The following is a 123,462-nucleotide window of genomic DNA, read 5'->3' as shown; positions in this document are numbered from 1 at the left end:
CTCTATAATAACCTAGACTGGTGAAATGGAGAGGGAGATGGGAAGGAGGTTCAAGAAGGAGGGGACATATGTATACCTATGGCTGATTCATGTTGATATTTGGCAGAAAACAACAAAATTCTGTAAAGCAATTATCCTTCAATTAAAAAATAAATATTTTGTTTTTAAAAAGGAATGATGAGTATTTCAAAATTTTCATTGCTTTTATCAAATGTACTGAATTCCAGGGATTTCTTTCAGGACTCTTCTGATTTATAAGACATATTATCCATTTGTATAAATTACCATAGAAGTAAAAGGATTTTAAATTAAAGAAATACAAAAGCCGTTTCTCTGATATTAATTCTACTTGATTCTCTATAAATTTACTTGGAGAGAATAAATAAACACCTACTAAAACATCTTATATAGTAAACTGGGGTATTTTCATACCACGTAAATTCTTTCATTTTCACTTTAAAAAAGAGTGTTAAGATTTTTCTAGATTCAGCTCAAGCTAAAATTTTTCAGAACATTCCATGAGTCCTGTCAGTTATTTGAAGATCAAATTGAAGTTACTTAATATAGTCCTTACAGTCTCAAGAAGATGTAAACCTCTGATATTGAGATTTAAGACAGTGAAGATCTATTTCAATTATAAACATTGACTAATAGCAATCAGTTCCAAAGTTTGTCACAAAATGTTCTCTGTAAAATTATTTCCGTTATAAAAACTTGAAATATATTGCCACAGGAGGGAAAGAAAACTCTCAATTTAAAACTTTTGGCAAAGACAGAGGTAAGATATGCCCCAAATCAAAAAATACATTTTTGCTTTAATATACTAGCTGGAAATTTTCCTTTTTAATGCTGTGTATAATTTCCAACAAATTTTTTTTTCACTTTTACCATCACAGTTTCCTCATTCAACAAACACTCACATTCACGGATCAAGTATTGCTATGGATAAGATGAATATGATGACATCCTTGTCCTCTGGTAAATTGAGCAAAAATACTTCATTTCTCCAAGAGAATAACTCTCCACTTCCATACAGTCCAGATTAAAAATGTATCAACCTAAACACTTTAGACAATAGGTAATAAATTAAATCTCTACTTGATTAATACAGCATTTTTAAAACCCATACATCAAATTTGCATATAAAAGTGCACGATATTTCAATTATATTCTTAGAATCTGCATCTGGGAAAAGTTGTTCCTTTTATAAGGTTTTTAACATTCAGTATGGATATTTACTGTATAAAACTGAAGTCCAGAGGGTAGGTTTGTAGAGCCATTATATATTCTGACATTTTCACATTATTATCCACACATTCAATAAATGTATAAACACTTATGTGCAATAATAAATGAATGTATTTAATTTTAAACATACTAGTTCAAATTCTTTTCCCATCTAGGTTACTACAATGAGTAGAGTTCCCTTTGCTAGACAGTAGGTCCTTGCTGGTATCTATTTTAAATATAGTCATATGTATATGTCAATACATGTATGTATGTATATAACTGATCACTTTTGCTATACACCTGAAACTGAAACATTGCAAATTAACTATGCAGTGTATGCATGCTCAGTCATGTCTGACTCTTTGCCACCCCATGGGCTGTAGCCCACCAAGCTCCTCTGTCCATGGGATTTTCCAGACAAGAATACTGGAGTGGGCTGCCATTCCCTTCTCCAGGGGACATTAACTATACTCCAATACTAAAAAAAGAAAAGAAAAAAAAAAACAAAAACTAGTGTTAGACAGACTTAATAGGGTACCAGTGCCACCTAGTGGCCTCATAAAAAAAAGAATGCTTGGCTTTTTCATCCTATTAAGTTTTACATAAACATAATGCTTATCTTTTCACTGATACAGGTATTAATAATATTTAGAGCACTAGAGTAAATGTTTGACATCACAAACATCTATAAAGTCTATTATAAGAGAAAATAAAGGAAAACAGAGAATTTTAGCAAGTGACCATTTTCAACTTACATTAATGTCAAGTATATAAGCATTAGCTATTTTCTAAATATTAGCTTATATACTATAAAACAGTAATAAGATCTTTTAATTTAATATACTATATTTATATATTAGGTATTAAATAATTTTATTTTGCATAAAGGCATGCAAGTAAAAAAAAAATTTTAAGGCCTTAATTAGTAAATAGATTAAACCAAAAATCAAAGATTACATGTTGTCTGTCTGAGAAGGAAAGAAAAAGCTTTGAGATGTTAAATATTTAATAAAACAAGAGTGCAACATCTCACTGATATGCACATTTCTACAACCAAGGCAAGCAATCATTCTTGAGGTGATGGAGGCCAATTTAAGATCACTGAACGCCCAGCAACTCCAGTTTGTCATCCTAACCAAAAAACGTCTCAGCAGGTTTCTTGCTAAACCTCCCAATATATGTGTGTGTTATAGATATTTCAAGTCATTTACTCCGGTGCCCCGCCTCCAAAATTAACTCACCGTCACCTCAAAATTCATTCATCCTATTTACATTTTCAGTGATCCTCACTCGGCTCATGTGTCATCATCCCTCTTCACCTAGCTTAAATTTCATGGCAAATTAAGGTGATCTAGTTTTTTTCCTTTGCCTTCTTTCACTTTGTTTACTTTTTTGGCAAACCTCAACCTGAGTTAATTCCAACTCTCTGTCAGCTTTACACCTACACCTTTGCAGCTAAGCTTGCTGTGGAAAAATACACAATCGTGCTAGTTTTTTATTTGTGCATGCTAAGCCAATTCAGTCGTATCTGACTTTTCTGCGACCCTATGGACTGTAGCCCATCAGGCTCCTCTGTCAATGGGATACTCCAGGCAAGAATCAGAGAAGGCAATGTCACCCCACTCCAGTACTCTTGCCTGGAAAATCCTGTGGACGGAGAAGCCTGGTGGGCTGCAGTCCATGGGGTCGCAAAGAGTCGGACAGACTGAGCGACTTCACTTTCACTTTTCACTTTCATGCATTGGAGAAGGAAATGGCAACCCACTCCAGTGTTCTTGCCTGGAGAATCCCAGGGACGGTGGAGCCTGGTGGGCTGCCGTCTATGCAGTCGCACAGAGTCGGACACGACTGTCGCAACTTAGCAGCAGCAGCAGCAGCAGCAGCAGCAGCAGGCAAGAATACTGCAGTGGGTTGCCATGCCCTCCTCCAGGGGGTCTTCCTGACCCAGGGATCAAACCCAGGTCTCTTACGTCTCCTGCATTGGCAGGGGCTTTCTTTACCACTAGTGCAACCTGGGAAGCCCCCAGTTGTTGTTGTTGTTGTTTTAATGCATTTAAATTCATTACAAGAACTGAAGTGAGCCCCTTGTGTGACCCAAGAACCCTGCTACATTTCTTAGTCTATTCACACTATCTCCTAACTATAACTTCTCCTCTCTCCTCAAATATCCAACACTCCCTCCCTCATCCTCACACTCCGTTGATGACCTTGCTTTGTATTACTCTGAAAAAAGGGGGAAAATGAATAGAAGAGATCATTCAAAAGTTCACACAGCACATCACTCACCAGTATCTGTACCCTCTTACTCCTGCTTCGATGGATGAACTGCTTGAACTACCATTTAAGCTACTCCTGCTTCCTGCACAAGATCCCATCTCATCAACCAGGTAATTCACCAGCTCTCTCTTGTATAACCAGTTTTCTTCATTTCTACTGGATCGTTCCCATCAGAATACAAAGACACTTTCCATTCTCCCATGCTTATTCTCTGAAATACTGTCCTATTTCTTATCCCCTTTATAGTATAATTCCTCAGATGAGTCATCCAAATTCATGGTCACTGACTGTACTCCTTCCATTCTGAAACTATTCTTTTTTTTTTAATTTTATTAACATATTGCTGATTTACAATGTTGTGTTAGTTTCTGATGTGCAGCAAAGTGACTCAGTTACCTATATTTTGTTTCTTTTTTTCACATTCTTTCCTATTATAGTTTATCACAGGATATTGAAGACAGCTCCCTGTGCTATACAGTAGGGCCTTATTGTTTATCCATTCTATTTATAACAGTTTGTATCTTCTAATCTCAAACTCCCAATCCATCTCTCCAATACCCACTCCCTGCCCCATGGCCACCACAAGACTCTTCTCTATGTCTGTCTGTTTCTATATGAAACTATTCTTAACAAGGTCCTATTCTTAACTGACCTCCACACAGTAAATCCGACGGTCATTGCTCAACTCCCATTTTACTCGTACCATGAGTACCATCACTCCCTTTTATTTGAAAACCTTTCTCGACTTTCAGGATACCACATGCCTCCTTACTTCACTTCTCAATCTCCTCACCTGGCTCCTGATAGTTTTCCTGGTAGATAAATGTGGACATGCCCAAGGGCTCACTCTTTGATACTATTTTCTGTCTATATGTTGTCCCCTGATATTAGCATCTTGTGGCTCTAAGTGGCACTGTGACAGTTTCCATATTTGTTTCTCCAGCCCAGATCTCTCCCCAGAACTCCGTACTCATATAGTGAACTCCTCACTCAACAATTAACAATTCTATGTGAATGTTTAAATCGCATCTCAAACTTAACACATACCAAACTATGTTCCTGAGTACACCTCCCCTCAAACTTGTTACTCCTTAGTCATCATCTCAGCAAATAATCGAAAATCTTGGAGCAATTTTTCTCATACCATCCCCTTTCTCTTATATCCTGTATCCAATCTGGCATCAAATACTGTCCACTCTACCATAAAAATACATCCAGAGTTGAATCATGTATTTCCTCCGCTAGTACCACTTGGCCAGCATCACTCTCCTCTGAATCAGTGCACTAGCTTAACTAGTTTTTCCTGCTCCAACCCTATTTCCACCACTGCTCTTTCTCTGCTCAGTCATTGACATGACTTTTCAACAAGTAAATCCAAAGTCATATCATGTCACTTCTCTATTCAAAACTCTCCAATGGCTACCAAATTTCCTCAAACAGAAAACCTAAAAACTGAACAATGACTTATAAGGCACTAGGTAGCTTATTAGCTTTCTAACTTCACTTCCTACTTCCTTACTCCACTCCAGCCAAACTGATCTTGTTTCTGTTCCTTGACTTTACCAAGTATGTGAGTTATTGATGGTTGAATAGCAAATTACCCCCAAACTTACTCACTTAAAAAAACCTCATCTCACACGCTTTCTGTAGGTCAGGAAATCTAGGTATGACCTAGCTGGATTCTCTGCTTCAGCATCTGTCACAGACTGCAATAAACAGCTACAGCTATAGTCATCTCAAGGCTCAGCTTGTTTAAAGATTCATTTCCAAGCTTGCTTACCTGGCTGTTGACAGGATTCTGTGAGCTATTGGTCTGACAGCCTCAGTTCCTAACTGGATGTGGGCCATAGGTCATTCTCTGTTCTTTGCCACATACACCTCTCCAATACAGGATTAAGAGAAAGAATGGGGCAAGACACAGGTCAGAGTCTTTTATTACCTAACCACAGAAGTAACATCTCAACTCTTCACCACTCCAGGGAAGGGAACTGCAGAAGGGAGGGAGACGTGAATGGGGCTCACTGGGAGCCTGGGACAAGGGTGTCCATCACACAGGTTTGGTGCCACTCAGGGAGCACTGGTCGCTGAGACCATTCTTCCAGATAGCAGCATGTTTCACTCCCACACCTCCTTCAAGTCTTTGACCTAATGTTACCTGCTCAGTGAGACCTTCCATGAACACTCTTTTTAAAATTACAATTCCTACCCCTCAAAGACTTTTCATCCTCTTCCTTATTTTTCTCCACAGCACTTATAGACTTTAACATCCCATATAATCTACTTATTGTGGTTGGTTTCTATGCTGTCAACTTGGTTAAGCTGGTAGAACATTTTCACTTCCTTCCCTGCAGAGTTCTGGGATAGCAAGAGCCACAGAGGCGTTCTGCCTGAGATCTGACAGGTGGAAGCGGTCATATTCTTTTACACCAGGAGGGCCGGTGCAGGGTACAGGGCATTGCTGCACATCGCGCACGCTGTCGCCTCTCCTGTCAGCTCATCTTGTAGGTGTGGGGCAGCAGCCAGGTCCCGACCTTCAGCTCCAGGGCTTCCCTTCCAATTCAGCAACTCCTGAGTCTGTGACACAGGACTGGCTCCTCGGGCAGATCACCTCTGTCTTCAAAGGTGAACTGTGGGAATCAGGGAGAAAGCAATGCAAATTCCAACCCATTCCCACAGGTCCCAGCTCATCCTTGAAGTCCCCTCCACCTAACTATTTGTGATTTGACTTTGGGCAGTAGTCCTCCTCCTCTGACAACTCCAACATTACTTGGTATCTTTTTTCTGCCATTAAAATCTATAAGCTCTGCGAGTAAAAACTTGGATCTGCTTTGTTTACTGCTCTTACCCCAGCACCTAGAACAGGGCCTATGTATGGTATGTAGTAGGAATTCATTACACATTTACTAATGAACAATTCTTAAAAATATAAGGCACTAAAAATAAACATCAAGGGTGGCAAGAAAAGAGAGAGACTGGTAGATGTTCTAGAAGAAAAGCTCCTGTAAAAAATAAAAACTGAAATGTGTCCTAAAGGATGGATATGAAGGAAATATCATCTACAGTATGAAATAGCATGAAAAAAATAGAGAGGAGCATGCTAAATGTAACAGACATTGTATGCTGCCCAGGGATGAGGAAGTTGACCTGGGTAAGGCATTACAGTCTCTGTAGCAGGTGACTAACATGGAGAAAACACAATTTCATTAAATTTAACCTCTCAGGAACATACTCACTTGACTGGAAAGGGGGAATTAGAAAAGTGGGGAGACAACACAGATATGTTGTCTTAGATTAGCAGTATGACAATAGAGAAAAGGTAGATGTAAAACTGTAAGAAAAGAAAAAAGGTTATAACATTATAACTATATAAATCCTTTAGTGCTGTTTGTTGATATATCTGATTCTCCTCCTAAACACATAGCATGGTTCCACTTGCCCACCCTTTTGAAGTTATGCATGGCCATGCAACTTGCTTTGGTCCCAGAAATATGAAGCAATGTGACAAGGCCCACTTCAAAATGGAAGCCTTTAATAACAAGTGTGATTGATTCTCTGCCTTCCCTTCTCCTTTCATGTTGCCTAGAAACATTACAAACGTGAAAGTCTCACTGGTCTGAGTCCGTAAATGGCCAAGAGCATGGCGAGAAACAAACCTTTCTGATTTTAAGCCACTGAGACTTTGGACTGTTTGTAACTGCAACACAGCCTCACCCATTCTGATTGTGGCAGCTTTAACTTAGGTTGACAAACACTTGCATTTCCCTCTTTAAGAGATGAAGCTTAATTTCCCTCCCTTTTTGTATGAGCTGAAGTTAATAACTCACTTCTAACAAGTGCATGCTTGTGCGTGCCAAGTAGCTTCAGTCATGTCTGACTTTTTGCAACGCTATGGACTATAGCCCACCGGGCTCTTGGGATTCTCCAGGCAAGAATGCTGGAATGGGTTACCATGCCCTCCTCCAGGGGATCTTCCCAACCCAGGGATCGAACCTGAGTTTCTTAAGTCTCCTGCATTGGCAGGTGGGTTCTTTATCACTAGCACCACCTGGCAAGCCCTTTTTAACAAGTGATAGGCAATGGCACCCCACTCCAGTACTCTTGCCTGGAAAATCCCATGGATGGAGGAGCCTGGTAGGCTGCAGTCCATGGGGTCGCTGAGTCGGACACAACTGAGCGACTTCACTTTTACTTTTCACTTTCATGTATTGGAGAAGGCAATGGCAACCCACTCCAGTGTTCTTGCCTGGAGAATCCCAGGGACGGGGGAGCCTGGTGGGCTGCCGTCTCTGGGGTCGCACAGAGTCGGACACGACTGAAGCGACTTAGCTTAGCTTAGCTTAGTGCTTAACTTCTCAGACTAGCTCATAAAAAAACATTGGGACTTTTTGTCTCTCGGATCACTCATTTTGGGGAGAACTGAACTGCTGTAACTCGAGGACACTCCAGCAGCCCTATGGAGATCCACATGCTGAGGGTTTGAGTCCTCCTGCCAACTGAATTCACTTGCCAAGCTGGAAGTGAGCTTGGAAGAGGATCCAAGAGGATCCCACAGCCCCAGCAACATACTGACTGCAACTTCTACAGAAGTTGCATGAGATGATAAGAACTCATTGTCTTAATCCACCATGCTTTAGGCTAATCTGAGACTCAGCAATAGATAACAAATATGTTGAATGATATAGAAACACACTAGAAATTGAAAATGGAGGATAAAAACAGGGGCTCTGTGTCAATCTACAAGGGTGGGATGGGGAGGAAGATGAGAAGATGGTTTGGGAGGGAGGGGACATGTGTGTACCTATGGCTAATTCTTATTGATGTTTGACAGAAAACAGCAAAATTCTGTAAAGCAATTATCCTTCAATTAAAAAAAAAAAAAGTGCAAAAAAAAAAGTCAAAGATAACTCCTAGGCTTTGAGCTTGGAATAACTTGAGAAAATTGTGATTATCACTGACTGCAAGTTACTCAATTTTATTGTAGTTTTGAAGCAAGGGACATGTTTAATCAACAAACATTTGCTGGAATCTTATAAACATTTAGGGCTTCCCAGGTGGCGCTACCTGTAAAGAACTCGCCTGTCAATGCAGCAGACATAAGAGACGCAGGTTTGATCCCTGGGTCTGGAAGATCCCCTGGAGGAGGGCACAGCAGCCCACTCCGGTATTCTTGCCTGGAGAATCTCACGTACAGAGGAGCCTGACTGAAAAAAACAAATGCCCAGAACCGAAACCAATATTTCAGTAAAGATAACGGAGAGGGAATTCATTACATATTTACTGATGAAAAATTTTTAAAAATATAAGGCATTAAGAATAAACATAAGGGTGGCAAGAAAAGGGAGAGACTAAGAGATGTTCTAGAAGAAAACCTTTTTCATCTCCTCTTGTCTAGATACTATACTTCTATTACAATTTTGTTACCAGTGGTATCACACTGCTCGGAGAAGGCAATGGCACCCCACTCCAGTACTCTTGCCTGGAAAATCCCATGGACGGAGGAGCCTGGTGGGCTGCAGTCCATGGGGTCACTAAGACTTGGACACGGCTGAGAGACTTCACTTTCACTTTTCACTTTCATGCATTGGAGAAGGAAATGGCAACCCACTCCAGTGTTCTTGCCTGGAGAATCCCAGGGACGGGGGAGCCTGGTGGGCTGCCATCTAGTCGCACAGAGTCTAGTGGGCTGCCATCTAGTCGCACGGGGTCGCACAGAGTCAGACACGACTGAAGTGACTTAGCAGCAGCAGCAGTATCACACTGCTAGTATACACCACTTGCAAGTTTAAGTTTCCTAAGTATTTTAATGTGAAAATAGACTCACAGGCCATTTCCTGACCATATTTTCTCCCACTTATCTCAACATTCATATGAAAGATGTGCACTTATGTAAATTTTGTTTCCCTGATGATTACCAAAGTTTCTACACTAAAACCCTAAAAAGAAAAAGGAAGCAGTATAGTTGAAGAATGAGTATTCTATGACAAATGTATAGAATACAGTTCATGTATCCAATGCAGAATTTAAGTATTTTCCAACCATCATTTTACCAATCTAACGGCTCCACCTCCATTCTACCTTTAAAATCCTTAAACTTTACTTATAATCAATTTTTAATTCCTCTATTACCACATTCTCTCTCCTGAGAATTCATCTAAGCCTCAAAGATTGAATAGCAGCTAAATTCATTAGGTGTGATCTTGAATCCCCTCAAATAAATGTAGAAATATTGCCATCTTAGCCACAAATTTCACACAGAGGAGAGAAAATATCACAAATGTGCCACTTCTTAAAATGAAAATAAAATAAAGACTTTTTATCAAGCTTTATTGTAAAAATAGTTTCAGATTTACAGAAAAGGTTACAAAAATGGTACAGGGAGTATCCAGACACCCCTCATCCAATATCCCCTATTGTTAACATCTTATAATAGCATGTACAACTAAGAAGCCAGTATGCCTGCAGGCTCAGTCACTAAGTCCTGTCCAACTCTCTGCAATCCCACGAACTGTAGCCCACCAGGTTCCTCTGTCCATGGGATTTCCCAGGCAAGACTACTAGAGTGAGTTGATATTCCTGACCCAGGGATTAAACCTGCATCTCCTGTATCTCCTGAATTGGCAGGCGGATTCCTGACCACTGAGCCACCTGAATGGCACATTACTAATAACTAAAGCCCACACTTCAAGTTTCACTAGTCTTCCATTAGTGTCCTTTTTTGGCTTGAGGATCCCACATTGCCTTTAGTCATTACGTCTCATCTCTTCTGGTGTTTTCCAGACTTTGTTTTTCATGACAATGACAGCTTTGAGCACAGTTTAGGGAATCCTAAAGTATGTCCATCAATTTGATGTTTTTTCTCAGCTCAAGTTTAATAAAACTACAAAAGATCAAAAGTGATACCCTACTACTGCACACATCAGCTAGCCTGCTCCAGAACACAGCTCAGGCCTTCTTCAGAGGAAGAAAGGCTGGCCTCCCAACCCCTGCAGGAAAGGCCACATCTGGACCAAGTAAAGTGTGTTTTCATGACAACCGTACAAAAGAGGTTATGTTCTTATGGCCACCTACTGCAGCCTGGCCCTAAAATGGCCCAGCACTCACTTCTGATTAGAGAAATATTCTTTGCTCTGGGCATCAGGCTTCTTGGTATCACCACCAGGCTTCCAGCGCGCTGGCACGTCCCCATATGTGTCAGTGAAGCGGAAAGGCCTGAACTAGTCTCAGTGTCTCATCCACAGAGCGGCCAACAGGAAGGTCGTTTATGGTAATCTGTGGAAAGATACCTTTACCATCAATAGTAAAAAGGTTCCTGAATGAGAAGCCCTCATCAGCCTTTAAGACCCCACAGTACTGAGCAACGGTGCGCTCGGGCTCTGATATCAAGGGAATGTGCATGGCCCCCAGCCTTCCTTGTTTCTTGGATATGTTGATCCACGCCAGGTGACAGAAGTGAGAACCCAAAGAAGCACCAGTTACTTGGTAGTTGAGTTTCTTAAATTCTTCTGCCCTATCACTGAAAGCAAGGAGCTCCATGGGGCACACAAAGGCGAAGTCAAGAGGGTAAAAGAAGAACACAACGTATCTTCCTTTGTGGTCAGACAGACATATCTTTGAACTGACCATCTGGCATAATGGTTGTAGTTTTGAACTGGGGGGCAGGATGCCCAATTTTCACATTTCCTGAAGACATATTGCTATCGGCAGTTCTCAGAGAGAAACCACACAGCCCAGTTAGGATGAAGACACCCATCAATTTGATTTTGGCTGATGCTTTTCTCATGGATAGACTGAGGTTAGGGCTTTGAGGAAGAATAACACAGAAGTAGGTGAAGTGTTGTCATCATATCTTATAAGGGTTCACACTAACAATATGACTTATCAGTGTTGCTGACATTGTTTACCTGGCTTAGATAGTATTTACCAGATTTCTCTACTGTAAAGTTCAAGCTAGTTTTAGAAAAGGCAGAGGAACCAGAGATCAAATAGCTAACATCCGCCGGATCATGGAAAAAGCAAGAGAGTTCCAGAAAAACATCTATTTCTGCTTTATTGACTATGCCAAAGCCTTTGACTGTGTGGATCACAATAAACTGTGGAAAATTCTGAAAGAGATGGCAATACCAGACCATCTGACCTGCCTCTTGAGAAAGCTATATGCAGGTCAGGAAGCAACAGTTAGAACTGGACATGGAACAACAGACTGGTTCCAAATAGGAAAAGGAGTATGTCAAGGCTGTATATTGTCACCCTGCTTATTTAGCTTATATGCAGAGTACATCATGAGAAACACTGGGCTGGATGAAGCACAAGCTGGAATCAAGATTGCTGGGAGAAATATCAATAACCTCAGATATGCAGATGACACCACCCTTATGGCAGAAAGTGAAAAGGAACTAAAAAGCCTCTTGATGAAAGTGAAAGAGGAGAGTGAAAAAGTTGGCTTAAAGCTCAACATTCAGAAAACGAAGATCATGGCATCTGGTCCCATCACTTCATGGGAAATAGATGGGGAAACAGTGGAAACAGTGTCAGATTTTATTTTTTGGGCTCCAAAATCATGGCAGATGGTGATTGCAGCCATGAAATTAAAAGACGCTTACTCCTTGGAAGGAAAGTTATGACCAACCTAGATAGCATATTCAAAAGCAGAGACATTACTTTGCCAACAAAGGTCCGTCTGGTCAAGGCTATGGTTTTTCCAGTAGTCATGTATGGATGTGAGAGTTGGACTGTGAAGAAAGCTGAGCGCCAAAGAATTGATGCTTTTGAACTGTGGTGTGTTGGAGAAGACTCTTGAGAGTCCCTTGGACTGCAAGGAGATCCAACCAGTCCATCCTAAAGGAGATCAGTCCTGGGTGTTCTTTGGAAGGAATGATGCTAAAGCTGAAACTCCAGTACTTTGGCCACCTCATGTGAAGAGTTGACTCATTGGAAAAGAGTCTGATGCTGGGAGGGATTGGGGGCAGGAGGAGAAGGGGACGACAGAGGCTGAGATGGCTGGATGGCATCACTGACTCGATGGACTTGAGTTTGAGTAAACTCTGGGAGTTGGTGATGGACAGGGAGGCCCGGCATGCTGCGACTCATGGTGTGGCAAAGAGTCGGACACTACTGAGCAACTGAACTGTACACTCTAAACTATAATACATTGATGAAAGAAACTGAAAACACAAATAAGTGAAAAGATTGTCCATGCTCATGGAGTGGAAGAATATTGTTATAATGTCCATACTATGCAAAGCAATCTATAGATTTAACAGAACAGAGATCTCAGAAATAACCCCACATATACACAGTCAGTTAATTTATGACAAAGAAGCCAAGATTATACAATAGGGAAAGAATAGTTTTCTGCAATAAATGGTGTTGAGAAAACTGGAAAACCATGTGCAAAAGATCAAAAGTGGGCCACTATCTTACACCATACACAAAAATGAATGCAAAATGAATTAAAGACTTGAATATAAGACCTGAAACCATAAAACTGCTAGGAGAAAAAAACAGGTGGTAAGCTCCCAGACATCAGTTTTGGTGATGATTTTTTGAACCTGACCCCAAAAGTAAAGGCAACAAAAGCAAAAATAGGCAAGTTGGACTACATCAAACTAATAAGTTTCCTCATAGCAAAGGAAACCATCAACAAAATGAAATGATAGTTTATAGAACAGGAAGAAATATTTGAAAATCATATGACCTGATAAGGAGCTAATATCCAAAATATATAAAAACTCATAGAACTCAATAGAAAAAAAAATCCAATTAAAAAATGAGCAGAATATCTCAATAGATATTTTTCCAAAGAAGACACAAACAGCCTGGAGACACCTAAAAAGATGGTCAATATCACTAATATCAGAAAATGCAAATCAAAAATATAATGAGGTATCACATCACACATTAGAATGGCCATTATCAAAAAAGATAAATAACAAGTGTTGGTAAGAATGTGGAGAAAAAAGAGATGTCATGCACTATTGGTGGGAATGCAACTGGTGTAGCCACTATGGAAAACTACATGGGAATTCCTCAAAAAAATTAAAAATAAAGATGGAGTGTGATCCAGCAATTCCACTCCTTGGTATTTACTCAAAGTAAACAAAAACATGAACTCAAAAAGATGTACCGCCATGTTCATTTCAGCATTATTTTCAATAGCCAAGATATGGAAACAATCCAAGTATCCACTGATGTATTAATATGAATGAAGAAAGATGTGGTGTATACACACACATGGGATTATTAAGCTATAAACTAGAAAGAAATCTTTTCATTTGTGACAACATAGATGATCTTAAAGGTATCATGCTAAATGCAATACATAGGAGAAAGACAAACATTGCATCATCTCACTGATGTGTGGAATAAAAAAAAACAGATTCATACTATAAACTGCCAGTTGTGAAGCAAGTCCTGGGGATGTAATGTACAACACAGTGACTATAATTAATAATACTGTACTGCATATTTGAAAGTTATTAAGAGAATAAATCTTTAAAAATTTCTCACTACAAGGAAAAAAAAACAATTTTATAACTGTATGAGGATGATGATTAACTAGACTTACTGTGGTGATGATTTCACAATATACACAAATATCAGATTATTATGTTGTACAACTGAAACTAATATGCCAACTACAGGAAGGAAAAAAAAAAAACAAAACTAGATGGAAAGACATCCAAGATGGAGAAAAGAGCATAAACAAAATATAAGAGCTCTCTCTCATTCATTCAGTGTTTTTGCACTGTAACCCAATGGAAACATTCATTTTAAGATCTTCAGTAAATTTCCATAGCTTAGCATAAATGGGTGGTGCTTAGTCTCCCCAAAATTCATTATGCTGATGTCCTAACCTTTGGTACCCTAGAATATGACTATATTTGGAGATAAGATCTTTAAAAAGGTAATTAAGATTAAAAGAAGTCATCAGGACAGACCCTGATCCAGTATGACTAGAGTCCTTCTAAGAAGCTAAAAGAATACAGGCACAGAACAAAGACAGAACTATAGACCAATGGAACCAAATAGAAAGCCCAGAGATAAATCCATGCACTTATAGACACCTTATCTTTGACAAAGGAGGCAAAAATATACAATGGAGAAAAGACAATCTCTTTAACAATGGTGCTGGGAAAACTGGTCAACCACCTGTAAAAAAATGAAACTAGAACACTTTCTAACACCATACACAGAAATAAAACGGATTAAAGATTTAAACGTAAGAGCAGAAACTATAAAACTCCTAGAGGAAAACATAGGCAGTACACTCTGACATAAATCACAGCAAGATCCTCTATGACCCACCTCCCAGAGTAATGGAAATAAAAGCAAAAATAAGCAAATGGGACTTAATTAAACTTAAAAGCTTTTGCACAACGAAGGAAACTATAAGCAAGGTAAAAAAGACAGCCTTCAGAATGGGAACAAATAATAGCAATCAAAGCAACTGACAAAGAATTAATCTCAAAAATATACAAGCAGCTTATCAATACCAGAAAAATAAATAACCTAATCAAAAAATGGGCCAAAGAACTAAACAGACACTTCTCCAAAGAAGACATACAGATGGCTAACAAACACATGAAAAGATGGTCAACATCACTCATTATCAAAGAAACGCAAACCAAAACCACAAAGAGGTACCATTTCACACCAGACTGCTATCAAAGTCTACAAACAATTATGCTGGAGAGGGTGTGGAGAAAAGAGAACCCTCTTACACTGTTGGTGGGACTGCAAATTAGTACAACCACTATGGAGAACAGTGTGGAGATTCCTTAAAAAACTGGAAATAGCACTGCCATACGACCCAGCAATCCCACTGCTGGGCATACACACTGAGGAAACCAGAATTGAAAAAGACACATGTACCCCAATGTTCATCGCAGCACTGTTTAGAATAGCCAGGACATGGAAGCAACCTAGATGTCCATCAGCAGATGAATGGATAAGAAGGTTGTGGTACATATACACAATGGAATATTACTCAGATGTTAAAAAGAATGCATTTGAGTCAGTTCTAATGAGGTGGATGAAACAGGACCCTCTTATACAGGGTGAAGTAAGTCAGAAAGAAAAACACCAATATAGTACATTAATGCATAAACATAGAATTTAGAAAGATGGTAATGATGACCCTATATGCAAGACAGCAAAAAAGACAGAGATATAAAGAACAAAGTCTTGGACTCTGTGGGAGAAGGCAAGGGTGGGATGATTCGAGAGAATAGCATTGAGCCATGTATATTATCATATGTGAAACAGATGACCAGTCCAAGTTCCATGCATGAAACAGGGCACTCAAGCCGGTGCACTGGGACAAGCCAGAGGGATGGGATGGGGAGGGAGGTGGGAGAGGGGTTCGGGCTGGGGCAGGAGGGTGGACACATGTACACCCATGGCTGATTCATGTCAGTGTGGAGCAAAAACCACTACAATATTGTAAAGTAATTAGCCTCCAATTAAAAATAAATAGTTTAAAAAGAGAGAGGCACAGGGAGAACAGGATGTCAAGAAACAGGGTCATCTAAAGCCAAGGAGAGATCTCTAAAGAAACAAACCTATGGATACCTTGATCTGACTTCTTGTCTCCAGAACTGTGAGAAAGCAAATTTCTGTTGTTTAAGCCACCCAGTCTGTGGCATTTTGTCATATCAGCCTTAGCAAGATAACACAGATGCTCAGTTACAGATTCTAAAAATCACACCCATTTTGGCAAAATTCCCCACTGTGATTTCTAATTTAAGCATTGTCATTTAACAGCTCTTTCTATGCAATAGTGACATGAAGAGTAAAGGTGAAAAAGTGATATAAGGTCAGCCTTAGGAACAGCTTTAGCTCTTTGAAATTAAAATTTATTATGCCCTTACAAACTTGTCCATTCCCATCCCTAACCATAACAAGAAATTTTACTCTAGCAATTTCAAGAAGCTTCAGGGATCTCTTAGCACTTTACTCGCTAGGTATTGTTGTTATTTAGTCACTTAGTCCTAAATAAGGACTCTTTGTGACTCCATGGGCTGTAGACCACCAGGTTCCTGGCCATGGGATTTCCCAGGCAAGAATACCGGCGTAGGTTGCCACTTCCTTCTCCAAAGGATCTTCTCAATCAAGGGATTGAACCTGCATCTCTTACACTGGCAGGATGATTCTTTACCACTGAGCCACCTGCAAAGTTCAGACCTCTTGATAGCAGTATGCCTGCCAACTGCTGCGACATAGTGCTCCAACTTGGCCGCTTCTAAGTAAAAGCTTCACCTAGATCCACCTTTTTGTTTCACACCAGGTGAAAACTAAAAGGGAAAACAGAAAATAAATTTCAGTGGCATTTAACAAGCACAAGTGCTCACTCCGTCCTGCTGACTCTTTGGGATCCCATGGGCTGCAGCCAGCCAGACTCCTGGGTCCATGAAATTTTCCAGGCAAGAACACTAGAGTGGGTTGCCACTTCCTACTCCATGCACATGCCTAGGGCTAAAAGTATTCCTAAATATCTTTAATTTCCTTTTACAAAAAATAGATCTATGCTTTACTTTCACCCTTAAAGAAACGTAAGTCACGGATGTTAAGACCCAAGTGCGCTCTTTCAAGAGTCAACAGCAGCTCTGGAGACGCTGTGGATCACAAACTGGGGGAGCGGGCAACAGAGGAAATGTTCACACACGCACGAAAAAGCGTCTCCCGCACGCTCCTGTTGTCTTCTCCTAATCTGTGTACAAATTCGTGCGGCAAGGCTTTCGACAATGAGTACAAATACTCCTAAGAGATCAGACTCCCGAAAAAAAAAAACAAAATAACTGAGTGTAGGTAGACCATTGACACCCGCGCTTCAGAAACAGCAATTTCAGTGGAATAACGGAAGCTACGGGCTTCCCTTGTAGCTCAGTTGGCAAAGAATCTGCCTGCAGTACAGGAGACCCGGGCTCGATCCCTGGGTTGGGAAGATCCCCTGGAGAAGGAAATGGCTAACCGACTCCAGTATCCTTGCCTGGAAAATCTCATGGACACAGGAGCCTGGCGGGCTGCAGTCCATGGGGTCGCAGAGTCGGGAACGACTGAGCAACTAACTTACGGGAGATACGAAGTTTTTTAAGCAGAGAAAAAAATATAGTTCCACAGAAATCAACCTACCAAAAGGTTATGAAGAAGAGAACTATCGAACCTGGCGTTTTGGTAACAACAGCGACTTCTAAAGTAACTGTCCTAAAGTATACAAGAAACAACACAACCCTTTCACCTTCCTCACACAGTGGACGCGCGAGATCGGAAGGATTTCCTGGTCAGGCGAGAACTTTGTATGCGCATGCGTCAAAGTCAGAAGCCGCGCTTGCAGGGCAGAGCTAGAAGACGCGCGAGGAAGGCGGAGCACTGAGGAACGGGGCCGAGCGTGTATGCGCATGCGTCAAAGTCAGACGCCGCGCTAGCAGGGCAGATCTATAAGACGCGCGAGGAAGGCGGAGCACTGAGGAAGGGGCGGGGCTATCAGGGAGGCGGTGGCCAACGGAGCGGGCGGAGCCGGGGCGGGGCTGGGAAGGCGGGGCGGAGGGAGCAAGCGCGTAGGCTTCGCCCCTCGCGGCTCCTCCCCGGAATGGCGTCATCAACGGTATAAGAGGGCTTCTGCAGACGAATCCAGCCTTTTTCGTCCGGTAAGCGTCCGGTTTAGGCTAGGACGGTCGGTTGTGGTTGTTTTATGAGGTAAAGTAACAAGAAAGACGGCTTTTCGGCCTAGTTTAAGATGCAGGAGATGCAGCGGTCTTGTAGTAGTAGATCGACGTTAGCTTTGAAAACGTCTAGGTTCAGAAGCTTGAGTGAACTTCATGTTCGTTCGTTAGCGGGGCGGCCACGTGCAGCCCCGGGCGCTGAGTTGGAAGCCAGTCGCGCGTGGGTCGTGGGCCCTCCGGCAGAGGTTAAATACCGCTGATGACCCGGGTGAAGAAGGTCATGCGTTGTACTGTCGGTGCCATGTGGCCATCTTGAATCTGTTACTCTGCCACTCTGAAGAGTAACACCGCATCCTGACGAGCCGCCAGTTTGATCCAGGTGGTGAGTAGTGTCTGTATTTGTGTTTGCTGGTCTTTTCTGGGATTATGAATCTCCATGTATCTTTGGGACCTGTCGGCTGTGGCAGTCTCCCTTCCTAGCCATGGAAGAGCATATTCTTGTTTATTGGCAAAGCTGTCACCATTTAATTGGTATCAGATTCTGACTTGCACAAGTAACATTAACTTTAAAAACCTGCAGCGTGCTGGGTTATTGGGCAAACATTAAACTACTGTTCAAATGTTTCTAGGAAGCTGAGCGAATTGTTCCAGTGGATGATGGAAAGCATAACGAGGTACGTTCCTGTTCTGTGTATCTCAAACCCTTAGAGCTAAGGATTTGGAAGGCCAGAATTAGCATTGTTCTGGCGTTTTGTAATTTAAATAGCCAAGTGAATAGACTGTAATTGCTTTAGCTGCTAAAATCTTAACACTATGTACACAAATCAGTCTTGCTGAGCTGATTTTCTTCTCTTACAGATACACCAAGAAATCCAAAGTGATGTGGGTGAAGTCTGAGCATCCTGCAGTACACTGCCAAATGTGATTTTAAATCTCGTGTATGGTATTTAAATAGAAAATAAAAGCGTGCTGCTTTTATTTATGTAATAAAATGCTTGATTTGTACATACAGTCTTCCAGGAGTGAATTGATTTATGAGTACAATGGGGAATGGTTTAATCACTAAGTCATGTCCAACTCTTTTGAGACCCCATGGGCTGCAGCCTGCCAGGCTCCTCTGTCCATGGAATTCTCCATCAGGTCTTGCCATCCAGGGATCAAACCGAGGTCTTATAAGTGCATAGGTAACTACAGGGAACAAGAGGCAGCCTGTTTTGTTAGGAGCTCCAGTGGTGGTAGCATGAGTTAGAAGTGTATATGGTATTTAGGGAACACAGCATGTGCGGTTGAGGCTTGGATCTTCAAAAGTCATTTAACAAGAAAAAAGTCATAATAAAGGTTATATTTTATGAAGGAAGCATTCTACCTCAAGGTTGACAAAGCTGAAGGTAACCTGTTAACCTGACCTTTTAATTTAACCAGTCTCTGGTCTAGTTGTTGCAAGGAGGAAGCCAATTATGGCTCTTATGTTGGAAATTTTATTTGGCTTTTATTATGATCATACTCAATGGCTTGCCTGGAGGTCCTTGCCCACCTGTGAATAGAGATTAACACACTTCTGAAGCCTGTATATTCCTCGGAGATGTTTTGTAAGACTGGGGACCTTACTTCCTCACTGTATCTCCCTCTCTGTTCTGACTTTAGTTCCTAATTGCTTCCTTCTCTCTGATCTATTAAAGAACCTGGCATCGAGACCCCAATAAGATGGTTACTTGGAGGTTCTAGCCTGCCATCTCAATCTTTAAGTCTCTTCCTTGGCTCAACACCTCATTTTGGATGCACGCGGCAGAGCAAGGCTGGACTCAGTAACATAGAATGCCACTATGAATGCACCAGCACTGCAGTTTAATTACAAGGATGGCCCATGAGAAACTGGTGAGAATTTTCCTCACCTGCACAGTATGTTTTTCCCAGGCCCTCATGCATGTGTACACTATAGTTCTGTCATCTCTAAATGCTTGTACAGTTATTCCTTTATCAAATGTGTTTTGAAAAATGTTATAATGGCTTGGCATTGCAATTCTGCAAAGTAGTAAATTATAAAGAACTTTCAGATTAGCACCAGCATTTACATAGCTCCGTGTACAAAAGGACACAAGTATGAAGCAGAAGAGAAGGGATAAAAAGGTCCCTTCATGATCAGCCATTTAAAAGGATTACTTAGCATTCTTAATTCTATAGTTTTGTACTCACCTCTTCACCTGTCTTTATGCATCTATCCCTTGTATACACAGTTCTTTAAACTACATATTGGGACAGGTTTTTGTGCCCTGTAAGGCTGCATAGAAAGAAAGACGGCCCCAAGTCGTGTCTGACTCACAACCCCGTGGACTAGCCTGCCAGGCTTCTCTGTCCATGGGATTCTCCAGGCAAGAATACTGGAGTGGGTTGCCATTTCCTTCTCCAGTAAGGCTGCATAGTAAGCAGCTATCCCTTACTCCTTTGAGAAACGGAAAACTAGGTGGAAAGAGACTCCCTTGTCTTCATTGTGACTCTCGTGGAGTTTGGACTGAAAACCCTACAAGTGTCTCATTGGCCTCTGCTTGTTAACCCATTTGGAAACTGGGGATACTAAAAATCTTACCTGCCTTTTATAAACTGTCAATGAAGTGTGTAGTCACTTGGTACATAACTGGCATATGGATTAAATACTGCAGTTATGTTAGAGCTTTCCTACAGTACAGACAGGAAAGCATTAAGAAAGCATTCTTAATTGTGTATTTTTATTAGGAAGAGAAAGATGGGTAAGCAACACTGCCACAATGGACATGAATTTGAGTGAGTTAGAGGACCAGGAGCATGGCATGCTACAGTCCCTGGAGTTGGAAAGAGAAGGACACAGCAACTCAACAACATCTTTATTAGACTGGGCTATATCAGAATGGCAGGCTTCCCTGGTGGCTTGCAACGCGGGAGACCTGGGTCTCCCCTGGTTCAATCCCCAGGTCGGGAAGATCCCCTGGAGGAGGAAGTGGCAACCCACTCCAGTACTCTTCCCTGGAAAATGCCATGAACAAAGAAGCCTGGTAGGCTACACTCAATGGGATCACGAGTCTGAGCACGACTGAGCAACTTCCAACTTAGCACAGTCAGGAAATCTGCAGGTTTCAGTTAGTTACCAGAAAGTTTCAATAGGTGGCGCCCTTACACCACGGTCTAGAAAAGAGCATGCTGCTAAGGAAAAGGCATTTTTGTTTTACAAAGCAGCAAATATGAAGTCATTAAAAGTAATCAGAGAATGTTGACAAGTATGCGGTGGATGAATCAGGTTATGTATTAAACAATTTGAAGGTATTCTTAATGTCATCAGCCAAATTGTGCTAGCAACATACAAGGTAGCTAGAATGTTTTTCTCTAGTTGCCATAGTGACTTGGTATAAAGGCTTCATTCAAAAATGTATTGTGACATAATATTCCTAGTCCAGTCTGTTTATAATAGGATTGCTTTACGTTTTTGGCTTTTATGCTTTTCTCACTTGTGAAAGGCCAGAAAGATTCATATGTGGAGGCTGCTTATCAACCTTCAGGGGAAAAAGGTCAGCTTAAAAATTACATGAACAGAAAACACTGCCACGTGTATTTTAAGTATAGTAAAGGGTATTTTTTTATGTCAAAGGTAGGCTCTTAATATGAATATATACCATACTGATTAAGTTACAAAGGAGTTCTCAATCCAAATACATGTAAAAACAGCCTTATTGCACAATCAATATACAATAATCTCTGGAGAATGCTGAGAAATTGAGACAAGACAGAATAACGAATGTAGTCTCCTGTAAAACCAATTTGGGTAGGCAACGGTGCTAAATAAGAAGTCATTACTACACTGAGGTATCTGTAACCAGAATGTTCACATCATTCTCAAGCAGCAAAGAGGTACATCACTTTTATCAACACAGAACACAAAAACAAAGATCTCCTCTCCCATTAGTTGGCATCTCTGGCTAAATGCCAATGTTGGAAATTTTCCAACATATTCTTTAAATACTATCTTCTTGACATTTCCATGAAGGATTACAGTTTGGTGACCCTTTTTATCCAAGGTACAAAGGCTGAGACTTCAGTATAAACACCAGGGGAATCCTTGACTCCACAGCCGTATCCCCAGGAGGTCACCCCATACACAACCCAGCGCTCTCCCAGTCGTTCACACACGAGCGGTCCTCCGCTGTCTCCTTGGCAACTGTCCACACGTTTGTGTTCATGGAGGTTTCCGGCACAGAGCATCCTTCGTGTAAACCGACCCTTATAACGATGTTCACAAAACCTCTTGGGAAGTAAGGGGATGGCTCCTTGTTGCAGAGTTCTTGAGTAGGCTGGTCCTATGCGGGCCAAACAACTGAATTAGATTCCAGCTAAAGATCTTAGAGCTATATTTAACAGTTAAATGAACATTTAGGAGTCTTGAAGATAGAAGCCCTATTGTGGCATTAGTGTAATTTAAATGAGTGATAACTATAAATGGTTTTTTTCTTCAGTGTTTGCAGTTGAAGTGAAGTCACTCAGTTGTGTCTGACTCTTTACGAACCCATGGACTGTAGCCCACCATGCTCCTCCATCCATGGAATTTTCCAGGCAAGAGTACTGGAGTGAGCAGTTAACCATACTCTAATCCTTCACTGATCTGTTTCTCAGTACTGAAGTTTTTGAAGAATAGCTGAGTAACATTTATGGATTTGCCTGCTAGAAAAGGGTAACCTACGGAAAGCACATTTGTGTAGGCTTTAGAATTTAAATTCTCTGTATTAAAATGCTGAGGGTGCAGTCGTGCTAGTTCCGTATTGGCATATCCATCGCTCTAAAACTCATCTACGTCAACTGGCAATTACTATCCTCAATATTTCATGAAGATGATTCAGAAACAACTTTATATACAGACAGCCATAAGTTTAACCTCTTGATGTTAAGGTACTGTATTTACTAGTAAGCCACTCATCTTTGTCCAGTGGCTAAAATGCATAATTGGTAGGTTCTCCATGATAGCCTTTACTTGCATCTAAATTCCACCATTATTGTCCAGTATACTCAACTGCAGTGATTCATTCATAATAAAATCATTTGGTGAAATTTACTTCCTGTGTTACCTCTGTTTAGATGTAGTGTCATAAGGAAGATGACTGAACTTTCCCTGAAGAAGTAATTTTAACACCTACACTTTAATCTTCGACTTGCATCACAGCTCGGCATAGTGTTTCCTTGAGAAAGCATTTACTCTGACCTGATTTTATTACATCATCCAGGAAATGTTTCCATTTTTTATGGCTTCTCTCAGGATTGGTCCCAGTATTCTATATCTGCTACAGGTGTTTCTACATTTTGCTGCTATGAAATAGTGTTGAATCTAAAGAAAGTGAAAGTGTTACTTGCTAAGTCTTTTCTGACTCTTCGCGACCCCATGGACTCCCAGTCTAAAGCCAAGATTTAATGGATAAAATGAACACTGAAATATAATAAATTTATACTAGGTAAAACCTTATTGAAATCATCACCTGTAGAAATATGTATTAGATGCTGTTTTCAAGAGTACAGTTAACAGTGTTAATTACTTTTAATGCAGAGTAGTTAGCCCAATCGTTTCTCCTTATTCAACAGTCATTTGTGAATCGAGTACCTGATCCAGGCGAGACTTAGGAGTTCTGTTTCAAAGACTATCCTGAGCAAGCACTGTTGTTGTTTAGGACGTCATGTCCCATTTTTTGTGACTCCATGGACCATAGCCCACCAAGCACCTCTGTCCATGGGATTCTCCAGGCAAGAACACTGAAGTGTGTTGTCATTTCCTTCTCCAGGGGATATTCCTGACACAGGAATCAAACCCACATCTCCTGCATTAGCAGGGGGATTCTTTACCCCTGAGCTCCTGAGAAAGCACTAGCTGATGTTAAGTCTAGCAAGACAATACAGAAAGCTGTTTGCCTGAGAAGAGCATAAGCTGAACACTATCTGTGGGAAGAATAGGAAGGGGAGAGTGGTGAAGGAGAAACCCAAGTAGGGTGGATCCCTCCTCTTGAACCTCAGCAGCTTTGTTTTGTTTTTTGGCTGTTCTTTATTTAAAAATCTCCATAAGATTTAGTTTGATAAAGGGCTCCATTACAAAAAAAAAAAAAAACAAAAAACTAATACCAAAGCCCTTTCTGGGTTGTGTGTGTGTGAGTCTCCCAGTAGTGTCGGACTCTGCGACCCCATGGACTGTGGCCCACTAGGCTCTTTTGTCCATGGAATCCTCCAGGCAAGAATACTGGAGTGGGTTGTCATTTCCTTCTCCATTTGCTGGGGTAGCTGCATCAAAGTCATCTGGGAAAACTTTGAAACAGAGACAGCCAGGCCCAAGTCCTAAGGTAGCATCTACGTCCTAATGGAAACCATAGTACCCTCAGGATAGGAATCCAAGTTGCATGCAAGCATCTCACACTTGGTGAAATTTACAAACAACTAAGCCTAAACCCCCTTTTAAGATGTTGCTACCCACTGTACTGAATGGGGTACTGATGCTGAAACTGAAGCTCCAACACTTTGGCCACTGATGCAGAGCCTACTCACTGGAAATGACCCTGGTGCTGGGAAAGACTGAAGGTGGGAGGAGAAAGGGGCAACAGAGTAGATGACGGTTGGATGGTATCACCAACTCAATGGACATGAGTTTAAGCAAACTCCAGGAGACGGTGAAGAACAGAAGCCTGGCGTGCTGCAGTCCATGGGGTCGGAAAGAATGACATGACTTAGTGACTGAACAACAACCCACTGCACACCCAAATGGGTAATCCACACGCAAGAAGGTGGCCGTATCTTCACTGTTCCTTTGGGTTTTCTGTTACCTGTGTCTCCCCATCCCGTTACGTAGCAGTTGTGTGCTCTCTTCTGTGGCCTCTCTCTCCAGCGCGGCAAGCAGGCAGGCAGAACGTGGCTGCTGAGCCTGGCACACTGCTCCTCTGGTCCTTGTAACCTAACCAGGGCGATGTCATAGTCATTGCTGTGCGGGCGGTAGAGCCGGTGGGTTACGATCTGCTCAACTCTGATCTCTTCTTCGAACTCCTCCGGCACCAGCGTGTGATAATCCCCAACCCGAACCACGTAGTTCCTAGTACTGTTACCGTACCTGAGAGGCAGAGAGAGCTCATGGGAGGCTTGTTTCAAACACTGTAAACTGGTCACTGCCTGCCAGGAAGCTTAATAGAGATACTTGTAATCCTTTCTTCCAAATCATTAACTCCTTTTGTAAGTTTCCCCTTTCTTTCCATTTCTCTGACCCGACTGCTCTCTGTCTCCTACTCATGTTTTTTCTTCATTCATTTCACTGTTTAACCCAGGTTACTATCTGTTTTCTGAGAAGGATCAAATGTGGAGGATGAATGGAAAGTAATCACTAACCAGTCATTTTCCCACCATGCAAAAGGATCAAAACAGGAGCGAATGGAATAGGGCAAAATTACAGTCCTGCCTTTGCTGTCATCATTTTTCTGTCATTTCCAAGATGGTGACTTTCCCATGAAGTTCCATGAGGGCAGAAACCATGTCTGGTCTAACTCTATATCTCCCAGATAACTTAATTAGCACAGTCCACTTTACTCCCCTTTCCTGTGAACTGAATGTAAACCAAAACTGTTATCTTCAGGCAACATATATTCATTGTATGCTCTCACCTCTTAAATCTCTGTTCAGTGAGACTTGCTTTGACGCTCATTGGAAATTACAGCCCACCCTTGTTTGTCATTCCATTCCCCCAGCACTCCCACTATCCTTACCTGCTCTACTTTTTCCTTTTTAAAAAACTCTACTTTCTAACAAACTATCTAGTTTACTTATATATATTATTCTCTGTCTCGCCCTGCTTAAACTAAAGGTACTCAAGGGCAGGGATCTTAGTTATCTGTGTTCGCTGATGACTCTCACACATCTAGTATAGCAACGCCAGTTAAGTAGAAATGCAGCATACATTGGTTGATTTAATGAATGAATGCAGATTTTTAATGAAATGTCTTTTTTCCATAGGAACTACTCACATAAAAAATAAGCATAATATTTACTCGATTGATAGGTCTCAGCCTGTTTTTCAGCCAACATACCTTGATTCTGATACATCTACCTAAAGCAGTTTCTCAAGCTCAGCACTACTGACATTAGGGACCAGATTATTCTTTGGGGGTCCTGTGCATTATGGGATGTTTAGAAGCATCCCTGGCCTCTCTGTTCACTAGATGTCAATTGCACACACACTCACATACACGCACCCAAGTTTGACAACCAAAAATGCCTCCAGACATTGCCAAATATTCCCTATGGTGCAAACTGTCCCCCATTGAGAACCACCAACCTACAATACAAGATCCAGTCCACCTCCTGATCACTTCCTCTTTCTCACTGAAGAGTACAGCACCTTGTTCACTTCCATCTGTGCATGTGTGCTAAGTCACCTCAGTCGTGTCAGACTCTTTGTGACCCTATGGACTGTAGCCCACCAGGCTCTTCTGTCCATGGGATTCTCGGGCAAGAATGCTGGAGTGGGTTGCCATGCCCTCCTCCAGGAGATCTTCCCAACCCAGGGACCAGACCTGTGTCTCTTAAATCTCCTGCATTGGCAGATGGGTTCTTTACCACTAGCCCCACCTAGGAAGCCCCCACTTCTCTGTGGCTACTTAAAACATTCTCAACAGGACTTCCCTGGTGGCTCAGTGGTAAAGAATTCACCTACCAACCCAGGAGACAGGGATTCAACCCCTAGTCCAGGAAGATGGACAACCCCCCGTGCTGGGGGCAGCCAAGCTGGTGTACCTGGACTGCTGAGCCTGTGCTCTGGGGCCCCAGGGCCACGATCATGAAGCCTGCTCTAGAGCCCGTGCTCCGCAACAAGAGAGGCCACCACCGCGAGAAGCCGCACACCACTGCTAGAGAGTGGTCCCTGCCCACTGCCACTAGAGACAAGCCCACGCAGCAACAGAGTTAAAAGTCGCTCAAAGACTCTAATAGCCCTAAGTAGGGCTCTGACAACAACACTTCAATATGTAAAGTGGTTTTCGTAACTATGTCACCTCAAAAACCTGAACAATGCAACAAAGATGATCACCTACTAGTGATGTATGAAACTAACAATTTCCTGAGATTCCTTGAAATTCTCCATTTTGAACCTTAAATTATCACATGTCTTTAAAGTACAGAAGGCTTTTCACATATTGTGCTTAGACTTCTTGTGGGTTCCACTTCAAACTTTAGGATTATTTCACATCCTGAAACTGTAAAAAGCAATAGTCATGAAGAATAATCAGATATTTAAATAACTTATTTCTACTTTCTGTGTATTGATACTGTTGTATTATAAAATTAAATATGTCTCATTAATATACAGGTTTTTAAAGAAAAACCCCAAGTGATTAACTGTCACTGCATCCTTGAAAGTGCTGTTGAAAGGCTGCCTGCATCTCTGGAGTAGAATTTAAGAAATTAATCTCAAGCTTCACTGTCCAGCTCAGGAGGCAGTGGCCACATGTGCTATCAGAGCACTTGAAATGTGGATGGTCCAAAATGAGATGTGAAGTGGATGAAATGGGAGCCTATTATACAGAGTGAAGTAAGTCAGAGAAACACCAGTGCAGTATACTAACGCATATATATGGGATTTAGAAAGCTGGTAACGATGACCCTATATGCAAGGCAGCAAAAGAGACACAGATGTAAAGAACAGACTTTTGGACTCTGTGGGAGAAGGTGGGGGGGATGATTTGAGAGAATAGCATTGAAACATGTATATTACCATATGTGAAATAGACGACCAGTGCAAGTTCAGTGCATGAAGCTGGGCACTCAAAGCCGGTCCTCTATGACAACCCACAGGGATGGAGTGGGGAGGGAGGTGGTAGGGGGTTCAGGATGGGGGGACACGTGCACATGGCTGATTCATGTCAATATATGGCAAAAACCATCACAATATTGTAATTAGCCTCCAATTAAATAATTTTTAAAAAAAGAAATATAGTGGTGAATATTTGCTATAAAAAAAGTAAAAATGTGCACAGGATTTCAAACATTTAATATGAAAAAGAATATAAAATATATTGTTTCTGTAGATAATAGGAATATAAAATATCTCAATTTTTATATAATATTTTGGATATACTAAGTTATATGAACTATATCATTAAAATTAACTTCACCCATTTAGTTTTTTAATCTTTTAAAGTGGCTACCAGGAAATTTAAAGTTACATATATGATTTGTATTTGTGGCTCACAACCTACTTGAAGTAGTGATGCCATTTAGCAGACTGTTGCAGTAATCCAGGCATGAAGTGACACATGAAGGCAAGATTATCCAAGACTTTAAGACTGGGATATTTAAAAAATAAATTTCCATGTCCTGTTTCTTTGTTCACTGGCTAAATTTATAGATAACGTAGGACATATTTATGTAGGTTTTTTAGATGCAAGGATTATTTTAGCTAAGTGTCAAAGCCCTCTTTTGAAGAACAGAAAATACTGTTGCAGTAAAAAAGAAGTCTGGCAACAATATTTTCTGTTCTTCAAAAGAGGGCTTTGACACTTAGCTAAAATAATCCTTGCATCACTACTTCAAGTTTTAACTTTTCAAGCCATCTTTCACATTGCAGCCAGAGTGAAACAGAAATAGCCAGATAGAAATATCTGGTAATATAAACTACTCTTCTGCATACCCTTCAAGGGGTCCTGACTGTCTACACAATAAAGTTCAAGTTCCTTCAGTAATACACAAATCCATCCAAGAATGGCCCTTGTCCAACACTCTGATACCACTTCCGTGCCACAGTCATTTTAGTGGCTTGAAGAGGTGTCTGACAAACCTATCTTTATTCAAACTATTTGCAGTATCATTCCCCCCTCCTTCACCCTAAGATGGCAAAAACTGATTTTAACTTTTAAGTCTCAAGATCTAGGATGTTCTTCCTGCCCTCCCAGAAAGCTGCCCAAGCCTTCCTTTGAACACTCCCGACAGCACTGTCAGAGCATTTACAACAACTTCTAGGACTTGGGCTCCCCAGTGGCTCAGCGGTAAAGAATCCGTCTGCAATGCAGGAGACACAGGTTCTATCCCTGGGTTGGGAAGATCCCCTGGAGGAGGCCATGGACAGAGGGGCCTGGTGGGCTGCAGTCCATGCGGTTACAAAGAATCGGACACACCTGAGGTGACTGAGCGTGCACACACACACTAGGACTTGCTAAGATGTCAGGTCTACTCTATTAAAGGCTCCCTGAGTGTAAGGCCATGTTATGCTCACGTTTGTGAGCAAAGAAGTCAGCACAGAGAAAGCTCTTAATAAATATATGCTAAATGACTTCTTTTGGAAGACACACACATACACTCTCATCCCTAAATTAATGAAGTGAAAGAGACATCTCACCAATTGCTATGTTGTAACAACACCATCACAGAAGTTTTTATTTCTTTGGAAAAATAAACAAAGGTCCCCACAAAGATCTACTGTTCTCATTAATGCTGGTTGTTCATGAGAACCACCTGTACCATTTTTAAGACTACAAATGTCCAGGCCACACACACTCTGAGAACATAAAATCAACAGAGCTGATGTAGGACCACAGGTGATCCAAATTCACAGCAGGAATAGAGAACCACCAAAACAACGACTGAGAGGCACCGGCTTAACTCCCGTCCCTTCATGCCTGGAATTTCACTGAAATGAAGTGAGCCTCCTAAAAGATGGCTAATAGATTGCAATCACATGAACATGTACACATTCCATACACAGACACTGTTCTCAGACCAGGGAGATTTTAGCATGTATTTTCCTGTTTAGTCGCTAAGTCGTGTCTAACTCTTGTGATCCCATGGACTGTAGCCTGCTTCTGTCCATGTAATTCTCTAAACAAGAATACTGGACTGAGTTGCCATTTCCTTCTCCAGGGGATCTTCTCGACCCAGGGGTAGAACTTATGTCTCCTGCATTGGCAGGTGGCTTCTTTTAATGCCTAGCCACCAGGGAAACCCATTTTTGAGTATACCCCCAAATTAATATGCTCACCAATCAGGAGTTGATATTAAACTGAGAATAAAAACAAAATATTTTACCTGACAAGAAGGAAAAAATGCACCACTCTTGTTAAAATGAAGTTCTTTATTAGTATGTATACTTTTAAAATCCTGATTTAAGAAATGGGCCAGCTAAACCCAAGAAGTGATTCCCACACTCCTTTCACTCCAGTTATTCTTAGAATAGATTTATGCTGGGAATTTGAAGATCATCTGACATAAGACTGGATTAGTTTGCTAGCCAAATATTTGTCTCCAGTGTTACCTCTCCTAGTGGGTATGATTATATACTTCACAGATAACACTTTGGCTGAGGTTACCAGTATAGTTTTGTGCTTAGAAAGCATTTTCTATGGTTCTAGACTTCTCAAGAAAACTTCTCAAGGAATTCTCTTTCTGAATGTATTTTAAGGTATTTCTAGTTGAACTTTTGTTATTTTGATAGATTATTTTCAAAATTGCTTCTAAAACAAACATTTCAGATTTTGGCTGACACGCTATTCAGTTGTTTGCTTTGCTGAAATGCCTTCCACTCCCCCTCAAATAAAAACTGGATGAAATTCCTAGACAAGTTTGAGCAAAAGAGGATCTAAGACAGGGCAGATGGTCTATTTCAGTTTTTCTGAGATTCTAGAATTAACAATTTTAAATTCCTAGAATTAAAAAGAGAAGAATTAATTTGGGTGGCAGGGTTATTTTATGTGTATTCTCTCTATAGATTTGTCTATTCAAAAAGACAGTATTTTACATCAGCCTGTACACATCTGCTGCTACTAGAATCTGTCCTTGTCTGCTGTCTGAAAGTCAAAAAGTGGCAGACTAAGTTGCTTGGGTGAATGATTCCAATTGCTCACGGAGAAGTGACCTTCTCTGTAAAATCTTTCACTGCCCTTATACACATGTGGTGTGTGTTCAGGAAATGATTTTAGCATGATTGATGCTATTATGTACATCACCAAAGACCTTGTTCTTAAAGAATTCTACCATGTTCCAGGTCATGCTGGAACACAGGTTTAAGTACAGGACACATTTTGTTTTTAAAAAGTAAGTCCCATTACTTCTGTGCCTCATCTTTATAATCTCTAATAATCAAGATATTTCTGATTTTCAGAGCACTAGTCTCTGACAATTTCCAGCTGCTATAGTGTCTCTAGGCAAACAGTCAAAAAGATAAAATCAGTTAAAGCTATAATTCATGATAAAATCAAATTTGTTGCAGAACTACAGAAATAAAAGAATCCTTTTATTGAAGTACATTCTTTCCTTAAAAATGGTGTTTGTTATCAGAACAAGCAATTAAAAGAAATTAGTTTAACATTCAGGAATTTTTCTCTCAATTATATTCCCATACTACCACAGAGAGAGGGTCATTTTATTGTATTTGAATAATTATTTAAAATAGGAAACAGCAAAAGCAAGCAATTTGTATCGTGTAAAATTCACAGGGTAATTGCAAAACAAAAACCGTATTTATCCAGGTTTCTGCTTCAAACTGCCAATGGGATGTTGCATTCCTATTAACACTAGGAAAAATGTGAAAAATGGGATAGAAGGCCTTTAAACAGTGATTCACTAACTACCTCAGTTACCCCTGTTAGCATAAAAGAATGTTTTGGACACCTCATAATATGTGAAAGCTATGAACACAGAGCTGGATTACTAAAATTTTGTCAGCCTGCCAATAAAGTAACTTTATTATATAGAGACGCTATAGGAAATGAGTATAACAGGATGGTGGATATGAGTAATTGTGTTCTGATCTCATCATCCTCAGGCCATCATTCCTAGATTATTCTGATATGAGGATTACATAAAAGAGTGAATATTCTACAGAGCCAAAAAAATAAACATTTAAGAAACTGTCATCCTATAGCATAAAATAACACGGATGGTGAGAGCAATCTATGCTGTATTGTTCAGAATGGCTGTTCAAGAGCACTGGCCCATATTATCACTGCAAGAATTAGCCACCAAAAAAGGCCCCATGAATAAGAAACTATAGTTAGGGCTTCCCTTGTGGCTCAGCTGGTAAAGAATCCACCTGCAATGCGGGAGACCTGGGTTCAATCCCTGGGTTGAGAAGATCCCCTGGAGAAGGGAAAGACTACCCCCTCCAGTATTATGACCTAGAGAATTCCATGGACTGTATATATAGTCCATGGGGTCACAAGGAGCTGGACACAACTGAGCGATTTTAAAGAAAAGAAAATTTGGCTTTGGGGCTTCCCTCATAGATCAGTCGGTAAAGAATCTGCCTGAGGTGCAAGAGACCAGTGTTTGATCTCAGGGTCCAGAAGATCCCTGGAGAAGGAAATGGCAACCCACTCCAGTATGCTTGTCTGGAAAATCCCATGGACAGAGAAGCCTGGTGGGCTGAGTCCATGGGGTCGCAAAGAGTAGGGCACAACTGAGTGACTAACACTTCACTGATAGTTAAAGCAGTAGAAATACAAATGGAAAGGAAAAGGGTGTGAGAGAGCTAATTTCAAAATACAAAATCTAGGTCCCCTCCCAGTGGGCCTTAAGTTAGACTCCCAAGAATTTAAAAGGAAGTGAAAGTGAAGTGAAAGCCGCTCAGTCGTGTCCGACTCTTTGCGACCCCATGGACTATACAGTCCATGGAATTCTCCAGGCCAGAATACTGGAGTGGGTAGCCTCTCCCTTCTCCACGGGATTTTCCCAACCCAGGGATCGACCCAGGTCTCCCAACATTGCAGGCAGATTCTTTACCAGCTGAGCCACAAGGGAAGCCCTTAAAAGGAAGAGAACCTCTCAGAAGCTAACCACATTGCTTCCTCACTACAGTGTGCTGTGTGCGTGCTCAGTTGCTCAGTCGTGTCTGACTCTTTGTGACCCCATGAGCTGTAGCCTGACAGCTCCTCTGTCCATGGAATTTTCCAGGCAAGAATACAGGAATGGGGGACTTTCCTGCTGGTCCAATGGCTAAGACGCCACACTGCCAATGCAGGAGGCCTGGGTTCAATCCCTGGCCAAGGAACTAGATCCCACGTATCACAACTAAGACCCAGGGCAGCCAAATAAATAAAAATATGTATATTAAAAAAAAAAAAAAAAAAAAGGAATACTGGAGTGGGTTTCCATTTCCCCCTCCAGGGGATCTTCCCAACCCAAGGATTGAACCCATGTCTCTTTCATCTCCTGCATCAGCAGGCGGATTCTTTACCACTGCACCAACTGCGAAGCCCCTTCTGTACTACAGTGTCTACAATTCCAGAGGAAAATTCTCTATTTTTGCACATTTCTGAATTTTTAATGATTAAAAGAAGGTTGTTTCAATCCAAAGTCCCTGAACCCAGAAGACAAAATTTGGAGTTTGTTGTAACCACTGGTCACTGTCCTCTAAACACTGGCTTTCAAAAAACTTACTGTAATAAAGATGTAAGTTGTAGTCTTCTTGGGCACTTCAAAACAACAGACCAAGTCAGATGGATGCAGAACACCTTTGCAAAACAGATTTCTCCCTATTAACATTAAGAGTCTTGCATTCTATCCAAAGCAAGTCAGAATGCTGCATATCATCAACTGCCCCTCTGCTTTTTAATCAACTGTCTTTATTTTATACTGTGCAGATAATGGGAAGAAATTCAGAATGACATATGGAAGGAATTATCCATTGATCTAGGTTTAAAATACCACCATCTTCTAAAGAGTCCAACATTCTTAAATATATCCACTATCTGGCAACTGATCCCCCACTTTCATCATGTAACCATCATTTAGGGGGCCTGTTTGTGCCAAGTAATATATTAGACACTTAGTTAATAAACACAAATGAGATGATTACTGACTTGAGGCAATAATCTAGAAGGAGCAAGCCAAGAGAGGAATAATGACCTTTAAACAAACCCAAACATGTACCTTAAAAAAAAAAAAACCTTTGAGGGAACTCAAAAGTCAGATCAAAGTTTTCAACCTCAAGTGGAATTTTTGGACCATTTCCCTACTTTAATACTCTAAGCCTTGAACCCCAAGGTCTATAACTTTTAGCAGAGAGAGAGATCACCTTGAAAGACAAGGAGTCTTGAGCAAGAGGAGGAAAATCTGAACTGAACATACTGAATTATTTCGCTTAAATTCTTAGCCCAAGAATCCAGTTTCTCTGCAGTTTCCTACGTTTTTCTCCAGCAGTCAGTGGGATGAAACTATCTTGATTCTCTACTTTTGTTAATAATAATAATCTTTGATTCCTGTTTTTGAACCCTCCCATAATAACAACCAACATTTGTTCTTAATTTTACAGATACAAAAAACCTTTACATATTTTGAAGATGATTTGTTCCTTGCTGTGGAACATTATTGCTTTCATTTTACAGATGAGAAAACTGAGGCTGCTGTTTATTAAATTATTTTTTAATTTAATTATATTTATTATTATTTATAATTATAAATTGGAGAAGAAAATGTCACCCCACTCCAGCACTCTTGCCTGGAAAATCCCATGGACGGAGGAGCCTGGTGGGCTGCAGTCCATGGGGTCACAAAGAGTCGGACACGACTGAGCGACTTCACTTTCACTTTTCACTTTCATGCACTGCAGAAGGAAATGGCAACCCACTCCAGTGTTCTTGCCTGGAGAATCCCAGGGATGGTGGAGCCTGGTGGGCTGCCGTCTAGGGGGTCGCACAGAGTCAGACATGACTGAAGCGACTTAGCAGCAGCATAATTATAAATAAATTATTACTTATTATTTAATTATAATAATTAAATTATTTATTAAAATAATCTCCACAAAGTGCAACAATGACCAGTTGGAGGGGCTGGAACTGTAACTTTGGTCTTTTTTTCTTTTTTACTGGTGGTAATTAAGGTTGCCACTTATTTTTTTTTAATGTATTTATCTTTTTATTGAAGGATAATTGCTTTACAGAATTTTGTTGTTTTCTGTCAAACTGCAACATGAATTAGCCATGGGTATACATATATCCCCTCCCTTTTGAACCTCCCTCCAATCTCCTGCCCCATCCCACCAGTTTGATACAGAGCCCCTGTTTGAGTTTCCTGAGCCATACAGCAAATTCCAGTTGGCTGTCTATTTCACATATGGTAATGAAAGTTTCCACGTTACCCTTTCCATGCATCTCACCCTCTCCTCCCCTCCCCCCATGTTCATAAGCCTATTCTCTATGTCTCTTTCTCCACTGCTGCCCTGTAAGTAAATTCTTCAGTACCATTTTTCTAGATTCTGTATATATGCATTAGTATACAATATTTCTCTTTCTCTTTCTGACTTACTTCACTCTGTATAATAGGTTCTAGGTTTATTCACTTCATTAGAACTGACTCAAAGGCATTCCTTTTTATGGCTGAGTAATATTCCGTTGTGTATATGTACCACAACTTCTTTATCCATTCATCTCTTGAACATCTAGCTTGCTTCCATGTTCTAGCCACTATAAATACTGCTGCAGTGAACAATGGGATACATGTGTCTTTTTCAATTTTAGTTTCCTCAAGGTATATGCCTAGGAGTGGGATTACTGGGTCATATGGTGGTTTTATTCCTAGTTTTTTTTTTTTAACTTTACAATATTGTACTGGTTTTGCCATATATCAACATGAATCCACCACAGGTATACACGTGTTCCCCATCCTGAACCCTCCTCCCTCCTCCCTCCCCCTACCATCCCTCTGAGTCATCCCAGTGTACCAGCCCCAAGCTTTAAAGGAATCTCAATACTGTCTTCCATAGTAGCTGTATCAATTTACATTCCCACCAACAATGCAAGAGTGTTCCCTTTTCTCCACACCCTCTCCCGCATTTATTCTTTGTAGACTTTTTGATGATGGTCATTCTGACCAGTGGGAGGTGACTCATTGTAGTTTTGATTTGCATTTTTCTAATAATGAGCGATGTTGAGCATCTTTTCATGTGTTTGTTAGCCATCTGTCTTCTTTGAAGAAATGTACGTTAAGGTCTTTTTCCCACTTTTTGATTGGGTTGGCTGGTATTGAGTTGTATGAGCTGCCTGTATATTCTGGAAATTAATCCTTTTCTGGTTGTTTCATTTGCTATTATTTTCTCCCATTCTGAGGGTTGTCTTTTCACCTTGCTTATAGTTTCCTTTGCTGTACAAAAGCTTTTAAGTGTAATCAGGTCCCACTTGTTTACTTTGTTTTTATTTCCATTACTCTAGGAGGTGGGTCATAGTGGATCTTGCTTTGATTTATGTCATTGAGTGTTCTGCCTATGTTTTCCTCTAGGAGTTTTATAGTTTCTGGTCTTACATTTAGGTCCCAGAGGTCTCTGAGACTATCCTCTGTTCTTTTCCTTCTTTTCACTTTATTCTGCTCTTAAGAAGCTATTTCCACCATTTTATCTTCCAGCTCACTGATTCATTCTTCTGCTTCAGATATTCTGCTACTGATTCCTTCCAGAGTATTTTTAATTTCAGGAATTGTGTTGTTTGTCTCTGTATGTTTATTCTTTAATTCATCTAGGTCTTTGTTAATTGATTCTTGCATTTTCTCCATTCTCTTTTCAAGGTTTTTGATCATCTTTACTATTATTATTCTGAATTCTTTTTCAGGTAGTTTGCCCGTTTCTTCTTCATTTATTTGGACGTCTGTGTTTCTAATTTGTTCCTTCATTTGTGTAGCATTTCTCTGCCTTTTCATTTTTTAAGTATTGTGTTTAAGCTCTCCTTTTCCCAGGCTTCAAGGTTGTATTCTTTCTTCCCTTTGGTTTCTGCCCTCCTAAAGTTGGTCCAGTTGTTTGTGTAAGCTTCGTATAGGGTGAGATTTATGCTGAGTTTTTGTTTGTTTTTCCTCTGATGGGCAAGGCTGAGTGAGGTGGTGATCCTGTCTGCTGATGATAGGATTTATATTTTTGTTTTGTTTGTTGTTTAGCTGACATGTCCTGCACAGGGTGCTACTGGTGGTTGGGTAATGCCAGGTCTTATATTCAAATGGTTTCTTTGTGTGATTCTCACTATTTGATACTCCCTAGGGTTAGTTCTCTGGCATTCTAGGGGCTTGGAGTCAGTGTTCCCACTCCAAGGCTCAGGGCTTGATCTATTCCTCAAGACTGGGAGCCCTGCTGCTCAAAGGACGTCAGACCCACTGCGTACTGCCCTACTCACGCTTTCCAGGGGGCAGCTCTGACCCAATCCTGGATAAAAGTCCCCGGATGCCAGACAAAGTGACAACATCGAACCCTATTCCTATTCCTCCCTGTCTGACTTCTTCTGTATAAAATCCGTCAACAGGCACACCAGAGGACTTTAAAACTTCAGTCGCTTTCTAGATCAGTGTTGTTTTTCCAACCCCTGGGGACCCAGTCACGAACACGTGCCGGGCCATACTAAACTTGGTCTTAATGGCCAGATCTCATTCTCTGGTTACCCAGTACCAAGTTCTATTGATTTCTCTTGGGGTCTCTACCTTCTCTCCCTCCTCTCCTTTGCAACCTTCTACCTTTATTACAGTAGCCTTTCAACCAGTCTCCCTTCAGTTCCTACCACAATGGGTTTAATCACTTGGTAACATGGGCCAATTTGAATCACTCTAGAAAAAAGGATAGAAGCACATCTGCAAATATTTTTCATATAATTTGAAGCTTGTTCACAGATTCCTAGATTAATAACTTTGCTTCTCCCCCTCAGATCTATCCCATATATCTCTAATGACATATGTCCTAAAACTCCTCTTTGATCATATTTCAAGGCTCAAAAACCTTTAGTGATTTTGCACTACCGAGTAAATGAGACAGAGATCCACTACCCTGACATCCCAGACCATTCCTGCTTCTTTACTGTAACTCCACTATACACATTCTGGATCCATGATCCTAGTAACTGCCATCCTTCAAACATGCTTTATGCTTTCTCACCACTGTGTTCTCAACATTAGACATTCTCTGCCTCCAGCCTCCACCAATAAATGAATTCAGCCTCTCTGCTTGAACAGACTCCATAACAGAACCCATTCTTCCTCCCACATACATCCCACTCCAGCTTGGAACTGTCCTAACAACAGACCTCTTTCCTATGCTAAAATGAAAATTACCTCCCATTAGCATCTGTGGTATTTGAAGCAACACATAGTAAATTTAATCTGATTCCTGACGCTCGCCCCTTTCTGCTTGCCTTCCCTGGTGCAACATGTTGCTTTCTCGTAGGATGTCACTCAGAACTGAGCACCGTTCTCTCTGTTTTTGCCCCCGACAACAGCTTGAGCACAGTAGGACAGAAGAGCAAGGCTCTTCACTGCTTTGTGTTGGTGCTGTTCTGGCAGGGCTGCCCAAGGCTGATTAACTTTGTGGGCAACCGCATTACCTCACTGAATCTATTAAGGTTTCATGCGTGCTCAGTCACTCTTAGTCATGTCCGACTCTTTGCGACCCCATGGAAGCTAACCAGGCTTCTCTGTCCATGGGATTATCCCAATACTGCAATGGGTTGCCATTTTCTCCTCCAGGGAATCTTTCCAATGCAAGGATGGAACCTGGATCTGTTATGTCTCCTGCCTTGGCAGGTAGATTCTTTACCACTGAGGCTGCAGGTTACTAAAACCCATAAGGTCTTTTTCACTTGTGCTGCATTTAAGTCATGGTTCCCGAACTAAAGGCAGCATTTTATTCTTTATTCCACGTTACTTGTTAGAACCAGCTTATCAAGATCCTTTGCCATCACGGATCCTATCTTCCAACCTGTACAAAGATCTCCTGGCATCAAAAAATATAATTAACTTGCCATCAGTGTCCTTTTTCAGCTTAGCTATGAATATGTTGAATAGGGCAAGGATAAGTATTCTGTTAACTCCATTATATTCTTTCTCATCATCTTTCTTCAAATGTCCAGACCATATGCTATTCTATCCAGGAGCAAGAGGGTCTTAACTTTTAATGTTCATAAGAATCATCAAAGATGCTTGATAAGAGTACAAACTCCTGGGTCTTAGCTCCAAAGATTCAGAAGATCTAGGATAGTGGCTCAGGAATCTGGGTTTTTAATAAGCGGAATGTATCTAAATAATATTATGGGGAAAAGACCTCATTTTAAAAATGACATTCTTTACTTTTTTCATCCTATATGTCTCCCTCCTCTGGGTTCCTATAGCTGCAATAAAACCTCATGCTAACAAGGCTGCTGTCTGTCTTATTCTCCAAGATATTTCTAGTGCATGGCACATTTCTGGGAATATTACAGGCTCAGTAATTTTTTGTTAAGTTAATAAATGAATCTTTATTGTACCACTTTATTGTTACATGAGTGTACTGTACCACTCATGTAACACATGAATATAATAAACCTACCAGTATATAGGTGAACTCTCAAACTCAACTATTACCCATGAATGACAGAAAATATGTAAAATACAAATTTGTATCTTTTGCAGCACTTTGAACATGGAACATTAGTCCATAAGTATTTATCAAAATAGGTAAGAGGAAATGAATAGAGATTGTAGAAACAAAGATATATGAGACCTTAACAACACAATTGACATATCAGTGGGTAAAGAATGGAATGTTTAATTTTTAAAAGTACTGGAAAAACTAGCTATCCATAAGGAAAAATATAACATTAGGTCCCTTCCTTATACCATATACCATACACACACACACACACACACACACACACACACACACAAAACTGTAAACAGATTAAAAATCTAAACAGGAAAAGCAAAACTGTAAAATTTTTTGTAAAAAACTAGTATAGTATTTTCTTATGGGGCTAAAGAAGGATTTTAAAAATAAAATATACAAAGCTTTTATAAGACTTCAGAAACTGACACACTTAAAAATATTAAAATTGAAATATCTTCATAAGAAAAAGACCTTAAGCTAGTGAAAGGACATGTCCCAGATTGGTAAAAGGTATTTGTAACACATAATAACAAAGACTCTGTACAAAGAATATATCCAAAAAATGTTAAAATCAATTATAAAGACAATTGAATAGAAAAATAAGCAAAGGATATAGACAAATAATTCACGAAAGAAGAAGACACGAAATCAGGAGAATAGAATTAAGAAGAAACCCAAAAACTCTTTAAGGCTGGCAAAACTGAAAATGTTGACGATATGAGATTGAGATAGGGATGTGAGGAACAGGAATTTGCAAACCGCTGCGATATAAACTGATGCGGTTGCTCAGAACATAAACTAGCAGTGTCTAGGAAGTGTGAGGGACACCCACATTCCTGGACCCAGAACACTGCGCCCACAGGCGTGTTCCGATGAGAGCCATACATCTACTGCGGCACTCTCTCTTAGTAACGACAGAATGGAAGCCACCTAACTACCCACCAGTAGGAGAATAAATACACTGTGGTTGGCTGCGTGTCACAGTAGGACTTTACACACTCATACAGCAGTTAAAGCAAAGTCTACATGGATGGATTGTAAATACACCAAGAAGCCACAGTCTCACAAACGAAAGAATACAAAACAAATTTTTGGTTGTAAGAATGTTTTAACGCTATGGAAATCTTCTATTTAAAACATTTTTTTTTAGTATTTTTATTTTTTTTAATTTTATTTTATTTTTAAACTTTACATAATTGTATTAGTTTTGAGTATTTTTAAATACACAAAATTATAGTAGTGAAACCCCCTGTGTTCATCACCTTGCTTCATTCATCATTAACATTTGCCAAGCAATGGTACACATTTTTAAACACTAAAATTCATGCTGAGGAAATGGCCATTATCCAGGGCTACTAAAGAGCACAGGACATGGAGAAAAGACCACCAGGTCCTGCAGGTGCCGCCACCATGAGCAGTGTGACTCTGACACACTGAATTCCTCTGCAGGGCTTCCCCTCTGAACTGGAAAGACTTCAGAATGGGCTGATGAAATGCCTGGTGGTGGTTTAGTCGCTCAGTCGTGTCCAACTCTTCGCGACCCCATGGACTGCAGCCCGCCAGGCTCCTCTGCCCATGGGATTTCCCAGGCAAGAATACTGGAGTGGTTTGCCCTTTCCTTCTTCAGGAGACCTTCCCAACACAGGGATTTAACGCATGTCCCCAGCGTTGCAAGCGGATTCTTTACCAATTGAGCCACCAGGGAAGCCCAAAATGTCTGAGACAACAGGAAATAACCAGGACGCAAACTGACAGGTACACACAGAGAAGTCTTTCTCTAGAAGACACAAAACACCAAGCAGACTCGAAGGTTCTAAAATTCAAATCAAAACACTAAACGTGGACTCCCTATTCCTTAGCATTCAGAAGCAAATAATTTGAGGTCTCTTCCAGCTCTGTGGGCACATGATTTCATCCTCAGACATGTTCTTGGAGAAACAATAACATAGCTGCCTCCCCTCCAAAGACCCATCTTCTCTTCTCCCTAAACCTAGAGTTTGCTTTAATACCAGGGTAGCAAGTGACTTCCTGAGAGCTCTCTTTGCTCCTAATGTTACCCCCTTGCTTCCACGGCACCACTCAAGGAGATGAGGAATGCCTGTAGCCTGTCTCTGACACTCCAAGTGTCCAGTATGCTGTAGAGCAGGAAGGGGTTGGAAGAACTGGCAAGCAAGGGCCAAACTGCATTATCTGGAAAGGTACACACATACCTCTTGAAGCAGTGTGCTGCTGTAAGGACCCAGCAGCTACTCAGGAGCGTGGCCCCACAAAGGAGCCTACCGTCTCCATGGGATGACTTAAGCCGGAGGGATACTTGCCAAGGCCAACTGCCCCTAAGAAGAAAGTAAGCCACTCATCAGAAAAGCAAGGCACATCATCCAGTAAAACAATGACTTAGGCGTGCAGGTAGGAGGAAAGGAGTATAAAGAGACTTGAGAATGTGAACTCCTTTCCCACTTTGAGAATGATATTCCTACAGCTTTGAGCAGAACACCCTAAAGATTTGCCTATAGCATCTGTGTGCATAGACCCTAACTCTGACATCCTTGGAAACAGTTTGTGTCTTCTTTATATTTCGTGATTTGAAGCGTATTTTCTCCCTCACTAAACACGCTAAAGAAGTTGGGCTTTTTCTTTCTTTATCTGTTGGTCTTGCCACATGGCTTGCAGGATCTCAGCTACCCAGTGAGGGATTGAACCCGAGCCATGGCAGGGAAAGCGCAGAGTCCTAACCATTGGCATGCATACTAAGTTGCTTGTCATGTCCGACTCTTCGAGACCCCATGGACTATAGCCCGCCAGGTCCAGGGAATTCCCCTGAAGAAATATTTACTAAGCAAAGCACTGGTTTTCCATTTGTAAATTCAGTAAGCAACAAAATTATATTAAGAATGAGTCAAGTCCAAAACAAATATATTCTAAATTAAATAAATGTGTAGTTATATAATTTTCAGATTTCCTGGTAAATCAATTTGTTTCTGCAACCCATCTATCTCATATATCAGGGGATAGTGATTTGAAGAACATGGTCTATATAAATAAATATAGGTCAAAGGGCAGTGAAATTATCGGTGTAATCTGTATTTAGTTTAGAAAATAAGACAAATCCACTATATAATAGTAGAAAATGCCCCAATTTGTAATCCCCTCTCTGTATAAATAATTCTGTAATATGGAAAATCACTTCTGAAGAAACTTTTACCTTAAAGAATTCTTCCCACCAATGATCCGCTTCTGCCGACGGGGCAATAATCTCAAACCACAAACAGATGAGAGGGACTCTGAAGCAGAATGAGGTTTTTAATTAAACTACCACATTGCTGATACTGGGGTAGAGATACAAGTGACACATTTCCCTGCAGCTGCTTCCTCTATTTTAAAGTGCCTTTTCTCTTCAAATTATTGGCTATTTTTCTTATCTTGGGCTTCCCTGGTGGCTCAGAGGTTAAAGCATCTGCCTGCAATGCGGGAGACCTGGATGCGATCCCTGGGTTGGGAAGATCCCCTGGAGAAGGAAATGGCAACCCACTCCAGTATTATTGCCTAGAAAATCCCATGGGCAGAGGAGCCTGGTGGGCTATACTCTACAGGGTAGCAAATAGTCGGACACAACTGAGCAACTTCACTTCACTTCACTTTCTTATCATAAAAATTGAACATTTTTTTTTAGTTAATGAAGGCAACAGTAATTCACAAGTAGACATGGAACTCGATGAGGTTTCCCACAGTCAGCTCTGAGGAGGTGTCATGGCCTGTTGAATGGTCTGCCCCTATGTAGTGCATTGTCCTTATGGTACCCACACCTACTCCTCTGCTGACTGTGGAGACTGTTCAGGAGTTCGGAAATACTAAACAAGAGGACTACAAAAAACAATGATGATCTGAATTATTTAATTTTCACAGACAACACTCTTCTAAGCCACATATACACATGTAACTCAGAGAAGCAAAGCACATTCCCAGGAAGAAATTCTGACACAAATTTACATGTATTTAAATAGCATATTAATATACAGAAAGGATTTACTAAGCCAGTTTAACTGGCAAATTGGATTTAAGGCTATGCAGTCAAACATCTCAAAATAACAGATTTCTGTCAAGAATATTAAAAAAAAAAAAAAGAGTTAAATTGAAAATATATGAAAAGGTGGTGTATAAAAGAAGAGTAAATAAGGTATGACTAGTTTTAAAAATAATTTTAGAAAGTGTGTGTGTGTGCTAAGTTGCTTCAGTCATGTCCAACTCCTTGTGACCCTGTGGTCTGGAGCCTGGCAGGTTCCTCTGTCCATGGGATTTCCCAGGAAAGAATACTGGGGTAGGTTGCCATTTTTTTCTCCAAGGGATCTTCCCAACCCAGGGATGGTTAAGTATATATGTGTGGAATACAGTATATACTGTTTTTCTATCAGAGTAGGAAGAAAGGGTAGGAATTGTGCCAAGACCATGAAAGTCTAGTCAGCATTAATTTTCTTCCATAATAACCAGGTAAAAGGGAGCCAAACAGGATATCAGCACTAGATATTTATTCAGGGAGAAAGAGGTTCTGCAATGTGTACCAAGGTCACTAATTTGTCAAATGAGCTCAGAGACATGCCGTCAAACCTTAATCCTCATCTCTTATGATATGAGTCCTCTACATGACACTGTAAGGTAGAAGATACCAGAAAAACACAAGTTTCCAATAATGTTCCAAGTCAGGTCAATGCATATAATGCCAACACAAAGAATGATGTAATATTAAGCAAGCAAAACCAAAAGTTTACATCATTCTGGGGAAAAGTACCAGATTGCAAGAAAGTAAAATTTATTGAAAGCCATAAAATTCACTATTATAAAAAAGTTATAAAGTAAAAGGAAACTCATTTATTAAAGGATCCCATTAGATGACCAAAAACTGATGGCTTGAGTTTTAATCACCCTATAGAAGTTAATAGGTCTTGAACCTCAACACAAAATCAAAAAGTTAATAAGTCAGATTCAGTAATCCAGTTGGTCTAAGATAAAAACTTTTTATTTCAAATATGGTAGCATTGGGACCATGGAAAGGTATCAAAATGAGCACTGCTACACCTTTGGAAGGCATTAAAGCAAATATATTAATAATGATGAAATAAATATGGTATTTCATATTTTAAAATAGGTTTATTTTACATTAAAATATACTAAAATATTTCATAGTTACTGAATTTTTATGTTTTTCTACTGCTTAAGAAATTTTCCATAATCCAAAGAATTAGCTATGTTTACTTTGTAACTGTATGTAAATTACTGAAGGGAATTTAATTAAGTTACAGTCTATAGTCAGGAAAAACTGGCTTACCAATCATGTTTATTTCATGTAATATCTATATGTATATATATACATATATATATATAAAACAAAGCATAAAGGGTTGCAAATATTCTTCACACTCAAAAGACTCTCAGATAATGAAGAATCATATTAACAATATCCAATTTATTGGATTGTCTTTAATAGTTATTAAAAGATGCTAGAAAAAGAGGATTCTCAAGTATAGATACACCTGATTTTAAGAAAATCTTAAGTATCAAAACCATGAATTTTTAATCTACATAAATAAATGACTGTTCTTTTCATAAAACATAACCATAGTTTCCCCCAAAAGAGCTAGTTTTTCCCCTTCTTCACTTAAAGCAGTATTTGTTTCATAAAAATTAAACTCAGAGTTTCTATGAACTCTTCTATTTATATAAGTATGAACTACCCATCACTGTATTATACTGAAAGATTACTTCTCATTTTCCTTACATTCTTAAATTTCAGAAAGTAGAATCTACAAAAGATAATTTTCTTTTTGCAATTAATTTCAAAAACTATCCCTGTTAAGATATTAATAAGAGGGGAAGAAGTGCCCTTCTCTGATTCACCTTTAAATTTTCATTTCTTTCCTGCTTTTATGAAGCAAATATCATTTCTAAACCTTCAAGGATACCAGCAAATTTGACAGTTTTATTATATTCAAAGAAGGAATGGTTACAAATGGCTAAGAATATCAAAGGGGGACAAACTCAGAGATTACAAAATCCTCTAAACCCACTCCTGCCCCTGAACTCTGCCCTCTCTGGGAGTCCACACAGGAAAGTTGGTGAAGAACCACTGCCTCTAAATACTAGCAGAAGGAACAAGGGGTTGAATATATTCTTATGGAAGGGAGTTCATCACCCAAGTGCTGCTCAGAATAATGACGTGGGGATGAGTATTCTTTGACCTTCACAGACACGTCCCAGAAGGTGACATACCTTTACTACTGTTTCCTGATGCTTTTTTCCCAAGATAATCACAAATAACTCCTGCGTCTTCACTGTGGCGGCAGTTGTGGTCTCCGATGTTTTGTCTGACACAGTCGGCCAGGGACCGTTCATTTCCTGTACACTTCACATTATCCATATGGATAGGTCCCTCCCCTTCCCCAAAATACGCCATGCTCCTTGCTCTGGCTGGGCCCCTGGAAACAGAGCATTCTTGAGGATGTGGAGAGTCAGTCAATCGTACATTTGAATAAATCACAACATACACTCTCATCCAAGTATATTTCTTAACTTTCATATATTAATATTAGCATCTATATGTGCTAAAAAATTATTTCATGACTATCAAAAAAACAGCTTGAGAGGTAATAAGTATACATTCTTTGTTATCATATTCCACGGCTTCTTGATTATATCTTAATTTCTAATAACAAAGTCGCATGTCAAAAATTTATGATAGTCTTAAACTCTAGTTAAAGCAGGAAAAAAAATCTTCTCAAAAATATCTACTCTCTTCCAGACCATAATACTCTCTTAAAATTGGTTTCCAAGAAAATTATGAGAATTAAATAATTACCTAGGGAGCTAAGAACTTTTAAAGCCCACTTTAGAAGTAAAAATGCACAATTTTCAACTGAGAAAGAGAAAACCAGGAACCAGAGTTAAGAAGGCAGAATTACTTTGGGTATATCACTTTTCTTTGGTTTCTCTCTTTTTTTAATAATATATTACTTTTTATTAAATATCCAAATACAAAATTTTCAGTGAAGTATTTCAAACTAATACCATATTCAAAACTCAGTTCCTGTTAAATTAATGACATGATTATGAATGACCAAGTTTTAATGTTTGAATTATAGGAAAATTATCCTTGTAACTTCAAATTAGGGAAAGATTTGTTAAAAAAATAAAGCATAGATGGTATACTTTAAATTAAAAGATTGATAAGCTCAACAAAAATTTAAAAATGCCACTTCACTAAAAACCACCAAAGGAAAGTGAAAAGATAAATTTTAAAGTTGATGAGTATGTATACTATATATGTGTGTGTGTGTCTGTGTGTTGATGAATGCATTCTCTAACAGAGGGAAATAGCATACCATATACAAATAACTCAAATTTCATTTATAAAATAAAAAACCAATAGAAAAGCAGGAGAGTTTTAAATCAAAAGAAACTGTCTTATTAAAAATGACAATATAGACCAGATTGCTAATATTAAAATACTTTCTACTTAGTTAGGATAAGGTTATTATACTTTCCTTATAGTTATGCAAGGAACTCAGGCAAAGTAGTTTATTGATACAGATTATCTGAGGAATTTGCTTGAATAATCCCCTTTCAGCTGAGACCTGGCCTCACAGGCTTATAGCTGGCAGTACATTCATTTCAAAAATGTACCCTAAAATTTCTTCTGTATTAGTGATGGCTACTCTGACATAAATTGCAAATAAAAATAAGATTTAACCCATTAGAAATACTTATAGTCATGGAAGATCAAACAGGCAATTTTAAAGTTACTCTTTAATTCTTTCTACATATAAAACTTTCAATAGTTGTATAAGTAAAAAATGCTCATTGTATCAAGTTTGCAAAATAAAAGCATTAAAAAACCCCAACCACACACTGCTAGCATTTGGCACACATTTATGGGGAAAATATTAACTACAATTTTTAATTGTTAAAAAAAAATTCATTGTACAGACTATGCTAAGTCACTTCAGTCGTGTCCGACTCTGTGTGACCCCATAGACAGCAGCCCACCAGGCTTCCCCGTCCCTGGGATTCTCTAGGCAAGAACACTGGAGTGGGTTGCCATTTCCTTCTCCAATGCATGAAAGTGAAAAGTGAAAGTGAAGTCGCTCAGTCGTGTACGACTCTCAGTGACCCCATGGACTTCAGCCTACCAGGCTCCTCCGTCCATGGGATTTTCCAGGCAAGAGTACTGGAGTGGGGTGCCATTGCCTTCTCCGTTGTACAGACTAGTGGATCTCAAACTAAGTGGACGATTCTTATGAAGGTGGTTCTGCATCAAATTTCAGTGTAGGGAAAAAAAAGTTTATTTTCTTACTGTTGCACATTTATTTTAAAATTTTTATAGGTTTTACAAGTATATACATTCTTATATATTAATCTTTGTGAGCAGCTTAAATTTCTTCCCAGAAGTGAAACTTTTTATTCAACAGATATAAACATTTCTTAAGATTCTGGATATATACATTGTTTCATGTAAGACAAGTCTTTGGAAAGCAAATTATGCATTTGAAATATGTATAATAAAATATAACTATTTAAAGGAAAGGTAGGAGAAGGCAATGGCACCCCACTCCAGTACTCTTGCCTGGAAAATCCCATGGACGGGGGAGCCTGGTGGGCTGCAGTCCATGGGGTCGCTAGGAGTCTGATACAACTGAGCGACTTCACTTTCAATTGTCACTTTCATGCATTAGAGAAGAAGATGGCAACCCACTCCAGTGTACTTACCTGGAGAATCCCAGGGACGGGGGAGCCTGGTGGGCTGCCGTCTCTGGGGTTGCACAGAGTCGGACACGACTGAAGTGACTTAGCAGCAGCAGCAACAGCAAAGGAAAGGTATTTTTCTGATTTATTTTGTACATCACAGTTCTGATCTGTCTGGAATTTATTTCTGTTAATATTAGTGAAGGATCTAGCTTTATTTCAGTCCCTAAAGTAACTGTCCTAATAACTCTTCCTGCTGACTTAAAGGGCATTTTTATTTCCTTATTTATCATGCTTGTAAGTACACAAGCCACTTCTCGGTCTTTATAGTTCAATAATTCTACATATTAAAATTACCTTTGGGCGCCTTTAAATTATAGCACAATCTGAACCCCACTGGATGTCAATTAAAGTAGAATTAAGACGTTAAGTAAAGAGGGAGTGGGCCCATTACCACAGTGGGTAATATTTTTTATGTCCCAAAGTGATTTCCATGCACAACCAAGGCTGTTAACCATCACTGACCTCTTTGCCTATTCCTGCGCCAATTTCACATAGACTTGATTTCAGATGAATTTGGAAGTTAAGCCCTTCTCCCCATCCACCATACACACCAAGAAAAACAAAGACTTCAATGAGGAGAGCATTTACTGTACAGATTAATTTCTATTTTGTCTTCCCATTCAGAGTTGTGGAGTATCACGAAGCCTTACAGCTTCTGTAAAAATTTACTAATAGCTTTTTTACACATAAACCTCAATTTTTGTGAAGTTTATTCCTTGAACTTTTTTGAGTTTTGTACCTTTTATAAATGACATTTAAAAAATTTTTCTACTTAGCATATAGGAACATTATTGCTTTTTAAAAAATATTTATATTTCATATTGTTACATTAATAAACACTAGTTCTAGTGTTTTTTCAGATGATCCTCCTGGGTTTTCTAGGTGGACACTGCATTATTCATATACCAATTCTGGCTTTTAAAAAATTCCAATACCTCAGTTCTTAATGATTAGTGGAAACTCCAGATAATACTGAGTCATTGCAGTAAAAACAGGCACACTTATTTGTTCCTATTTCATGCTTGTTTGTGATAATAGAGTTAAGGTAGTTTTACTCTATTCTTAGCATCCTAGGAGATATGAGACAAGAATACTGATTTTTATCATGTAGTTTTTCAACATTATTATGATAATCATATATGTTTTCACTTATAGACAACACACCAAAATACATTAAATTGAATGCTTCAGCTGAACTACTTTCATATTCTTACAGAAAATTTGAGTGATATTGTTCTTTTAATATACTGCTGATAAATTCATTAATATTTTGTTTAGAATTTTTAATATAGATTCATGAGTTTTCTTTTGTGTATGAATCCTTGTCTAGACTTAAAATCAAATTATATTAACTTCATAAAGTAAATGGAAAGATTTTCATTTCTTTTTTTCCTTTGCTGTACAACAACTTTTATATTAATAACTCAGGAGCCATCTGTGTCTTAAAGACTGGTCAAAACTCTTCAGCAAAAAGTCAAGAGTCAGTTCTCCTGTCATTAGTAATTTATTTTAATTTATTTGGGTTTTCTATCTTTTGTATCAACTGTAAAAATTTTTTGTTTTGGCTCGAGTTTTTAGGTTTGTTTTTTTTTTCTTTTTTTTTTTTGGCTATGCTGCATGGCTTGTGGTATCTTAGTTCCCCAACCAGGGCTTGAACCAGGGCCCCTACAGTGAAAACACCAAGGCCAAACCACTGGACTGCCAAGGAGTCCTCTTGATAGTTACATTTTTTGTTGAAATATACAGTTTCCTAGATAATTGTTCATTTCATCCAGATGTGCAAATTAATTAGCTAAAAGTAAGTTTATAGTGAGTGAAAGTGAAGTCGCTCAGTCGTGTCTGACCGAATCAGCGACCCCACGGACTGCAGCCCACCAGGCTCCTCCGTCCATGGGATTTTCCAGGCAGAAGTACTGGAGTGGGGTTTTTAACCCTCTGTATCTGTGCTTATATTTCTTTTCTCTAATGTTTACTTATATTCTCTTTTTCTTAATCAGAATTGCCAGAAATTGTTATCTCATTAATCTTTTTTTAAAAACGGAAATAATTGCTGATAAGTGCCTGTGTAATGAAGAGCAATTTGAAATTCAAATAGCCATAATTTGAAGAAAATTGAAAATTAATAACATCCTGAAACTAATATCCAAGATGATTCCCATCAGTTTTGGGTGTGAGGATGACCAAAGGTAGAAAGCAAATAACAATAAGCTAAATGTCTTGATATTTCTCAAGAAGGGGAAATTACAGATAATTTGTGAAATTGGTAAGAAAATATCTGAATATCTTTGCTAAAAATTTAAACAGAATTTCTAGTAAAACAAGAATGCTGAAATTTCAGATAATTAGAGACAGCAAAGAAAGAATATTAGATTGCTTGTGAATCGAAAGCCAGAAGGTCATACAAAGAACCAAAAATAAAGCATGATAGATAGCATAAAAGTAGATGACAGGTGGAAGTAAACACGTTGAAAATAAAATTAGACTCATTAAATAAACCAAAAGGATAATTTCTTAGCAATTTCCCAATCAATGCACAAACTAAAGAGAATGTACCATTTTAGATATATTAACAAGTATATTAGAATTAGAGAACATTTTAACTAATAAAAGTACATAATTAAAGACATTCTCAAAGATATAGTGAAATCTAATACATTTTTCTTTGACTTAAAAAATAATTAAAGACTGTGTCACTTATAGGGACTTCTGGATTACAAGCATGAAATAATTCATAGCTGATAATTTCAGTGAGACAATAGGCTCTAATACACGAGTCTTTAAACTGAGACCTGGGTTTGATCCCTGGGTTAGGAAGATCCCCTGGAAAAGGGAAAGGCTACCCTCTCCAGCCTGGAGAATTCCATGGACAGTCCATGGGGTCGCAAAGAGTCGGACACGACTAAGCAACTTTCATTTCAGTTCACTTCACTTCAACTGAGTATCAAGTACTCCTGGGAGTAGATGATGATTTTCCAAGAGATATGGCAACTGATATGTAGATCATCAAAATCCATGTGTATTCTCTCCTAAAACTGGTCTTGCTAAGTCAAGATCAACTTCTCTTTCAAAATTTCCCTTTTTCCACTACACAAAAAAAAAGGCATGCCTTTCACTCAGCCAATCCAACCACAGTGCATTGCTCCAAGATTTAAAAGCCTCTGAAGTGGCCAAAAGAACAGTTCAAAACAAACGACAGCAATGAAGCCTCCTGTTATCCAAGGACCCAAACCCCAACCCATCGGTCTAGGAAATGAGAGCTTTTGTCAACTTTTCTTTCCTACGTTGAAAAATCATTTATCAAATTTGTTGTTTTTAATTAGTTGTGTACCAGAAATCATAAAATCCTGAGAGCATCTTGTTAGAAGAATTTAATTTTTCTCTATCTCACTCTCTGCATGTGTACACACACACAGTTTTTAAAATATAGTAACATTAGGATTCTGTGGGGAAAGAAAATTTAAACTAAAATTTCAAGGAGAAAAAGGAACTATGTAAAATTTGTGATGGTCAGAGAAGAACTTATTCATGTATTTTTTAAATGAATGTGAGTATCAAAACACTATATTTATGTTTTGTTGGATATAATTAAAAGAATGATGTAACTTCAACTTTTAAATGTCATATACAAATATGCCAGAAATTAAACTCTTTGCAGCTATTTAAACATAAGATTACAAATTAGATATAGTTAGTTTTAGGTCTCTATTAAGGCAATAGGGACGGGCTTCCCAGGTAATGTTAGTGGTAAAGAAGCTGCCTGCCAGTGCTAGGAAACATAAGAGACACGGGTTCAATCCCTGGGTGGAGAAGATCCCCTGGAGGAGGGCACGGCAACCCACTCCAACATTCCTGTCTGGAGAGAGGCGTGGTATTGCTGTCATGGACAGAGGAACATGGTGGGCTACATCCATAGGGTTGCAAAGAGTTGGACATGACTCAAAACGACTGAGCACACAGTCAAAGCAATAAGGACACACCCTTTGAAAATTCTTTTAAGGGATATAACTCCAATAAACACAGAGTGCAAGAGCAATGTCATATCGAAGCATGCACTAATGGAATCACACAAAGTTCGAAAAGAATGGAATCTCCATCAGGGCTATTTAGTCCTAACGAGGTTAGCTGATGGCAACACATTCTCTCTCAACCCTCTAAAAACAATGTGCTCTCATATGCTAGACTTTGTCAGACATTATGTAATACACCATTAAAGAGTGTGTTTTACTTTCTGTCACTCTAAGTGCATCTATATTAGTTACCACTCATGTTCCTGATTTTTATTACTTCATTTCTGTTTCTTACATTATGAAAAAGCTAATGCTATTTTGATTCTCAGTGTTTCCAAGTACTAACCCTCAAGTGCAATATAGATGGTGGGGGACAGTTCTCTGGTATTCTTATTAAGAAACCTCTCTGACATCTCCAAAGCTTTCTGGATTGATTTCTACAAATAAATGCTTTATTAAAGATTTTTAATAATTCAAAGTAGACATGGGGGAAAAAATCCCCTTTTCTAATCACATACTTATTTATAAGTTCTTATATGAAATTTTATCTCCTCTCACTGGGAAATTATAAAAACAAGTATATGTTCAAATATATGTAAACTGATCAAAAGCTAAATGATTCTCTTCTAAATACCATTTGATGGCAAACTGTAGCTTGTACACTAGAAGACGACCATCCACTGTCATAGTAACATTAAATTACTCATTTATGTATTAAGCTTTATTTTAGAAACAACTATAAACTAAGGGGCTTCCCTGGTGGTTTAGTGGTAAAGAGTCTGCCTGACAATGCAGGAGACATGGGTTCGATTCCTGATGCCAGAAGATTCCACATGCCAAGGAGCAAATAAGCCCCTGAGCCACAACTATCGAGCCTGTGCTCCGGAACCCGGGAGCCACGACTGAGGCCACATGCTGCAACTACTGAAATCAATGCACTCTAGAGCCTGTGCTCCGCAACAGGAGAAGCCACCACCACGAGAAGCCCACACACCACTGCTAGAGAGCAGCCCCGCTCGCCGCAGCTAGAGAAAGCCTGCACCACACAGGCCCAGCACAGCCAAAAATAAATAAATGCTTTAAAAAATAAAAACTATCACTTTCACTTTTCACTTTCACGCATTGGAGAAGGAAATGGCAACCCACTCCAGTGTTCTTGCCTGGAGAATCCCAGGGATGGGGGAGCCTGGTGGGCTGCCGTCTATGGGGTCGCACAGAGTCAGACACAACTGAGGCGACTTAGCAGCAGCAGCTAGAAGCAATGGCTCAGTATTTCCTAACTTAATGTTCATCGTGACTGTACAAATAACAAAACTACTGCAAATAACAAGAACCAACCGTAATTTCAGTAACAGCAGAATCCCTTATAAGGCTACTGTGTTGCGACATAAATCACAGAGAAAAGGTTAATACGTTTGGCTGACAGAAGCATTGTTATGAATATTGTTGTTTTTGTTTAGTCGCTAAGTTCTGTCCGACCCTTTTTCGACCCCATGGACTGTAGCTGGCCAGGCTCCTCTGTCCATGAGATTTTCCAGGTAAGAATACTGGAGTGGCTTGCTATTTCCTTCTCCAGTGTTATGAATAATCAAGATTTATTGGACTATTTGTTATTAGATAAAAGCTACATTTCTTGAGTAACATCATGTATATGTCTTGTAAGAGTTTAGAAAAATTTAAACAGACTCCGTATTTCTTTACCATTCTCAATCAAGTCAGCATGCTGCCAGTATTTTCAACTGAATCATAAATACTAATTTTATACAAGAACAAGAGTAAAATAATCATAAATTTTGTAAAGCAACCATCCCAAATAATTAGGTTTTCTTACTTGTAGCCAAGCTGTCGACAGATCACAGTTGCATCCTTATCAGTCCACCCATCATCACAAACTGTTCCCCACTGGCCATTGATAAAAACCTCCACTCGTCCTTCCTTCTTATTTTCTCCATCCATCAGTCTGATTGGAAAACCTATGTCGCGAGTTAAAAGTAATACTCATTATTACTTTTATAAGAGCCAAAACAAGCAAACTGATGTTAAAGCATCAGAGACTTTATAAAATAGTATTTGCTTTTAAAATGAGCTAAATATTAAATGGACAGTGAGAGAGAGGACATACCAATTTAGAAAAAAAAAAAATTGTATCCACTTTTGCAATATCTTTTGAAGCCTTGAGGTCAGAGTGCTTATCTTGCTCAACTTTATATTCCCAGCACTTGAGACAGTGCCTGGCATTATAGAGTACACTGGAGTGGGTTGCCATTTCCTTCTCCAATGCATGAAAGTGAAAAGTGAAAGTGAAGTCGCTCAGTCGTGTCCGACCCTCAGCGACCCCATGGACTTCAGCCTTCCAGGCTCCTCCATCCACGGGATTTTCCAGGCAAGAGTACTGGAGTGGGGTGCCATTGCCTTCTCCGAGAGTACACATAACACCTGTTTATTGAATAAATGAATATATAGCACTGTAAAACTGTGTATGATCTTATTACCTCTAACTTCTAGTTAGTAAAAGACATTAACTTGGAATTGTTTTTGTTCTACATCTACTCACTTATCCATCAACATACCTAGAAATTATACTCCAAAGCTAGTATTTTTATTTTTTTATTTTTTTTTCAATTATGTGAAAAAAAGTTTTAATTTCTCCCTTAGTCTACATTCACATTAAATCAACTAAATATTTTATAACATTTAAATGAATATAATTTTCATTATTGAATTTAAGCATGACTTTTTAAAGGATCCTTTGGACATTTGATTGATTTTTTTTGGGGGGGTGTTGCAAATAATTTGACTCCAATCATTTCATAAGCAGAATTACAAAAGTTCAGATCTGGAAGAAATATTTGAGGCCATCTAAGACATTTGTTCTTCTCTCAAATGAGGTCATTAAAGTCCATGAGAGTTCATTTCACAGGTATTTTTAAGAAGAATTTTTAGATATACTTTAGGATGCATGAGTAACTTGAAAGATGGAAGAGAAGAAAAAAAAAATGGAAGCAACTAATAAGGACAATTTCCATCTCAGGCTTCCTATTTACTATTGATTCCCAAGGAAGAGCTTAAGTCATAAAAATCACTAAAGATGTAAAAGTTGAGAAACTGATCTCTAGTAAATTGGGGATTTATCTGAATTATGCAAAAGAAATGACTTGTAGAGTTTTTCACACATCTGTATCGACACCAATAAATATGGTTTTGTTTAATTAAAAGCCCTCGTTATGGCTTGCATACTGCCTGGGGTTGAATTGTGAAGCCATTAGAATGGGCTCTAATCCAATTTGTACACAGAGATACACAGAAGGAAGATGTTGTGAAGAGAAAGAGGGAGAAAACAGCCACCTACAAGCTGAGGAGAGAGGCCTGGAACAGATCTTCCCCTTCCAGTCCTCAGAAGTACCCAACCATTGCGCATACCTTGATTTTGGTCTTCCAGATTCCAGAAGTGTGAGACAATAAATACCTGTTGTTTAAGCCACCCAGCGTGTGATCTGTTACAGTAGGCCAAGCAAACTAATACACTTTCTTTACATTATCTAGTTACTAGAAGGGTCTCCAGCTTGCACCTCTAAGATTGATAAGGATTCAAAGAATACCATCCAACATGGTGAAATTATTAGAACCTAAGGAGGTGATGTAAGCAGCTAATAAACCAAGTATCATTCAATATGTGTTCAACCCCACGTATGTAATCACTAGACAACATTTTTTAACTGAAAGGAAACACAGTTGGCAAGATAGACACATCCTACTTTGATTCCTCGAATTCTTCTTTGTTGCCCCAGGGTTGCTGGCTCTCTAATCTCTGATCATACTCACTTCATGGAACAGGCATCATAGTGGAATCAATACAGCAAAGTCAAAATAACAACCTTCTCTATGCGTTGTTTACATTAGCTAAAAAATTTTTGTAATAGGCATGTTACAAAACACAATATATTTAAAACTTTACATTTCTTATTATTGTACCTTAAATTTAGGGAGTCTTTGCAAGAGGAAAAAGGGGAAAAGTGATTCTCAAAGAAAAACTTTAAAGAGATGAAATTCTTCTGTTTTTGATTTTTACACTTTTTAGATCTTTGGTGCAAAATTAAGAAATCATACACACATGGAATTAGATCTCCACATTCCATCCTAGTTGTTTTATGGGCAGTTTTTCACATTCCATAAAAATAAAAATGATAAAGTATTTTTAAAGCCTAAGTTGCATACTTTGTAAAAATAATATACACAATATTTCTGAACCTAATTTTAGCCACTCATTTTATTAAATCATTGGATTTTTGATGCTTGAAGGGAAACTGAATGACAGAAACCATTCTATTAATACCACCTCACTAAGTTCTTTTTGTTGTAGCAATAATAACATACATGATTTATTTCTAAAATCTTAAGATGCTTGGGAAAACTAAACAGAGTATACAGTACCTTTCATTATATATCTCAAACTCTGATTACAACAGAGTTTTCTTTATTTCAATTTTCCTATAAAACTGATTTAATACATTATTTTTAAGAAAATAATATTTTTCCTAAAAGAAAGATAAAATCTAGCATAAAAGTAGAAGTTGAACTTTATACTGTAAAATTCAGAGACAATGAAGTGTAAAAGATATCTCTGTTAAGATTTAATACTCTGAACTTTAGAATTAATGCAGTATTGGTGGAGAGTAGTCTTAGGGCAATCAGGGCAAGTAAGTTTGAGATAGGATGTGGAAAATTTGGTAATTAATAAACTTATTTAAATTTTTTAAAAAGAATGCAGTATTAAAATAAGAAATCTACATATTTACCATCCCACAAATTTTCCCCAACTAACATAGGCATTAACTAACTACATTTGTACTAAATCACCTTTACTGACCTAGAATATTGTTTTTGAGCATTCCATCTACCACACACCTAAAATTAGGAAGTGTCTACTGAACTACTACTAATTTTGAGAAAAGTTTCATTCACAATTAAAGTTAAGGTCAATGAGTTGCCTTCAAATAGGTGAATACTCTAATAGTCTAACAGCTCTTATCATAGTGCCAAAGAAGTGAAAAAATTAAATTGTTTTTAAACTGCACCATTCCATGATCTCTTTGCAGTTCTTTTTGATAAGTGGGAAAGTAATGATCTCTTTGGATGAATAAATGGTAACCTGATTCTATTGCAAAAGAATAATTTGGCTCAGATATAAGGTTCTTTGGACAAATGAATAGTTAATATATTACCAAAATTAGGACCAAAGAATTCATAATAATGATCTCATATTTTATTAATAATTATCACCCTGAACTGTTTTAATTTTTTAAAAATATATCTATCAATATAATCTTAGAAAATTTAAGATTTTAAGGAAATTGAAAGGATTAGTTGTCCTAACTGTATGTGTATATTTAACCACACAGGTCTTCAGAGAACTGAGATTGTAGTATTTGGTATGCTTCCCGGGTGGCACTAGTAGTAAAGAACCCACCTGCCAATGCAGGCGAGAAAAGAGACGGGGCCGGGGGTTGGGGGGTGATCCACCCCAGGGTTGGGAAGATCCCCTGGAGGAGGGCATGGCCAACCCACTCCAGTATTCTTGCTTGGAGAGCCCCATGGACAGAGAAGCCTGGCAGGCTATAGTCCAAAGGGTTGCAAAAAGTCAGACACAACTGAAGTGGCTTAGAACACATGCATAGTATTTATAATACTTCATCACATGGAGTACTGATGGACTATGCCTGAATAGATCACTCCATGATCCAAATACCTGCTATCTGGGGCTAAGAGGTTCCATTTCTAGTAAACAGGCTCTATCTCTTCCAACCACTTGTAATTATTCATCACATAATCCTAAAGGGTCATAAATCCTTTATAGGAAGAAAGCAGCAAGGGAGGAGATCAAACAGAAACAGTTTAAAATATGACCTATGAGGGACGGGGTAAAGTGCTGTATTTCTACCTGGTATCATTAGTGCTAGATTAGTGAAGTACGTCACTATGATCCCCCAGGTCAGAGGACAATGGGGAATCAACAGACACTTTGACAAATTAAAGTATGCATGCTTAACTGCATGCTCAGTAGTGTCCCACTCTTTGTGACCTTGTGGACTGCAGTCCGCCAGGCTCCTCTATCTGTGGAATCTTCCAGGCAAGAATACTGGAGTGGGTTGCCATTTCCTTCTCCATATCCTTCCCAACCCAGGGATCAAGCCCACATCTCCTGCATACGGCGTCCTGCTTGCTCCTGTCGCTGAGGTAGCCTCTCGGGCTGAGAGGCGAGGACAGGGATTCACAGCAGGTAAACGCCAGGGCCCGCCACGCCTGCCTTGCTGGGCCGAGGGCTCACGGGCGACCAGTGGTCCTAGTAGGGGGCTCCGGGCCAGCACTGCGCCTGCAGCAGGCTCTCCATGAAGGCCGGGTAGTCCAGGTTCCACCCTGAGTCCCCACCCGAGGGCGCTGGGCGGCCTTCACCTCCTCTCCGGAGAAGACGCTCTCCTGTGGGGCCCCTGTGCTGACCGACAGCCGGGACCGGACCCTCTTGGGGAGCTTCTCATCCAGGGTGAAGATGTCACCACACTTCACCATCATCTGGGACCCATCCTCGAACTCGACCTGGTAGATGTGACTGGTCACAGAGGAAATGAATTTGGCCCTGTAAAGGTTGCCGTTAGTCCACCGGAGCTCCACGAACTCGCCCTCAGGTGGCGGGCCCAAGCGGGCACAGTCTCTACTAGTGATGCTCTCTGGATACAGGTTGTCGCTGTAGGATCCGTCATCAAAGTTCACTTGCTAGAAGGTCTGCGTGGTGGTGCCGATGACGCGGCACCGGTAGTAAAGCCCGTTGCGGTTCTTGGTGATGACCACCTGGCCCAAGGACACGGCCCTCATGACCTGGACGTTATGGCCCCCCGACTTGTGCTTGAAGCAGGTGATGGAGACGACGCAGGGCCAGTCATCCAGCTCCATTAGGATGCTGGCGGCATGGGCGCAAGTCACGTGGAAGGAGGTGGCACATTACCACTGTGCCACCAGGGAATAGTTAATACTGTAGAAATCAACACATCCCAACACAAAACAACACATTGTTTTATAATATGAAGATTCCAGCTTCAGAGTCTCAAAGCAGGAAGATATAAAAGGGGCTGACTCAAGCTTAAGGTGAGACTTAAGGACCACCAGTGGTTATTTCAACATTTATGTACCAAAAAATACAATATAGATACAAACAGAGCTATGGTAAAGTCCTGGCAAGTCTTCTGAATATCTCCCTCTATACTTTTCATTCATATGTATTCTGGCCTCCCCATCAGATGTTAAGTCTGTCAAGGATATATAGTAGTTGCTCTCTGCTAACAAAAGGACCTTTACCTAAGAATATTTAAGGACCTTTACCTAAGAATATTTAAGGTCTTCCCTGTAGCTCAAACGGTAAAGAATCTACCTGCAATGCAGGAGACCCAGGTTGGACCCCTGAGTCGGGAAGATCTCCTGGAAAAGGAAATCGCAACCCACTCCAGTATTCTTGCCTGGGACAGAGGGGCCTGGCAGGCTACAGTCCATGGGGTCGAACAAGTTAGACACGACTGAGTGATTAACACTATACACGAATATTTTAGACTGTTAGGTGAGCTAAGTACCTTTTATCTGACTATAAGTCTGAAGAAATTTGGAATGAGGGTCATAATAAGTGATGCTAATGGGTATTTTAGTAACAGGATATCTTAGAAAGATAGGTGGGCTGTTTACTCCAATGAATCCACCTTGGAGTCCAGTGAGAAACTTGAAAGATCTATGTTAGGACACAGCAGTGGCTGGCTGGCAAGCAATGATTGACAAGGCCTCAGGACTAAAGACAAATGAATCATGGAGGGTGGGAAAGAGACCTATTGTTTTGTTCTGATTTATTTTCAATCCTTTCTCAAATAGCTCGTTAGAATTCAAGCTAAATGAGAGGCAGAATAGGTACTTAATCAGTTGGGGAATGGACATTGCAGTTTCTTTCTTCCATCTTTCAGATACATGAGAAACGGAGGCTGATGGGTAGAGAAAAATTAGGAGTAAAATTTTGTAACATTGGTGTAAAGACTCAAAAGACTATTTTTCTCTGAAATAAAATTACTAAAATATAGAGCATCTAGGAAAATAGACTTTTTGAAAAGCCAAAGACCAGTGGCTAAACGTGCAGTGGCTACTGGAATATGAATACTCAAGAGCTGTGGCAGGACCTCACCCAGGGAGAATCTGAATCCATTCCCGCCGGGGTAGCAGGAGATGCCAACATCTTCCCGATGGCTGCAGTCATGACTTCCCCAGGGTCTCTGCGAACACTGAAGGAAACTGGCTTCCTTTCCCGAGCAACTGACCCCATCCAGCCATATGGGTCCCATGCTCTCTTCAAAGTGGTTTGCAGAGGCTTGTTTGCCGTATCTGTGGCAATAAAACAAACATCATGCACACAACTGCTCTCTCTTGTTTCAAGGAACCACAAACCATAAAACAAGCAACCTCATTAAGTGTCATGACTTCAGAGGGTAGTATTGTTCTTTCTCCTATCCTGAGAACTCAGTTCTAACAGTAGTATTCACTACATCACATATTTTCATGATCTTAACAATGTTTGATTGATTAAATGGGTAACGAGTAGATAATTAATCCTATTCCCCCAACCATTCTTGTGTTTTGTCTACAGTTTAACCCACCATCCAGAGAGAATGCAGACAGATAAATGTCAAATTCCTGACCGTGGAAATAACACAGTGCACCAGAAAGTGAGAACTCTTGTATCAGCCTCTGAAAGCCTTCTGAGTGCATTTGATTTCATTAGCTCTCTAAGCCCTTTTCCTATCCTGTCTTCCAAAATAAACCGTGTGAGGAATTTCCTGGAGGTTCAGTGGTTAGGATTCCACACTTTCACTGCCAAGGGTTGCAGGTTCAATTCCTGGTAGTGGAACTAAGATACTGAAAGCTGCATGATGCAGTCAAAGAAAACAAATAAACAAAAAATAAAAACAAAATGTATGTATTGGTTCAGTGATTTCTCAAGAATCATTCCAATCCATGATGAAACCTGGATTTTAACCCATCAAAATCAGAGTAATAACAGTGCTTTTTATAAGGTTACATAAATCTGACTTTTTAAACTTTCATGAATTATATTTGTGTTTCAATTGACTTTATTTGTAACACTGCCCTACTGAAAAAGCCTAAGTGTATTATAATATATATACACACTGTAGAAATAGGAAGGATCCACAAAATTAAAAATTAGCAAATAAGTCAATCTCTACCTTCATTCATCTTCTCCCCAGTTTGGTTCTTTTGTTCTGTAAAATCCAAACAAGCCTCAAGAAATCCCTGGGCTAAAAGATATCTGAAGTCTTTCAATTGGTCTATATAAATAATTAAACTCTAACTCATAAATTTTATGTTAGCCACTTCCATTCATTTTATTATTTCTGTATTAAGAATATGAAGAGATCTTTTGGTCTGAAAGATGAATGTTCCTAATTTTTTCCCATGCACTTATTTATTAAATTTACTTAACATGATGAACATTTCAATAAATTAAAACAATGCAACTTTCAATGTCATTCTAAGACTTCTATTTTTCTGACTGATCGGTTCTTAGCTAGAAAAGTAATTATCCTAAATTCCATACTGCTATCACTTTCAACTTATACCAGGTTTCCACAAAATGCAGCAATCTGATTACATCCGTTCATATCAATTATGTAAGAGACAGAAGAGGCCATTTTGCTTTGGGATTTCGTTTGTATGACGAAACCCAGAGTTCACCCTCTTTTTCACTCCAAAACAGCATTCTCTTTCAGAAACTCCTCTGTAAACTAAAATGTAATTGTAGCAGGTGCCTGTTCTACCTTCTAACACAATCATTTAGAATTTTAACAAATACTGAGAACACTTTCAGAACCATTAAGTTCTGGTACTCTGTATATGCAAGAAAAACTTAATGTATCTGTGAAACAAAATAAATAAAAAATGGAGGAAAAAAAATCAGCATTTATTCAATTGTTTTCACTAATACGGAAAAATATGAGAACAGTAAACAACAGTATGTTTGAATTTTTCTAAACTTGTGAAAATGGGATACAGTTCTCAGACTAACAGAGATTTACTCAGATGAAATGGCATTTTAAAGTAATTCTTATTAATTAAACATCAATATTTATTTGGCTAGCATGTCATAGCCCTTCACCTCATAATTATAATTAACTGCACTGCCCATGAAAATTCAAAATATTTGTCAATCGCATACATCTATACCTTTTGATGTTTTTATTTACAACAGGAAAATTTAAACTAATTTAAATATTACGTAAATTATAGTATGAACATCATCAGTTATGTTATTAAGAATTATGACTACAGTAATGTAAAGTTTAAAAAGTGAATAGTAAAATTACATATCTACTACCAGAGCTGTTACAAAGTTATACACAAGTTTTAATAACAGAAAAATTAGGGGTAGTTTTTTATTTTCTCTTTTTTCCAAATCTCTAAAATTTTATATTACTTTTACAACTTTAAAAACATGTTTAAACATAGCTTGAATGTTTAGCTTGAATGAAAGCATATTTTTAAGTTTTAATATTTGCAATTAATTCTATCTCAAGCTGAAATAATATAATTTTGCTTATTTCTTTTAAACATGAGACAATTACTTCAAGTATGACATAGAAATATGGAAAATAAGAAAGAATGGGCATTCATAGGCCTCATTCAGATATTAGCTCAAAGGCATCATTTGCAATTACTTCAAGCAACTTAGGTCTTTACTCTGGAATGCATTATGTGTGTGACATGAAATATATTGCTCAAAGTGTGAAACTCAGTTTTTAAGAGAATGAGGTCAAGGGTGAGTTCAAAAGGTCATCTCATGACAAGAAAGCTGTTTTTCTCAAATAAAAGTGATAATTATCATCACATTATGAGAAAGGAAATAATGTAATACCAAAGAATTTGACATTGGACTTCTCTGCAATTTTAAACACAGTGATGTTATTACTAACAACATCCAATAGTAACAATGCATCAGAATAAAACTGATCATTCACAGCACACAGTCTCACTTAAATAGACAAAACAGGACTTCCATGGCTCCAACCAGTCATTCAAGAAGAAAGGTGGTGGCAGGAAAGGCAAGTGAGATAAATAGTAAGATATGGATGGGTATTTATCATCAAAGAGAATGTTATTGTTTTTTAATTGCTGAACTTCCATATATAGATAGGTAGATAAGAGGGGTAGGAAGGTAGGTAGAATAGACATGTAGATAATGTTTGAGAATATATATTGTTAGTATTATAGACATTCCAAGTAAGGGTAACAAAATAAGACTTCTAAAAATAGAGTTTGGCATTTAGCTATTTTGTATCAATAGATCTTACTTAAATCCCAGCTGTCGGCAAACCACATAGGTATTAAGATCAGTCCAGCCGTCATTACAGACAGTCCCCCACTGTCCTCTGTGATACACCTCCAGGCGACCCTCGTGGCTGCCTTTACCACCTGCAAGTCTGATGATGCCATCTGCGACAAGAAGGAAACACGGAGACTGAGTAAATAATGACCAGAAAAAGGCAGAGCAACATTTTAATTTCATGAGAAATACCATCCTACCCAGATCTCTCTCTAGGCCTTTTTTTTACTCCTACTAGAATTGGCCTTGGTAGCTCGGACAGTAAAGAGTCTGCCTGCAATGCTGGAGACCCGGGTTAAATCCCTGGGTCGGGAAGATCCCCTGGAAAAGGAAACGGCACCCCTCTCCAGGATTCTTGCCTGGAGAACCCCATGGACAGAGGAGCCTGGCAGATTACGGTCCATAGGGTTGCAAAGAGTCGCTCACAGCTGAAACGACTAAGCACACAAGCATAGACCTGTGCTCAGTGATCTGAGGTCATTAACGGGATTGCTCTTGAACAAAGTCATAACACATATCTGTCCTAACAAAACACTTTCCCTTTTATTTGTACTCCTATGTCTAAGTAGAAAAATATACTCTGATATAATTCCAAAGTAATTATTTAGATTTCTCCAGATTAAATACTTGGGAAATTTCTTATAGGTTTAATCTCCTTAAGTATGAACAACATTTGTCATTTAAATTTAAAAAGTATAAAAACACAGTAACTTGGAAATAGCTGAAAAATTTAACTGTGAATGAAAAAATACTGAACTATGAAGACAGAATAAGCTATTCTGGTTGAAGAGTGATCAATCATGTCAAAGTATTTATTATTATTCCTTAGGCATTCATAAAGGATTCCCTGGTGGCTCAGATGGTAAAGAATCCACCTGGAATGTAGGAGACCCAGGTTCAATTCCTGGGTTGGGAAGATCCCCTGGAGAAGGGAATAAGAACTGGGGTGCAGGTTTTGCCTTTGTTCTTTTGTCGATAATACAAATCTAAATTTGAGTCTTCTGAAATTAAATGAATACTTAATTCCCAGAAAATCCTGTAAAAAGCGTCTAAGCAGATACACAATATAATAAATTCATTTCCCAAAAAGTATAAGAGGCTATTTCCATCGAAAATAACCCAAACACTGTCCCTCCTCCCAATTGAAATACATAAATAATCTTGGGGGAAAGTCATCCTTTACATGAATCTCTGGGATCATTCAAAGTAAATTAAGATCTCCTAGCAATAGAATGGGAGAAGGCAATGGCACCCCACTCCAGTACTCTTGCCTGGAAAATCCCATGGACCGAGGAGCCTGGTAGGCTGCAGTCCATGGGGTCGCAAAGAGTCGGACACGACTGAGCGACTTCACTTTCACTTTTCACTTTCATGCATTGGAGAAGGAAATGCAACCCACTCCAGTGTTCTTGCCTAGAGAATCCCAGGGACGGGGGAGCCTGGTGGGCTGCCGTCTACGGGGTCGCACAGAGTCGGACACGACTGAAGTGACTTAGCAGCAGCAGCAATAGAATCATTATTAATGTAAAATTTCACTGTTTGCAAAGCATTGTTACACCTGTTACCTCATTTGACCACCCCGGCAACACTAGAAGACTATCGTCATTTGAAAGAGGAGGAAATGGAGGCTCAAGAAGATGAAGTGCTCTGGCTTACAATCTGGTATAAATTTTCTATTTATTTTGTGTATAAATGTGTTATTCTAATAAAATAACAGAGTGTACAGAACTATGTAAATAAAAAAGTAGACCTTCGGCATTTCACAGTTTCTCAGAAGTATTTCATTTAATTTTTTTAAAGAAATATTAAAACCCTATTTTTTTTCTTCAAGCTCTTTTTGCTATAGAAACAACAGATTTGTGATGACCCAACTTCTCTTGCCCGTCCATTTCTCTCTTCTTCCCCCCAAACATTTAAGTACATAATACACTCATTTGCACTCAGACATGTCCTTGCAACACAAGACATAGCTTGACAAGCATGCTGTGATTTGGAAGAGTCTGAATATTCAGTACAGCAAAGGTTAATCTGGCTCTTTAATAGTGTTCTTTAATCAACAATCCCATCAAAATAGTTCACCAGCTATAAACACATTCTGAGAGTCAAGACAGGTTAATCAATGAATGGACTAAATATATAATTGTAATACCTAACATCCTAAATTTATCATTGTACACTGATTCTGACTGCTGCTGCTGCTGCTGCTAAGTCGCTTCAGTCATGTCCAACTCTGTGCGACCCCACAGATGGCAGCCCACCAGGCTCCCGAGTCCCTGGGATTCTCCGGGCAAGAACACTGGAGTGGGGTGCCATTGCCTTCTCCAATGCTTGAAAGTGAAAAGTGAAAGTGAAGTCGCTCCATCGTGTCCGACTCTTCGTGACCCCATGGACTGCAGCCTACCAGGCTCCTCTGTCCATGGGATTTTCCAGGCTAGAGTGCTGATTCTGACTACTGGGTACTATATATTGCAACAAGATTATATGTTCTTAATTACTTTATAGGATTGTGTAGCTTTCAACTGAAAATTTCAGAAATATCTATAAATAAAGAGAGCATTTTAATACACAGTATACATTCTTTTTATGTTTTATTTGGGGATTTATTTGTAAGTGCATTTAGTAATATTAGCTAAATTGAGGAGGGAAGTTAAAACCAAATAGGCGCGAAGGCAAGGGTGGCTAGGTTGACAGGGTGAAGTTCCTACCTGTTAGAGGGGTACAGGACACTCCAGCATCTTCTTTATGGTCACAGTTATGCTCTCCCCAGGAACTCTTTGGACACTGCTCAATAGAAAGCTCATTCCCGGTGCAGCGTACCTCATCCAACATTACTGGACCAGACCCTTCCCCAAAATACGCCTGATTCCATGCTTTGGCAATGCCACTGAACAAACATAAGAACATAAGTCAGATCAAAGGTTAGTCGGACCTGTTTCTTGTTTTGCCTCTGGCAAAGGTAAACTTATGATTAATTTATAATTTTCCTTATCAATTCATTCCACTGTAGCTATCTTGGTCCATAAAGTACCAAACTAAGAATGAAAGAGCTGCAAGCTAGAGTCTGGGGCCCTGATGACTGTGGAACCACCATACCAACCTTGAGTTGACTATCTCTGGTCTTTATGACCATTGCATCAATGATGCTGGCCAGCCATCTCATCCTCTGATGCCCTCTTCTCCTTCTCCCCTCAGTCTTTATTAGCATCAGGGATTTTCCACATGAGTCAGCTGTTCACATCAGATGACCAAAATACTGGAGTTTCAGCTTCAGCATCAGTCCTTCCAATTCAGGGTTGATTTCCCTTAAGATTGACTGGTTTGATCCCCTTGCTGTCCAGGGGACTTTCAGGAGTTTTCTCCAGCACCACAGTTTGAAGGCATCAATTCTTTGGCGCTCCACCTTCTTTACAGTCCAGTTCTCAGAACTGGACATGACCACTGGGAAGACCAGATCCTTGACTACATGGACCTTTGTCGGCAGAGTAATGTCTCCTTTTCAAACCTACTGTCTAGGTTTGTCACAGCTTTCCTGCCAAGTAGCAAACATCTACTGATTTCACGGCTGCAGTCACTGTCCACAGTGATTCTGGAGCCCAAAAAGAGGAACCTGTCACTATTTCCACCTTTTTCCCCTCTATGTGCCATGAAGGAATGGGGCTGGATGCCATGATCTTAGCTTTTTTAATATTTAGTTGTAAGCCGGCTCTTTCACTCCCTTCCTTTGCCCTCATCAAGAGGCTCTTTAGCTCCTCTTTGCTTTCTGCCATTAGAGTGGTATCATCCGCATATCTGAGGTTGTTGATGTTTCTCCTGCCTATTTTGATTCCAGCTTGTAACTCATCCAGCCTGGCATTTCTTATGTCTTGTTTAAGCCACAGTTATTTTCAGTTCTCTTACTCATGGCCAAACATTTCTTCACTCAAATTTATTTGACTAAATTTACTTCTCTCACAATTCAAAGTGACACCATATTCTCTAGAACCCCAGATTTCAATGAAGAAGATCATGATTGCCTGTCAAAATGATAAATGACTTCAGAAATTGCATCTTTAGCCCTTTTCAGCCATTTAATTCTTAAACTAGAGTATTGATATTTTTAGTTTGCTTTTCAATGATACTGCATCTATTCCCCACTATTTAAGTTGCCCTTTTCTCCTTACATTATAACTATCTTGAGAATTTAAAACCAAAACAGGAAAGCAATTCTGATATATGTAATTCAAATTTTACTATCCAGAAATAAGGTTTTATCGGAACAAAACCACACTCATTCCCAAATTATTGTCTGTGGCTGCTTTTGCACTACACAAAAGCTCAGTGGAGTAACTGGAAAGTCTAAAGTACTCACTATCTGTCCCTTTACGGAAAATGTTTGTTGACCCTTGCTCTAGAGGAAAGAGATTAATGAAAGCAAATATGAAAACTGATTTAGAGAACACTGAAAGTCGCAGAATATAAGCAGAGGAGACAGGATGACTAATGCAGGTCATGGGGAAGCCAGATAGGAAAGCTTTGGAGAAAGGCAGATTAACAGTCTCCTTGGATCTCTGCCCTGTGACAATTGCTAGAAAAGAAAAAGATCTGTGTCTGTTAAAGAAAATTTCAGTGAGTATAATTCCTTGAGGCAAGATTAGGTGCTAAAATAAAACCAGGGACCAATATGAGAGAAAATAAAATTTGATCCCAAACTCAGAAACAAAAAATGAACTCCAGATGGTTTAAAAATCTAAATAGAAAGAAGGAAAAAAAGGGAGGAAGGAGGGAAAGAGGAAGACAAGATGCCTAAAAAGTTAATACAATGCAATGAAATAATAAGAACATAGTTCTTAAACCCTTGATAATAAGGGAATTTCCTGAGCAAGATTAAAAAAAAAAAAAAAACGAGAAATCAGAAAGCAAAGACTATAAAAAGTTAAACTTATAAATTTGAACTATATAATAAATAAACCAAACACATAAATTTGAACTACGGTATAGCAAAATACAGCACAATCAGATCAAAAGGCAAAGAAGGTAAAAGATATATTTGTAAAATATAACAGCAATCAAAGAAAAAAAATTCTTAGAAGTAAATAATCATAATTTATTATTATCATAATGAAAGACAAAACGACCAACATCAAAAATAGGGTAATGGAGAGAAACAAGCTATTTACAGAAGAAGAAATACCCATGGCCACTGAGCATATGGTAAGATGCTCAACTTACAAGGATCAAATTAAAACAGTAAGAATGCATTTTTACATATCCTTAAAATCCTTTGCACTAAAAGTCTAGGCTAAAAGACTAAAAACTAAAGGCTTTCTATTCCCAAGAAAAAAATAACAAAGGTAAAATACTCATTACTTGGGAGTGACTTGAGACAGGCTGGACAGAGTAACTGAAATACACTGCATTTCAGATATGTCAAAGATGTGGTAGAGGTTCTAGGAAAAAGCAAAAGGCCTGATTAACAGCCTCTAAACAGTGTTCCTACCTTAAGGGAGGACACTAGATGGGAGTTCAGAAGCCCCGGACAGTGACTCTGGGGAAAATCATCTATGTTACAATGCAGCCTTAAAACATCATTTGGGTGTTTTATTTTCTTCCTTATATATCTCCATATTTTCCATTGTTTACAACCATTATTTTAATGATCACAAAAATGTTTAATTAAAATAATCAGAAAAATTAATGCAACAAATTCAAGAACCAAAACAAAACAAAAAAACACTACCTAAGAAACCATGATGTAAAACAAACTAGGCTTCCCAGCTAATTTTTGAGTTTACTAAAAATTAAGATGATACTTATAAATACACACAGTCCTTCAGCCTATTTCCTGGTGCCCTGGACTGTACTGGCTTTCAGGGGAATACCAAAGAAATGGATGACTCTGCCCTTCAAGAGATTGTCTAATACCAGGGAGAGCAACATAAAACTCATGGTTTGTTAAAGGCTAATAAGTGCTATGTAAATCTGATAAAGTTTTGTGTGTTCTCTTCCCTTCCATTATGAAAAGTATGTCCACACCAGCCCCGGCAGTTCATGTGTAGTAACAGTCCCAGTTTTACTACTTTCTTACCATCTGACCGCCAAATAAATTTGTGGAATAGGGGATCTCTGGTATAATACATCGATTTATTAGGTTACTTTATGCAAAATTGTTTGACCTACATAGCAGCAATCCCCAATAAACACTGAATTGATCCTATGTCTGATCCGTATCCAAACATTCCTAAACCTCTTTAGCTAATCTGATTGTATTCATATAAAATAGTCTGTTTTTCATAGAAAAATAGCAAATAAAAAATACCACCTGACTAACTCAATCCCTGGATTTAGCTACTACTTTGAATAGATACAGAATTGAGTTAGGCAATTCTATTGTGTAAAAAGGATTACTTGTTAGGTTATAAAAGATTGGTTCTTTGACCACAAATATCATTTTGTGACACATAACATTTGGATGAAAAACTCATTTTTATGGTCAATAGTCCATATTTCTTTCTGGAAAACAATCCCCTCTATCTCCAGTAATGACATTTTGAAGTATACTGAATGATTACTGTATGCCAGACACTGGTCTAACAGCTTCAAATGTATTAACTCTTTCAATCCTCCCTACAACCCCATGATGTTATTATCCACTGTTTACAGATGAGGAAACTGAGGTGCAGAAGTTAAACAATTTGCCCAGAATTAGATGGTAAAATGTGTCTGGCTTTAGAGCAGACTCTGAAACACTTTGCTTTCTTTCAGTCTCGTGGGGCATTTTCAGTGAGGTGTCTGTGGCACATTAATATATAATCTGTCTAAAACATGCTTATCATCAATTTCCTCCTACAATAAACTTTTCTCTCTTGACTTCCCTATTTCTTTCAGCCTGTATTCGTATTTATCCTTATTAATACCTGCCTATTTTACAAACAGTGTAACATGAAAGGAAAATTCCTACTTTGGGAGCCATAAATTTCAAGATTCTGGTCCTCACTCACAGTATAATTTGGGAACTTTGAGTAATCTCAGGGAGCCTAACTTTCTCATCTATTAAATAAGGCCTCCTTTCTGCGCAATAATTAGACATACCAATAATGTTTGTAAAATATTTTTTAAATTAATAAGCAATAAAATAATAGAACAAATAAATATTTTTAAAGAGTATGAGAAGAATTTTTATTTTGACCACTGAATAATATGGTTCTGTAATATAATTTTATAGCCAAAAAAAAAACCTAAGGAAAAAAAAGTGTTCAAAAATTTACAATTCTTATGTAAATTATGGCATATCCACAGAATAAAATATGATGTCACAGTTCCATTAGCAGCTACGCTTTTAAGAGTTCTGAAAGACATAGGAAATGCTTCAATGTTAAGTGCACAAAAAGAACGCCAAGTAAAATGTCTCTACCTGAAACTTCACTGCATATGTATGCATTCTCAAGTTCAATTTTCTAACACTTGGCTGCTTCCTTTCCTGATCCTCATGTTTCTCTGAGTTCTGGGTTAATCAAATTTAAATATCTTAAGTACGGTTATTTCTTCTGTGTTTTAGGAAGCTTGCCAGCTACCAAAATCTACAGCCACCATTAAACGATGAGGGTCAACAAAGACAGCATCTCACAAAGAAATTGTAACCAGCACTCCAGGGAGGCATGATATAGTTTGCCTTTGGGAATTCAATAAAGCAAGTACCACTGAGATGAAACATGTAACATTAAAAATTATTTCATCTGAAAGTACTGTGCCTTTAAGTAAGCAAAACAAATTCTAGGGGAAGAGCAGTTGCAGAATACTGCTGTACTGCAAGTTTATGAGAGAAGTAGAAAACCAAAGGGAAGAAAAACAGAGCAAAAGAACAGCATCAGTTCAGAGACTAGGATACTTATAATAAAAAAAAATCTCCACCAAGCTATATTGTTGGTTATTACACAGGCCTGTGGAAGATCTTTGCTGTCTTGAATATTTGAAGGTATTTTCCCTTTTCATCACTTCTCTAAATACAAAGCTCCTCATACAAAAGATAGCAATGAGCAAATGCTTGAGAAAGATGTAAACACTTTACTCAACCCACACATATGTTCAACATTAATACAGTCTTCCTTGTGATTCTATCTCTACATTCTTTCCATGTAGTAGACTATTGTTTGTCAACACAGTCTTTGTTTAAGAACTGTTTATGTAAGTGAAAAAAAAAAAATCTTGGCTAAAGAAAGAACTCTACATTACAACATGAATTTTTAGAATCACTTTTAAAACTACAAAAGTGAAAGTGTTAGTTGCTCAGTGGTATTCAACTGTTTGCTATAGCAAAGTCCGACCCCACAGACTATAGCCTGCCAGGGTCCACTGTCCATGGAATTCTCCAGGGAAGAATATTGGAGTGGGTTACCATTTCCTCCTCCAGGGGATCTTCCCAACCCAGGAATCGAACCCACATCTCGAGTATCCTGCATTAGCAAGTGGGTTCTTTACCAGTAGGGCCACCTGGGAAGCAAATACTTGAGTGATGTTTATCTAATCAAACTTTTGGATCTCGCCTCCCATTTCAGAAGTTACAAGAACCAGAGGAGTAAGCTCACTGACACCAGGAGGAAGAAATGAGACAAATCCAGAAGGTAGGATATTCTACAAAACAACCGGTGTTGTCTTTGGTCTCTGCAACAAGTCAGTGTTAGGAAAAACAAGAGAACGTTCTGGATTAAAAGACTTTGGGGATATAACACCTGCATGCACCACAAGGCCCTGGGCTAAATTCTGCTACAGAGAACCATCTGTCAAGGACATGGTGGGAACACGTATGGAAATTTGAACATGACAGGATATTAAACAATGTAAGAATGATTACCTCTTACATTAGTTGTGATGATAATTTGGCGATGTAGGACAATGTTCTTATTTTTAAAAGGTGCACACTGAAGTATTTAGAGGTAAAATGTTGAAAAATCTTTATTTTGTTTTAAAATACTTTAATATTAACCTACAGTTTTGAAAAAGTTGGGGAGGGACAGTTGCAAAAACAATTGCAAAAAAATTACGGTTCAAGGTTCAAAAGTCACGCTCCAGCGTCAAAGACTATGCTTAACTGGACAAAGTGAAACAAGAACTGAGACGTTTTCATTTTGAGAAGTCTCCACATCAACCCACCGCTACCTGCCACAACATGCTAAATATTTTTTTTTCAAATTTAAAGTAAAATATCAACTTTCAGAAGATCTGCCAGTATAATTTGAGAGAAACTTTTAGGCCTTCTATACCAATGTTCACTAAAGACAAGGATCAGAGGATACAAAATTATAACATACTATTCCAAAGTAACCATAACTAAAGCAACATATAATATTGGTTTTCTGTCTGTATTCCACAAACTTCATTGCCATATCCTGCACAGGAATTATTTCCTTTGAACATTAATAAACATTCTTTGTTCTAAGCACAACCTAACAAATAAGGAAGCAATGGCCAAAAGTTTAGACAATATTTTGGGGAAAGAAGTTGAACTTCAGTTAAAGCCTCACAACTAGTTTCATCATATGACTTTGGTAAGTCACTGTGGTTGACCACGCTAGTGACTACCTGGGAGTCCTGTAAAGGCTCCTGATAAAAAGTGGTAAAAGGCTTAAGATTTTTAAGAATACAAAGTCAGTTGAATTCAGATACAAACAGGTTAGATCTATAGGTATACAGACATTCTCTTCAAGGAGACTACAGCCAAATACAATGATCAAAAAGGTGGCTTTTTCTATTTGTTCAAAGAAATGTGCAATTTAAACACACCCACCTTTGGGTATGGAAGCAATAAACTTAGAAATGTAAGCAAAACAAAAGAAGAACAACCAACCTCAGACCCAGCTGCCTGCAGACCACTTCTGCATCTGCATCATCCCACTGGTCGTCACAGACTGTCCCCCACTGACCGGCATGGTAGACCTCCACTCGGCCCTCACGCACACTGCTCCCCCCAACAAGGCGCAGGATGGGGAACGCAGGACCTGCAATATGAAATTAACGACAAATTAACACCTACACATCTACACTGAGCTATAGAAGATCAGGTATATTCTATTTGTTTGTCATTCTCAATCATAAAGTTATATTTAATAAGTCACTTCAGCGATATGGACATACCCACGCATGTCTAATATATTTTATGATAATCTCAACTGATTAAAACCCTCCAACTTGAATTACACTCATACAAATAGCTGTCAAGAGGAAGCAGTCTAAATTCACTTTTCCCCGAGGACCTCAGAAACCAGCAAAGACACACTCAAAACTGCAGTTATTGGAAACCCATTTGATTTTTATGGTATTGTGGGGGGTAGCATTGATTTTTTAATTTACAGTAACTTGAGCATTACCAACATGTAATTATTAAGAATGGCACTTTTATCTATGACATACTTGCTTTCAGCATAGAAATATTTTTACATTTGTAGAGATCAAGTCAAAGTTTACATTATCACATTATAAGAAGCTGGTGGACATCACAGCCACTACCTTCAAAAAACAATACTGAAGATTCATTTGTGTATGAATCAATTCATTCTCTGTGAAGAATACCAGAGGCTTCCCCATGCAAATTCCTTATTATAGTCTACGATACCCTTATCTATTTTCATCAGTTTAATTTTTCTCTCCTTTTATTAGCCTAGAATTGAGGACACAGGGAATGCCTTTCCCTTTCACTCAAGTACTTCAGATACCCAGCTATGTAGAAGGCAAGTAATAAATATTTGTTGACTGACTGGATTGGCAAGCGATGACTAAAAGCCTAGAAAGAATATCCCAAACAACGAAAAATAACTATCGCTATCCATTCCTTCAATTCTGTTTCTTAAACAGCTATTAGGCAGAGAGGCCCTGCACAAATGCTACCCCTTAAGCAGTATATTGCCTCGAGATATGGACAACATGAGCACAGACGGGAGACCACTGGGAAGACCCTGCAGGGGTTCAGGTGCAAAAGGAGCTTGCCCACCACTTGGGGGAATTAGGGCATCTCTTCTAAAGAAGCTGTAGCTGAGAGGGCCAAGATGATGGATGGGACTTCATAAGTTAGACATGGGGATGTGCAGTTCAGACAAAATGAACCGAATGAACAAAAGCATAGAAGCACAAAGCTGTATGTGTTTGGGAAACAGAACAGCCCTCTAATTTTTCTGGAATAAAGAATGTGAGATGGTCAAAGGTTCAGAACAGGCTGGGTCCCTATTAGGAAATTTAGTTTTATCTTTTGCCAAATACTCATCATTTATCCACATGAAATATGCTTCTAATTCCTCCACAGTATAAGCAGCTATCAATAAATGGTATTTGGACATTCATATTTTTATTCAAATATCACACCAGAGAAGGGATTTAGATTAGTGAACATGTACATCTATTCATATTCTGATATTTGTAACACAGTTTTCTTACATAAGTCAACTAGCACTTGTAATTTGGAAAAGGATAAAGGTAGGCTTAATAAACATAACTGTTCTCAACATTATATAGCAGCTTCTTATAATTAATGATTGCTCAATTATGATAAGAAACCTAAATTTACATGTTATTATGTTTATTTTTCTTTTAAGAAGCTTGGAAAATATAGAAACTAACCAATGGAAACAACATAAATTTCTTAAATTATTATATCCTTTTCTGCCTCTCCTCTCCCCACCTCCATGGTAAGCTTGGAAAAAACAGAAAAACAAAAAATTTTAAGAGGAAATTTAAAATTATCTACAACCCAGAAACATTATGGCATAATTACCTTACATTTTTTAAAATGTTGTGCTTTATTTTAAATGTAGTTTTTACACTGGTTGTATAAGTATTTCTGAAAATATTAAGAAGCTCAAAGACAAAATTTAGTCACCATCTCACATCTTCCCAACAAATACATACAGAAAAAAAATAATTTGAAAGAAATTTCAGTGAAGTAGTTGACTTGTATTTAACTTATGGATAAATAAAACTCCCAGACATTTTCATTTATATTGATATTTCCTATGTCCAATACTCAGATACAATCTTCTACTTTTTAAGTGTTGGAAAAGTACTACATGCCAAGATGCTAAATGTAAATTACAAACTAAAAGAAAGTATTAACATTAAAGGTCTGCTGCTGTGCCTTAAGATAGACTCAGTGTTTGCTGATTTGAGCTGTTTTCATATTCTCATTTAATTTACCATAAAAGCATATTTTTTCACTCCCACTTCTAATTTATCTCAACCTTCAATACATATATGCTTACACCAGTCTTAAATTTACCTTTGCAGCCAGAGTATAAACAACTGGATAGATTATAGAGAATGGAGAGCTTTTTTAAATAAAGAGTAGACAGAGATCCTGAAAAAAAGGATTGTTTTCAAAATTTTACTTACTTCACTACTTGAAAAACGTTAACATATTTTACCAGTTAGGTTGAACACAGAATACAAGCAATATCTACAAAAAGCAGTGCACTGTTGAGCCCGATTCAGAGCATCCCTGACGTAGCAAAGTGTAAACATGTATTTGCCAAAGGTAGGATTACCAAGAGGTGGAGAGGCAAAGGAAGAAAAGGAAAAACTTACATGACATAAAGATTTAGAATGCACCTTGCACCCACAAAAGGACTGCAGCTCTCCACGCACAGCCTCGTATGAGATCTTGCACCATTTCCATCGGGTCTTCCTGTCAGTTCACAAGAACGACCCTAGCTTGGATTTTCCTATTTTTTCGGAGGGAGCAGGTCAATTCCTTCCCTGATACTTGTACTCAATCAGAAACCATTGCCCTCGGCTGTCTGCTGGCATTCTAAGACCTGGGACATCTGATCACGCTGCTATCTCCAAGAAAATCCAAAAAGGTGTGATAGCCACAGGTGTGGTCACACGTTAAAACAACCATGGACCCCAGAAAACCCAACCACCATTGTGAAACCAAAAGCCTAGAAAGAATATCCCAAACAAGGAATAATAACTAGCAAAGGGAGCTTCTCCCGCTGCTTCCATTCACATGATCATACACATATCTGTATACTGAAACCATATACTAATCACCAATGCTGCAGATGGTGACTGCAGCCATGAAATTAAAAGACGCTTCCTCCTTGGAAGGAAAGTTATGACCAATCTAGATAGCATATTAAAAAGCACAGACATTACTTTGCCAACAAAGGTCCGTCTCGTCAAGGCTATGGTTTTTCCAGTGGTCATGTATGGATGTGAGTTGGACTACAAAGAAAGCTGAGCGTGAAAGAATTGATGCTTTTGAACTGTGGTGTTGGAGAAGACTCTTGAGAGTCCCTTGGAGTGCAAGGAGATCCAACCAGTCCATTCTAAAGGAAATCAGTCCTGGGTGTTCATTGGAAGGACTGATGGTGAAGCTGAAGGTCCAATACTTTGGCTACCTCATGTGAAGTGCTGACTCATTTGAAAAGACCCTGATGCTGGGAAAGACTGAAGGCAAAAGGAGAAGGGGATGACAGAGGATGAGATGGTTGGATGGCATCACTGACTCAATGGAGATGAGTTTGAGTAAACTCCTGGAGTTGGTGATGGACAGGGAGGCCTGGCATGCCTTGGTCCATTAGGTCTCGAACAGTCAAACACAACTGAGCGACTGAACTGAACTGAATACCTAGACATCATGCATAGAAGGAGCCCTTATCCAAGGCAGTGATTTGTTTTATGGAATGTGCTATCTTCAAAGTAGAACACTAATAACTATGATTCGATTCAATTCTATAAAGTGAAAATATTTTGTTATAGTTTCTGTATTTTATTTTTGGTTTCAAGATGATTTTTAACTTGATTCCATCACAATTTTTCATTACCCAAATAAGTGTTTCATATACAGTATATAATAATCCTATAAACAAATTAGATTAAAACAGAAAATATGTGAAGTGAGGTCAGGGCTTCCCAGGTAGTCCAGTGGTTAAGAATTTGCCTTGCAATGCAGGGGAGACCAGTTCAATCCATGGTCTGGGACGATCCCACATGCTAGGGGGCAGTTAGGCCCAAGCTTCACAAGCACTAAAGCCGGCATGCTCTAGAGCCTGTGCTCCACAGCAAGAAAAGCCACCTCAATGAGAAGCCCGTGTGCTGCAACTAGAGAGCAGCCCCTACTTCTGCAACGAGAGAGAGCCCATGCACAGCAGCCAAAAAATTTTAATTAAAAAAAAACTGAGTTCAAATGTAAATCCAACTGTTAGATGAATTCCTTTGAAGACTAATTAGATTGTTGCTAAGTCATGATGATTCAGACTCAAGTCTGTATTTAAACGCTTAGGAAAACATTTAACTAAGACACGTTTTTCACCTGGAATGCTGAAAACAGAATAAAAGTAAAGCAAGAGAATAATTTTTTTTTTTTTTTTTTTTTTACCATGGGAAAAGCTACACAGGACAGCAGCTGCCATCTTCTCAGAACACGCCCCGCCCTGCCAGATGTCTTTTTCACATAGCAGTATATTTTCTTCATCTCCTCGGCAACGGACATTGCTCCAATAAACGGGAATAAGGCCCAGTTCAGAAAATGGGGTTTGTTTTGTGACTCCTTTTCCTCTGGAAGTACAATGCTCAAGATTAGGTTGATCAAATGTAGGCTAACTTTTATCAAAACACTGCTGCTGCTGCTAAGTCACTTCAGTCGTGTCCGACTCTGTGCGACCCCATAGACAGCAGCCCACCAGGCTCCCCAGTCCCTGGGATTCTCCAGGCAAGAACACTGGAGTGGGTTGCCATTCCTTTCTCCAATGCATGAAAGTGAAAAGTGAAAGTGAAGTCACTCCATCGTGTCCGACTCTTAGTGACCCCATGGACTTCAGCCTACCAGGCTCCTCCGTCCATGGGATTTTCCAGGCAAGAGTGCTGGAGTGGGGTGCCATTGCCTTCTCCAATGCATGAAAGTGAAAAGTGAAAGTGAAGTCGCTCCATCGTGTCCCATTAAAAAAAATTTTATATATATATATATAATAGTATTTGCTAGCAAGACTTTGAAATCAATTAAGATAACTCAGCTAGTCTACATATGTTTAACCTCTGATATGTACAAAACTGAAATTAAATTTTTAAAAAATTAAATGCTTATCTGAATAACATGATGATCTCTAGAACTGTCTCCATGCGACAGCTTCCATTAACCCAACAATAAATATTTGGGGTGTATCTAAAATATGAATCTGTCTTGACAGCAATAAAGCCAGGTTGCTCTGCCCTTATTTGAAATTCTCTTTTATTAATGGACTACTAAGAGATGACAGAAGGAATCAGATCTGAAATTTATGTTTGCAGAAAGGTAGTTTACATTCTTTTATCAATCAAGAGAATCTCTGTAATTCACATCTCCACTACAGAGCTTGCTTTTGTTTTTAAATATTTTAGAAAATTTAATATGCATATAGTTGACTTACAATGTTGTGTCTGCTATACAACAAAGTGAATCAGTTATGCATATACACATACCCATTCTTTCTGCTGTACAAAGAAGTGAATCAGCTACGCATATACATATATCGATTCTTTCTTAGATTATTTTCCCATATAGGTCATCACAGAGCACTGAGTAGAGTTCCCTGTGCTATAAAATAGGTACTTATTAATTATCTATTTTACATATAGTAGTGTGTATATATGAATCCCAATCTCCCAATTCATCCCTCCCTACTGTTCCCTCTTAGTAATCATAAGATTGTTTTCTACATCTGTAACTGTATTTTGTAAATAAGTTCATTGTACCATTTTTGTTTTCTTGTGTCAGTCTCATAGAAAATTTCATTCTTCCCTGATCTTCAGGGATAATAAAAGCACAGGTAGAAAGGTACATGAAGGAAGACACTGACACCAGCCTACAAATTTGTTACACCTTCAGGCTGTCAAAGAAAAAGGCAATATACGCCCACCAGCCAAGGAGTATTTGCCAGACAAAATACCGGAGATAAAATCAGTAATTAACATGCTAACACCATAACTCTTTGTAGGCTCTCCCCTTCCTCTTGCTTTTATCCTGATTTATCCCAACCCTCATTGTAAAAAATTAGTGAAGTTGTTGCTTAACCTAAATAATTGTTTAGTTAACTAACTTAACTAATCGTTGTTTAGTTGCTAAATCATGACTCTTTGTAATCCCATGGACCGTAGCCCACCAGGTTCCTCTGTCCATGGAACTGCCCATCAAGAAAACCGGAGTGGGTTGCCACTTCCTTCTCCAGGGGCTCTTCCTGACCTAGAGATAGAACTTGCATCTCTTGCACTGGCAGGTGGATTCTTTACTGATAAGCCACCAGGGAAGCTTAATTAAGTATTGCTGTTGTTCAGTCGCTCAGTCATGTCCAACTCTTTGAGACGCCAAGGACTGCAGCACACCAGGCTTCCCTTTCCTTCACCATCTCCGGAAGCTTGCTCAAACTCATGTCCATTGAGTCCGTGATGCCATCCAATCATCTCATCATCCACTTCTCCTCCTGCCTTCCATCTTTCCCAGCATCAGGGTCTTTTCCAATGAGTCGGCTCTAGCCAAAGTACTAGAGCTTCAGCTTCAGCATCAGTCCTTCCAATAAATATTCAGGGTTGACTTCCTTTAGGATTGCCTGGTTTGATCTCCTTGAATCTAAGGGACTCTCAAGAGCATTCTCCAACATCACAGTTGCAAAGCATTACTTAAGTATTACATTAACCCTATTTGCTACTTTAATAGAATCAAAAGTCTGAACAAAACTTAAGCCCTTAAGGTTTGCCTACACTAAATATAATTTCCCACCTTTCGAGTGAGAAGACAGGAAACACGCAAATTAAAATTCTTACTGATTTGACTGCAGTGGACTAACCTTTTCATTTGTGTCATCACATTAGATATTACCACTCATTGATGATTAATCTAAAATATTTGCAAATGGAAAGTTTTTCTTTCAGGCCTTTTAACCCTTATATTTTCATAACAAGATATTTTCCAAGCTTTTTAAAGATCCTTGGTGATAAAGGTCAAGAAAAATATAGGGCATGTATACTTGGAAAAAAATAAATGATACACAAAAATAGAACGATAACAACAAAAACAAAACCATTCATTCCAAAATGGAAACTTCTGCTCCTGGGAAACCCCTTGAAACAAAGCATAAAGGTACTGGCCATGGTAGGAGTCAGTGTACACCTGTCCATTTTAAGGAGAGTGCCTAGGGTCAGCCTGAAGGCAGGAGGAGAAGAGGGTGACAGAGGATGAGATGGTTGAATGGCATCGCTAACTCTATGGACATGAGTTTGGGTAAACTCCGGGAGTTGGTGATGGACAGGGAGGCCTGGCGTGCAGTGGTCCATGGGGTCACAAAGAGTCAGACACGCCTGAGTGACTGAACTCAACTGAACTGAAGGTGGGAGGAAGGGCCAGCAGCTTCTCAGAATGATGGGTGCCGCCGGGCCAAGGGAAGTTGCCATTTCTTACAGAATCTTCTCAGTGCAAAAACCCATGTCCCAGGATATTACACCTTACCCAGCATGGGATGAAACTGCAAATGAACTTCACCTCCTACACACACACAGCAATGGAGTTTGTGGGTGACTCAAGGCAGAAAGATAAAAGCAAATGACAGCAACCACGGGCTCTACAGGCTGCTGGGAAGATAAAAATCTTAGGACCCAATTCTTTGTTTCCTGGCACTGAAGAATCCAATTGTTCAATCAAAGACCAAAAGATGCTTTTATTTTTGTACCACTTAGCTTCTGCCCATTTCCTAGTCAATTCAGTTCAGTTCAGTTGCTTAGTCATTACTCTTTGCGAACCCATGGACTGCAGCGCACCTGGCCTCCCTGTCCATTGCCAACCTCCAGAGTTTACTCAAACTCATGTCCATTGAGTTGGTGATGCCAACTAAGCATCTCATCCTCTGTCGTCCCCTTCTCCTCCGGCCTTCAATCTTTCCCAGCATCAGGGTCTTTTCCAATGAGTCAGCTCTTTGCATGAAGTGGCCAAAGTATTGGAGTTTCAGCTTCAGCATCAGTCCTTCCAAAGAACACCCAGGACTGATCTCCTTTAGAATGGACTGGTTGGATCTCCTTGCAGTCCAAGGGACTCTCAAGAGTCTTCTCCAACACACCACAGTTCAAAAGAATCAATTCTTTGGCGCTCAGCTTTCTTCACAGTCCAAATCTCACATCCATACATGACCACTGGAAAAACCAAAGCCTTGACTAGATGGACCTTTGTTGGCAAACACGCCTCCACTGAAGACTCCTGGACACTCACAGCCAAGTCTGGGTCAGTCTCTTGTGGGGTCACTGCTCCTTTCTCCTGGTTCCTGGTGTGCACAAGGTTCTGTTTGTGCCTCCAAGAGTCTGTTTCCCTAGTCCTGTGTAAGTTTTGGTGGCTCTATGGTGGGGTTAATGGTGACCTCCTCCAAGAGGGCTTATGCCACACCCAGGGTGCTGCACCCAGAGCCCCTGCCCCTGTGGCAGGCCACTGCTGACCCGGACCTCTGCAAGAGACACTCAAACACAGCCTGTCTCAGTCTCTGTGGGGTCTCTGGGTCCTGGTGTGCACAAGGTTTGTTTGAGCCCTCTGAGCATCTCTGGCAGGTTATTTCCTAGTCAGCAGCGGTAGTAACAAGTGAAGTGCATTTGTATGTAAAGGAACTCACTCCTTCCATTAGGGGCCCTTTCTTAAAAAGTCTTCTGAGAGAAGTCAGTGAGGAACATGACGGAAGGAGAAGAGGAGGTAACCTCTCCAAGGTAACGGCAGGGGGCCAGCACCCACTTCAGGTATCAGCAGACAGATTCGGTCAAGGACGAACAAACTCACCCCAGCTGCAGCTGGTGACAAACGACTGAAGCATCAGCGTCATCCCAGTGGCTGCTACAAACGACGCCCCAGACTCCATTCTCATATACTTCTACTGTGCCTTCAAAGGCGCTTTTGCCGCCACGAAGCTGCACTGACCCTAAATGGAAAAGAATCCCCAAATCCTTGGATAGAACATAACCGTTTGAACATACTGAACAAGTCCTCGGTAACATGCTGAGAGAGCCAGGCTTTCACTGTTCACAGCAAGTCCTTCTTTCTTTAAATGAGGATTTAGCAGGCTTTTTTTTTTTAATTAACATCCTGATGTCAATGCTAAGGATACTTTCTTTTTTAACCCAGGCAAACAGAAGTCCCAAGGGAAAAAGTGGAAGACTGTGACTAATGGCTGATACTGCATCCCACATATGATTACATCATATATGAAGTTCTTATCACTTATTATCACTTTCCATCTTCACGAGAGGTCACAGATTTTTTTTTTGAGGTCACAGATTTTTAAAAAAGAAAAACAAACAAACACAATGCTGTTAATAAGTTACCTGTTATTGGCTGTTGTATCTTCCTTCTATCTGTTCTTCCACTGAAGAAGAATAAATGTTTTTCCCCTTTTAGCCTCTACCGGTAGTTGTGAGAAGGCTAAAGATAATGTCTAAAATTTCAGAAAGGTGTTAAGTGTCAGAAATATTGTCTAATGTTCGGCTTAGGGAAACTGCCCCTAGGAGAGTGGTGTGGTATAACTGAATGGCCCTTGAACTTCACTTCTGTTTACCTAGCATCCCCACTCAGCTGCTCCACAGTCCATAATTTGACTCATTCTTCTCAGTCTTAAAAGAGTCAAAAATTTAAATTAGAGCATCCCTGAGAAGATAATATTTTAAGTCTTTTCCCTTAACTGTGGATCAAAGTGGTTACTAGGCTTACTGTGGTGATTATTTCATAACATATGCAAATTCCAATCACCATGCAGTACATCTGAAACCAACCTAATAGCATACATCAAATATATTTCAGGTTTTTTTTAAGTGTGCATCAAAGGACTACATTTCTCTTCTCACTGGCACTTATTTTTAGAGTCAGTCCTGAGCCTGCAGTTGAGACATGTGCAGAGGTAGAATCAAACTCAGACAACAACTTAAAAATTTCATAAAAGTCTGTGAAAAGTCACTGAAGATGACCTTTATTTCATAGGTAAAGAAGTTAAGAAATTAAATTTTACTAAAATTTACTAAATTTTACTAAAAATACATTCCACGTATTTCAAAGTAATCTATGGCTTTATAATTATTTTCAAAAATAATAGATTCTAAATCATCCATTCATTTCATTTGCATTAGCCTAGTTTTCTATCACTATTATTTTCCACACAATCATCCTTAAAAAATGTAACTATTTAAGAAACACATATCCTATCTCTCATGATAAACACAAAGCATCATTTAATTCAAACAAGAGGCAAGAACAAATGGAGGCAAAGTTGCACTGCCAAATCCTGATTACTCAAGAGAGAACGTGGGTGTGCATCATTCATACGGCAGATGATCTAAAACTCATTCATATATGTTCTCAGTTCAGTTCAGTTGCTCAGTCATGTCCAACTCTTTGCAACCCCATGAATCACAGCATACCAGGCCTCTCTGTCCATCACCAACTCCCGGAGTTCACTCAAACTCATGTCCATCGAGTCGGTGATGCCATCCAGTCATCTCATCCTCTGTCATCCCCTTCTCCTCCTGCCCCCAATCCCTCTCAGCATCAGGGTCCTTCCCAAGGAGTCAACTCTTTGCATGAGGTGGCCAAAATATTGGCATTTCAGCTTTAGCGTCAGTCCTTCCAATGAACACCCAGGACTGATCTCCTTTAGGATGGACTGGTTGGATCTCCTTGCACTCCAAGGGACTCTCAAGAGTCTTCTCCAACACCACAGTTCAAAAGCATCAATTCTTTCACACTCAGCTTTCTTTATAGTCCAACTCTCACATCCATACGTGACCACTGGAAAAACCATAGCCTTGACTAGACGGACCTTTGTTGGCAAAGTAATGTCTCTGCTTTTGAATATGCTATCTAGGTTGGTCATACCCTTCTTTAATTCAGACCAAGCAAGAGGAAGCCCTGTCTAGTTCAGAGAAAATGTTAGGGGGAAACACCAACTGAAAGCACTCGTCCTGGCCAGGCACCACAGTAACCTCCTACATGATTTATTTTATGACAGGAGGTCCCGGTAAAGAACATAAACCAACAAGCCACCACCAACCAGAAGAATTTGGGAAAGTTCCAAAGGAAACACCAATCCCTATGTCCTACCAACTTCCCAGAATCCTCCTCTCTGGAATCCATCTTGACTGAGCAATGCTTGTACCAACAGGAAGGACCTGAGTCAGAATGACTGTCCAGAGACAATCCGGAAAATAATCTCATCACCAGAGATCCCAAGACTGTGAGCCATGGGGCAAAGCAGTTCTCCTGGATTCCCTTACATTACTGCTCTCCACCCACGCACCCCTTCCCAATAAAATCTCTTGCTTTGTCAGCCCATGTGCCTCCTCAGACAATTCATTTCCTAGTGTCAGACAAGAGCCCACTCTTAAGAGGTCCCCCTTCCTGCAACAAAAAGTGTGAACTATAGAATATTTTTAAAGAAATATGTCCAAAGAGTTTAACTGAACTTTAATGATTTTTTATAATCACAAAAATGTCTTCTATAGAGTCCCACATAATACTAATATCATGCACAGTAAAAACGTGCATTTTTTTCAAATCAAAGAATTTATTTGTTCACCTCAAACACATGTTATTTGAAATGATATTTAATCTGAAAGTGAAAGTCACTCAGTTGTGTCCGACTCTTTGTGGCCCCATGATTATACAGTCCATGGAATTCTCCAGGCCAGAATACTGGAGTGGGTAGCCGCCTCCTTCTCCAAAGGGATCATCCCAACCCAGGGATCGAACCCAGGTCTCCCACATTGCAGGCAGATTCTTTACCAGCTGAGCCACCAGGGAAACCGTTTAATCTGTTATCTGTTTATTAATTCACCACCACTACAAATACCACCACCATCAAATTATTCATATCAAAGGGTTGGACAAAAGTTCTAGTAATGAAAACAAACTGGAACTCTACTTTTGCATTTAAATAATCACAATAAAATGCAAAATATTGTCCCAATCACTAAAAAGCTTTCGAAGAAAAAATGATGCAGGCATATTATCTAAATGATTAAGGCATCTACAAATGAGGAGGAGAAAAGTCTGCATAATGTGTAATTGTTACCATAACATCATTATAACAAAAATGACAGCACTGGAAATAATTTCCAGGTCAACTATCAGTTCTACCATCATTTCTCACATGCGCCAAACATGCTGTGAAAACCTGGGTTTGTTTATCTGTATTTGCTATATGGCAAGAAATGTGGAGTGCTCATCCAATTTTCCTTTAACAAATGGATACAAATATTTGCAATTCTGGAAAGGCAGTTTGCATGTCAATGACTAGCAAATTCTCTGGCAGAATCCATTCTCAACACCAACATCCCCAAAGCACACACCTGCCTAGCAGTGCCCCTCAACGTAGTTTATCCTTTCCTTATGCCATAAAAATTTCCAAAATATCTGAGTAATCATCTACCTTGAATTCAGTGAGTATTTCTTACTGGTATGTAATTCCATGAAGTTTATACTTCTAATAATTTTTTAAAGAATTTTTTAAACAAATATCAGTATGATAATATGCCTAAGATAGTAAAAGCATGAACACACAATTCATACTACATACATTTAAGACAGGCAGTAGTTTTTGTTTGGTTTTGGTTTTACTTTGTTCTTGCTTCACTTAGCTCTCTTAGAATGCTTAAGACGGTCGAACTGTAATTGGTTTCCCTTAATTTATGGATGCACCCCACTCCAGTACTCTTGCCTGGAAAATCCCATGGACAGAGGAGCCCGGTAGGCTGCAGTCCATGGGGTTGCTAAGAGTCGGACACGACTGAGCGACTTAGCTTTCACTTTTCACTTTTACGCATTGGAAAAGGAAATGGCAACCCACTCCAGTGTTCTTGCCCGGAGAATCCCAGGGGGAGAATCCCAGGGACGGGGGAGCCTGGTGGGCTGCCGTCTATGGGGTCGCACAGAGTCGGACACGACTGAAGTGACTTAGCAGCAGCAGCAGCAGCAGCAATTTATGGATGAGGAAGCTATGGAGCCAATCAACTGAGAAGTTGCAGAGCCATGACAAACTGCCTCCCAGATTCCCTCCCTTGCTACCAGTCCCTTGCCTCCAACCTGAGCAAAGACTTGGTATGCAATAAGTCCCTTTCAATAGTTCAGGTACCACTTTATGCAGTCTGCCATGTTGGCTTTCACCAGCATGGTGAAATATTACAAATCTACCAAACATTACATGGGAATAAACTAGCCAGGCAGATCCATAAGACAGTCTTAAGAGTTTCTCTATACTACACAGTACCAGAGAAGTGGCTTTCTGGTGATCTATGTTTGAGGCTAATCCTCCAGTGGAGGCTGATTTGTCCCAAGGGCTGTATTTCTAGGGCTACACATTTGCACAAATTTATAGGTACGCAATTACAAGAGGAAATACCCTTAGCTCAGCGAAAAAAAAAAAAAAAAAAACAGAGAGAGAGAGGATAAAACAATAAAGCAATCCACAAAGGCCAGAGCCTGGTAAACTCATTTCTATTACTATCTTACTAACAATAAAATTCTTCAGACAAATTCCAAACCAGATTCTTTGGTAAATATTGCTCCACTGTCACAGCCTCTTATTACCAAAAATTGATGTCTTCCTTGGTCCATGTTTTCCTACTTCCGCCCAGCACTTTGTGATGTTCCTCAGAGTCTCAGCTCATGTCTCTCAGCAACACCTCAGTGAATCCAGGGTTGCATGGTCTTAAAGTCTCTCATGTGCCAATTTGATGGAAAATATTCTATTCTAAATATTCCTATTTTTAAAAAGTCTTAACAACAGTAATCGAAAAGTTGAAGTCTCAGCGGTTTTAGATCAACTATAGTAGTCATTACTAATTTACAGACTAAACCAGTAATAGAAAAAAGTCTGGAACTATAAAGCAATGCATGATGGCATGTCATGGGGAGGAGCCCCTAGAATTCATTTAAAGAATTATTGCAAAAAACAAAGAAAACTGTCAGTTGTACCAGCCTCTTGGTATTAACAACCACCTGAAGGCAAAATGTGCCAATACACAACGATGATCAGAATTCTGTTACCTTAATTCCCTGCCAAAAATGTTGAACTTGGGGTACGATGGGGTGGGAGGTGGGAGGGAGGTTCAACAGAGAAGGGACATACATATACCTATGGCTGATTCATGTTGATGTATGGCAGCAACCAACACAATATTGTAAAGCAATTACCCTCCAAATACACTTTTTAAAAATGTTGAAATCACTGTCATTTTAGTTTACTACTATTTTTTATTATGTAAACATATCTCCAGTTTTATAAAGGAAAAGGAACATAAAAGATTTTTGTTACAGAAATTGGCTTTATGGATAACTTAGCTAAAAAAAATAGGGATTCCTAAAACAAAGAGACATTCCAGAGGGGTTCTCCTCTGCCATGTTATCAGTCTCACTCAATACAAGGTAGTCTAGAGAAAGAGAGCTAACTAGATTAAACTTCTCTTCACAAGGTTCATTGGTTCTCAAGGCTATTGCAGTGGGCTCAATTCTTTCCCCTCAAAAGATGCGGAAGCACTGACCTCCAGTGACTGTGAATGAGTGAATTTATTTGGAAATAGGGTCTTTGCAGAGGATCAAGATAAATGAGGTCATTAGGGTGGGCTCCAGTCCAGTATGGCTATGATCTTATAAAAAGGAGAGATTTGGACAGACACACATAGGGAGAATGCCATCCGGAGGTTGCAGTTACATTTCCACAAGCCAAGGAACTATCAGAAGCCAGGAGAGAGCCCTGGACCAGATCCTTCCCTAGTGTCTTGAGAGGAAGTATGGCTCTGCTGACCCTGATCGTGGACTTCCAGCCCCCAGAACTGTGAAATAACAAGTTTCTTTGTTTAAGCCACTCAGTTTGTGGTACTCATTACAGCAGCTCTAGCAAACTAATAGACCCATTCTGGCATTATCCCTCCGTGGACAGCTGGCAAAACCTCCCTTCTCACTGTCCATACTTCAAGAAGGCCTAAAAGAAATATCAGGAAAGGAACCAAACAGGTCAGTTATCTTTGTTCTCTAAATCCAGCTCATTCCAAAATTAGCCAAATGAAAAGGTATGCCTATTTAGTTAATTCCTTAAGATATACAATAGCACTCATGTGACAGAAAAAACAGCAAAAACAAAGATCCATCCCAGTAGTATTCTGAACAGAATTAAAAATAAATATTTCTGAAATTGTAAAAGTCACAGTTTGATAAATAAGTAATAGAAAATTAATGTTATCACCCAAATCCTTTCTCATCTATTACTGAACTTCACAGAGACACAAAATAATTAATTTTAGCCAGCCCTATTGTTCTGGTGGAATCATAAATTCATGCCAGTAACATCAAGCTATTATTCAGATCTTTGACAAAAAGTATACTTAAAGCTGAAAGTGATGCAGAAATTTCAGTTTATAAACTATTAAAAAAAAGAACAAAAGTCCATTACATATTGGACAATTTAGTACACATATTTGACAATGAATTAAATATAATCTTATGCCTTCTACCAAAGGCAAAACTGGAAAAATATACTAAATGATCATTTTCTGTCTTAATTATAAAATACACACACAAAAATCACATTGCCTAAAAACAAGTGAATAGAGCAATAGTTAGTTGAATTTTTCAAGTACAGTTGAGGAGACTACATTAATTTTTATGTTTTGTTTTTTTTCCTACAGCTTTTTGATAGTATTCAGGTATTCTATTTTGTCCATGATTACACTTACCCATAACTGAAATCAGTTTAGCATTGTGAAATAATAGATTTTATTCAAATCATGCCATGTCAAAATGAAATCATCTTTTAACATAGGAAGTTCAGTTCAGTTCAGTTCAGTCGCTCAGTCGTGTCCAACTCTTTGCAACCCCATGAATTGCAGCACGCCAGGCCTCCCTGTCAGCATCCCCTTAAATATCCAACTGAACTATACTCACCCCATTAGTCCACATCTATTATTCATATTAATTGTTCATCTATTATTTATGCAGATACCTTTCATACTGAGAAAAATATGAACTTGTCAGGTTCAAAATGAAAGCATATCTTTTGAATAAGCAATTCTACCCATTTACATTGGGCTTACATAAATTTATAAGCCCATCCAGGAGATGGTGAAGGACAGGGAAGCCTGGAATGCTGCAGTCCGAGGGGTCCCAAAGAGTTGGACACGACTGAGTTACTGAACAACACCACCACAAATTATTCATGTGTTTAAAACATTATATAATATTATGCAAAAGAAGAAGACAATATATGCATTTAAATAACTTGAGCAGAAATTTTTACAAATTGTGTCTGAACTACCCACTGTTCAGTTCAGTAGCTCAGTCCACATTTAAACACATGGTGTGGGTATTAACATTTTATTGCACAACTCTAAGTGATGAAATTAAACTACACTTAATAGTAAGTTTATCTGTCTCCCAGAGTACATATCACAGGAAAGGTAATAAAAGATGCCTAGTATTATCTTAACATTTCAACCAGAGAGTGGGCTTCCTTAACCAGAGGACTTAGGTGATTTCTTATTCATCTTTGTAAGTTCTGTTCCTGGGCTTCTCTGGTGGCTCAGCAGTGAAGAATTCGCCTGCCATTGCAGAAGCCATGGGTTCCATCCCTGGGTCGGGATGATCCCCTGGAGATGGAAATGGCAACCTACTTCAGTATTCTTGCCTGGAAAATTCCAAGGACAGAGGAGCCTGGCGGGCTACAGTCCATGGGGCTGCAAGAGTCAGACACAACTTGTCGAAAAAACAACACCTACACCTTATAACAACAACAGCAAACAAAAAAGAAGCAACTAATCTTAGGAAACATCTTGCTCAGAAATGCATAAAATAAACAGAAAAAGCACAGATGCTCCCAGACAGCTCAAAGACTGGCGGCGGCTGGATGCTGATATACTGAGTGCAGTTCCTGGAGAAGGCGCTTGGGGGCAGCACTCTCTCTTGCTGAGGCGGGTGTGGGCCGCCTCTCTAATATTCAGTTGCTAAGTCTGTTCAGCTCTGTGACTCCAGGGACTGCAGCAGACCAGGCTCCTCTGTCCTCCACTATCTCCTTGAGTTTATAATGGCTCTCAGCAAAACAGACGCTGAAAGCACTTTTCAATTTTCACCATTTTTCATAAAAGTGAAAATTGTCTTTGGATTTCTTTTGGTTAGCGAAAACAAGTACTAATGTAGGTCTTTCTTAAAAGTGAAGCAGCATAAAGCAAACTTTTCAAAAAGTGGAGGATACCAGTATAAGGACTGTAGGGTCAGGCCATCCCAGATAGAGTCCCCTTGCTCTCAGCACATCCCTCTGCTCCATCGGTCCCCGCGTTACCTACACCCTACTCATGTAACTGACCTTCCCTCTTAATCACAGAGCCTAATCAGTAAACACCTACATACCTGCACCAACTCCAGCTAGGGACTGTGTGAACTCTTTGAACAGAGCATCTCCACTATGACAGCTTATCAAAGGGGTGGCGAGAGGTGTGCTCCTCTGCTGGCTTCCCTGGTAACCAGGGAGCCAACCTGCCAAGTCAATTCCCTCTATAACTGGTAACCTCCCTCTCCACCTCCCAGCTCGAACTCTCACCTGTATTCCTCCTACCTCACACCCCCTACACACACACACACACACACACACACACACACACACACACAGCAAAGACTACTGACATGTCCTACCCACTGCCTGCCACACCTGGTGAGATGCTGCTTCAGGAGCTGGCTGCAGACATGTAAGGTCCCCGCATCCATTAAACCATGGACGTAGGACGCTGGGCAGGTACCAGGGCTTGCAAGTTTGTGGTGTGCAGCCCAAGAGGACAAACCTCAATCACGCTTTTTGACAGACTCTGTTGGTTCTCTTGAATAACTACCTGCTTCTCCCTCCCCATGTGTTCAGAGGTCAATCCTGACTAATATCGGCAAAGCATGGTAACTGCATTTTCCTTCCCAGAGAGTGCCAGGAAGGTCTGACCAGTGAAATACAGGAGGAAATCTGCAGGAGTTCTGGGAAGATCTCCTTGCTCTTTCAATGGGTCATACATGAAGAGGGCGCCCCATCTTGCTTCTTCAAGTTATTCTATCCCAATATGAAATCTGGAATAACCATTAGTCTAAGGATAAAAGCCACACTTTGAAAATAATAGAATCAAGAGAGTAGCAGAGAGACAGAGATGTACTATGTTGGAGCCCGACATCTTGTAACATGAACCACAAACCTCCTTCTTTCCTCAGGCATTTTGAATTGGGTTTTCTATTCTTTGCCACCAAAACTACGTGAACTGATCGAAGCCACACTCATATCCAAGTTCATAATCATCATCTGTTTTCTCTCCCAAACTTTACACAGCCATCTTTATTTTCAGTTAGTAAACACATATATACATTTTGTGTCAATCTTTTCCCTTCAAGCTTATCATGAGCATTTTTCCATCTTCTGTAGACAATCTTTGCAATTATCACTTAGGAGCTGCACCACACACCGACTCTTTGAGATCCTATGGACTGTAGCCCACCAGGCTCCTCTGTCCATGGGATTCTCCAGGCAAGAATACTGGAGTGGGTTGTCGTGCCCTCCTCAGGGGATCTTCCTGACCCAGAGATTGAACCCACGTCTACATCTCCTGCATTGGCAGGTGGGGTCTTTACCACTAGTGCCATCTGGGAAGCCCTTAGGACCTGCACTGCTACTGCTAAGTCACGTCAGTCGTGTCCAACTCTGTGCGACCCCATAGACGGCAGCCCACCAGGCTTCCCCGTCCCTGGGATTCTCCAGGCAAGAACACTGGAGTGGGCTGCCATTTCCTTCTTCAATGCGTGAAAGTGAAGTCGCTCAGTCGTGTCTGACTCTTAGCGACCCCATGGACTGCAGCCTACTAGGCTCCTCCATCCATGGGATTTTCCAGGCAAGAGTACTGGAGTGGGGTGCCATTGCCTTCTCCAAGGACCTGCACAGTATACATCAAATAGAGGGATCTCTGAGTAATACATTATTGCTGCATATTTAGGTTTGCCTTCACAGTTATAAAACCAATTATTTTTACAAAGGTTACCTTCACACACACACTGTATAGATATAAATATATATGCTTCATAAATATATTCATATTTATATATGAATAAATATATATTTCATAAATATATGTGCAGTAAGAGAGTGTGTTTATGTCTGTCTGTGTAGTGTGTGTCCAGGATAATCACTCATAAAAGGCAACAGTAACTATCTAATTTTCTTCTTAAAATCTTTTTTCACATTAGTAAAGAGTCTGATAATGCCTCCAAATCAAAGTATTTTATATCTGCCTTAGCCTGTAAAGAAAATTGAGCTCAATATCTAAAATCCAGCCAGGAAATGTATCAAATCTGTTATTGCTAATAAATGATTTCAGCACCTGCTACATAGAATCAAGATGCAGCATTAAAAAAAATTTAAAAAGGGACAGCTTTCAGCCAACTTTTAATTAACCTTCACTTCAAACACCAGATGGACTTCAAAGAGCACAGCCTGTAAACAACATCATTTATCCCACAAGTCCACTATCTCTGTTTGAATCAGATTTGGGCGAACAGATCAGCAGGACATGACAAAAAGTCAGATTTATGAATCATTTCTTCTGGTAAAATCTCAGATATTAGAGCACTATTGTTTCTCCTATCTATTTCACCCATCAGTCACTTAAGGTTGAGTTCCATTCAGCTGCTTGTAACAGAGAAGAGTTCCCAGCACAGTGCAAGCAAGCTGCCCCACCTGCCAGGGCCAACCTGAGACTAGAAAAGGGATTTCTCTTTTTAGTCAGGAAGTTGTAAATTACTGGGGCTTCCCAGGTAGCACAGTGGTGAAGACTCTGACTGCCAATGCAGGAGACGCAAGAGATGGGGGTTGGATCTAGACGATTCCTTGGAGGAGAAAATGGCGACCCGCTCCAAGTATTCGTGCCTGAAAAAGTCCATGGACAGAGGAGCCTGGTGGGCTACAGTCCATGGGGTCGCCAAGAGACAGACACAACTGAGCACGTTACTGGAGGTCATCAGTTGCCTGTTAATTATTCCTGTAGAAATGTAAAAACTAATCTGGCTCACATTCAGTTAATATATCATATTCTGGTGAACTAAGTTGGTGCTATCCCACACTGGTCAAATAAAAAGTGTGGTACCATTTTCTAAAAACACACAAAAAGTTACCCTAGGCCTGCCATGTGTGCAGGCATGCTAAGCTGTTTCTCCTTGCGATCCTACGGTCTGTAGCCCGCCAGGCTCCGCTGTCCATGGGATTCTCCAGGCAAGAATACTGGAGTGGATTGCCATGCCCTCCTCCAAGGACATCCTGACCCAGGGATCAAAGCTGCATGTCTTATGTCTCCTGCATTGGCAGGAGGGTTCTTTACCATTAGTACCACCCAAATCTAGCAGGATTAAGTCACAGAATGGCAGATTCAGCTGACCTGACCACCCACCACTACACAGCTTAGGTGGGTTCTGACGCCCTCCCCTGGTTTTCCCTGACTGTGGCAATGAGTTTTCAGTTTCCAAATGACCTTGACTGCTCATTAGAAACACACATTCCTCAGCCAGATTCCTGAGATTACTTAAACAGGGTCTCAAGGCTAGAGCCCAGGTATCTGCATTTTAATAAGCCCACCCCCGCCCTCACTCCCCCACTTCCCATGCCTCGATTCTAATGCTTATTATAAGAACTAACTCCCGGGGCTGATTCAGGGTATTCCAATCCCCCAACGATTCTTTTATCACTAATTTGCAAGTTTCACACACCCAGGGCCCAGGCCTTCATCTTCCTCGTTCTCAGACATTTGAGCCACTGGAGTGACCACGCCCTGCCCCGCTCATCTGAGACTCCCCTGCCACCCCTTCAACTGGGCTTCAATCAACTTTCCACCTTGGAGGCACCAACTTCCTCATTTCTCTCCACGCAACCAGGGACTTGGAAATCTGGCCTCCAGTGTATTTCTCAAAGGAGGGATTCCATTACAATTAATCTTCTTTCCTTTTGTTCAAGCTGTTTTTTGTTTAAAAAAGAGAACGAAAACCCTGGATATTTTCAACTCATAAGAGACTGGAAATCATGTGCATTGGGCCAAACATAGTTTCCTTTCTCTTTCCTTTAAAACTGGTCTTTAAGCTAATAGAATCATTAGACTAGTCTAATAGAATCATTAGACTTTTCTACAGGCTTCCCAGGTGGCTCAGTGGTAAAGAATACACCAGCAATGCAAAAAGTGAAAAGAAAGTGAAGTCGCTGAGTGGTGCCCGACCGTTTGTGACCCCATGGACAGTAACCTGCACCAAGCTCCTCCGTCCATGGGATTTTCAAAGTAAGAGTACTGGAGTGGGTTGCCATTTCCTCCTCCAGGGAATCTTCCCAACCCAGGGATCGAACCCAGGTGTCTCACACTGTAGACAGACGCTTTACCGTCTGAGCCAGGAAATTTGAGTTCGTTCCCTTCGTGGGGAAGATCCCTTGGAGAAGGAAATGGCGACCCACTCCAGTCAGTGTTCTTGCCTGGAGAATCCCATGAACAGAGGAGCCTGGCGGGCTACAGTCCATGAGGTCAGAAAGAGTTGGACACAACTGAGCAACTGACCACGCAGACTTTCTACGTGTTTACATAATTAAAGAGGAAAATGAGCTGTGGAGTGAAATGTGCACTATCTCATAATGTTCCTATGAGAATTAAATGAGAAAACTGATATATAAATTGCTTAGCTCAGCATCCAACACAGAATGAATCCTCAATAAATCCTACCTGTTACTATGAGGCTGGGCTGTTCTGGTACGTGCTCAGTGCTAGGAAAGTCCTTTGAATAGTCTATCCCAAAACTGCCTTCCTCCAGACAAGGAAACCAAAGCTCTAGGGGTTAAGAGTCCTACCCAACACTATATAGTTACTGGCTGAGCCAAAGTGGACACCAGTGTTTTCCAGAGCACAATTTCATGTTCTTTTCACCACACCATGTCAGCTTTGTTTACACTCCTAAGTGAAATGTAGAACCAAGAAAGCCATAGTTTCAGAACATGTCAGTCATTTTAAGGCATGACTATGCTCAGTCAGAAAGTAAGGGGTAAATGGCACACTGAGCCTGTGAGAGTAATTAAATTATTACATAGCCAGCAGATTGTTTTCCTGTTTCTTTTTTTGGGGGAGGGGGTGTATTTATCTCCCATCTTGGGGGGTTTCTTTTGTTTCTCTTGTGTTCAGTCACTTTATTTCAGGAAGTACACACTATTATGCAGTGCTTAGAGTTTTGTCTGGTGAGAATGAGCTATCAATATAAAGGTATCCCAAAGAGTCTGTACTGATGTTAGGTTTAAATTTCTTTTCAACACAAGAGGGTGGGGAGAATGAACCACCAAGCTATTTCGAATGTAAAATTTTAAAAATTATATGTTAAACAGAGAACAATAGATCACTACAGTGTTTTCACTTTGAATTCCACTTATTTATACATATATATGTATACACAACAAGAAATATGAAATATAATAATACAAAAATGAAAAAAAGTCTCAGTGTCTGCTAACCATGAGCTTTTACTACAAATAATTTCATAGCAAAGAGTAAAACAGCACTAGGGCTCTCTGCTTGATATCACCTCAAATTTTTTATAGCCACATTGGCATTCTGTCTGTGTAACAAGTATAGGGATGACTTCATTCTCTAGGATGAAGGACAATGGATCTTAACCTTCCTATCACTTCCCTTTAACTCAAAGCACTAATGCAACTGAAGGCACAGATAAATAAAAATTTCTGAAGAGAAAGAATGGCCCTGTGAAAGTTTAACCTCCAAATCACCAAAAGGTACAAAGTACAATATATCTCAGAATCACAATTAACGAAGCCCCTGCCACAGACCTTGGATGGAGAGTTGCCAAAAAAAATTTTTTAAGAAAAATCCAAACTTTGAAGAACTTTAGGTTTTTTTTCCCCCACAATTATTAAAAAAAAAAAAAAGCCCTAATAGTAAACAAAATGCCACCAACTCAAAAAAAGTACTGTTCAAAGGCAGATGATTCACTTACATTAAATCTATTAATGTGAACTTTTACATTAATTAATGTGAAACATCTTACCAACTTTATCTCTTTACCAACTAATTTCGGTTTTCTACAAATAACGTATACAGTTGAAAACTGGCATTCTTGAAAACAGCACTTGACTATATCAAGTTGCTTCTTCCCTAGAATAGTTACTATTCCTATCTTTTCCCTTTCTTTCTTCCCCACTCACTGATATTTACCACGCTGTGCCCCAGAACATGAACATCATTTGACAAGTCGCATTTTGGCCCAGAAAGTTTGCAAAAACTTTTTCAAATACATGTCAACTGCGGGCAGAAATTGGGGGTGGGGGGTGGGGAGGTGGTAATTGATTGTCATATTAGATTTAATATTTCCCTTTCCAAAACAGGTAATTAGAAACTATATTCTCTTTTGCTTTGCCACTTCTACGTAAATACGGTACCATTCTCAAGGCAAAGCTGATGCAGAAAATACACATCCACGCCACGGGCGCGCGCGCGCGCACACACACCCCCTTCCCCTCCCCCCGCACACATCTCAGTGGCCAGAGACAAGCCCGCAGCCCGGAGCCACGCCCTCACCCAGAAGCCCGAGAGTGCAGCACCTTCCAGAGAGGCTGTCACCCCAGGTAACCACACACAAAGCGCGCTTCGCTAGTTCAAAGTTACGGTGCCAAGGTACTCGGACAGTAAGTCCGTGGCCGTCCACCTTCACACAGAGCGAGGCAAACTCAACCCCACCCGCTCTCACTTTCTCCTCCAGGAGCACCCAACGCGCTCGCCCACCCAGCCGGGCTCCCCACCGGCCCCCGGTCGCCGCCGCCCCGCGGCCACTCACTCCGTCTGCAGTCGCAGTAACCCCAGTCCACCTTGCCGCGGGCGTCCCCGTAGAAGCACCAGGGTCTGCCCGCGCCGTCCGGACTCCGGCAAAAGTTGTGGCGCTGCCCTCGCAGTTGCGCCCAGCCCGCCGGGGGCGACCGCGCGAGGAACGGCGGCACGTCTGCCCAGCGCAGACAAGGGGCGCCGGAGTCTGTCACGTTGGCCCCGGGCGCGCCGGCGGGGCAGTCCCCGGGAGGCGGCCGGGGCGTGCGGAGGCCGTGCGCGCGCGAGGCGCGGAGCGCCGGCGCGGGGTGCAGGGTGCGCGGGAGTGGGGGCGGCAGTGTCTTCTGTGGCCGCCGCTGAATGGTAAGGTAATAAGGGTCCTGGGGACTCCGAGAGGGCGCATGGTGATGGCGGTGGTGGAGGGGATAACCGAGGACCGAATCAAAGCTGACCACTCCGGGGAGCGCCCCGAGAATCAGAGCCACCGCGAAGTGGGGGAGCGTCATGGTGCCGGAGCCGCGGCGTCTGGTCCATGCTCCCCAGCTCCGCCGCTTCTGAAGGGGAGGCGGGGGCGGCGCTGCGCGTCCCCGGAACCCCCGCGCCTGCCCCCTCCCGCCCTCCCGCGCGCGGACCGCCTCCCGCCGCGGGGCCCGCGGCCGCGCCCCTGCTCGCCGCGTTCGGGAGCGGTCCCGGGCAGGGAAGGCGTGCGCTCCGCGGAGCCCTGGCTCGTGGAGAGGACCCGCCGAGAGAAGGCGCGGACCCGGGCACTCTGCCCCCTGGTGGCCGGCACAGGCGCGCGGTCTAGCCCCGGAGCCGGGCTCTGCGCTGTCCTTGCCCGGCTCCCGCTGTCAGCGCGCCCGGCCGGACCAGACCAGCTCTCTGGCACCCCGGGGCCTCGGGGTGCCCGAGCCAAATCCAAGGGTGCCAACGCGGGGGACGGTCTTGGCTGCTCCTTGCCAGCAGGCGACCCCACCACAGCCCCTCCGTCTGGCGGCTGCCAAACCTGCCGCCAGCCCCTGCAGCCCTCCTCTCCTCCACCCCCTTGCCGCGCCTCATTTCCTATGTTTTGAAATATTTACAAGTGTAGATGGGTTTAGTCCCTTGATAAGTCCCGCGATAAAAGTTATCAAAGCCCACTTGGAATGCCGAAGCCATTTTCCTGAGCTGTGATCTCCTCAAGGACAAGACCACGTTTCGTTTCCCTTTGTATCCCAGTGCTTAAAACTTAAAACCGTGGGCAGCACTTATTAGGCTCCAATAAACATTTGCTGAAATTAAATTCCTGAACCGACCCAGGGAAAGCAGGTCGAGCCTTTCTACTTCCTGCCACTCTCCACCGGAGCCCTGAACAACACCAGTTGTTTGGTTATTATTGGGATTCAGTGAAGCCCTCTTAATACCAAATTTCCTTTCTAACCAGGGAAGACTTCATCCGTCCGGGTCTCCATCCTATCCAAAAAGCCCATCCCTCTAACACCTGCCTCGTTTTGGCCGAGCATGGGACTTGAGTTAAGCCTACTCATTTGCCTCTCCACAGTGGACTCTGTCCACCGGCAACTTTATAGCTGTTGGCTCGACCTTAGCAAAGCCTTTTCAACAGCTCCCCCGACTTGCACCTCCCCACCTCTCCGGCCAGGAAAAAAAAAGTTGGTTTAGAATCTTTTTAAAAATCCCCGAAGCTGGATGTTTTAGGGATTTCCCCTTTCAGTTGTTCCTGACTATGCCACTGAAGTTAAACAAGAAACGAGGAAGGCCAATAAAGAAGGTAATGCTTTGCAGCCTGGCATTATCCTGTTGAAGTGTAGGGGAGACCGGCTGTCCCACAGTATACTGTTTAGTCGCTCAGTCGTGCCTGACTCTTTTATGACCCCATGACTCTTTTGTAGCCCACCAGGCTCCTCTGTCCATGGGTTTTCTCAGGCTAGAACCCTGGAGTAGGTTGCCGTTTTCTTCTCCAGGGGATCTTCCTGACCCAGGGATCCAACCTGAATCTCCTGCATTGCAGGCAGTTCTTTAGTGCTGAGCCACCTGGGAATCCCATAGTACACTGTACTCTGAAGAAAACTTGAACATGACTTAAATGTTTATTGTTAAAACCTAGTTTCAGTTAGAAACTGAGTTAATTTCCTACACCCAACTCAAATAATCTTAGTTTAACCATTCTGAATCATCTTACTGTTTTCTTAACTTTTCACTCCTGTTAATGAAATATCTGATTTTTACTTAGAGAAGTGGACAAATGAACAATATTAGGCATCCAGTAATGTGTTTATCAAATCTTTATTCGATATGTTTTTACTCAAGATGCTTTTACCCACTGTTTCATTTTTTTTAAACTTACATTTTTCTGACTCCAAAAGCATAGTTAAAACTGTACTTGGTGAAGAAGAGTAAAGTTAAAATACATATTTGGGGGAAGTTGATTTACTTATTTTAGTAGGGGTCAGCAGAATTCATCAATCGCAGATTCTTTTTTTTATTTAACCATTGATTTGTACAGTTTATTTTTTTTAATTACTTCTTTGTTTTTATTTGTTTGTGCCGGGTCTTAGTTGTAGCACATGGGATCTAGTTCCCTGACCAGGGATTGAACCCAGGCCCCTACACTGGGAGCATGGAGTCTGAGCCACTGGACCCTCAGGGAAGAATCACAGATTCTGACAAATCATAGATTCTTTGCCTATAATAGGTGACAGTTCTAAAAGGAATCACCCTTTTTCTTCAAAACTGAGTCTCCACCTTCTGCCATTCACATGATGGTCCACGAAAGGCTCACCTGGGGACTCTGAGTGGCCCGCTTAGCCCTGCGGCCCTTCTTTTTCTGCGAGGCGCCTACACCCAGGCTTTCACACTTCCTGGGAGCCCGGAGGCAGACCCAGTCCCAGAGCACCTATGCCCCTTGGAGAGAGGAAAATAACAAGAAAGAAGTGAGTAGAAGAGAAGATGGTTGGAACTGAGCTCAAAAGAGGAGGGACCCTGGTGTGGCCTCTTCTCCAGCTCATTTTACACCTAAGAGGACCTGAAGATTTTCCAAGGTCTACTTAACATTAACAGGTTATGAAGCTGACACATACAAAGTGGAGTTACCGCAGAAAATTCCACATTTTAAAGCTTCCATTTTAAAGCGTACCCTTTCTGAAATGATAAAACAGCATGTCTGTAATTGGACTGCGAAGTCAAGGGCCTCAATTCGGGTTTTGTCCTCTATTTTACAGGGAAAGTATGGCTTACACAGACCTGCTCTTTACATATTACTCCCCTCCTCTGCTAATCTCTTCCTTCCTTCTCTTCTTTCATTCCTCCTGGCTGCTGCCAACATGCAGATGTTTAGGATTTCCAATTCCCCATCCGATGGAGTGGATTCCCCATTCCCTGACACGCGTTTCTCGCTCCTGCCTCTGACACATTACGGTACCTGTGTTGGGGGCTAGAGGAGAAGTCTCCCTCCACCCCAGAGAGGCCCCACCCAGCCACCGCTCTCCCCTCAGATGCTCCTCACCCTGTCACACACGGCAAAGCCGAAGGAAAGGGGGCAGCAACTCCATCGTGTTACAGCTGCAAGAAGCCCACTGTGGCTTCTTTCTCTGCCTTCCAATCGCTTCAGCAGCACTAAAGGAGCAAGGAGAAGGAACAGAAGGAAACAGATGACACTCGGCAGGCCGTTCCCAGCAAAAGCCTTGAAAGCCCCGTGAGGTCCCCCAGTCTCTCTTGTCACCTCTGCAACCTCTAGCTCCATCGAGCAACCTGGGTGACAAAGGCTCAAGAGCTCAACTGTCCCCAGCCTCCCAGCCAAAAACCTAACAAGGGAAGTGAAGAGGGGTGTCTCCCTGCCCACCTCACAGCAGGGAGGAGCTGCAGCCTTGGGGGTGGAGCCGAGCGCGAGTACTGAACACAAGTGCATACCTGTACTTTACTGCGGCAACTGTTATACAGGGACATTTGGTTTCACGGTCATTCAGGGGATCATTATGCTTTACCTACTTAATGGACTGAATATACAGAGTTCTAAAACCAATACACCAAATAACTTTTGGATAAGTTTCCATGTACAATTTGGGTACTGCGTATATTTGGAAAAGCTAAAAGCAGTATTTACTTGAACAATTCCAAGTGCAAAAATATTGTTAAAAAAAAAACACTGAGCATTGTTCTTTCACATAAAAGCAAAAATATATTAAATAATATCAATAACATAAGTCCCTATCTAGGGACTGTGGAAGATTTAAAGTTATAAGACATTATCAGGCCTTTGGTCAAGGGGAGTGGATACAATAAAAGAACATATAGTATTTAGTTTAAAGTTCTAGGAAGTGAAAAATCCAGAAAACAAGTAATGAATTGCTAAATGAATGGCAAAGTGGTTTGGGCAAAGGGCCTCTGTTGGTAGGAAGTCTCTGGCAGTAGAGATCAGGTTCATACCTCTTCCTTGTATTGGTCACACTCTTCTTTGCCGGCCCTCTGCCATGAAGATGTCTGAAAACCCACAATTGTAACAGCTGTTCCGTATTTAACCATATATACCCATGTGTAAGGGCTGTTGCCCTTTCATATGGTGGCCAAGAGCCAAAGAAAAGTTCTGCTTGACTCATTGTATTCATAATGCTTTTAAGAGGCATTTGATCTCTATTTTCCTTATTGTTTTAAATAGAATTTTATAAAACAGAATACTTTTTTGTTTCCATTTATTTTAAAAAGCTCATCTAACCTTGGTGTAATCCCTACATGGAAATTAATTCTGTAGATTCATTTTCAGGCTTACTCAAATTATACATAGGATATATGAGGAATAGATATAAATATATAGGTTTTCATTGTTGTTTTGTTGCTAAGTCATGTCCGACTCTTTTGTGACCCTGTGGGCTCTAGCCCACCAGGCTCCTCTGTCCATGGGATTTCCCAGGCAAGAATACTGGAATGGGTTGCCATTTCTCTCTTCAAGAGATCTTCCTGAACCAGGGGTCAAACCAGCATCTCCTGCATTGGCAGGAGGTTTCTTTATCCCTGAGCCCCACAAAAGAAAAAAGGTTAATTTGGCCTTGAAATATCTTAAGCGAGTTCCCTTAGTTTCCTAAGTCAAAGGCTCAGCATCTTTGAAAAAGGGATAGTAATGATGTTTCCAAGATAGATCTGATGGAGGGAGGTAACTGAGATAATGCCTATAAACTGATGAGCAGAGCACTCAGAAAGTGCCAACTATAATGCAGTAGGTTAGCCTCTGCTGCTGCTAAGTCACTTCATTCGTGTCCGACTCTGTGTGACCCCATAGACGTCAGCCCACGAGGCTCCCCCGTCCCTGGGATTCTCCAGGGAAGAACACTGGAGTGGGTTGCCATTTCCTTCTCCAATGCAGGAAAGTGAAAAGTGAGAGTGAAGTCGCTCAGCCGTGTCCGACTCTTAGCGACACCATGGACTGCAGCCCACCAAGCTCCTTCGTCTATGGGATTTTCCAGGCAAGAATACTGGAGTGGGTTGACATTGCCTTCTCCAAGGTTAGCCTCAGTAACTGCCTTTGAGTTCTTAACTCCTCAGAGTAAGTCTCTCTGTGAAAACCTGCCTCCACAAAGCAGAAAATCCCCTCGCTACCATGCCCCTGTCCCTTGCTGCACCCCAGCATCTCCCCAGTAAGATGGGCAACAAGCATGCAGCCACCCTAGCTCCACTCCCCTGAGCACTAGTCCTGTCCAATGGGTTTTCTCTCTCCTCCCCCCACAGGTTTGGTCCCTGAAAGCCAAGGTGTTGCGGACAAACCCGAATGAACTTTCTGGTCAACCCAATACTAGATATTTTGAGTTAAAACTCTTCCTGAGCAGTCTGCCTAAGGATAATGAGTAGTTTTCAAATCTCTCAGTTGCAAGTGAGCTGTGGTCACTAGTAAAAGAAGTAAACAGATAGGAAGAAAAACCTGGCTAGAATTGTTTGCCCGTGATCTGGGAAGCACAGAATCTCCATGTTGAAAATGACTTAGAGCCTCAACTCTCTGTCAAATGCAGGAAACCTTTCCAGAATTTCCTAACAAGTGGACTTCCAAGTATTTTTTAAAAACTGTAGGTGGGGGAAATTGCTACTTGGAAATTGCTATTCCGTCTCTAGAAAATCCAAATTGTTAGGAAAATCTTCCCATCTACTAGTTGCCTCCAGGTAGAAACCTACTTTATCCAGCTATGATGCTGGTTATACTCTCCATCAGACCTGGGTTCAAATCCCTATTAAATTATTTATTAGTTTCCTGGCCTCCGGGGGTAGAGTGGTATTAAAGACTCCTTTCTCCCCAGCTTCTTTCATGTTCAAGAAAGAGATGTCCCGATTTAGAGTGTGCAGATCCAAGAACAGCAATGGATTCGCATTACTGGACTCTGTTAATAGTAGTATTGTGGGAGGTATAAGTCTGTACAAGCATAAATGATCAATGTCCTATTTTCCCTCCTTTTGCTTACTGTTTTTCCTACTTCATCACTGGAATCTTAGGGCCCATAAAGTTGAGATTTGGGTTGAGGTTGGAAGAGAGGGAGAGAAGCAGTTTAGCTGTTTGGTTGTTTGCCTACCTGGTGGCTCAGATGGTAAAGAATCTGCCTGCAATGCAGGGTACCTGGGTTCGATCTCTGGATCGGGAAGATCTGCTGGAGAAGGGAATGGCAACCCACTCCAGTATTCCTGCCTGGAGAATTCCATGGACAGAGGAGCCTGGCAGACTACAGTCTATGAAGTCACAAAGAATTGGATACAACTAAGCAACCAACACTTTCACGACTACTAGGAAACTACCTTGGGGTTTGGGACCAAAGCCTCAGCTGATTGTAAAAGTCTGCATTTGCCCGGCTTGTATCCTATGCATAAACGTCCTCTGGGGAACTCATTGCCCGAGGATGGGAGAGGGTGGAAGCAGAGATAGGATTTAGGGGTCCTGGCTGTCCACTCATCCGTCAATCACTGCTAACCTCTTTGAAAATAGAGTTTCCCTGTCTGCAATATGGAGATAACTCTATTTTACAAAGCTATAAGAATTAGAAACAGTATATTAAGGGCTGGACTGTGAGCACATGACTATCATTTAAGTATGTGAAGACAATTATCAGGACAAATACGGCAGTAAATGGCAACTCACAGAATTAAAAACAGTACCTCATATTATTTACCCATTGCAGATTTCAATGGGAAAAAAGTCACTCTTATTCCATATACCACACTATGATTACATTAACTTTTCCACAGCTGCATAATATGTGGTTGTTTGTATTTGAGTTTACTCTTAAACTTTTGTCTGTCTGACAAAATTCCCCATAGCCATTAAAACCCTGTTCAAACTATGAAATCTCCTCTAATCAAATTCTGCTCTTGAAATTTGGGTTAGCCTGGCATGCCATACACACAGAATTTCTACAGTCACAGTCACATTGTTCCAGACTTGTTTTCATTGTAAAATCCCCAATGGAAAGAATTGTGCATTCTATAGTGTTTGGTCCTTAAATGAAGCCAATAGGCAATGGAGTATTACTCGGCACTGAAAAGAATTACCCAGCATGAAAAGATGTGGAGGGATCTTAAAAGCATATCACTAAGTGAAGGAAGCCAATCCGGAAAGACTATATACTATATGAGTTCAACTATTTGACATTCTGGAAAAGGCAAAACTGTTGAGACAGTAAAAAGATTGGTGGCTGCTAGTGGTTGAGGTGTTGGGGCAGGAATGAACAGGCAGAGCGTGGAGAATTTTTAGGACAGTAAAAATACTTCATATGATACTATCATAATGCATACATGTCATTATACATTTCTCCAAGCACATGGAATGTATACTACCAAGAGTAAACTGTAATATAAACTATGGACTTTGGGCGATTATCATGTATCAGTGTAGGTTCATCAATTGTAGCAAATATGTCACTCTGGTGGGGGATGTTGATAATGGAGGAAGTTATGCATGAGCAGTGAAGAGGATATATGGAAATCTGTGTACCTTCCCCCTCAGTTTTGCTGTGAATCTAAAACTGCTCTAAAAATTTTAAGTCAAGTTTTTTAAAATGTCAGCCAATGAACAGTGAACAAATGAGATCCTCAAATAAAATGCAAATGAGCTTTTAATGCTTTTTTCTAGTATGATCATATAGTGTCTACAGAGAGATCACAAACTAGCCACCACCAAGATGGACATGCCATCCAGATATATTTTGTTTAGTGAAGTATTGTTTTAATAATTGAACTGTATGTATTATTTAAAATCAGTAGCTCATCCATGAAATTATGGGTTACCAGCCTTCCTTGTGTGTGTGTGCATGTTAGAAAGCTTTTGGCTGCAAGTAAAAGACACTTCAACTCAAACTGGCTTAAAGTCAGGTATTTTCAAGGATTATATGATCTCATTCAGTAGGAAGTACCCAGCAATCCAGGTTGATTGCTTCGGTGCCTAACCACGCCTTTGAGGTAGCAGGCTCTTTGTGTGGCTATCTGAGTGTTGGCTTCGTCTTCAGACTGCCAACAAAGAACAGGACATTACATCTAGATAGAGTTCATGTCCGGAAGAAGAAAAGAGATTTGTTCCTTCTGTGCCCCTTTTGAGGAGCAAAATAATCTTTCCCAGAGGCTTCCAAGGATGTGTCCCCTTGCACTTTGTAGGCCGTTCCTGAGTCCCATGCCTGTGCGTGTGGTTTCCCTGGTGGCTCAGTGGTAAATCATCCACCTGCCAGTGCAAGAGATGCAGGAGGCACGAGTTTGATCCCTTGGTCAGGAAGATCCCCTGGAGAAGGAAATGGCAACCCACTCCAATATTCTTGCCTGGAGAATTCCATGGACAGAGGAGGCAGGAAGGCTGCAGTCCATGGGGTCACAAAGAGTCGGGCACCACTGAGCACGCGTGCACACCTGTTCCTGCAACAGTCACTGACTGAAAGGATAGACTTAGCTGTGATTGGCTTGGACTAATTTTGTGGGAACTTGGGAAGAGATCAACTGATATGTACTACAAATTGAAAAAATCAGAAGCTCTGGCACTACCACAACCCTAGTTCCCACACAGCGACAAATGTCTATGGCTGTTTCCATCCTAGACTTAGGGAACAGTCCTCAATTCACCATGGGTCCCACCTGCCTGGAATTTGTAAGCATTTGAGTTTACTACACCCGGTTTATACTTTTTTATCTGGCAGCAGTTTCATGCTAAATTATGATATTTCACAGATTTTAGCCTATGGATTCTGGAGACACATGATAAATGTCTACAGTGACATGACAGTGTTTTGTTGTACAATTTAGTGGTTTAAAACAATATGCATTTATTATCTCACAGAGTTTCTGGGAGTCAGGAATTTGTGAGTGGCCGAACTGGGTGTTTCCGGCTTAAGATGTCTTATGAAGCTGCAGTCCAAGTGGTGACGGGACTGCGGTAATCTGAAGGCCTGGCTGCACTAGAGGAATTGCTTCCCAGATCACTCACAGGCTGTTGGCTGGAGGCCTTAGTTCCTCAGCACAGGGAATTCTCATAAGGCCATTCCCAATAAGGCTTTGGCTTCCACCAGGGCCAGTGATCCAAAAGAGCATGTGCGTGACCAAGACAGAAATCACGAAGATTCTTATGATCTAATCTTAACAACTGACATACTGTCACTTCTGCCATATGCTGTTGCTCAGAGAGTAAACTAACTGCTCCAGCGCAGGAGGGGTGTGAGTTCCAGGGGGTGGAGACAGCCGGGTTAGGGGGGTGGCTGTCTTTGAGATTGGCTACTATAGTTGCATTCTACAAAACTGTTGTATGCAGGAAATGTGTGTATATATATAGGAATTTATAAAGTACTTATTTATTTATTTGGCTGCATCGGATCTTAGTTGTGGCACACGGGATCTTTATTACATCGTGCCAGATTGTTTCAGAGCCTGGACTCTCTAGTTGTGCACACAGACCGGGTTGTCCGGTGGCATGTAGTATCTTCATTACCCAACCGGGGTTCGAACCCTGCATTGCAAGGCAGATTCCTAATCACTGGACCACCAGAGAAGTCCCAGACAGGGAATTTAAACAGATACTTATTTGCAGGGTCACTACATGAATTTTCCCCATGCTAAATATCTTGGAGGTGTGTTGTCAATCACTTCAGTGAAACATAGGGTCAGCTGTAAGCAAAGATGTCTTAATATCCCTAGAATTACATCTCCCACTCTACATTATAAGCTAACTCAGTCTTGTTTTTTATCTGTTTGCAAGGAAAAAAAGAAAAACCCAAAAGATTTTATCAATGAATTCCAGTCTCCAAACTCCTAGTAAAAGACTCCCAAAGTGTACCAGCTGCCTGATAAGACTTAATGTATCAACCAGTGTGGAGATATTAACATTGTAACAGGGACAAAAGAATGCATGGAATGGATAAAGGAATTATGGGCTTTCAGGCATCCCCTGAACGGAGTCCCAGGAGAGCAGGAATTTGGATAAGGAGGAACCCTCCTGCAATTGTACCACATGTAAGGCTGTCCCTAGTAGGATACTGATAAAGAAAAAGAAACATGAAACAAAAATAGCCCTGGTTTAATTTGCTGAGAGCACTTCTCAGTTGCCTCAGTGGTAAAGAATATGCCTGCCAAGCAGGGGACCACAGCAGGTTTGATCCCTTGGTTGGGAAGATCCCCTGGAGAAGAAAATGGCAATCCACTCCAGTATTCTTGCCTGGGAAATCCATGGACAGAGGGGCCCGGCGAGCTACAGTCCATGGAGTTGCAAAGAGGCGAACACAACTTAGTGACTGATCAACAACAGCAATAACAATTTGATGAGGAGATCACAAAACTTCTCAGTTAAATTGTATTCACCACAACTCCCAGAATTTTGTAATGCAGTGAAGTTTCTTGTCCAAGAAATTTAAGCTTCACACATTGCTGTTGCTTTCCTACACACCCTCAAACCAAAAACCCCAAAGCATTAAAAAGGCTCACAGGCATGCCTAACACTGCTGTAGCAACTAGAAATAAAATATGCTGGTGGAGCTGAAATTAGAAAGAATTTCTTTTTTCCCCCTTCCATGAAACAGTTACATTGTGAAGTACAGGTTGCCCTCATATGGAGACTGAAAGATAACAGTTTTGAAACAGAGATTCATTGGCAGTATTTATAACTGAGTTGTGTAATAAACTCAGAGCATTAAAAATATGACGCTACTCTAATCTCTATTTTTAGAAGGCTTAGAAAACCTCTATCCAGTGTTAAAAGTCTCTACATATGACTAAATGTTCTTTGCTATCCCATGGTCATTAGAAAAATGAAATATGGTCAGTCAGTCAACAAGAAAAACAATACTAGGCACACAGTATCAGTTCTGTTGGAGCTCACTTCTGAGCCTGAGCAAAGGCAACTTCATGGATGTTTCTGGATTCCATGTAGGAACATGAAATAAGAAATGTTAACTAACAATATCTGTGAAAGAACAGATATTAATGTAATGCTTATGTCTTGTGGAATGTTTGTCTTCAGAAATGTTTTAAGTAAAATATTTCAAAGACTCAACAATAACTTTGAATAATATTAACCTTTGGAACTTAACTAGCTCAACAGGGCATATAATAATGAAGGCAGAAAGAAGAAATCTGTTAAGAAATAGATCTCTTGAAGAGTTTTAAAATGCTTGAACACTAGAAATCAACACAAAAATCTGAGCAATAACATTAGTTTTAAGAATACACATAATGCCATAATTTTGGTTCTTGATTGTGATACATAAAAGTGTTTGAAAGTTATGATTTTACACTTCATAATTTTCTATATTCTTTTATTTTCAAAATATGTTTGATAAAGATTTACAAAGAAAGCACAAAGGGCACATTTAGTGGAATCCATGTGAGCACTTAAAAATATATTGTCTTTTTCATAATGAATTTTTCTCAAGTGGTTGGATGGGTTTGTGCTGGGCTTATATAAGCTCTTGAGTGAGGTACTGGATCTTACTTGTTTCTGGATCCTCATTACTTAGTATAAGCTTCTCAATAAATATTTTCCCTGACTCTAGTCTCTTATCTAGTTCTCTTGATGGTAAGTTGTTTACCTTTGTGAGATGGTTGCCTGGAGTTAAATGCACAGAAGGCAGTGAAATGCAGAGTTTTTTCCCTGCAAGTTAAATGAGTTTTTATGGAAAATGTTAATAAAAATAAAGAAACTGACTTTATTTAGAACATTTTATTTTGCTACAAATATGTATCTTCCCATTGTACTTTCTATTTTATGCCCTTAGATGATAGATTGGGTTAGCAAATCTATAGGGACTGTGACCAAACAATTTTTAAGCATCTGGAGATGACTTTGGAGCAACAGCAATTTTTTTAAGTGTTTTTGGTGGTCAGAGTAAATCATGTGCTTAGTTGCTCAGTTGTGTCTGACTCTTTGCAACTCCATGGATTGTAGCCTGCCAGGCTCCTCTGTCCATGGGGATTCTCCAAGCAAGAATACTGGAGTCAGTTGCCATGCCCTCCTCCGGGGGATCTTCCCAACCCAGGAATCGAACCTAGGTCTCCCACATTGTAGGCAGATTCTTTACTACCTGAGCCACCAGGGAAACCCATCATACAAGTGCAAAATCAATCATGTAATTCACACAACCACAATGTATCCCTCCTCCTATTTTTCAAATACTGGAGAATGCTGTGATTTCAGTTTTTATAAACTTCACTCTAGACCACAGTTCTCATGAAGTTGCAGGATATTAAACAATCTGAAGAAGGATAATGAAATTGTTCTATATAAATCAGGAAAAATGAATATATACTATGTTTAGGAAAAACAAGTAAATGGATCCAATTTATTTCAGGAAGTTATAAAGTTAAAAAATGTTATTAACAACATTGCTGTATTTAAAGAAGAAAGATATGGTATTAACAATGCTGCTATAGATGGTCCCTGACTTACAGTGGTTCAACTTAATGAATATTTAACTTAATGGCAGTGCAATATGCATTCAGTAGAAATCATACTTCAGATTTTGAAGCTTGATCTTTTTTTCAGGCTAGCGTTATATGGTATAATCTCATGATACTCAGTAGGAGCAGCTGCCTTCACGATCATGACAGTAAACAACCAACATACGTTAATAATCATTCTGTCTCCACACACCCATTCTGTTTTTGACTTTCAGTACAATATTCATATACATGAGCTATTCAACACTTTATTATATATTAAACTTTGTAGATGGTTTTTCCCAACTGGGCTCTAATGTAACTGTTCTGAGCATGTTTAAGGCGAATGAGGCGAAGCTCTGGTTTTGGTACATTAGGTGTATTCAATGCATTTTCAACACGCAATATATTCAACTTACACCATGGTCAGTATATAACCCCATGGTCAGTCGAGGAATATCTGTTGGCAGTTGAGGAATATCTGTATTTCAAAGAGAAACTCTTATTCTATAAACTTGACTATTCCTAAATCTAAGTGACTCTGTAGGAGTTGAGAAATTTTATGGTTGCTTACTTTTAAAAAAGGGCTTCCCTGGTGGCTCAGTGGTAATCCGCCTACCTATGCAGGAGACTCAGGTTTGATCCCTGGGTTGGGAAGATTTCCTGGAGAAGGAAATGGCAACCCCCTCCAGTATTTTTGCCTGGGAAATTCCATGGGCAGAGGAGCCTGCTGAGCTACAGTCTATGGGGGTTGCAAAACAGTTGGACATGACTTAGTAACTAAACAACAATAACTTAAAAAAATGTATTTATTTGGCTACGTCGGGCCTTAGTTGCAGCACACAGGATCTTTGCTGCATCATGTGGGTTCTTTTTTTTTTTTTAATTTTTTTAATCGAAGGATAATTGCTTTACAGAATTTTGTGGTTTTCTGTCAGACATCAATAAGAATCAGCCATAGGTACACCCATGTCCCCTCCTCCCAGACCTCCCTCCCATCTCCCTCCCCAACCTGCCCTTCACCCAGTCACAGAGCCCCTGTTTGAGTTCCTGTTGCCTATCTATTTTACATACACTATTGTAAATTTCTATGTTACTCTCTCCATACATCTCCCCTTCTCCCTTCTCTCCTCCCCCATGTCCATAAGTCTGTTCTCTATGTCTCTTTCTCCACTGCTGCCCTGAAAATAAATTCATCAGTGCGATGGCTTTAGATTCTACATATATGTGTCAGTATACTATATTTATCTTTCTCTTTCTGACTTACTTCACTCTGTATAATATACTCTAGGTTCATCCACCTCATTAGAATGGATTCAAATGCATTCGTTTTATGGCTAAGTAGTGTTCCATTGTATATATATGCCACAGCTTCTTTATCCATTCATCTGTTGATAGACATCTAGGTTGCTTCCATGTTCTAGCTATTGTAAACAGTGCTGCAGTGAGCAATGGGATACATGTGTCTTTTTCAATTTTTGTTTCCTCAGGGTATATGCCTTGGAGTGGGATTGCTGGGTCATATGGTGGTTTTATTCCTAGCTTTTTAAGGAATCTCTATACTGTCTTCCATAGTGGCTGTATCAGTTTACATTCCCACCAGCAATGCAAGAGTGTTCCCTTTTCTCTACACCTTTTCCAGCATTTATTGTTTGTACACTTTTTGGCGGAGAAGGCAATGGCACCCCACTCCAGTACTCTTGCCTGGAAAATCCCATGGACGGGGGAGCCTGGTGGGCTGCAGTCCATGGGGTCGCTAAGAGTCGGACACGACTGAGTGACTTCACTTTCACTCTTCACTTTCATGCATTGGAGAAGGAAATGGCAACCCACTCCAGTATTCTTGCCTTGAGAATCCCAGGGACGGGGAAGCCTAGTGGGCTGCTGTCTATGGGGTCGCACAGAGTCAGACACGACTGAAGTGACTTAGCAGCAGCAGACTTTTTGATGGTGGCCAGTCTTACTGGTGTGAGATGGTATCTCATTGTAGTTTTGATCTGAATTTATCTAAAAATTAATGGTGTTGAGCATCTTTTCATGTGCTTTTTAGCCATCTGTATGTCTTCTTTGGAGAGATGTCTCTTCAGGTCCCTTTCCCACTTTTTGATTGGGTTGTTTGCTTTTCTGGTATTGAATTGTATGAGCTGCTTGTGTTTTTTGGAAAGTAATTCTTTGCCAATTGTTTCCTTTACTATTATTTTCTCCCATTCTGAGGGTTGTCTTTTCACCTTGCTTATAGTTTCCTTTGATGTGCCAAAGCTTCTAAGTTTAGTCAGGTCCCACTTGTTTACTTTCATTTTTATTTCCATTACTCTAGGAGGTGGGTCATAGGGGATCTTGCTTTGCTTTAGGTCATTGAGTGTTCTGCTTATGTTTTCCTTTAAGAGTTTTATAATTTCTGGTCTTACATTTAGGTCTTTAACCCATTTTGAGTTTATCTTTGTGTATGGTGTTAGGAAGTGTTCTAATTTCATTCTTTTGCACATAGCTGCCCAGTTTTCCCAGCACCAGTTATTGAAGAGGCTGTCTTTGCCGCATTGTATATTATTGCCTCCTGTGTCAAAAATAAGGTACCCATATGTGTGTGGGTTTATCTCTGGGTTCTCTATCATGCAGGTTCTTTTGTTGCAACGCACAGACTCTAATTTTGGAGTGCGGCTTAGTTGCTCCAGGGTATGTGCAGGATCTTAGTTCCTGGTCCAGAGATCAAACCCACATTATCTGCATTGCAAGGGAGATTCTTAACCACTGGACTACCATGGAAGTCCCAGTTGCTTACTTTTTATTTGCAAATAATAGAAGCAAGGGTTTCTGTTTTGTATGTCACCAAGTATCTGCCACAATTTGTTCCAAACTGAACTTGTTATGAATGCCAACTCAAACTTGACGTGAATTAATATGGAGCAAAGTATGAAGAATTATAAATAATAAACCTGATAAGTACTAGATCAAAAACACATGCTTAATTCTTCTGATTTGTCTGCCTATTGAACCCTCACATTCAAAGCTTATGTTAGCAGTGTACAATTTATAGGCAAGAGTCAAAGTAACTGTCTTGACAATTTAGGTTAAATAGTGAGTTGACATTAATTGAACACTTATGTTCAGTAAGTGAACCACACTATTAACCATAACATTAACCACATTATCAACCATATATTTAATACATATTTATTAATATTTCCTAAATTCCATAATATAGGCATTATTATCCCACTGACAAGCGAAGAGAAAACAGGCTTAGAGAGTTTGTTGTTTAGTCCTTAAGTCATGTCCTACTCTTTGCAACCCCATGAGTTGCAGCCCACCAGGCTCCTCTGTCCATGGAATTCTCCAGGCAAGAATATTGGAGTGGGTTGCCATTTCCTTCTCTAGGGGATCTTCCTAACCCAGAGATCAAACCTGCCTCTCCTGCATTGCAGATGGGTTCTTTACCACTGAGGCACCAGGGAAACCCATAGATTTCAGTACAAATATACAATTCACCAGTTCTCAAAACAAAGCAAAAATTCAGTAGATTTGATTAACTTACAATATTAAACTGAAGGCTAGAATCAGGCTTTAGTTAATTTCTGCTGTGCAGCCATAGAAAAGTAGATTTCAGGGGCTTACTTGAGTTCAGTGACTGAATTTATCAGATGGATCTTCACACTTTAGTACCAGGTGAATACATAGATCTGACCTGTTGAAAAGCTAAAAAGTCAAATGAGAAGATGATAGCTCATGAGAGACCACCTGAGCTGTTGCCTGATCAGCTTATGGTTTTATCACACAGGTGAGTTTTAATGGCATGATTTGACTGTTATCAGTGCAAGCTCTGGATTCGGACAGCTTGAGTTCAAATCCATCCTAGTAGCTTACTGGAGAAGGCAATGGCACCCCACTCCAGTACTCTTGCCTGGAAAATCCTATGGACGGGGGAGCCTGGTGGGCTGCTGTCTATGGGGTCGCACGGAGTTGGACACGACTGAGCACCTTCACTTTCACTTTTCACTTTCATGCTTTGGAGAAGGAAATGGCAACCCACTCCAGTGTTCTTGCCTGGAGAATCCCAGGGACAGGGGAGCCTGGCGGGCTGCCATCTCTGGGGTTGCACAGAGTCGGACACGACTGAGGTGACTTAGCAGCAGTAGCAGCAGTAGCTTACTATCAATTTGATCATTTGGGCAAGTTACATAACTTACATAAGCTTTATAAAATTGTTACAAGAATTAAGTGGGATAATGCTTATAAAGCATTTATTTGAGTCTGGTTCTTTGAGAAAGAAAAAGGGAGGGAAAGGGATCAACATAATATTAATTAAAAGTGAGAAGCATTTAGTTCATTAAAATAGGTATTTGAAAACTGCTGTTCATAAACAAAAACATTTTTTGAAGGAATTATGTACTTATTATCATATAAGCAAGTTGCTTACTTCTTTTAGCTCAGTTTACAATTATAAAATGAGTTCAACTCTAATATTTACCTTGGGCTTCCCTGATGACTCAGATGGTAAAGAGCTCGCCTGCAATGTGGGAGACCTGGGTTTGCTCCATGGGTCAGGAAGAGCCCCTGGAGAAGAAAATGGCAACGCAACTCCAGTATTCTTGCCTGGAAAATTCCATGGATGGAGGACCCTGGTGGGTTATGGTCCATGGGGTCACAAAGAGTTAGTTAGACACAACTGAGCGACTGACAACACTAATACTTACCTCAAGGACACTCATTGGTGATGATTAAATAAAATAATGCACTAACAGCATAATACCTGGCATACAGTAAGTTCTGGATAAATGATGGCTATTAATATTATTGCCACAATTATTGTTATTAAGAAACAAGTACAGAATAAGACACCTTAGGATCAGGAGAGGTGCAATGAAAAAGAACAGGGCTTTTCTGTACTACTTTGTTGACTTTGTGGACTTTGGCCCCAGATCAGGCTATATACTGTCTTCTGAGAACGAGGTAAGAAGGAAGTTTGGACATGGTTTAGAGAAGTCACAGGTTCACTAACAGACTCAGCCTGCCCAGGAGCCGGGTTAACATTAGGCGCTCAGGTTTCAAGTGGTCCATGCTTAAAAGCAAGCACAGCAGTCTTCTTCCAAGCAAAAATACGGATCCATAAACCTAAATGTACGTGAAAGAACTCCTACACTTCTGTATTTATTTTTATGTAAAGAAAGACAAAACAGACTGCTGGTTTCTGGAAATTCTAAGGAGCTCACCCTAGGCTTCTGCGTGACTTCTTGAATAGTATAATAACAGGCCAAAGGAATTGGTTTCTAAACAATGGCAGTGTAGAAGGACGTGCACTCATCTTCTCCTGTGAGAACTCCAAACTTACACCTCGCTGCTGAACAACTGTTGGCAGGAGAATGTTGGATCCCACCAAAAAAAGATATCCCACATCCAAGGGCAAAGGAGAGGCACCAACAAGACAGCAGGAGGGGAGAAACTGCATTTAGAATTGAACCCCATACCCACCAGAGACGCTCGGAGGGCTCAGACAACGCCTTGTGTGCACCAGGAGACCCCACAGAGACTGAGCCAGACCTACCTCTGAGTGTTTGACTGTTTCCTGCAGAGGTCCGGGTCAGCAGTGGACTGCCACAGGGCCAGGGGCTCTGGGTGCAGCAGCCCTGGGTGTGGCATAAGCCCTCTTGGAGGAGGTCGCCATTAATCCCACCATACAGCTGCCAGAACTTACACAGGACTGGGGAAACAGACACTTGGAGGACACAAACAGAACCTTGTGCACACCCAGACCCAGGAGAAAGGTGCAGTCTCCCCCATGAGACTGATCCAGACTTGCCTGTGAGTGTCCAGGAGTCTCTGGTGGAGATATGGGTCAGTGGTGGCCTGCTGCCGGGCTGGGGGCACTGAGTGTGGCAGTGTGTGTTTGGGATCTTTTGAAGGAGGTCACCATTATCTTCATTACCTCCGCCATAGTTTGGCCTCAGGTCAAACAACAGGGAGGGAACACAGCCCCCTCCATCAACAGAAAATTGGGTTAAAGATTTACTGAGCATGGCCCCGCCCATCAGAACAAGACTCAGTTTCCCCCAGTCAGTCTCTCCCATCAGGAAGCTTCCATAAGGCTCTTATCCTTAACCATCAGAGGGCAGGCAGAATGAAAACCACAATCACAGAAAAGTAATCAAGCTGATCTCATGGACCACAGCCTTGTCTAATTCAATGAAACTATGAGCCATGCCATGTAGGGCCATTCAAGACAGACAGGTCATGGTGGAGAGTTCTGACAAAATCTGGTCCACTGGAGAAGGGGATGGCAAACCATTTCAGTATTCTGGCCTTGAGAATCCCATGAACAGTATGAAAAGGCAAAAAGATAGGACATTCAAAGACAGACTCTCCAGGTTGGTAGGTGCCCATGATGCTCCTGGAGATCAGTGGAGAAATAACTCCACAAAGAATGAAGAGACGGAGCCAAAGCAAAAACAACACCCAGTCGTGGATATGACTGGTGATGGAAGTAAAGTCCAATTCTGTAAAAAAAACAATATTGCGTAAGAATCTGGAATGTTAAGTCCATGAATCAAGGCAAATTGGAAGTGGTCGCACAGGAGATGGCAAGACTGAACATCAGCATTTTAGGAATCAGCAAACTAAAATGGACTGGAATGGGTGAATTTAACTCAGATGACCATTATATCTACTACTGTGGGTAGGAATACCTTAGAAGAAATGAAGTAGCCCTCATAGTCAACAAAAGAGTCTGAAATGCAGTACTTAAATGCAATCTCAAAAATGACAGAATGATCTCTGTTCATTTCCAAGGCAAACCATTCAATATCACAGTAATCCAAGTCTATGTCCCAACCAGTAACACTGAAGAAGCTGAAGTTGAACTGTTCTGTGAAGACCTACAAGACCTTCTAGAACTAACACCCAAAAAAGATGTCCTTTTCATTATAGGGAACTGGAATACAAAAGTAAGAAGTCAAGAGGTACCTGGAGTAACAGGAAAATTTGGCCTTGGAGTACAAAAAGAAGCAGGGCAAAGGCTAATAGAGTTTTGCCAAGAGAACACATCGGTCATAGCAAACACCCTCTTCCAAAAACACAAAAGAAGATTCTACACATAGACATCACCAGATGGTCAATACCAAAATCAGATGGATTATATTCTTTGCAGCCAAAGAAGGAGAAGCTCTATACAGTCAGTGAAAATAAGACCGGGAGCTGACTGTGAGTCAGATTATGAACCCCTTATTGCAAAATTCAGACTTAAATTGAAGAAAGTAGGGGAAACCACTGGACCATTCAGGTATGACCTAAATCAAATGCCTTATGATTATACAGTGGAAGTGAGAAATAGTTTCAAGGCATTATATCCGATAGACAGAGTGCCTGATGAACTGTGGACAGAGGTTCATGACATTTGTACAGGAGACAGGGATCAAGACCATCCCCAAGGAAAAGAAATGCCAAATGGCAAAATGGTTTTCTGAGGAGGCTTTACAAATAGCTGTGAAAAGAAGAGAAGCTAAAGGCAAAGGAGAAAAGGAAAGATATACCCATTTGAATGCAGTGTTCCAAAGAACAGTAAGGAGAGATAAGAAAGCCTTCCTCAGTGATCAGTGCAAAGAAATAGAGGAAAACAATAGAATGGGAAAGACTAGATATCTCTTCAAGAAAATTAGACACCAAGGGAACATTTCATGCAAAGATGGGCAAAATAAAGGACAGAAATGGTATGGACCTAACAGAAGCAGAAGATATTAAGAAGAGGTGGCAAGAATACACAGAAGAACTGTACAAAAAAGATCTTCATGACCCAGATAACCACAATAGTGTGATCACTCACCTAGAGCCAAACATCCTGGAATGTGAAGTCAAGTGGGCCTTAAGAAGTATCACTATGAACAAAGCTAGTAGAGGTGATGGAATTCCAGTTGAGCTATTTCAAATCCTGAAAGATGATGCTGTGAAAGTGATACATCCAATATGCCAACAAATTAGGAAAATTCAGCCATGGCCACAGGACTGGAAAAGTTCAGTATTCATTCCAATCCCAAAGAAAGGCAATGCCAAAGAATGCTCAAATGCCTTATAACTGCATTCATCTCACATACTAGCAATGCAATGCATAAAATTCCTGAAGCCAGGCTTCAGCAGTACATGAACCGTGAACTTCCAGATGTTCAAACTGGATTTAGAAAAGGCAGAGGAATCAGAGATCAAATTGCCAACATCCATTGGATTATTGAAAAATCAAGAGAGTTCCAGAAAAACCTATACTTCTGCTTTATTGACTACATCAAAGCCTTTGGTTGTGTGGAACACAACAAACTGTGGAAAATTCTTCAAGAATTGAGAATACCAGAACACCTTACCTGCCTCATGAAACATCTGTATGCAGGTTAGGAAGCAACAGTTAGAATTGGACGTGGGACAACAGACTGGTTCCAAATTGGGAAAGGACAAGGCTGTATATTGTCACCCTGCTTATTTAACTTATATGCAGAGTACATCATGAGAAACGCCGGGCTGGATGAAGCACAAGCTGAATCAAGACTGCTGGGAGAAGTATCGATAACCTCAGATACGCAGATCATACCACCCTTATGGCAGAGAATGAAGAACTAAAGAACCTCTTGATGAAAGTGAAAAGGAGAGTGAAAATTTTGGCTTAAAACTCCAGGTTCAGAAAACTAAGATCATGGTATCCAGTCCCATCACTTCATGGCAAATAGATGGAGAAACAATGGAAACAGTGAGAGACTTTATATTTGGTGGCTCCAAAATCACTGCAGATGGTGACTGCAGCCATGAAATGAAAAGATGCTTGCTTCTTGGAAGAAAAACTATGACCAACCTAGAGAGAGTATTAAAAAGCAGAGACATTACTTTACCAACAAAGGTCCATCTAGTCAAAGCTATGGTTTTTCCAGTAGTCAGGTATGGATGTGAGAGTTGGACTCAAGAAAGCTGAGCACCAAAGAATTGATGTTTTTGAACTGTGGTGTTGGAGAAGACTCTTGAGAGTCCCTTGACTGCAAGGAGATCCAACCAGCCCATCCTAAAGGAAATCAGTCCTTAGTATTCATTGGAAGGACTGATGCTGAAGCTGAAACTCTAATACTTTGGCCACCTGATGCAAAGAACTGACTCACTGGAAAAGACTGATGCTGGGAAAGATTGAGGGCAGGAGGAGAAGGGGACGACAGAGGATGAGATCGTTGGATGGCATCACTGACTCAAAGGACATGAGTTTGAGCAAGCTCTGGGAGTTGGTGATGGACAGGGAGTCCTGGCGTGTTGCATGGCATAGTGTCCGTGGAGTGCATCCATGGGGTCGCAAAGAGTCACACACAGCTGAGTGACTTAACTGACTGACTGAAAGGAATTGGAAGAATTCACTTTCCTCAAACCCTAGTGGATAATCTTCCTAGGCTCCCATGCAGGCTGTTCTTACCTTCTCCCTCCTTTCTCCAGGCTTTCTGCATCATAGACACTCTGTGAGAGGTACCTGTTGTTGTTTAGTCGTTAAGTTGTGTCTGACTCTTTCATGAGCCCCATGTGGACTCCTCCATCATGGGATTTTCCAGGCAAGAATACTGGAGTGGGTTGCCATTTTCTCCTTTCGGGGTCTTTCCTACCCGGGGATCGAACCTCCATCTCCTGCATTGGCTGGCAGATTCTTTTCCACTTAGCCATCAGGGAAGCCCAAAGGTACCTGTGTTGTTGTTCAGTTGCTAAGTCGTTTCTGACTTTTTGACCCCCATGGACTGCAGCATACCAGGCTCCCCTGTCCTCCACTGTCCCCCAGCATTTGTTCAAGTTCATTGAGTCCGTGATGCTATTTAACCATCTCATGCTCTGCTGCCCTTTTTTCATTTTGCCAAGGTACCTGTATCCTTAGCCAACTTTTAATAGGTAACTTTTCCATCAGAAAAGGGGGGTGTTACAATTAATGTGACCATTCATCAGTTGCATTTATTGATTTTTCTTAATGTCAGTAAACAAATTTTTATTGTCTCTGTTAAAATCATCTAAATAAGGGGATACTGTGTAGCCTGGTGGACAGCACACAGACTGTCAACCAAAGGACGTTATATCAAATTCCCCCCAGGCGTTCAACAGCTCATATCTTTGCTAGTTTCTCTCCGAGTTGCATCTGGGGGTGTCAGCACCACCTCAGAGTGATGTTGTGCAGGAACAAGAAAAATGCTGTGCTGACTACTTCATGACCACTGAACAGATGGTACGTTTTCTGTTTCGTTTTTTCCCCCTTTGTCTAACCTCATCCTTTGTTCAATATTATTGAAGGACTAACAGTTTTTTCCTGCCAAAGCGTGTTGAGTCAAGATGCAGCTTTACAATCCAGACTGAAGCACAACAGTCAGGGAAAGTTGCTGCACATCCTTGAGAACATGCTAACGTTTTAAAAGACAAAACAAAACTCTTACCCAGTGTGCATTTGTGGCTCTGAAATCTGGTAAATAATGTGTAGTTAAGTAAAATCTCAGCTTCTTTGGGAAAGAACTGAACTTTGTTTGCCTTTTAAATTGGTAGACAAAGGAATTCAGACCAAATTAAAGTGTTGCTAAGCCTTTGAAACATAAAACAAGTAAGATATTACCTCTAAGGACTAAATTATGCACTGATACTCTTGGGTTCTCACACAGGAATTTTAACTTTTTTTACTTTATTAAAAATATAAGATATTTAGGCCATTAAATTTTATCTATGTAAATTTATCTATGTAAATTTTATCTATGTTCCTTTTTAATGAAGTTATCAGTGGTGGTCATTTCCCTCTTCCTCTTGATTTAGAATACCAGCTGTGGTGACTCTAACACTGTAGTCTGGGTTGATCCCTGGGGCTCCTTACCTACGCTGCAGCCACAGCGAGGCTTTTTTTCTACCTTTCTTTCTGGAGCACACGTTTGTAAACCAGAGCTTGCTGACATTGCGTATCACCCAGGCTTTAGCTCTTGTCTTTATGATTTTAAGGGCGCTACACCCAGGGTTGCCCTCTTTTTCTACGTCCTCAAAAACGCTGTTTTAGTGGATTCTGTCTGACTTTCCTGAATCTCCTCTGGATCAGAACTGGCCTCTACTTAAATCTTCCTTTAAATTCTCTTTACAATAAAGAAGCTCTTCCATGCGGCCCAGCCTGCTGACTTGTCTTGGACTTTTTGTCCTTTGTTTACTTTGGCCACATTCCTTTTCATTGTTGTTGTTGCTGATTTCTTCCCCCATGTATCAAGCTCACTGATATTTCAGGCCTCTCGTACTTGCTACTCCCTCTTCAAAGAATGCCCTTCTCTGGGTCTTCACAGAGCCACAGTTCAACTCCTGGGTCTCAGTCAGATACGACCTCTCCAGGGAGTCTCCGAATCTGCACCGTCTAGCTAAGAACTCATCGCCAGCCTCCCCCCAGGTCACTCTCCATCCCACAGAACTGCTCTCCTTCCTTCACAGCACCTACTGCTGTCTGAGGAGATCTTTGTCTTTTGCTGTGTTTGCCGCCTGACTCCACACTCAGGAAGGTAAGCGCCATTCGGCCAGGAACCTGTCACTTCTGCTGTCCACAAAATCCCTGGTGTGTAGCACAGTTCCCATAGAGGCTTCATGAATAATTTCTTGAAGAAATAAATGAATGAATCAATGACTGTCTTCATCCTCTTTTCCACATATTTAATCTTAACAATTAATCAAGGTCCATTTTTTTCCCCTATAAACATCCTTCGAGATGACTGTAGTCCACAATGTTGTTTAAAACAACAGTCCTCATTTTAAAAGTACTAGGCTACCTGTTATTAATAGAATTCCTTACAACTCTGCCCTAAGTTTTAGTGGCTAGTCCTCTCATCTGAATAATTAACCTTGATTTAGGTTGGAATCAATTAGTTTGACCTCATTCAGTTCTGAGAGACTTTTTGGTGAATGAGTGTGTGTGTGTGTGTGTGTACGTGTGTGTGCTTAGTCCCTTGGCCATGTTAGACTCTTTGCGATGCCATGGATTGTAGCCACCCAGGCTCCTTTGTCCGTGGTATTTTCCAGGCAAGAATACTGGAGTGGGCATTATCAGAGAAATGCAAATCAAAACCACAATGAGGTACCATTTCACGCCAGACAGAATGGCTGCTATCCAAAAGTCTACAAGCAATAAATGCTGGAGAGGATGTGGAGAAAAGGGAACCCTCTTACACTGTTGGTAGGAATGCAAACTAGTATAGCCACTATGGAGAACAGTGTGGAGATTCCTTTAAAAACTGGAAATAGAACTGCCATATGACCCAGCAATCCCACTGCTGGGCATACACACTGAGGAAACCAGAATTGAAAGAGACACGTGTACCCCAATGTTCATCACAACACTGTTTATAATAGCCAGGACATGGAAGCAACCTAGATGTCCATCAGCAGATGAATGGATAAGAAAGCTGTGGTACATATACACAATGGAGTATTACTCAGCCATTAAAAAGAATACATTTGAATCAGTTCTAATGAGGTGGATGAAACTGCAGCCTATTATACAGAGTGAAGTAAGCCAGAAAGAAAAACACCAGTACAGTATACTAACGCATATATATGGAGTTTAGCAAGATGGTAACGATAACCCTGTATGCGAGACAGTAAAAGAGACACAGATGTATAGAACAGTCTTTTGGACTCTGTGGGAGAGGGTGAGGGTGGGATGATTTGGGAGAATGGCATTGAAACATGTATAATATCATAGATGAAATGAATCGCCAGTCCAGGTTCGATGCATGATACAGGGTGCTCGGGGCTGGTGCACTGGGATGACCCAGAGGGGTGGTATGGAGAGGGAGGTGGGGAGGGGTTTCAGGATGGGGAACACATGTACACCCATGGCAGATTCATGTTGATGTATGGCAAAACCAATACAACATTGTAAAGTAATTAGCCTCCAATTAAAATAAATAAATTTATATTTTTTAAAAAAAGAATACTGGAGTGGGTTGCCATTTCCACTCCAGGGCATCTCCCCAACCCAGGGATTGAACCTGTATATCTTGCGTCTCCTGCATTGGCAGATGATTCTTTATTACTGGGCCACCTGGAGCTCAGGCATTAGCCCCA

At 40.3% G+C, this 123,462-nt stretch overlaps 1 protein-coding gene, 1 long non-coding RNA gene, 1 other non-coding gene and 1 pseudogene across 4 annotated transcripts; 2 read left to right on the top strand and 2 right to left on the bottom strand.

Annotated features, from left to right (window-relative positions):
• Positions 1-8,714: 8,714 nt before the first annotated feature.
• On the bottom strand, positions 8,715-17,900 carry LOC139183580 (peroxiredoxin-1 pseudogene; annotated as a pseudogene).
• A 258-nt stretch (positions 17,901-18,158) lies between these two features.
• On the top strand, positions 18,159-19,172 carry LOC109560230 (uncharacterized). The gene is made up of 3 exons (XR_002180894.2): positions 18,159-18,549; positions 18,797-18,841; positions 19,026-19,172. It is a non-coding gene; the product is annotated as an uncharacterized lncRNA (long non-coding RNA).
• Positions 18,600-18,730, top strand: LOC139183729 (small nucleolar RNA SNORA24). The gene has a single exon (XR_011567350.1). It is a non-coding gene; the product is annotated as a small nucleolar RNA SNORA24 (small nucleolar RNA).
• Positions 19,173-21,393: 2,221 nt separating the features above from the next.
• Positions 21,394-98,099, bottom strand: PRSS12 (serine protease 12). 2 transcript variants are annotated; one of them, XM_070791018.1, is made up of 13 exons: positions 97,553-98,099; positions 82,475-82,613; positions 78,071-78,249; positions 73,550-73,700; positions 66,435-66,613; positions 63,698-63,839; positions 60,520-60,716; positions 54,142-54,283; positions 45,772-45,977; positions 42,713-42,791; positions 41,721-41,843; positions 24,983-25,263; positions 21,394-22,489 (listed from the first exon to the last, which is right to left on the bottom strand). In XM_070791018.1, the coding sequence occupies exons 1-13, from the start codon at positions 98,040-98,042 to the stop codon at positions 22,182-22,184; spliced, it is 2,616 nt and encodes an 871-aa protein (XP_070647119.1). In that variant the 5' UTR covers positions 98,043-98,099; the 3' UTR covers positions 21,394-22,181. The 2 variants fall into 2 exon arrangements, with proteins under 2 accessions (XP_070647119.1, XP_019817830.2); XM_019962271.2 differs by lacking the exons at positions 78,071-78,249; positions 82,475-82,613 and having other exon boundaries at positions 21,395-22,489.
• Between the last annotated feature and the right edge of the window lie 25,363 nt (positions 98,100-123,462).

This window comes from Bos indicus, chromosome 6 (assembly GCF_029378745.1).
Source record: "Bos indicus isolate NIAB-ARS_2022 breed Sahiwal x Tharparkar chromosome 6, NIAB-ARS_B.indTharparkar_mat_pri_1.0, whole genome shotgun sequence".
Lineage (NCBI taxonomy): Eukaryota > Metazoa > Chordata > Mammalia > Artiodactyla > Bovidae > Bos > Bos indicus.
Note: the sequence above shows the minus strand (reverse complement) of the source record. Positions and strands in the feature narration are given on the sequence as shown.

Coding starts and splice junctions, on each gene's coding strand:
- PRSS12 (XM_070791018.1), bottom strand. CDS start 98,042: ATGACGCTCCCCCACTTCGCGGTGGCTCTGATTCTCGGGGCGCTCCCC. Junction 82,614..97,552: donor TTACTGCGACTGCAGACGGA/GTGAGTGGCCGC, acceptor TTTTCCATTTAG/GGTCAGTGCAGCTTCGTGGC. Junction 78,250..82,474: donor TGTCACCAGCTGCAGCTGGG/GTGAGTTTGTTC, acceptor TTGTACTTCCAG/AGGAAAAGGAGTCACAAAAC.